The sequence below is a fragment of the Mytilus edulis genome, chromosome 9, assembly GCF_963676685.1.
Source record: "Mytilus edulis chromosome 9, xbMytEdul2.2, whole genome shotgun sequence".
Classification (NCBI taxonomy): Eukaryota; Metazoa; Mollusca; class Bivalvia; order Mytilida; family Mytilidae; genus Mytilus; species Mytilus edulis.
Genome location: NC_092352.1, coordinates 88091702 through 88235880, shown reverse-complemented (window position 1 = coordinate 88235880; position 144179 = coordinate 88091702). Strand labels below are relative to the sequence as shown.

Sequence of the window (144179 nt, the reverse complement as noted above, 5' to 3'; positions counted from 1 at the left end):
CGCATCTAAATTTAGTAAGATTATACATTAAATCAGGTGGAAGTACAGTGAGATAATTCTCAAATTTAAAATCAGATTTATAAATACGGTAATTTATAGGCGAGTGTAATATTTGAAAAAGACGTCTAGTTAAGGACTTTAATGCACCCACCTAACACACGGCTATTTTTTTTTTTAAATGAAAGAATAATGATTTAACTTTGATTTTTGCCCGGTCGTCACAAAATCGTACGGTGCAGTTTTTGTAAAATTGACGTTTATTTCAGAAATTAGTTGAAAATTATAAAATTACGACATATTTTGCAAGCAAAGGAAATTAGTCGTATCTCTTCTTTTAGACAGAATAATTAAGTGAATTAGATACTTTAAATAATGAATAACAATATTTATAACTGTAAGTCCGCATGCTTTTGCATTCCTTCTAAATATTTGACATTTTGTACGAAAATTTTCATAATCCTGACCTTTTCGGATCTACAATTAAATTTTTATTAAATGCTTTTGCACTCTATCCGTTTTAGAACACACCAAATTACTCATCAGTTATAGTTTTTTCATTCAAGATCAAGACTTTATCTCAACATTTCTTAAAATCAAGAATATCAGGGCCGTAACTAGCCTCATGTAATAGTGGGGCAGAATATATTTGCCGAGCGAAGCGAGGCGAAAAATTTTGGGCGAGGGGTCTGGGGGCCGCTTAACCCGGCCCCAGAAGCTCTGAGCGAAATAACGCCAAATCGTGCATTCTGAGCGTTTCTCGGACACTTTCTTACATTGAAACATAATGAATTTATAGCTATTTTTTTTCGACAATATTCTGGTCTCAAAGCAAAAACATAGATTCATTGTATTTTAAGACTTCAAGTCTTTTAGGTTTTAGGAACACCATTAAAAGACCGATATGTAGGATGAAGCAAATATCGTAATTCTAATAATCATTAATACCAGATATGTCGGTCTGTTCTAGTCTGGTATTGTGCTTAGACTTTGGGGATTTTTAATGACTAGATTAAAATATAGCGACAGTGCAGTATTATACTTAAATATAAAAAAGAAGATGTGGTATGATTGCCAATGAGACAACTATCCACAAAAGACCAAAAATGACACAGACATTAACAAATTACCTATAGTTCACCGTACGGCCTTTGAACAATGAGCAAAGCCCATACCGCATAGTCCAGCTATAAAAGGCCCTGATAACAATTCAAACGAGCCTTATTTATGTAAAAAAAATGAAAGAAAAAAACAAATATGTAACACATAAACAAACGACAACCACTGAATTACAGGCTCCTGGCTTGGGACAGGCACATACATGTACATAAATAGTGTGGCGGGGTTAACATGTTAGCGGGATCCCAACCCTCCCCTAACCTGGGATAGTGGCAAAACAGTATAACATAACAACGAACTATAAAATCAGTTGAAAAAGGCTCGTCAGAGGGACAAACATACAAGTGGACGTGGCCGGGTTCTTATACATCCCGAAACAAAAAGACACAATTAACAGATCTGAGAGTACGTTTGCAGTTATCTGACAGCTAGTTCAAAGCCACTAATAACTAATAAAAAAATCATGCATTTAAGTACTAAATACTAATACTGCTTAATTCGACACTAGGGACCATCTTGATCGTGTTTTACGGTATTTATGATTCTTATTGTTGAAGACCCTCAATCAACTTTCAAGATAAAGAACAGGAATAAAAACTTTGACCATTGATCATTTGTTTTGTTTTCTATGCATTGATTTTCTGTGGGATAAGGCCCGTGCACTTTTACTCCATATTCCTTTCGGGCCTATTCCTTTTTTTCCGTTTAAGGGTCTGAACACGACTTAATGCAAGTTTAACAGGACTTCAATGTAAAAGGTCATATGGCAATACATTGTTGTTTTTTTTCAAATTATTTGATACCAGGAATTGGGTGACCTTACTTGAATTTAAACCATGTCAGCTATCTAGTCTTATCTGCAAAAAAAACGTTTTGTATTCTTTGAAATCAAATTCAATTCCCCATAAATTAAGAGACGACCATTTTTATTCTGTGTCCAGTCATCAGTAGCATCGCATAGTCTTAAAATATTTTCTCGCATAATATCTGGACATCAGTGGACATGCAGCATTGCAAAATCTGACGTTTACAAATGAAAGTCAACACTCAGACTATAGTAATACAGTATTGGACAATAAATGAACAAAAAATAAACCCGGAACACAGAAGTACAAACAATAGACCATCAACTCTGAAAAATAAATTTAAAATATGGTTCACGAAAAACATGCAGGGGTCACACCAGAGAGTGAAGAGATCTTGCTTCTTGCATGACACTTTTTAATAGTGAATACAATTTGATATATATGAAGACAATCTTTTGTTTTAGATTTTTTTTTTTTTTTTTTTTTTTTGAAATTTTAAACATGAGGCATTTGCCTCATTTGCCTCAATGTAGTTACGGCCCTGAATTTCTGTAATTTTATGATGTTGGGTAAAATCACTATAGTTTCCGGAATCCCTTATCTATTTCGTTATCGTTTTTTTACTGAATATATTAGTCGATTTCCATGTTATGTACTTAATAGTGCTATTAGAGTACGATAAATCATATTTAAACGATTATATATTTCTATCTTTAACTTCAGTGAAGCTTATATAGATATAAAATCGTCCGAAAATCCAATTAAGATCAAATCAAAGTAAAACATAGTTTTTGAGTTCTGTAGAATTACCCCTTTCTAAATAAGGAATCGTATCGGAAAATAGTAGGAAATCTTCCATAGTCTGTCATGTATTTACTATATATACACTATGTAGTTAAACACTTAAATGAAGATACAGTTGTATTGCCGCAGTGGGAAAACGAAAAGATGAAGTTTACAGAAGACTGGTCGATGAATATGAAAAAATGAAAACATCCCATTTGAAAATACAAAATATCATAAGAGTTGCTATAAATATTTCAAAAGTAAGCGAAACCTATCATCTTCTGTTTTGTCTGAACAAAAACTTATTACTACATGTACCAATTCTACCGACAAGTCTCTTCTCAAATATCACATATGAACGAGGGCAGTAAATCTACAACTTATTCTGATTTTCTGTTTGTATATTTTGCAAATGTATAAAGCCTATAACCAAGTTACACAACTTCATAAGGTATCCTCTGAGGAGCAAACTCAAGCTGTATTGAGTGTTATTACATATATCTCCTACAATGATCTGATTTACAAAATAACTCATGATAATTTTGCTATTAAATCTTTATACCATCGAGCTTGCATTGCTCAATTTTTGCTACAAAATTTGAAATCAGAAAGTAAAAACCTATTCAATTTTGAGCATAAAACAGCTTTTACTAACATTTCGACGATTAAAGATGCCGTGCCAGTACACAAGGAAGTATTCTGGTTAACAACTTTAATTACTTGATCAGTTAACCGGGTTTAATTTCTGCCCGAGGATTGCCCCCGAGAAAACTACACAACTATTATCAGCTTCAACAAAAAACAAACAATATAGCGCCAATTTTTAGTTACATGTATACAGCCTCAACAAGGCCAAGGTACATCCAATATTGTACCTACAGTTACTAGCTCTATAATTTTGTCTTTTGCCGTAATGACAGCAAATTACCCGTTTAAAATGACTGTGGTATACAGTCTGTCAATTTTAAAGATCTGAGCAGTGACTGCGAAACTGGTTGAAAGCACTTTATGCAGCTACTAGTATTTTTCGAAAGCAGATATAGTAAAGTTGTATCAATTAGCTTAAAACATTTCACTGGATTATTCAATTGAAATTATGCCACCTGCTTTAAAAACATTTCTGTATTGTCTTTTGGATGATGGTGCATCTGCGGCAGTAAATAAAGCGTACGATATTCCTATAGACAAAGTTCTTATATGTATGGCTTTAGTAGAATGTATGTTGTCTATAAACATTTTTTTTAAATCTTTTTTATTTAGGTTTATCATTACAAATGCACCGTATTTATGGACACACCTTTGATAACTGTTAACACGTTTGACTGATCAGGAGATAAGAAAAATTGATAATGGGGCATACATTCTACATGGCATTATTTTTCTTCTGGGGGTCAAAATTTTATCCAAGACAATGTCGACCTAACTACAGAAACAATAAAAGTTCTCTGTATGACTTTTGTTGGCTAAAAGGCAAAATTGGTCCAGTATGATGTCATCTAACTTTCTACAAGATGTGATCTATTCACGCATTGGTATAGGTATAGAGGGAGGGTTGAGATTCCCCAAAACATGTTTAACTCTGCCGCAATTTTGCGCCTTTCCTAAATCAGGAGCCTCTGGCCATTCTTAGTTTTGTATGAATTTTTATTTTAATTTCTTGAGAATATTTCGAAGCTTATTATGACGTCCATTATCATTACAAACTAGTATATTTTTGTTTAGGGCCAGCTGAAGAACGCCTCCGGGTTTGGGAGTTTCTTGCTGCATTGATGACCCATTGGTGGTCTTCGGCCGTTGCCTGCATTTTGAACGGGTTGGTGTCTCTTTGACAAATCCCGCATGTCCATTCCCAATTTTTAATTCAATCTGTATATAGTAAATCTTGTGTCCGCTTTGAGCAAAACCTCTGCTGTACTGATATATGCACATGCCAAGGAAGTTGTCTTTTTACGGATATGTTGACCGATAAAAATGATGAGATTACAAGTTAAAATGAAGCTATAATATCCCGATATCGTAATATTCCGACACCTAAATACTCCAACATCCCATTGGTCCGACGTTTCGATCATTTAGGTTATACACTGACGGTATTTTAAAATAAAAAAAAAAACAAATAAAAGGTTCAATATTAGGATAACCTTGTCTTCCCTTTTGAAGCGGTGAAATAAGATATAAAAAAGTAATTCTTAATGCCAAAGTAGCCGAACGTCATCACTAGCGTAATAAAAAAAAAGTCCAAACTACTTGTCAAGTGTTGTTAGATTAAGTAGATATCTCAAGATACACGGCGGCCGACTAAATTAAAATCAAACGCAATTTGACGTACAAGGAGTGATCATATTTTCCTTGTGATGTTTTATATTAAAATTGTCAATTTGTTGATATAAATATACTAGTAGCACTTTACTCATTTTAGTAATGTTAGTTAGTACTCTTATCATGTTTGATTTAGTGATGTAAATAAAATTGCGGTATGATCCAGACTCAACATATTGCGCTACAATAATAAAAAAAAAACCCGGCCCTATGGTTGTCTGATCTTAACGCGGTTAGCAGGCTTTCAAATTGACAGGACACATACGCTCAATCTGTGATTTTACTTTTTTCCTCAATTTATTGTACAGCTCAGCATCAGACTTTTCTAAACAATTAAAAATACGTCATATGTTATATTTTCCCCTTGCTTCAAATATTTTGTTTCGGATTATTTATATCAAATTTGCAGATATATGTTTGTAAATACGTGCAATCAAATGATATGGAGGTATTATAAAATTTAGATAATGCAAGGGCGACTACAGATACATTTGTGTGACTTAATGGTTGATTTTCAAAGACTCCGAGAGAAAACGTTACGTGAAATGCGTTACCGTTAAAATCAACCAAAAAAAAATATACTATGATAGAAATATATTTTTCCAACAGTAATACAACATTCCTATAAAATTGTTTCGTTTTTGCATTTGTTTTGACTCGATTTTTCTACTGGAAGAATCCTTGAAATGAAATTGCATCCATGACCTTTGACCTCGATTTAAAAAAAAAAATGCACCATAATTTCTTTTGACGACCGGGATATTTAGAAAGTACACATTCTTAGCTTTCCAGTGATATATAATTTAACCGTGTGTTAGGTAGGTGCATTAAAAATGTAAATTTGGCTCTCATATCACTCGCCTATTATACACTTCGGTGAGTCATATACTTGTAATTTCCAACCTTCTACAAATTTTTCATGAAGAACTTGCTTTACATTTTTAGACAGGTTTATATTTCTTAATACAGATTGGTCATACCAATAATTTCCATAACCTGATTCAATTAAAATATCTTTTATATATAATAACCATTTAGAATGGTAAACATCACCTTCATTCAGTTTATGCAACATATCATACAATGTTCGAGATATTTTCTCTTTCTTGCCATTTAAAATTCGCTGCCAAAAAACCAACCATTCTAGCTTTAATACATATAGACATGGGTGTTCTACCAAGTTCGCCATATACAATATAATTTGGCGTACATTTTTTAATCTTTAATATATACTTGCAAAATTTTAAATGCAAAGACTCAATAATGTCATTATTTTCATAACCCCATACTTCTGCACCATATAAAAAAAAGGTGCCACCATTGCATCAAATAATTGTAACAAAATATCTATTGGCAAACTAAGCATTCTCGCTTTACATAAAACATAGAACATAGCTTTTCTAGCTTGTTGTACAAGTCTAGCCTTATTATTGTGAAAAATACCTTAAAAGTTTTCTATAAAAAAACTGTACCCAAATATAGAAAATCATCTAACACAGCTATTGGTTCCTTGTTATAGAAAAATTGAGTGTTTTCACACTGTCTGGTTGGTTTGGCTACATTAACACTAAGCTTCCATGTTTCACAATACAAATACATGGCATTTAATGCAGATTGTAATTCAGTAGCAGACTCAGCAAATATAACAGTATCATCAGCATATAATAACAAATACAATTTAAAGAAAACTTCAATATCATCATTATCATATAATAAATGAGACATATTACATATATCAGAGAGACCATTATAAGCATGTGACAAAAAATCTGTCAAATAATTTAGAAAAATTGAGCACAACAAAGGTGAGAAATTCTCACCTTGTCGAACTCCTACATTGGTCGAAAAAAAATCTGAAAAGTTGCTACCAGATCTAACACAAGACTTAGCATTTTCATACAAGTTTTGTACAATAACAAGCATTTTACCGTCAATACCATTACGTAACAGTTTTTGCCATAATAATACCCTGTTTACAGAATCAAAAGCTTTTCGATAATCTACAAAAGCACAGTACAGTTTTTTCCTTCTAAATAAATACATATCAATAATGCATTTTAAGTTAAAAATATGGTCAACAGTACCATAGCCTTTCCGAAAACCAGCTTGCTCTTCACATAATAAACCCAAACATTGAAGGTAATTGAATAATCTGTTATTAAGAATACATGTAAATAGTTTTCCATAACAACTAAGTATAGTGATACCTCTATAATTGTCCGCACTTGCGGGGTCACCAGCTTTGTTTTTGTATATTGGACATATAAAACCTTGAGACCAAGAATCTGGTACAATACCACTTTCAAAAATAATATTATAAATCTTGACATAAACAGGCAATTATCTGACAGCTCCATGTTTCAAAAATTCATTTAGTATCATATCATTAATACAAGCTTTATCATTCTTTAATATTTTTATAGCATCTAACACATCTTTTTCACTTATAGGCTCATTAATAACAGTATTATATTCTGTAACATTACCTGGTAAAACAATATCAATACCATTTACAACATTGTTTAAATTTTTAAAATGATCAAAAAATACATTCATAGCTACTTTTTGCTGAGTAGCTTTACCTTTTCACAACCTTTATTTAGTAGTGACCAATATGATTTAGGATCTGAGGTACACAGACCTCTGAGTTTACCTATAAACGCCTTTTGAAATTCACAAAATTGTTTTTTTCAGTATATTCTTATATTCCTTGCTTTTACGTACCAAATCATTGTGATTAACAACAGAACGTAGTCTATAATGGTATTTTTTTGCTTTACGATAAGCTTTGCGTTTTGTATAATATAACATTCACTGTTAAAATATTTTTTACAATGATTATATTTTTTACAACCATGTTTCTTGACATTGCTAGTAGTTTTAATCAACATATCAGCACATTCAGCAGCATTCTTAATAATACATTTTTGTACTATTAAAATTTTCAACTATATCATTAATTGTTACAATATTTGTATTTTTGGGATCAATGTCTCCCAGTCTAACTAAAAGTTCATCTATTTTGTTTACATCTAGGTTGTCTTGGAATACTGCAGCCCGATCTCTAATTTTAGGTTTGATATGTGATTCATTTTCATTTTTTTCTCCACACTGATCACAGTCAGATCTACTGGTAGTATCAGCACACTGAGCACAGTCAGATCTAGAACTACCAGTGACGCCACACTGAACACAGTCAGATCTAATATTTAAACATAATTTTAAACATACAGGTTTATGCACATCACTAAGAATAGGATCATATGACAATATATCAAAGTCTACAATAGCCCTAAATAATTCAGGAGTTATAATTACATAGCCAATTAGAGAATTGTAACAAGTAGTTTGACCTACACCCTTGTCAGCACCAAAACGACCGTTTACAAAGAACAATTGAGTACTTTTACATAAATTCACTAATCTCTTGCCGTAATGATCAATTTTACCATTATCTTTAGAGTAGCGAACAGCAGACACATTACATTCTTCCAGAATATGCAGTTTGTTTATCAAATTTTGATCATCATTTCCAATATTACAAGCATTTAGTATATGGTTATCAATATCAACATATTCATTAACATTTTTAGTATGAGCATTGAAATCACCAAGTAAACAGACCTTGCAAGTTTGTATCTACAATAATATCTTCTATTTCAGTAAACATATCAATATTACTATAAAGACTATTTTCAGGTGGAATATAAAAAACACCAAATAAAGTTTTTTCAAACAGTAATATGTTATCAATAGTAAACCATAACACACAAGGACTAGGACATGTAATTTGATCATTAATTTGAACATATTTATAATAAAAATTTCTGACTAGAACACATATACCCCCAGACCTAGATTTACAATTTTGTCTGACAACAGTCACTGTAGGTAACAAAGACAAACCATCAACATCAATAACATCATACTTATCATTTTTTGTTTCTGTTAAACATATTACATCAGACAATGATATAAATTCTACAAAATCAGAGTTACCTAATTTAGAAGCTAGGCCACAAACATTAAGGGACTAAACTTTTATTTTCAAAAATGAATCTGAAAAAGAAATTTCACTTTCGGCATCACTCTGCGTAATATTTACATCATTTCCACCATTCGAACTGCACGTAACGTCACTCACGGAATCAGAATTAAAGGAGTCGTCATTTTCGGAGTATTCCCCTTCACTGCACCTCTAAAGTTCAGTTAATCCAAGAGCATGGTGATCAATCTCGTCAATCCCAAGTATAAAAAGATCATCGGGGGATTCAATTATGGCTTTAGTCCCATTTTTCAACGTGCAAATAGTCTTCCCGTCCCGTGTATGAGCGTTTTTCACATCTTCCAGTTTTCGCACCATCTGGAATAACTTGAATCTAAGTGGCGTTAGGTCGTCAGAGATAAACACACCCTTGAAATCCTCGGACTGTTTAAGCTTTCGACGATTACTTATGAACCGGTTCCTTGTAGCACGGTTGGCGAAGTGAAGGATAATTTGTCTGGTTTTACCTGGAGACTTTTTTCCCAAACGATGGGCATCCACGATTGTTACAGGGTTCAACGGAATGTCCATGGCGGCTCCAATATTCAAAATAGAGTCGATGATGTTCTCGTCCGTTTCATCATTCACCTCCTTGATACGCGAAACGCGCACATTTTCCTTCCTGGAATATTGAGCTAAAGCGTCCATTGAATACTCGTTATTCCTCATTCCTGCTTGTAGTCTGTTGATTTTAGTTTCATGAAGCACAAGCGTCTCATCCCGTTTACTTGAGATGAGAGCATCGACCATCGGCATAAGCATACACATAACGATATCAAAACACTTTCTCAAGAGTTACTTCCCCTGGAATTAAAGAAAGTATTTTTCCTATTCAAACTTAAAGAAAACGACTTAATCTTTGTGTTGCTTTAATTAACATTTTCTCTAGGAAAGGCACTGGTAGTAAAACATGTAACGAAACTCATTATAATTGTAAGAGAAAAAAAATCAAAAAATGTCAAATAGATAATTTCTCCAACATTTTCTAACGTACTTCTCAATAATTTGATAAGAAGAAAGAAATTTTAATTATCACGAATAGCGGTATACTACTGTTGCCTTTATTTAAAAGGTTTTTATGGCTCTACCGGAAGGTGGAATTAAAATCTAAAAATCAAATATAATAGTATTCGAAGTCAAAATGACGTATGTGCAACACATCCAGTAGGATCTGCATACCACCCGGAGTACCTGAGTCGGTCTGAGATAACCTGAGATAACCTGAGTCGGTCTGAGATAACCTGAGATAACCTGAGTCGGTCTGAGATAACCTTCAGTTTTTGGAAAGGTTTCTGTTGCTCAGTCTTAAGTTTGCTATGTTGTGTTTTGTGTACAGTAGTTTGTCTTTTTGTCTCTTTTTTTAATTTTTATGTGCCATTGGAAAGTCAGCTTGTTTTCGGCTGATAACATGAAAAGCAAGATTTACGGTGGTATGATTGCCAATGAGACTACTTTCCACCAGCGACCAAATTATATTGAAGTTATGAGTTTGTATATCACTTTAGTATCTTAAGTCTCTCTTTTAAAAGGATAAAGCCTATCGTCAATGTATTTCACACTAAGAACATTTGTAAAACATTTTTAATATTTTTGACAGATATAATTGTCACTGCACTTACGAACTGAAGATCTTTAGAAGACAAGAGTCACATTCGACATGACATGACATGAATAATAGTACTATTGACGAATACATGTGCATATGGTCATATGACATTATTTAGAACTTACAGCCTAAAAATCTAGTGTTATTTTTCTTCTAGTTTTTCCATTAACGATTTTGTTTCATCTTAATGAGTTCATATAACTAGAAAAACTTTTTCATAACTGCATATTAATTTATAAACATATTTTATTGTTCGAAAGAACAAATAGAAGAGTCATCTACAAGTTTTTCAACTTAGTAACGTCGTCTCTAAAAAAAATACTTTAATCTCACATGTTTTCAGACATGCATCTTGGTCACATAATATGAAGTGTGAAAACTATATAAGGTGTTAAATTTGATTAAAACCATTAAGCCTTAGATTTTTGAACTACTAATTATGATATGTTTCCGCGTAAAGGAGGAAGGGGGGGGGGGCAAATAACAGCGATATTTTATCAGCAAAACATGTCGAACATTTATATATATAAAAAGGCGTTCTCACTATATTTAACTCCATTTTAAAGATATTTATCGTATTTGAATTTCAAAATAGGCCGTGGGTTTTCTCGTTTACATTTATCAATTCGATACCTTTTATTACAGACTATATATGGGCCTTAGTGGCCGAGTAGTCCAAGTAGTTACTACACTGTAATCACTGGCCAGTCAACACTGAGGTTGTGAGATCGAACCCCGCTGATGCAGGTGCACTCGACTTCAATCTTAATTAACAAGGGTTGTCAGTTTCCACATCCATCTCCGGCTTCCTCCATCAATAAAAACAGACCGCCACGAAATAGCCAAAAAGCGGGGCTTTAAAGTGGCGTTTAAAAACAAAATCACTGGGGTAAAGCTGATGACCGTAACTGCATGCACGGTCATCCCAAGATGGCGGATGAAACATTAGGTCAGTTTCTGTATTGTCTGTTAAAGTGTTTCTATGTCATTTTCTATACAAATCATACAATGAAACGATGTAAATTTATAAAAGAATCACACGGAAATCACAAATTACTACCGAGAAATGTGCATTAGATGGGAAATTCGATTTGAAAAAATCGTTAAGATGACCGTAAATCATAATCAAAAATATTTTCAAGATGACCGTAACATATAACAAGGATGGCCGTGATTGGTAAAAAGATAACCGTAACTTGTAAAGGATGACCGTAATTTGTAAAGGCTGACTGTAATTTATAAAGGACGATCGTCAATTCTAAGAAATATCCGTACTTGTATTCAAAGCTTTTTGTTGCGTTTGTGGATCTCACTAGGAGCTCGGTTAGCGGATATAAATATGTTTCATAAATTTCTTTTTTTTTTAAACTATTGGCCGTATTTTGGGTTCATAACAATGATAGTAATTTGCATATTTCTCTTAAACAATGAAATATTTATTGATAATGACGTTAAAATTTTAATACATAGTGATATGATGAAAATTTGAAGAAACATGAATGTGTCCCTAGTACACGGATGCCTCATCTACACTATCATTTTCTATGTTTAGTTGACCTTTAAAATTGGATAAAACTGCATTAGAATTAAAAAGATCATACCATAGGGAAAATGTGTATGAAGTTTCAAGTTGATTTAACTTGGAGCTGGACAAACGGATAAACGAACAGACGAATGCACGAACGCACGCACAGACCAGAAAAGTATAATGTTCATAAATGGAGCATAAAAAACATTAATAATACATATGAATATTCGGTAATCGAGCCAATGTGTATGGTTCCAGAGGAAGCAAATTAAAATCTTAATTTGGTTTGATATATGTAGGCGGAAACCCAGTTGACATAGAACAAAAGAATCGTACATTGTAGCTCTTTGTTAGAGAAGGTGATAAATGTTTACTGTAATGTTTACTATAGTAACACATTTTTTAAAAGTTATAATATTAGAAACAAATAAAACGACAAATTTCTTCTCAATTACGAAGTATTTAATTTTAAAAACACCATTTGCATAAGTTTTTAATTCATCTATTACATAGTAATGCAGAACAATAAGGTATCAAGTCGACGACATTGGTACTATAAGTTGGATGTAGAAAATGCATAACCTCCGATTTTTTATTTTTTTTTTACCACGGACGGAGAACATATCAATCTATTAGTACAGAAATTTTCGTGTCTTCCCCTCCATTATGTGAATCAAGAAAAAAATCCCCAAAATTGGTAAAGATTGTATCGAAAAGAGAAAATCGAGTTCACCTTTTTATGTTAGGACGTGATTGAGGTGTACATTTTGTCTTTAAGGGCATATCGAACAGTTTCAGGGGAGGTAATAACAAACGTAACCGTCGTCTATTGTTCCCCGTAATTTCACGGTGTTTCAACGACGTCATAATGGCCGTCTGGAAAGGGCGGTTTCTTTACTCAAAGGAAAGGGCACGGCGGGAATCGGCAAAAAACTCGTACAGAATATTAACAGAACTAGAACTCAAAACTTAAAAGATATCTTTGTCCTAAAAGAAGTACAATTATCTTAATCATTACTAGACCATACTCACTTAAGTTTCCGTTTTATGAAAATTATCTTCAATACAGTAGAAAGGAAATGCGCAATGATTTATTATTGCATTAGAATGCAACACAAATTGTAATTAGTTCTTTACCAAACTTTTCCGAGAAATTGTCATTCAGGATAAAAAAAAAAAAAAAAAAACTCAAAGTTTGGTTTTACTTGAGAAAGATGAAAAAAAATGGTTTCTTGAGAAAAATAAAATACGGCGTAAAACTAACATTTATCATGCATCTAGCGTTGCGTTGAAGTGCTAATATATTTACAGTAGCTCTTAAAATAAATACGACCTTTAACCGGAAAACAATGTAAAACAAAAGATGACACAGTAATAAAAAAACATTGAACTAGGAAAACATTGTAATATATACATACAAGTGGAAAATATCTGACGATGTTGGTGTTTACTTATGTATGAGGGAATAAATATAATTTAACAAACAAAAAACCAGTGTAGGTCTTGACTAATTAGACACGCCCTCTTAAGTCAGCGGGTCCATAACAGGATTGGAAAAAAAAAACAGCCATCGAAATACCATAATTCGAAATTGGGGGGTGGGGGGCTAATAGCTTAAGTCAAGATTGTGATCATTATTCAACTTTATCTAGTACGGCATACATTTTACCGCTAGTACACTCTTTATATCTTGATAATGTACACAAAATGTACATTTATCAATCATTTACTTCAGATCCATTCTCGCCTCGTCGTAAATATGCGTGAGATATTTGCCACTGGAGCACGGGAGCAATCAATTCATCAGTTTCATATAGTGATGCATAATCATTAGTTCTCAACTGATAAGTGTCTCAAACAGTACTCCAGTTTTGGTATTTTATTTTTATTTTATATCTTATTTCTAAACGAAAATTTTAGAATTTCTTTCCGCATCTTTCTCTTTGAATTCATTTCTTTGAATAATCAATGTCTACATCAGTGGTTACATTGTATGCAGCCAAACTATGTAGAGGGCAGTAGAACAGAAAACAATTTCCATTGTGTATATATGCAATAACTCATATATTGAAGCGTTATACCACGGCAGTCAGGCTCGTTTATGTGGAAAAATTACCGTGTCAATTTCATATACTTATATATTGTAAATATGTCATAAAAGCAAAAACACACGAAAAAAATGGCCACAATTTATAATAACATTCAACATTTTCCGGCCGTTTCGTTTATTCTCCAAGTTAATGTCTTACTGAACTGTTTTGTTAATCAAAGTACTTTTTTCATCTACAACTGCAAAAGGCGCAACAGATGCGACTTATTTGAAGATTCATGTGACCTTTGTTGTTGTTTATAGATTTTATTCGAAGTTTGTATATCGATTCAACCATTTATTTAGATGGTATTTTAACGTATAGATAGCGCGAAACTCTCCTTACTCTATGCGTCTGACACATATAATTCAAAACACTAAGAGTCAACATACAGATTTTGTTTATAGCTAGAAGCCTGTAAAGAAAGAAAAAAACAAAACTGCAAAATGAATATATAATATAGAGTCTGAGAGATTTTAGACAAGTGTTTGGTTGCAAAATTTCACATGCTCTTTATTGATTTCGATATGTGAAATTATATAGACAGTGTAATATAAATCAGTGTAAGAAAAACACTTCTTTGTAAAGTAACGGTAAAATAAATAATGATTATGGATGACGGACGTCAAGTGGCATATAAAATGAATAATCAGAACAAAAACATCAAATGTAAATATAATATGAAAATTAACCCTGCTTTGCACTATAGACCGACACACAGAAACGGATTTCTAACGTGTAATTCGTTTGTTTTAAAAGAGGGATGAAATACCGTATACCCTAGACGCGGACTATTTTAATAGTTTGTAATTCCATGGTTTGCTAACCCGAATAATTCAGTCCCTCCCCGTAATCGATCTCTCCTACTTGTAATCTTAGATCAGCGGAATATAACGACTGAATTATTCGGATTAATTGTTTGCATGTTTCACAATTTTGACGAACACAATAGTAAAGCTAACTGAATTATTATCTCGTACAGATACTGGTCCATTATAAATAAGAAGAAGCGATATGAGTGCTATTGAGACAACTATCCAACAAAGTCAGTCTGCAACACCGTCGCACTGCCTTTGAAAAATTAGCGGGGAAATACAACGTTACGTCCCGAAACGTCTTAATTTTTGGCGCAATTTGTGAGGCTTACGGAAGGGATAGAGTAAACAATATTATATTACTGGATTTTTCTCAAAAACGAGTATGGTGACACATATTTTTCAAAACGTTATGACGTTCCATTTTTTTCAAATAATAACATATCTTACTTTGGTCAAATCGACACCGTTAGAAATATTTAAAAAAATCTAAAATGTGCATTTCAAATGTACATTTCTTGCCGTTTTTGGGGATAACCATGACGTTTTTGTCTTTATTTGAGTAAGAATTAATTCTTTAAATGGTAAAGTTAGATTTTTCTAACCATCTTGAACTATGTTGCTTCAATTTGAGCCCCATTATATAAGTATATGTTGAAAAAAAAATCATATTTATTTTTTTTAAATAAAAAACGTTTGTTTCTTCAAAATTGCAAAAATGTCCAATTTTCAGCAGTAATTTTTGCAAAAACGAAATCGACAACAAATATTTTTTTTGGCAAAATTTTATTCTCTGTCAATTGAAGAATGAAATATCTTTACGGGAAAAAATTCTCACCGTCAAAAATAAACTGTTGGATATGCCCTTAAAACGTACAAAGCAAGAGTATTTGATATAGCATCTCGCTTCAGATTCTATATTTTTTATATATCAAAGCTACAGGTTTATTTTATAACGTCAAAAAAATTTACTATACGAAAAGACGAAAAGATGAAATATATGGGTCAAGTGAAATACCTATCTAATGAATCACAAAAACAGAGTAGGTGTGTTCGAATAGCTATTTTTTTCTAAAAGTATTTGACGACAGTCTTTTAATTTTGATGATGAAAATGCATATTTTCGAGAATTTATTTTTTGTGTGTGATAATTAGGGATTATAAACTACTGAACATTTTTAGTCTGCCATTCCACGACATATTTAATCAGATATTTTTTTAAATGTTTGAGAATTTTCGAAAATTCCACCTGACATCCGATTAGAAAATAATTTTAAGTTGAATCAATGCAGACAACATGGACAAGGTCATTAAATAATGCTCATTAGCTAGTAGATACATTTGTCCTTTAAAATAAAACTGACATATAAGGATCGTAATGGTGCTAACTGTTTATATCCCAGTTTTAAGGATTTGAAATTAACCATACATGTAATGATGTATGGAATTTGGGAAATGACCTCATTACAGTATCATTATGATGGATTGTTTGGATGTAATTTCAAACCTATTTTTCAATGACTCTACATGGACTCAAAATTAAATTGGTGTAACTATATTGTAAACCAGGAAAGTCTACAAAATAAGCAAAGAATAAACTTTTGTCTGGTACATATAAAAAATTTGGTGACAATTTAGGTGCAATTTGGGTATTCTCATGTTAGCAACTTCACAACAGAACTACAAATTTATTTTAATGACCAAAAAAAAGTACAAAACTAAAGGCAATAAAATGTTTTGCCACGCATAGCCTGATAGGACCACAGATGTATATTAAGCATATAAAAAACACCAAATTTTTTATGTCAGTTGAAATCAAACATATTTTAATTTTGGATCCTTTAAACTTCAATATGGACTAATTTGAAAACAGGTATCAGGTGAATCCACATATTTCTATTCAGCAGAAGTCTCTAACTACATATCTTCTTAATTTCATATGATAGTAAGTCCTACAAAAATATTGAAAATGTGTACATTTAATTTTTTTCTAGCTTCTCTCATGTGAAAGCAGTACCTTTTTGGTCACTATTTATGTGTTGCGTCTAAATAAGAATTGTAACACTTTATAGTGACCGAACAGGTTAAACAAATACTTCTGAAGAAACCGAAAAAGAAGACAACTTGTAACAGCACCAGCCATGCCAGTATACATGTACATGTATGTATGAATAAAAACTCAGATCAGAATAGCATGGACAATACAGGGGCGGATCCAGCCATTTTTAAAAAGGGGGGTTCCCAACCCCGGATAAAGGGGGAGAGGGTCCAACTACTACATGTCCCCATTCAAATGCATTGATTGGCCAAAAACAGGGGATTTTGACCCCTGGAACCCCCTTTCAATTTCAATGCAATATGTTAGTTCTATGTCCTTGTGAATATATCTTGAGGAAAGTTATCAATAATTCTGCAGATAATGCAATTTTAGCATGCAAGAGTTTTGTACATTTTCTGTTATAATTTGCATACAATCAGTGAAACATTTAAACAGGCTCAGTAACTGCGAGTACTCTCATATCGTATTTTCTTGTTAATTCGACCTGTTGATACTGTTAATAATGCTTTTTTGTTATTTTTATTTATATGGATCTTGTCTGTATACCAGCTTTGATTATTTGTAATATCTTCAATTTTTCACTTATTCTTACAACAATTGTATAAACTTCAAGATTTACTGATTATAAAAAAACGTTTTTTTTCTAAAGTGAACTTTGATTGGTTAAATATTTCTCATTGATTTCCTGTGTTTGAATTTGTTTGTTAGCTTTTTGGTCATGAATGTTTGTCTCTAATATTTAATTAACTGTGCATTTGTATTCAGATATCGCAGATCAAATTTATTCGTTCATTGTGTAATCATACGTTTTTTAATTGAGTTAAGTCTGCCAATTGATATTTTATCGTATAGGTTTTTCTTTGTTTTGATGTTATGCTATTGTTTCAGAAAAAGGGAGAAGGTTTGGATCCATTAAAACGTTTAATCCCGCTGCAAATGTTTGCACCTGTCCTAAGTCAGGAATCTGATGTACAGTAGTTGTCGTTTGTTTATGTAATATATACGTTTTTCTCGTTTCTCGTTTTGTTTATATAGAATAGACCGTTGGTTTTCCCGTTTGAATGGTTTTACACTAGCAATTGTGGGGCCCTTTATAGCTTGTTGTTCGGTGTGAGCCAAGGCTCCGTGTTGAAGCAGTACTTTAACCTATAATGGTTTACTTTTTAAATTGTTATTTGGATGGAGAGTTGTCTCATTGGCACTCACACCACATCTTCCTATATCTATAAACTAAATTTTTATTGCTGAAAGTGTCAATCAATGACAAGTGTTTTATTTACCACTCATGTGTTTTTGTAAGAAAAAAAAATCATGTGCAATATTTGGAATTATAGGGAAAGAAGATCCTTTTGCCTCGCACTGGCGCATGTCAATTGTGAATATATACTTACCAAATATATTTCTTTATCTTGATTCTGCAGCGACATTATCAAGAAGTACATATCATAGGAAAAATACACAAATTACAGATAAAATATTTAAAACACCCTATTTTAAGTGCATCGCCTGCCAAATCAGTATTTGTTGCATCTACATATATACTAGATAAGTATAATCAATGTAAATAAGGTATTTTTTGGAAGAAAAAACCAAAATTAAAAAAAAAAATACCCCCAATAATGTTGTACCATAACCCCAAAATCAATTCTAGTCTTCCTTTTGTGTATTGAACCTCCTAGTGAAATTTCATGGAGATCCATTATCTTATACTCAAGTTAATGTCTCAAACCAAATGTGTCTATTTGAAAGCAACTATGAAATGATTAAGCATTACTCGAAAGCAAATTTTTGACATGCTTGTATTTCCAATTTCCATTCTCAATTTTATTTTGCTGTCATATAAGAACTTGAAAAGTAAGCTACATCATGTACATGTAACAAAAACAAATATATGCAAGAAATGACATAAAACCATAAAACCGACTCTGAATTTAATAGTACATGATATTGATTTAGAACTCGCAAACTGGAGATGATCAGAAATACAAATGGTTTTTATTCGAGTCAGATTTTTATTACCGAAACCCTTCAGCGATATCAATTAAAATTATTTAGTCAAAATTTAACACTAGTATTAAGATTTATCATATCAGTCAAATTGGCAAATATGGCCTTAATAATAATTATCACCTAAAAAATACTGTGTACAGACTGACATGTGCGGTTTGGGAAGTTTTTATGTTTTTAGATAATATATAAGTTAAATTTATTTTGCATACCTGAAAGATAAAATTATTTTTGGTAAAGATCTGGATTCAAAATATTTTTTTTGTCCTCTGCTTGAACAGATTTTTTATTCATCAATTTTGGAATCAGAATATTTTTTCAGGAAAATAGCATAACCCCTCTTGCCTTTTCAAGTTCTATGTTTGTTCCCTAAACATTGAACATCTGAACTTTATTTTAGACATAAACAATACGTTAATGTAGCCTTCGACATTCGTTTGAACATGCATGAAATATTTGCCACTGGACGTTAATTAACAAACAACCATCAATACATAGGACAATGTCTTAGTATAAAGCTGGCATTTAAGGTAGCGCCTTCCTCATATTAGTTCAGTGATAATGGACGTCTTACTAAACTCCAAAATATACACAAAATACAAAAATTAAAAATCATACAAGACAAAAAAGGCCAGAGGCTCCTGACTTAGGAATAGGTGAAAAATGCGGCGGGGCGAAACATGTTTTTTTTTAGCTTTCAACCTTATTTGAGAACATTTTCTAAGTCCAAGGACCATAAGTCTGCAAACAAAATCATTAGACCAAAATTAAATTTTAACTTGACCAATAACTCTTCATGGTTAAACTCTATGGCAAATATGAAGTCACTACCTTCGAGCATGACAGCAAAAATGCAGAAGTGGTAAAAAGAAATCAGACCGGAACAACATTAGAACTTGATCTGCAACTTGTCTTAGCTTTAGCTGGCACTTATGGATGAAGCATCGTTTTGGAATAAAGAACGATAACTCTCTCTACACGACCCATCTGAAAAGTTTCGTCTATCTCGAAAAATTTCGTACGACTATTTTTTTTTAATGGCGGCCGAATTTAACGTTTCAACGCGATCTTGAAAAAAAAGGGACAGATTGGAATAATTTCGATGTTAAAAACGACATGTATTTTTATTGGTTTGATAAAACAAGTATTCAGAAATTTTGGTAACTTGTGTAGCTTATTTAAATTTTATTGAACCACGGAAATTACCGAAGTTAGGACAAAAACATCTGACGCCATGTTTCGTCTGCTTCAACATTCCATTATCCTAGCAGTGAGGTAAAAACAAATTACCTAAATAATCACAGGTGCTTCATTTAAAAGTCACAAAATCATAGTTAACGATAACATATTTAGCGTAAAAATTCCGTCCAGCCATGGGAACACAGAAAAAACCTCTGCAGGCAATACAATTCGGATTTTTTTTATAATAGCCATTCGGCATGCGGGGTAAACTCCAGTGCACTGGTCCACCATGACTACTTATGTTCATCTGCCACATTATTCCCCACATCAAGGAACATTGATAATTATACTGTTGAATGTGATCACGGTTGTTCATGTATAGTCAATAACGAATCCAGCATTTTTCATAAGAAGGGCCCGCTGACGGGGTGCTCTAGTCCTGATTCAGTGATTCCCTATATAATCAAAAAAAAATTCCAAGAAAAGGGAGACCCTTCCCCTCTCTGGATTCTATGATAGCCCACAGACTAATTGAAAACTTAACAAAAGTTTAAAACATAAAAAAATATTCAAATAATTCACAATCTTCTAATTCAGTTCTTCCTTTGGCAAACTCTCAACAAATCTTTTCATTGATTATGTTACACCTTATACAGTCACAGGAGATGGAAACTGGTTTGTTTTCTCTCTCTAAGTTCAATTATAAAAGGAGACTTGAGTCTGTATAGCACATTTACAACTGACTACTGTATATATTGTATGCTCCCATATTGTTCAAAATTAGATTTTATGGGAAGATGGAGTTATTATGATAACCCATGTCCCATGAGAATATCATGACTTTGATAGGTATAAAGAGGGCATGTCACTTGGAAGTGTGTGGGCTACATCCTAAAATTCAAGCTACAGCAGTCGTCTGCATATTTAATGCATCAGTTTAAACATGTCAGATCAAAACACCTTCACTCTACCAAGTACTTTATCACTATTAGATCACTATCAGGTTCACATTTCAACCTATTTGGCAATACACACTTATGGTTATACATGTATTACATCACAGTACCAAAATTGTACCCAGTACCCAATGCACCTTTTCAGCCGAAATAAAACATGCAAAAATCTTACAAGTTTTCTTTCACCATGTAAAGTTATCTTATTATCTTTTTAAAATGAGCAAATTAAATTTTTTACCAACATCCTTTTCTTCAAAAAATAATAGTTACAGCATGGAATAATGTAACATTGTTCGAAATGTTTGAAGAAATAAAACAAAATCTCTGTTTATATCCCAGTTTTAAGGATTTGAAATTAACCATACATGTAATGATGTATGGAATTTTGGTACTGACCTCATTACAGTATCATGGATTGTTTGGATGTAATTTTAAACCCATTTTTCAATGACTCTTGATAGACTCAAAATTAAATTGGTGTAACTATATTGTAAACAAAGATAGTCTACAATATAAGCACAAAATAAACTTTTGTCTGGTTCAATAAAAAAAGTTGGTAAAAAAAGGGGGGACAATTTAGGTATTCTCAACAGAACTAGAAATTTATTTTCATGATAAAAACAAAACAAAAAGTACACACCTAAAGGCGATAAAATGCTACGCAACGCACAGCCTGACACAACCAAAGATGTATATTTAGCATATAAAAAACATCAATTCTTCTTCCGTTAACACCCATATACATGTACCACAACCACTGATAATAATCATACTAATAACAAAAATAGTAAAGTGCAATACCACACGACAGAGCCGAGGGCTGGTTTAATAACAACCATTAAATATTTATTGTATACAAATTTCGAATCAGTACAAAAAGTCATCATTTATATAGATATATATACAACTCGTCTAAACATCAACCAAATTATGTTAGATTTGTTAATTTGCTTCCGCAAATTCTTGTTCTTCCCTCGCCGGGATACGAACCTATGCTACTGAGATATCGTGACACCAAATCTCCTGCACTATAGTCTTCCCGCTAGATATATATGTACTAGTATTTCAATACACACAAACATTTGTAAACAATCGATCTCTTAATGCATGAAACAAAATATCAAATAGCATGGATGTAAAAATTAACGTGACCTATCGAGTAGACCCTGTCGTGCCGAATGATTTAACCGCCAAATCACACAAACCACTTAACCTAAACGCCACCTATATGGGCAGATAATTCAGAAGAAAATAATTTCATTCTAATTCATAAAATCAACCGACTGAAATTATATTTCTTCTTCCGTTAACACCCATATACCACAACCACTGATAATAATCATACTAATAACAAAAATTAGAACATAGTAAAGTGCTTTCGACCAATGAAATGCAAGGATTTTCACCCTCTTAATAGTGAAGAATGACACAAAACATGTTCTTATTTAGTGATTATCTAAGGCCGTGTTCACACCAAACGCTATGTAGAGTAAACATGTTTACAATTAGTTTAGTGAAGTGTACACTAGTTTCACATTACATTTGTTCACATCTATACACATTGTTTAGTTACTTGTACATGAGATTTGTTCACACTTGTAAACTATATGTCATTTAAATGTTCAATACATATTTATCGGACGAGTTATCTAGCAGTCATGAAAGCCATTTTGATGATATACAGTTCTTTAAAGATACAAAAGATTTCTCAATTACGCAACAAAAAACGTAGGCTGCAGCAGCGGGCTTATAGAAGAAGAAGAAGAATAGAGATGTTCAGGATATTGCAGCAAAGAAGGGTAACTGCATTTTTATCATTTTTGTTTGTTTCCAATGGCATTTCTCCTCCAAGGAGTATTTGGCAAAGACAAAGGAGTGACAACTGGTGGGAACATGTTGTAAATGGGTCCTGGAAGGAGAATGACTTTCGTGAAAACTTCAGGCTATCAAAGCAAACGTTCAATTTTTTGTGCACGGAACTTGAGATCCACATCGAGAAAAGAAACACAAACTTCAGGAAATGCATAACTGTAAGGAAAAGGGTCGCAATTACTTTATGGCGATTAGCCACAAATGCAGAATACAGAACTATATCGCACCTATTTGCTGTTGGGAGGTCGACGTGTTGCACAATTGCAAATGACACTTGCAAAGTTATAACGGACCATTTAATGCCGAAATATATATGTCTACCTACAGGTCAAAGACTTATTGAGAATATACGAGACTTTAGACGAATCAACGGTTTTCCGCAAGTAGGTGGGGCTATAGATGGAACACATATACCTATAGTGGCACCACGTGATAATCCAGCTGATTATTACAACAGAAAAGGGTGGTATTCAATGGTATGCCAAGCAGTCGTTGATGCAAATTACTGCTTTACCAATGTTTATGTCGGATGGCCAGGCCGAGTCCATGATGCGCGCATATTTAGTAATTCAGACATTTATCGACAAGGAGAGAATGGAGAGCTATTTCCTCAACATACAGTCAATATTAATGGAACTGAGATACCTGTATTTTTATTGGGTGATGCCGCGTATCCTTTGAAATCTTGGCTGATGAGACCTTTTTCCGATTTCGGAAATTTAACTTACGAACAAAAAACTTTTAATTACAAGCATTCAAGTACACGCATGGTTGTGGAAGGATCATTTGGTAGGTTGAAAGGGAGATGGCGTTGCTTACTGAAAAGACTTGATGTCGCTACTGTACGTGTGCCTTATGTTGTTTGTTCTTGTTGTACATTACATAACTTTTGTGAAGTGCATGGTGATGGTATCAATGAACAGTGGCTAAATGGCGTTGTTGGTGATCAAGATAATGTATTTCTTGCCAATTTGCAAATTAATCAAAACAACTATGCTGAAAATATCAGGGTTGCTGTTGCGTCCTATTTAGTTTAGAGATAATATATAATTGACTTGTGTATTTATAATTCAAATGTACAATTTCTGTCATAATAACTGATGTGACCACTTGATTTATAAATTATAACAAAATTACTAAAAATCTATAACTTTTTTTATTTATTTTTTTGCTGCAAATATTTTAGCTAGTTCCAGTAAAAAGTCTTGTTGCTTTTTTTCTTGTTCTTCTTCTCTCTTTTGTCTATTTTCTTCTTCTTTTGCCTCCATTTCCATTCTTTTCTTTTCAAATTCAAAAAAACGTTCCTCGCTTTTTTGTTGCATTTCAAGGAAAGATGTCATCAGATCCTCTGTGTTTGAACGTTTCCTTGATTTTCTGTCATCGTTGTTGCTTAAAAATACAAAAGACATGGTTTTCAATTTTTTTTAAATATCATATTTGGTAAAAGTTTAATTATTTGATATTCTGAAAGGGAGTAAACGAATTAACCATTAAGCCAAACAAAAATGAAAACGTATGACCTATCTGAAAAAAATATATGCTTTGCCCGCCAAACCCCCCCCCCCCCCCCCCCGATGCAATGAAATACTCTTTAAGTAAGGGGGACATGCAAATAATTATTGGAACTACGTGTAAATGCAGTTTTATATGAAATGACAGCCAATTTAAAACGGATACCTATTTATGTTGAAAATGTATGTAATGGGATAATTTTATTTTACGTAAAATGTTCCCCATTGAAATAGAGGTCTTTTATGCGGACAAGAGTATGCTCTTTAAAATTATAATGCCATGCTTAGTTTTCAGTAGTTTACCTGCGAGGATTGGATACAGTATTGCCTTTATCATCCTGGGCCTGGGTTGTTGTATTTTTTTCTGGGCTGATTTCTGTTTTCTGGCAATCTGTTTCGTTATCATTTTTGTCAACTACAGTTACCGAACCGGCATTCATCTCACAAGGCACTTCATTGTTGTTGTCGTCAACCATTTCAGGAACTAAAAAAGGAAATATAGGATTATACAATATGCTTAGCATACACATATACAAGTTTAGCAAAATATATATTATAGCGAGTTGATGATTTTGAGAAACTTATTTTCGTTTTTCTCAATCCATTACTTTTGGTTGAATAAAACGATCAGGAGTTGGAACCAAGAGCAATGTCCCGATACTTCCTTGCAGATACGTCTAAACATTGATTTCTCGTTTGAAATATGTTACATGGTAATTTCGGGGACTTTTATAGCTGACTATGCGGTATGGGCTTTGCTCATTATTGAAGGCTGTACGGTTACCTATACTTGTTAATTTCTGTCTCATTTTTATATCTCGTGGAGAACTGTGTCATTGGAAATCATACCCAATATTTTCTCTATGATTTTGATGTTAAAAAAAATCATACAATGTAAATTACTGCTGACTTTTTTTTTATTTGTAAGAGAATTTCTGGAATCTGCAAGACAAGCCAAACAAAAAAAAAATCACCGAATACGCTTTTATTCGTGAATCGTTGATTAGGTATATAGAACAGTGGCAAATATTTCACGCATATTTTCTTATATGTACTTATAAAACTAGTAAATGTAAAATTGTGAAGTTCTTACCAGATGTTTTTATTCCTGAGTCAATCAAGCAGGGGGGAGCTGTACTGGCTTTTGTTCCCAACACTTCATCCAGTTGCTCAAAGAAGGGACAGAATTTCGGTGAAGCCCTACTCTCCTTGTTTGCCTTTACAATTTTCCGGTATTTTGTAGTCATTGTGTGAATTCTTACTTCACATTGCTTTCCCGTTCTGTCAATACCCTTTATCTTTAACTGTTTTGATATGTCTTCCCAAATTGGCTTCTTCCTGCACATGCTATTAAACATCTTCTGAATATGGTCCTGTTGCCATAGGCTTATTAAAGCGCCTGTTTCTGCAAACGTCCAGTCAATTCGGGAAGACATTTTCAAATGAATTATGTGGCAATAATGATGCTTTGGGTCTTGATAAGGGGTTAATAAAGATGCGTAAAGTGTTTATATATATATATAAATAGCCTTTATATATAAAACAAAAGAATATCAACTTTAAACACATAATTTTGTAAAGAACTTTATCAACAATTGATATAAATAATATTTTTATCAAGAAAACGTTTCTTCTTTAAATAGACTGCATGGTACAATTCGTGTTTTAAATATCTTGTTTTATGTACACTAAACCCACATAAGGCCTACATCGACTATCGACTGTGTGTAGATAAAACATGATTTAAACTACATGTAAACATTGAGTTTTATCAATGGGAACGCAATTATGTTTTGTTTACGTGTGAGTTACACTAACACAACACCGCATTTAGGTCAGTGTGAACACGGCCTTATTGTTATGCTCTGAATTACAAAGGGCCAATTAGTGTTGCCAATATTGCCTAGAGGCAATTCGCAAGGACAGTGTACTGAAAAAATAGTTATGACCCCAGGCTTTTTAATCAAGATTCAATTATTTGTATAAATTTAACTGTAATAAATATTCTTTAATACACAAGCAGTTCAAATTTCTAAACAATATCTCTTTTTCCATTTTTGAAAATGACAACTTTGTTTATACAATTTGGCACATTTATTGTCATGGTACTATTATCGTTTTCTTTGTCTTCGAAACTGTGCTGGTTACTTTTGGCAATGGACAAGTCATTTTCTTGCTTAACGTTTTTGCTTGTGGGTACTGGCGGCTGTAATGCCTTGCTTACATTATACTGTAATGTTTCTAACGGGCGTTTATATGTGTCGACGGCCGTTGATCGGTGACCACTTCTTGATTTTACAGTTGAATCGGAAAATCCGGCATTGAAAAGTGTGGTGCAGCATGTAACTTTCCCAGAATGGTTGGTGATATTACGATCAGTAGTTGAAATTCCCGCAGCCTTAAATAATTCCTTCATTTTGCTAGACAATGTGTTAATACCAATCGGCTGGACGCTAAAGCGAATAGAACCATCGTTAGCTTTATGTGGTAGCGGTTTACGGTAAAACCTACCTTCACGTGGAATAAGTGACAAGTATTTCTCATAAATTGTAACTAGGCATCTTGGGTTTGTTGGGTCACTTATCTGAGTTATGCGTTTGACATCAACGTTTCTGTTATTCAGGCCACCTTGTACATTCTTACACAGCCTCCCGGTATAATGGAGTAATTTATTACCAATTGTGTCCACAGAAATTCGAAATTGACTAGCATCAAGTTCTTTGTGTTCATCTAAAGCACGAAATCCAAATAACTTGCAGTTGTAGAAAAAACTATATTGGTTAGCCCATTTGAAGGGTTACAATTACTCCACTATCCCACATGGCCTCCTCGTCTGTTGTTAATATAGGGTCTGCCCTTTTTACGTTAGTTCCAATACCATTATTGGTTAGTTCTTTCATTCGACTGTCAAGACATTTTCTAAAAAGCGCAAATGTAGATGAATCCTTTTCAAAGAGGCTCACGTCATTTCTGTTACAATCTGTTCTCAGATATCTACAAAAAGTGGTGGTTTTACTCTTTGTTTTAATACATATAAAGACTTATAAAGGATTAGTAGAACTTTTTTAAAGATGAATTGGTTGAAGAAGAAATTATTTTTCAGAAAAGTAAAATAACCGACGACGAATTGCAATACAGTGAAACCTGTCTAGTACGACCTCCTTGGTACTTCAATTTTTTGTTAGATTTTGTTAGATGTTCGGTTTAACAGATTCACATCGCATAAAATTTTATATGACTGGACTTAGGATCATATATGTTAAGTTTAGGTGGGTTTTCGATTCATTCAAGGTTCTGTTTACACTGGTTTCATTGTAGTTTAAAAACGTAGTTAAAATTGAGGTTAAAATTGTCATTCGTGTTTTTCTAAACGCGAGTTTTATCTCCCGAGCGAGGGGGTGGGAGACGACCCCAGAAGACAAGAAATGTATACATGTATGAGTTTGCTTTCCAAAATTGGCCAAATGAGTTGAATATACAGCTTTTTAGTAAATCAAAACAAAATGAAATTAGCCATGTTAAAACTAGACTAATTTAAACTGTAATAGTATGTCTTAGAATTAATTATTGTTTGTTTGCTGTCTCTTCACGAATACATCATATTTCAATTATCTATTAAAAACAGTATATTGAAAGTATAGGTTGAGACAATTTAAGCATATTCGGAAATAATAACATTGGGATACATAATTATTGGCAAGCAGAATAAAATTATTAGAATATCCGAAAAATAACTGTCAAATTATTTTATTGTATTTTTTTTTGTCCATAATAGTAGTTTTAAAATAACACCTTTTTATAATATATTTTTTGGTTGAAGGGTTTGGGGTATATAAATGGTATCGAATAGAGAAAAAAACACACAAAAGGAAAGGATTTTACCTTAAAAAAAACAAGGGAACACCCTTTTGATTTTTGGAGGTTTGGGGGAGGGGAGGGGGAGGGGAAGATATTTTAAGTAAAAAAATACGATCGAACATTTTAGGAAAAAAATGCAGAATGAGCAGTGTTATAAAATCAAACTGGTAGGATGAATATGACAGGCTTGTCCTTTTTGACAGTACTTGTAAACGAAAATGCAGGAGAAAGGTTTTCTGATATGCAGTAAAAAATCAATTGATGATTTTTTTTATAAGCCCCCTGCCTAGAATTCCTGCCTCAAATGTTACATCCACAAAACAAGTTACGATACATTTTAAAAGTAAACTATTTTTAAGGAGAGGGGCTAAAATCAAATGTAAAAGGACAGGTGAAACCTTTTGCAAAAAAAAGCAGTATGACCCATGACAAAAAGTTAAAAAAAAAGGCAAGATATATATGACACAGTAAATGTAAAATGAGGATTCAGGTAAAAGTTCGTCTCCAATATGTATTGAAAAACCCAGAATGCAAACCCCCCTTTTCCACTCGAAATCAAATGTTTGCTCCCTTAAAACAAGTAAACGAACGTATTTCAACAGTTGTTGCCCCCCCCCCCCCACCCTTTTCCACCAACCCGTTTAACTATACCGAACTCCAAGACAGCGGTTACAAAAACAAATATCAAAATCAACACAAATGTAATTCATAAAATTACATTTTCATAGTTTTAGTACAATGTAACATCTACATCAAACGCTATATACTGTATTGTGGAAGCTGTGGACTACAATTCCAATAAAATGTTGATTTTGATGATTTTACTTGTAACGGCTGTCCTGGTGTTATATATATTGAAATTTAAAATTTGTAACTTACCTTTGAATGCCTGATGCTAACTGGACCAATGAATTTGGTGGATAAGGACTGGTATCAACACGTCTACATTCTTGTATAAAGTGTGCCATCCAATAGTTTAAAAGTTCATTTGAGAGTAAATTCGGATCACTTGGTATTGCATTACCACCATCAGTTATTGTTTCTTGATACAAATTTCTTTCTAAAGTCCACGCAATCCAGACGCCTAAAGCCCACTTGTTGTTATTTCTAGTCTTTTTCGGAATAGCTTTAAGAATTCTCTCTTGTAAGTCTGAATCCGACAATGGAACAGAAAATCTACGCGGGGCCGCAGCCTCACACACGACCGGCTCGTTTTCATATTTTACAAGGTCCTGAGTAGGTAAAAGCATTAAATCATTCTCGGACACTTCTTCTTTTAATTCAATTTCTTCCATGAAGAAGAGGATTATCATGTTCTTACATATACATAGTAAAGTGCAATACCACACGACAGAGCCGAGGGCCGAAAACACAAAGAACGGGAAAATTTTAAAAGGTGATCTATATTATAGTATTAATGTATGGACTTTTTCATATTGGCCCTGTAACATGCCCGAGGTGTTAATAATGGCCAAGGATGGTTGTAATGGCCCTGAGGCTGTGGCAACGCCGAGGGCCATTACAACTGTCCGAGGCCATTATTAATATCAAGGGCATGTTACAGGGCCAATATGAAAAAGTCCATATATTGATACTTTTATTAACCAACTATAAAGGCAACTTCATTCAAGAACAGTCTTCGAGTCTCGGATCCAAAATTATACAGCTATCCACAAACTACAACAGGACCAATACAGAAAAGCCCGTTTCATAACATTTCTATTTAAAAATGATTTTAATTCTTCGATTAAACAAAGAATAAGAAACTTACCGTGAAGAAGATACAGGAATTTCATAGCTGAACTTCAACTTATCTTTTCGCATTGAATTTCGCATGGAATTTTAGTCAACATTGTGACTGTCAGGGGTACTTATAAAGTGAGAAACGGAATCGAAACGAAACGAAACGAAATATAACGAAACGAAACGAAATACAACGAAACGCAACGAAATATAACGAAACGAAAAGAAATGAAAAAATGAAGAAACGAAATAAACGAAATAGGCCTATATATAATATATATATTACATTGTTATAGGGGGTAAGGATTTTGATTTAAAAAAGTGGTGTAATTAATTGTTTTTTTTATTCCAAGTTCCGAGTCCAAGTTAAGGGGGCTACCATTTGATTTTTTTTGGGAGGGGGAGGGGGAGAGGGCTATGATGAAATTTAAAAAAAGCCTGCAGGACAGGGATTTGAGTATAAAAAGGCAAGACAAGATTGTTTAGTAAAAAAGAAGGCAGGATGAGCACTTGGGCAAAAAAAACGGGATAAATTTATATAAAAAACGAAGGACCAAATATAGTGAAAAATAAAAAAAGGCAGGACAGAGATTACAACTAAATAAAATGCAGGCCAAAACATTTCATCCTAGCCCATAAAAATCAAATGGTATCTCCCTAAGTTTGAATTGGCCAAGTAGTATTTGACAAAAAATTAAAAAGTGAAATGCTAACGGCTGACGAGTAGCCATAACGAAAACTAAATTGAACTGAAAAAGAGATCTGAGGTGAACGTCCTGTGTTTGAACCTCCCTTTTTACCAAACATGAATTTGAATGGAGATATAAATTTGGAATGTTTTTCTCCTGGGTTGGAGACCCCTTCAATCTTTTGAAAATGACTGGATCCGCTGCTGACGTCGATGAGAAAGAAAATCAACATACCTAGATGGTCAGAAAGAGTCCACCATGTTTTAAGTGATTAACAAATATCTACATCGTGTTGCAAGCTGATTATCTCAATATAGATATATTGAAACATCTTACTGACAGCAATTCGGACTTGTGTGTAGGTTAAACCAATATCTTTGGTTAATTTGCTTTCAAACTGAACCATGAAATCATTACTTTTGAGTGTAGTTACTTTTGAATGTAGTTTAGTCCGACATATTTTAAGATTTTTCCAACTTACAAGTTAGTTTTTGAAAAAATTAACAAAATGCTATACTTTAATTGAAGATCTTATGAACTGTCAGAGAAAAAATAATATATTTATTAACAAAGCCTTCATATAAAAGGAAAATATTAAATTTTCAATGTCCTGTTACGTCCAACATAACCTCTGTCCAACATGCTATTTAGGTATAATTTTATGTTTTCTGACTAAATAACTATCTTTTTACATGTAAAACCCTAAACTAGAATCATTCTCCTTTCAGAAAATCATGCTACTTTTTAAATCATACATGTTGTCACACACTAACAACACTATACTGAATACTTAGCCAACTACATCAACAGCACCACACAATTGCATAACATAAGGGTCAGATTCATTTCGTTGTATTTCGTCTCTTCATTTTTCATTTCGTTTCGTTTCGTTATCTTTCGTTGCGTTTCGTTGTATTTCGTTTCGTTTCGTTATATTTCGTTTCGTTTCGTTATATTTCGTTTCGTTTCGTTTCGATTCCGTTTCTGACTTTATAAGTACCCGACTGTCAGATGTAATTTCTGATTTCTCATCCAAGTACTTAATTTTATGCTATTAAAATTCATTTCATCTAGCAAATAAAAAGTAGCTGGGAAGAATAAATCAGACAGTTTAACTATTCTAAAGTCTGCATTCTGAGGATTGAACAACGGAAATGAAACAGTGATAATAATCGAAAGTCGTACTCGAAAAAGGCTGTGAAATATTTCCGTTTCAAGTCGTTACAAAACAATGTCAATGAACATCATTTAGGTGGCACGGTAGTATTTCCTGGCCATAAGGGATAATGATAGCCTTTTTAGAATTTTCACCACTTTCTAACACTGCAAAAAAATTCTACATTCACAGTTAACTGAAGTACTTTCATTTTACCATTCAGAAATGAATTTGGATATATACCATGACCGTTTACTTTTTTTGCTATTTTTAAAATCCTAAGGCCACTAGTACTTTTAGGTCTTTTATGGTGCAGTGAATGCAAAATTTTAAAAAATTCTCAAAAATTCATTTTCATCTGTATATAAATTTATTTCATATTTTTCTACACCTGATTCATCACTCAGTTTGGGAAAGTATGTTCAGTTGATACTGTATTTTTTGTCCAATCACACTGTTTAGATACATTTACCTAAGTAGGGTACACAAAAGAGCAACCTAAATTCTGGAAAGCAAATACTATCGTGCCACCTTAACCAAGACATAACAAACTTGAAACCAGTCATGACACCTATGATGCATAGACTTCTTATTTTGGAACATATTACAATAAAGAATACTAGTCTGCACTCATTTCTTACCCAAAAAAAATGAAACATTACATCCCTACCCCATCTGGCAGATTTTCACTTTTTTTTTTCATCTTACCATTTTTACTTAAGGAGTGAACAAAACCCAAATATATGATGTTTCAAATCAACACAGAAGTCAAACATGATGATTCAGGAGGAATTAGTGGATTGCCAACTCTGTTTATGGTTAATCTGACTGAAAGAAACAGTTTTAGCACCAAATCATGAAAACTGGTATTAAAGTCCATTCCACATTTTACAGCATGCCTTATATTACTTCAAACATTTTCAGATTATGAGAATAATACAACAAGAGTCTTTAGATTGCAGTTAACTATTACATGTATTCCAAAATCTGTTTGACAATACATGTACTAGAACACATCTCTAAGTTGACTGTTTGTCTATTTCTCATGTATGCATTAAGTTAAATTATGTCCCCTTACATAATCAATTTGCCTTTATTGTGCTTTTCACTGTCAGAAAATCTTAACAACTAATGGTATTTGCATGGAAAATGAATAAACCATTTAATCTTGCTGATATAACATCATAAATACATTCTTTGTCAAAAATAAGGTATATTCAATGTAAAGAAACCCCTATTTCTATCTCTATTTCAGACCAGTATGAGAGCTTAATGAATAAGTAAGGACCCCTTAACCTCTTACTAGTTCCCCTAAAGCTCCAACTGGTGTCATGTTACATCAGAACTACAAATTAAACCTCAAGAAAACTAGTATAGCTGTACTTGTGTTGAAAAAAAAAAGAAATTATGCAATTTGTTTATTTCGGTGAAAATAATAGGATGTACATGCAACCGAAGAATGTTGCGTCTCAAATTCCAGTGATTGCACATGTGTCAGACACTGCGAAAAGTCAAAGCGAGCATTTATAATTAAAAATGTAGTGCAAGTTACATAAAAATAATGAATTTCTACTTTCTAGGTAAATTTTTACATTATTACCTACAGATCAGGCAAAATTTGCTGAATCAGCAATTTTTACTCTCAGGGGTGGAATTTAAGGCTTGTTTTTATCATAGTTGCCCTTAATCAACTTTGTATTGATCAACTTACAAATTGCATAGGTAAAAAAAGTTCCTTTATTGATTTAGTGTAAATATATATACCCCTTAACCAAGACATAACAAACTTGAAACCAGTCATGACACCTATGATGCATAGACTTCTTATTTTGGAACATATTACAATAAAGAATACTAGTATGCACTCATTTCTTACCCCAAAAAAATGAAACATTACATCCCTACCCCATCTGGCAGATTTTCACTTTTTTTTCATCTTACCATTTTTACTTAAGGAGTGAACAAAACCCAAATATATGATGTTTCAAATCAACACAGAAGTCAAACATGATGATTCAGGAGGAATTAGTGGATTGCCAACTCTGTTTATGGTTAATCTGACTGAAAGAAACAGTTTTAGCACCAAATCATGAAAACTGGTATTAAAGTCCATTCCACATTTTACAGCATGCCTTATATTACTTCAAACATTTTCAGATTATGAGAATAATACAACAAGAGTCTTTAGATTGCAGTTAACTATTACATGTATTCCAAAATCTGTTTGACAATACATGTACTAGAACACATCTCTAAGTTGACTGTTTGTCTATTTCTCATGTATGCATTAAGTTAAATTATGTCCCCTTACATAATCAATTTGCCTTTATTGTGCTTTTCACTGTCAGAAAATCTTAACAACTAATGGTATTTGCATGGAAAATGAATAAACCATTTAATCTTGCTGATATAACATCATAAATACATTCTTTGTCAAAAATAAGGTATATTCAATGTAAAGAAACCCCTATTTCTATCTCTATTTCAGACCAGTATGAGAGCTTAATGAATAAGTAAGGACCCCTTAACCTCTTACTAGTTCCCCTAAAGCTCCAACTGGTGTCATGTTACATCAGAACTACAAATTAAACCTCAAGAAAACTAGTATAGCTGTACTTGTGTTGAAAAAAATAAGAAATTATGCAATTTGTTTATTTCGGTGAAAATAATAGGATGTACATGCAACCGAAGAATGTCGCGTCTCAAATTCCAGTGATTGCACATGTGTCAGACACTGCGAAAAGTCAAAGCGAGCATTTATAATTAAAAATGTAGTGCAAGTTACATAAAAATAATGAATTTCTACTTTCTAGGTAAATTTTTACATTATTACCTACAGATCAGGCAAAATTTGCTGAATCAGCAATTTTTACTCTCAGGGGTGGAATTTAAGGCTTGTTTTTATCATAGTTGCCCTTAATCAACTTTGTATTGATAAACTTACAAATTGCATAGGTAAAAAAAGTTCCTTTATTGATTTAGTGTAAAAATATATATCCCCCTTAACCAAGACATAACAAACTTGAAACCAGTCATGACACCTATGATGCATAGACTTCTTATTTTGGAACATATTACAATAAAGAATACTAGTCTGCACTCATTTCTTACCCAAAAAAAATGAAACATTACATCCCTACCCCATCTGGCAGATTTTCACTTTTTTTTCATCTTACCATTTTTACTTAAGAGGTGAACAAAACCCAAATATATGATGTTTCAAATCAACACAGAAGTCAAACATGATGATTCAGGAGGAATTAGTGGATTGCCAACTCTGTTTATGGTTAATCTGACTGAAAGAAACAGTTTTAGCACCAAATCATGAAAACTGGTATTAAAGTCCATTCCACATTTTACAGCATGCCTTATATTACTTCAAACATTTTCAGATTATGAGAATAATACAACAAGAGTCTTTAGATTGCAGTTAACTATTGCATGTATTCCAAAATCTGTTTGACAATACATGTACTAGAACACATCTCTAAGTTGACTGTTTGTCTATTTCTCATGTATGCATTAAGTTAAATTATGTCCCCTTACATAATCAATTTGCCTTTATTGTGCTTTTCACTGTCAGAAAATCTGAACAACTAATGGTATTTGCATGGAAAATGAATAAACCATTTAATCTTGCTGATATAACATCATAAATACATTCTTTGTCAAAAATAAGGTATATTCAATGTAAAGAAACCCCTATTTCTATCTCTATTTCAGACCAGTATGAGAGCTTAATGAATAAGTAAGGACCCCTTAACCTCTTACTAGTTCCCCTAAAGCTCCAACTGGTGTCATGTTACATCAGAACTACAAATTAAACCTCAAGAAAACTAGTATAGCTGTACTTGTGTTGAAAAAAATAAGAAATTATGCAATTTGTTTATTTCGGTGAAAATAATAGGATGTACATGCAACCGAAGAATGTCGCGTCTCAAATTCCAGTGATTGCACATGTGTCAGACACTGCGAAAAGTCAAAGCGAGCATTTATAATTAAAAATGTAGTGCAAGTTACATAAAAATAATGAATTTCTACTTTCTAGGTAAATTTTTACATTATTACCTACAGATCAGGCAAAATTTGCTGAATCAGCAATTTTTACTCTCAGGGGTGGAATTTAAGGCTTGTTTTTATCATAGTTGCCCTTAATCAACTTTGTATTGATAAACTTACAAATTGCATAGGTAAAAAAAGTTCCTTTATTGATTTAGTGTAAAAATATATATCCCCCTTAACCAAGACATAACAAACTTGAAACCAGTCATGACACCTATGATGCATAGACTTCTTATTTTGGAACATATTACAATAAAGAATACTAGTCTGCACTCATTTCTTACCCAAAAAAAATGAAACATTACATCCCTACCCCATCTGGCAGATTTTCACTTTTTTTTCATCTTACCATTTTTACTTAAGGAGTGAACAAAACCCAAATATATGATGTTTCAAATCAACACAGAAGTCAAACATGATGATTCAGGAGGAATTAGTGGATTGCCAACTCTGTTTATGGTTAATCTGACTGAAAGAAACAGTTTTAGCACCAAATCATGAAAACTGGTATTAAAGTCCATTCCACATTTTACAGCATGCCTTATATTACTTCAAATATTTTCAGATTATGAGAATAATACAACAAGAGTCTTTAGATTGCAGTTAACTATTACATGTATTCCAAAATCTGTTTGACAATACATGTACTAGAACACATCTCTAAGTTGACTGTTTGTCTATTTCTCATGTATGCATTAAGTTAAATTATGTCCCCTTACATAATCAATTTGCCTTTATTGTGCTTTTCACTGTCAGAAAATCTTAACAACTAATGGTATTTGCATGGAAAATGAATAAACCATTTAATCTTGCTGATATAACATCATAAATACATTCTTTGTCAAAAATAAGGTATATTCAATGTAAAGAAACCCCTATTTCTATCTCTATTTCAGACCAGTATGAGAGCTTAATGAATAAGTAAGGACCCCTTAACCTCTTACTAGTTCCCCTAAAGCTCCAACTGGTGTCATGTTACATCAGAACTACAAATTAAACCTCAAGAAAACTAGTATAGCTGTACTTGTGTTGAAAAAAATAAGAAATTATGCAATTTGTTTATTTCGGTGAAAATAATAGGATGTACATGCAACCGAAGAATGTCGCGTCTCAAATTCCAGTGATTGCACATGTGTCAGACACTGCGAAAAGTCAAAGCGAGCATTTATAATTAAAAATGTAGTGCAAGTTACATAAAAATAATGAATTTCTACTTTCTAGGTAAATTTTTACATTATTACCTACAGATCAGGCAAAATTTGCTGAATCAGCAATTTTTACTCTCAGGGGTGGAATTTAAGGCTTGTTTTTATCATAGTTGCCCTTAATCAACTTTGTATTGATAAACTTACAAATTGCATAGGTAAAAAAAGTTCCTTTATTGATTTAGTGTAAAAATATATATCCCCCTTAACCAAGACATAACAAACTTGAAACCAGTCATGACACCTATGATGCATAGACTTCTTATTTTGGAACATATTACAATAAAGAATACTAGTCTGCACTCATTTCTTACCCAAAAAAAATGAAACATTACATCCCTACCCCATCTGGCAGATTTTCACTTTTTTTTCATCTTACCATTTTTACTTAAGGAGTGAACAAAACCCAAATATATGATGTTTCAAATCAACACAGAAGTCAAACATGATGATTCAGGAGGAATTAGTGGATTGCCAACTCTGTTTATGGTTAATCTGACTGAAAGAAACAGTTTTAGCACCAAATCATGAAAACTGGTATTAAAGTCCATTCCACATTTTACAGCATGCCTTATATTACTTCAAACATTTTCAGATTATGAGAATAATACAACAAGAGTCTTTAGATTGCAGTTAACTATTACATGTATTCCAAAATCTGTTTGACAATACATGTACTAGAACACATCTCTAAGTTGACTGTTTGTCTATTTCTCATGTATGCATTAAGTTAAATTATGTCCCCTTACATAATCAATTTGCCTTTATTGTGCTTTTCACTGTCAGAAAATCTTAACAACTAATGGTATTTGCATGGAAAATGAATAAACCATTTAATCTTGCTGATATAACATCATAAATACATTCTTTGTCAAAAATAAGGTATATTCAATGTAAAGAAACCCCTATTTCTATCTCTATTTCAGACCAGTATGAGAGCTTAATGAATAAGTAAGGACCCCTTAACCTCTTACTAGTTCCCCTAAAGCTCCAACTGGTGTCATGTTACATCAGAACTACAAATTAAACCTCAAGAAAACTAGTATAGCTGTACTTGTGTTGAAAAAAATAAGAAATTATGCAATTTGTTTATTTCGGTGAAAATAATAGGATGTACATGCAACCGAAGAATGTCGCGTCTCAAATTCCAGTGATTGCACATGTGTCAGACACTGCGAAAAGTCAAAGCGAGCATTTATAATTAAAAATGTAGTGCAAGTTACATAAAAATAATGAATTTCTACTTTCTAGGTAAATTTTTACATTATTACCTACAGATCAGGCAAAATTTGCTGAATCAGCAATTTTTACTCTCAGGGGTGGAATTTAAGGCTTGTTTTTATCATAGTTGCCCTTAATCAACTTTGTATTGATAAACTTACAAATTGCATAGGTACAAAAAGTTCCTTTATTGATTTAGTGTAAAAATATATATCCCCCTTAACCAAGACATAACAAACTTGAAACCAGTCATGACACCTATGATGCATAGACTTCTTATTTTGGAACATATTACAATAAAGAATACTAGTCTGCACTCATTTCTTACCCAAAAAAAATGAAACATTACATCCCTACCCCATCTGGCAGATTTTCACTTTTTTTTCATCTTACTATTTTTACTTAAGGAGTGAACAAAACCCAAATATATGATGTTTCAAATCAACACAGAAGTCAAACATGATGATTCAGGAGGAATTAGTGGATTGCCAACTCTGTTTATGGTTAATCTGACTGAAAGAAACAGTTTTAGCACCAAATCATGAAAACTGGTAAAAAAGTCCATTCCACATTTTACAGCATGCCTTATATTACTTCAAACATTTTCAGATTATGAGAATAATACAACAAGAGTCTTTAGATTGCAGTTAACTATTACATGTATTCCAAAATCTGTTTGACAATACACACTGGGGTAAATGTGATCTCCGTAACTGCAGTTACGTATATCCAAAGATGGCCGACGATGTTTCTGGTCAATTTTTCTTTTGTCAATTTTGTAATAATAATGTATTATTCTTTAGTACTTCATGTCTTTTTAAACGTATTACTAAATTAATAACTGAAATACTAAGTGTGTTTGTCATCATTCAATCGCTATACAGAGAAAACAGCCATCTTAAATATCGTGATGATATGGGTAACTGAAGAAAATAAATTGTCAATGATATACGTAACTGGAAATATTGATATCCGTAACTGATTTTATTATTAAACAATTCAATCATGTTTGAAATGAAATAAATGTCTACGGTTATTAAAAGTGATTATAAATATGAATCAGAATTGTTTTTTGAAGTCTTAAAATTATTATGTGGAAAGATTGATCAGGCTACCAATTCTGTTTTCTATAAAGTCAGCACTATGCATAGGAAGGTAGAGGACGGCGATTTGGTAATTTATTACAGATGAAATATATAAGTAAAATTGAGAACGAACAGTCCTTTAGCAAATGGAAAAATCTAACTCTCCAAGAAATTGATAACAACTGTCATATTCTTGATTTGATACAAATATTTCCGCATGTAGAAAATGGTAGGTTAAACCTGGTTGTATAGATAGCTAAGCCTCTCACTTGTATGCGAATCACACATAATTCCATTATATCAACAACAATTTTTGAGCAAAGCAAACAGACAAGATAGGTCAAAATATCATAATACAAAAGGTAAAATGTATCACTGTCAACATTATTTTTAAATCTTAATCACTATAAAAAATTAAAACCTATTTCAACAGATAAACAAAATATGTCATATTAATACTTTAAGGATAAAGTTCATAATCCAAATTTGAAGGCATGAGTACAAAATGACCATAGCATCGTAACACAATGGCGATGTGTATGAATACTGAGCCTTAAAAAATATATAATCAACCCGTAAAATAGAGTAGGGGTTTACAATATACAAAGACGAAACACAATAGCACAAATTACGTACATCAGATGATAAATAAAAATAACCGTACCTAAACACTATATTTCAAGACCTTCAAGACTGGCTTGGGATTGGGATTGGTCTACCTCCCATAAAAACATTGACTAAAACTTAAATTGGTAGCAAGGAAGACAAAATCCAAGTTGCTGTGCTGGATACACAAGTACGCATCCACGTCTGGTCATGATGTGGACGTTCAATCAGATGCCTTGTGGAGAGATAATTCCGTGCTCTTTGTACGTTTATAACCCTCATAACAAATCTTTGAGGGGCCATTGATGGCATGTGGCAATGATAAATTTCCGTCTCTGTTCATTCTTTCATTCCGTAGCAGTCGATATTTATTTGACCTTCATCCAGGACGGCCTCTGATGCAAGGATTACCTACTGTATCGATTTTTTTTTAAAAGTTTTTCCCGTCCTGAACATATAAATAATGTGAAGATGTGGTACGAGTGTCATTGAGACAAATCTCCAAAACAGACCAAAAAACAGAAATTAACATTTATGGGTTAACTTACGACCTTTAATAGCTATCTATAGTGAGCAATGGCCATACCACATAGTCTTGCTTTTAAAGTCCCCGAGAGGACAAATGTTACACAATCCAAACAAGTCAACTAATGGCCTTATTTAGGTACACAAAATATAAATAACAAATACAAATATGTAACACAGCAACAAAAAACAACCACCGACGTGTAAGCTCCTCACTTTGGTCAGGCCCAAGCAAATACAGAATGTGGCGATGATAAACATGTTAGCTGGCGTCCAACCCTCCCCTAAATTGGGAAAGTGATGTAACGATCAACATAAGAGCTCACTAAAATATCCGTCGAAATGCTTAAAGTGGGTACAAGTAAAAATAATTTTTTTCACAAACAAATTGCACGTGGGAGGGTACTTGTACATTAAAAAAAAAAACACAAAAAAACTGACACTAAATTTAAGCAGATCTGAGAGTAATCGGAAGTACTGAAAGCTAGATCAGAGCAAAAAAAAAACTAATTAAAAAACTCCTGCATCTAAGACTTGTATTCTCAGTTATTACATATCCAACGTCCGAAGGATATAGTCTAACGGGAAGCCGTCATTAACAGTGGAATTTTTCTAATGTTGTTATAACATTATGGGCATATATTTTCATCCCGATGATTATATATATTTTGACGAATTTATGACAATTTTATTTCCGACAAAAATGATGAACGAACTATTAAATCGAACATAATGAATGAAGCAGTTACGGATATCCTTCTCTAAACGTTTATTACAGTTACGGATATCAGTCTATGCAGTTACCCATATCCTCGCGATTTTTTTAAATGATGATTTCTCCATTTAGCGGTTGAACTATGAAAAGAAGCATTGTATTTCAGTTTCAAACTTGGCAATACTTTAAATAAGATACGAAATACCGAAGAATAAAACAGAACTATTACAGAATTGACAAAAGAAATATTGACCAGAAACATCGTCCGCCATCTTTGGATATACGTAACTGCAGTTACGGAGATCACATTTACCCCAGTGAATACATGTACAAGAACACATCTCTAAGTTGACTGTTTGTCTATTTCTCATGTATGCATTAAGTTAAATTATGTCCCCTTACATAATCAATTTGCCTTTATTGTGCTTTTCACTGTCAGAAAATCTTAACAACTAATGGTATTTGCATGGAAAATGAATAAACCATTTAATCTTGCTGATATAACATCATAAATACATTCTTTGTCAAAAATAAGGTATATTCAATGTAAAGAAACCCCTATTTCTATCTCTATTTCAGACCAGTATGAGAGCTTAATGAATAAGTAAGGACCCCACACAATATCACACACCTATATCCCCCTCCAAAAAAAAAAATTTGACCCCCAAAAAATTACCCTCATTTCAAGTAAAAGAGCCCTAAATTTTCATAAAAAAAAGCAAAAAACACCCAAAAAACACCAAATTTTCTTACTCCCAAAAAAATATTTTTTTTACTTTGGAAAAAAAAAACGTTATTAAAAACACCCAAAAAACAACAAAAAAATTCCAAAAAAAAAAAAAAAATAAAAAAACCGGGATAACTGGCAGAGAAAGAATTCTGTGGGATTTAAGAGAAAAATAATTTCCCCAGTGCGCCCCAACCTTGATTTTTAATTAATTTTATCAATATAGTCTACTAATAAAACGGATCAATACGACTACAACTTAAATTGCTTTTTACATTTGCTATTTAATAGGACATGACTTTTAAATAGACTAAATCGATCATTGGAAATATTTACATGGTTGTCAAGAGTATGTTTACATGTTGCCTAGACAATGTTGTCATCACATGTAAACATATAGAAGACTGGTGCGTTCTTTTCGTTTTAATTATCAGTGATGAGAAAACGTGTGTGCTTTTTAGTGTGTTGTGGTTTTTCATGTCGGTCAGTATTTCTTCCTCTCAAGAAGGTTTTCTACTGTTGGACTACCTTTCATTGAAGTCTATTCCATGAGAAAAGAATTGAAAGCAATGTTTTTATATAGTGAGGAGATTAGGCGGTATTGGCTCACTCAAAATCAACCAATAATACAGGTTGAAACACAATCTTCTCAGAGTGAGTGACCTTTCAACCCCGCGCTCCAGCTAGAGCGCCGTTGCTAAGGATTATGTGTTGACTATTAACTGATAATGGATTTTGTATTTCTACATACCTGAGTGACTGTTATATGTACATGGATGATAACTTGTAATTTCGCAAATACTTTATCTTGTGTTTAAGTTTTTACAAATGAGTGTTATAATAAAGATTTAAAACTTAGTCATTTGTAATTCTTGTTCATAGAAAGCACCTGTTATTTCTTCGCCTTTTAAATCAATTATTTTATAAGTAAAAGGAATTGTATTTAAAACTTTTTCAATTACAAATATTTCTTTAGTCCAACGAGTAGTATAACCCTTTTCAAATTTACCCTTCTTTTTTGTTATTCTTACTCTAGTACCTGCTTTAAATTTAGGTTTTTTAATTTTCTCTTCCTTTTCTGGATATAAATTTTTATACACTGTTAATTCATTTTTTGATTTACTTGCTTCAACAGGTGTCATTTTAATTGAAGAATGTACTGTATTATTATAATTTTTAACTAATTTATCTAATATATCATAATATTTAAAAGTTTCATTAGCAGTAAAGTATTTATACATATGTTGTTTCATTGTTCCTATCCATCGTTCCACTACACTGGATTTTTCTTCATTCTCAGTTGAATATAACTTTATGTTATTATCTTTTAACAATTCTTTTACTTGTCGATTATAAAATTCGGATCCTTTATCTGACCAAATATATATTGGTTTTCTTTCTTTAAATAATGTTTTAAAAGCTTCACTGACTGTTACTCCTGTTTTATTTTTCAAAGGGATTAACCAACCATATTTACTAAAAACATCTATAACTGCTAATAAATATTTATAGTGTTTATTTTGTTTTGAATATGGTTGCATATCTATTAAATCAACTGCCCATGTTTGATCTATTGAATGAACATAAACACGTCTTTTAGGAAAAGATTTTACAACTCTATGATGTAGTTCATCTGCTAATTTATTTGTTAGATTTGTTTTAGACATTTTGAAGTAACTAAAATGTTTTTTTTTTAAATGGAAATGAGAAAACATTGTTCAATTTGTAATGAATACAAGTTATTAAGTAAATATTATAAATCAAAAGACAAACCACTGGGAGTTAAATCTGCATGTAAAGAATGTTTAAAACCTTCAAAACAAAATCATTATCAAAATAACAAAGAAAAATATAAACAAGCTTATGATGAATTTATGTTTAGAAATCCTACTTATTGGAATTTATATCCAAGAAAATAATATAATTAAAATTTAATATTACAAAATGGGATTTAAAAAATCCTTTAAAGAACTTATTACTGAAACTACTATTGATGATATAGAAGAAATCAATGCAACTAAATACATAAACTTATTAAAAGATAAAATAGTTATTAATCAATTTCCTTTGAAAATAAAGATAATAATAACAAGTGAATTTACAACTCCTATGGCATTTGATAGAATAGAAAGTCATTACTCTCATCCTGTTGAAGTTGTCCTAACACAAAACAATTTATCTACATTTTACAATAATTTGTTAGATAAATTTAAAGCTTGGGTAGATAAATTTCAAGAAAGAGGATCTGGTTTTGTTTTCGATGGTATCAAAAGTGTAAAAGTAAAACTATATAAATATGAATATCAAAGAGCTTCGTCTTATATTCCCCTTCAATTTAAATCAAGTAATATTATTATTGTCCAAAATAAAAGGGATAATAAGTGTTTTCTTTGGTCAATATTAGCAAGTTTATTTCCAGCCAATAAAGACAAACAAAGAGTAACAAAATATAAAGAATATGAAAATGAAATTAACATGAAAGGAATTGAATATCCTGTATCAATAAAAGATATCCCAAAAGTAGAGAAACAAAATAATGTAAGTATTTGTATAAATGTATTTGATTTAGAGGATCAAACAAATAAACAATCTTTACATCCAGTTTATATATCAAATGTAGAAAGTAAAAACGTAATTGATCTCTTATACATTGAAAGTAACGAAAATACTCATTATTGTCTAATTAAAGATTTAAATAGTTTTATGTGTGATAAGAATAGAAATAAATCGTTTATATGTAGAAATTGTTTGCAAGGATTTCAAAGAGAAGAAACACTAATAAAACATAAAAAAATATGTTATGATAACGAACATTGTAAAACCATAATGCCAAAACCAGGAAAAAATATTCTTGAATTCAATAATCATCATTTTAAAAATAAATTACCATTTGTTATATATTGTGATTTCGAAGCATATAATATACCCATGCAATCATGTACTCCAGATCCTAATAAATCTTATATAAAACCAATAAGTAAACAAGAAATAAATAGTTATGGTATGTATGTTCATTCTGATTATCCAGAAATATATAAACCACAATACTTTTCTTATGTTGGTGATGATGCAGTAGAAAAATATGTGGAAAAAGTAATGAAGATATACAAAGAAATAACTTATAAGATCTACCTTAACGAAAAGAAAAAAACCAATATTAAATAATCATGAAGAAGATGAATTTCAAGAAGCAACCGGATGTTATATTTGTGGAGAAGAATTTAAAGAAAGCGAAAAAGTAAGAGAACATAATCATCTTTCAGGTAAATATAGAGGAGCAGCGTGTCAATCGTGTAACACAAAAGAAGGTAAAGCAACAAAATTAATACCCGTGTTCTTTCATAATGGATCGAATTATGATTTCCATTTTTTAATCGAAGAATTAATGAAATATGAAGATGAATATAATAAAGTAAAACTTCTTTCTAAAAACTCAGAAAATTATATTTCTATAGATTATGGATCAAATTATAAAAAAATAAGATTCCTAGATTCATATAGATTTATGTTAAAAGGCTTATCAGATATTGCCAAATCAATGGAAGAGTTTCCTATTTTAGAAAAAGAGTTTAAAGGTAATATAGCTCTTTTAAAACAAAAAGGATTCTATCCATATGAATACATAGATTCTATAAAAAAAATTGAAGATAAAAAACTTCCTGAAATAGAAAATTTTTATTCTAAATTAAAAAAAGAAACAATTACAAAAGAAGAGTACAAACATGCACAAAGAGTCTGGGAACATTATAATTGTAAAACTTTATTAGACTATCATAATTTATATCTCAAAACAGATGTTCTTATCTTAGCCGATGCATTCGAAAAATTTAGAAAATTCTTTATAAAATATCATGAAATAGACCCATGTTATTGTTATTCTGCTCCAGGTTTAACATGGCAATGTGGATTAAAATATACAGGAATAAAATTAGAATTGTTGACTGATGTTGATATGTTACAATTGTTTGAGAAAGGAATAAGAGGAGGATTTTCTGGAGTATTAGGTCCTAGACATGTAAAAGCTTACAATAAATATACTTCAAATTATGATAAAGATTATAGAATAATAGACACTACAAAAGTCCAAAAGTCTGAAAAGACCAGTTTTTGTCTCGATTTGCATGAACTTTTACTCGACAATCTCAAAAAGAATGAATTATGTCTTAATTTTTCTTGACAAATTCTGACTTGTATTAAATAAGTATGAAATTTACTCGACATATTCTCGACATTCTGAATAATTTCTAAAAAATTCTTGACAAATTCTCGACATTTGAATACTGTCTTAAAATTTCTCGACAGATTCTCGACATTCTTTTTTTTCCTCATTATGTCTCGACGGATTCTCGATATTCTTTTTTTTTTCTCATTATGTCTCGACGGATTCTCGACATTCTTTTTTTTCCTCATTATGTCTCGACACATTCTTAACATTTTGAATTGTGTCTTAATTTTTCTTGATATATTCTTGACATGCTAAAATCTGTCTTGAATGTACTTAACACTAGGTCAAACTAGTTTTCCAATTGTTAAGTTAGAGTTATTCCCCTTAATGAATTAAAGCAGATTATTTTTTCTTTGGAAGTGTAAGTGTAGATAGTAATATGTAAATCTATATAAACATTTTTTCTGCATTTGTTAATCCTTCGTATAATAAATAAAACAAAACTCTAGGTATAGGTTTAGTTGCTAGCAATAACATTTCTCTTTTCTAGCTAGCAATTTTAATCATGTTAATAACATTATAAATAAACATATATATTATAACAACAATATTCAAACAAAACAAATTACAAAATGTCCAATACATTATTTAAATGGACTGAAGTCATATTTGATATTGTAAATCATACATTCTGTGAAAAAATAATATAACATAACTGAACCCCACCTTTTGAACCGCCAAAGTACGTCTTTGCATATTTTACCTATATATATCTTTTTCCCAAAACAAGAACCTATTATACAACTTCTCTCACTAACCATTTTTGAACTTATAAATACTACTGTGGATTCATTTATTTTCGTGGGCACCAATTTTCGTGGATTACGAAAACTTGCATGTTCGTGGATATTAAATTTCGTGGTTTTGCCGAAGTCTGCATATAAGCCTATAGAAAATTTGTTATTCGTTGAACATTTAATTTCGTGGTTCACCTGTATCCACGAAAGCCACGAAAATTGGTATCCAACGAATAATAATGAATCCACAGTATAACAATAACACAGGGAAAACCCAAAGTCTCGACAAAAAGAAATTTAATTTTTTCCTGCAAGATGACAAACAGTAAAGTGACAATTCAACATTCAAAACATATTTGCCTGTTAACAATAAAAATACAAGACAACTAAGTTCAACAATAAACAAAGTATTTTTTGTGTTTCTTATCTCCTTAATTTAACATGTTAAAGGGTATTTTCTACTCAGTGTAAAAATAACCAGCTTTTTACAATACTATTACAAATTGATTTAATATAAATAAAGGGACTGAAAAAGCAGAAAACAAATAATTGGTCTGTGTGCGTTTTTTCAAGATAAATACATGTATTGAAAATTTGGCAGAAAATAAATATTGTGTTCAACTTTCCTACACTTAACATTGGCACATTTTTTCTTTCAAAACCCATGAAAATATAACAAAAATTTCTATAGTTTTGTAAACATGACATTTTTAACTCTACGTGATACATTTAAGGGAAAAAAGTCGGAGTTAGTGTGCAAAATTTTTAAATGGTAGTTCATGGATAAACTTAAAACAAAGCTATAGGATTCCCAATTACTGGCAAGTTTTTTAAGATAGAAGAGGAGAGAACAGTCTTAAATGAATTAAATATATTTTTATTCAATGAGTATTTTATATTATATATCTTAATTGAAACCTGAAATATTTACATAAATATATACAAAAAAACAATCAGCTAGCTTAACCTATAATCAAAACTGTTAACTTATAGATATAGGAAGATGTGGTGTGAGTGTCAATGAGACAACTCTCCATCCAAATAACAATTTAAAAAAGTAAACAATTATTAGTCAATGAAAAGCCTTCAACACGAAGCCTCGGTTCATAAAGGGCCCTTAAATTACTAGTAAATTTTGATAAAATCTGAAAATAAAATTTCAATGACAATAAGATAACATATTTCAAAAGTCAAACTTTACATGTTTTTACAAAATTGTCTACTAAAAAAGACTATTTAGTTTTTTCTTTATTGTCTGCATTAGCTGACCCTCTACTAGATCTACTTTGCCCAAGCAATGAAAGACACTGTTCTTATGAATACTGTCTTTGTAAAGTTTACCACTACCCAACTTCCATGTTGAAAGCTTAGGCCCAGCTTTTTTTAGGTAGGTAATGTCGACTCTTGAGGTCCATATCTTTTCCACAGTTGCAAAGTCATAAGTCTTGCCGCCACTTGCAATGCAGACATTGTCTCCTACTTTAAAATGAACTCCTAAACTGTTTGTTTGTGGAAGCTGTTCTGGGGTATGAGAAGAGACTGACAAAGCAGGAGAAATCATTGGAGGTTGAGTGGGTGAAGTTTGTGGAGAATTTGATGGAGTAGATACCGGAGACACAGCAGGAGAAGATATGGGTGATGTAGTTGCGGAACTCACAATTGAAATATTCCTTTGTTTGAAGGATGCCCTGGCTTGTTTTGGTGGTATTACTGCCTCTCTGGCTTTCTTCCACTGCAATTTTCTAACACTACCGCCAGTTGCTATGGCTAACTCTCTGAAATAAAAAAATAAATAATTAGTATCTCTGTACTTCTATAAACCTAAGTTTGTAAATATTTATACAGATTTTCTTTTTATAAGTAATTTGTTTTTTATATAGTTAACTCGTCAACTGAAATGTTATTATTTGTTTTAGCTGTTATGACTAATGCATCAATATTTCAGAATATGCTGCATTATAACACACATCTTTCACTAGTATATAATTTAAAATATTGAATTGTTAACAACAACAAAGGTGTTTAAAATAACAATAATAATAACTGTTATCATATTGCATAAAAGATTCAATTATCTCCATTTTTTAGTTGGTGTCCAATGTTAGCCACAATGGGGAAATATTAACATCAGAGGGTGAAAGGGTCTTTTTTAATTTTTCATAATAAAACCATTTAATTTTATAGAAATTTGGGAATAATAAGCAAGTTCACAAGTCTTCCAGACTTCTTCATTCTATTATTAGGATCAGGAACTGACATTTCATAAACAGAATTCTTAATTTGATTAAGTGAAAGATTTTTTTACTTCTATATCTCATATATATTGCGTACACCTTTAATTCACGGTTTGCATGAAAGCCAGTACCGGAAACATGGAATGTAACAACTGAACAAGAAATCTCAGAAGACCTCTAAGAAGTAAAAAGAAACTGGTATCATCATCTCATTCTGTAAGGTAAGTTTATTTGCCAGTATTTGTTTCCTGTTTCTTTAATTGTTTATATAGAACAGAAGTGGCAAAGGTTCACTGAAGATATATCTATCAACAACTGTTAATTTTATTAACATTTTCATATCAACTCCCTGAGTAAACTATGTCACTTATTCACTTGTCTAAAGTAATCGAGAGCATGCAATTCTGTGATTTATATACATGTCATTTGTTTTCAATTTTAAAATTTATTCAGACCATTTATTGGATTGTTAAACAGGTGTTACTCTTGGTCTTCTTATAACTTGCAATGTAGCCTGGCTTATATATAACCTGATTAAGGGGGCTCTTGGGTCTAAAACATTTTTATTTATATGATATAGGATTTCGCTATATTTTTCTATTTATAAATGAACTTTATCTTATTCTTAATAGATAAATAAAAAAATTTGGTCACCATTCATTTCGGCTCACAATCTTCAAAAAAAAGCATACATTTTTGGTAAATGTCCTTTTTTTCTGTCAAACTTATAATAAGAGAAACAGTAATATCAAAATAGAAAAAAAAAATTACAGAAATCAATTAAACTTATACAATTATTTAATTTATGAACAGTCATTCGAAAAAAAAACAATAAAAATATAGTTCACCTATGATTTAAAAAAAATATTTCAATTTTAATGCCAAAAAATGGCATTTTTGCATCAAAGGGAGATAATTTAGAGCTTTTTCAATGATATTTACATTTTAAATGTCACCTGGGGCCAACACAGAAAGATTTTTTGGAATGATTTTTGTACCATATGATAAAGTAACAATTACTAAGGATAATTAATAAAATTTGTAATAAAAAATATATGTTTAATTTTTTTCTGAAAATCTTACACCCTCGAGCCTCCTTAAAGAACATGTATGTGCTTGTCCCAAGTCAGGAGCCTGTAATTCAGTGGTTGTCGTTTGTTTGTGTGTTACATATTTGTTTTTCATTCATTTTTTTACATAACTAAGGCGGTTAGTCTTCTTGTTTGAATTGTTTTACATTGTCTTATCGGGCCTTTTATAGCTGACTATGCGGTATGGGCTTTGCTCATTGTTAAAGCTGTACTATGACCTATAGTTGTTAATGTTTCTGTCATTTTGGTCTTTTGTGGATAGTTGTCTCATTGGCAATCATACCACATCTTCTATTTTATATAACTCAAGAATGTTGTATGCTACGCCCCATTATTTTTTAAACACATTACAGACAAACATGTACTGACATTCTTAAGGACAAAGGTAAACAACACCCTTTTGACCTGGTGGCAGGAGCATGAATTATGCATACACTTCTTAAAACAAAATTATACTCACTTGGTTTTTTCATATCCCTTTTGGTTGTACATTCTTTTTCTGAACCTTGTTCTAACTTTTTCTCTGGTTCTAGGTGTATCTGGTAGATCATTAATGAAGTTGATAACTTCTGAAACACTGTCCTCAAAAGTTTTGTCAGATGTGCTGCTCAGTTTGGTTGTATGGAGGACACTGGTTATCTGGTTCTACAATGATGAATAAATATGATAAAATGAATGATAATATTACAGAAAGAAATTAAGGAATAAGTTCTACAGTACAGTTCTGATGTACTGACATTCACTTAGTGTGACACACTATATTTTCAATGTCCAATAAACCATGAAATTTGGTCAGAACACTAATTTGACTTACAACTAATAAGGATCAGGAGCCTGTAATTCAGTGGTTGTGGTTTGTTAATGTGTTACATATTTATTTTTCGTTCATTTTTTTACATAAATAAGGCCGTTAGTTTTCTTGTTTGAATTGTTTTACATTGTCTCATCCGGGCCTTTTATAGCTGACTAAGCGGTATGGACTTTGCTCATTGCTGAAGGCCATACATTTACCTATATTTGTTAATGTTTGTATCATTTTGGTCTTTTGTGGATAGTTGTCTCATTGGCAATCATACCACATCTTCTTTTTTATATGTCCTAAAAGTTTAAAGTAGCTGTGACTTAAACGTCATTGAAATCTACCTTGACCGGAAACTTTAACAAGAAAAGATGCAACAATCTTTACTGACAGAAAGATCTAGGAACATGGAAAATAGAGAACATAGAAATAGCAGATCATGGACATTAAAATTGACATTTATTTTAAAACAACAAGAATTATCCATTTTGCCCTTAAAGGTCCATTTAAGGCCATAATTACATGCCCAGGTTCATCTTGCAATTTTCAGTGTTTGTATCCAATTTTTTTTTTTTTTTTTTTAGATGTGACCATAAGTGATAAATTGTCAGAAGTGATGTTGGAATATTAAAAATATGCGACAATCTTATCATTTTCTTGCAATAAATTCAAAAAACTTCATGAGACTTTCTATGAATTATTACTTCAACTCTTATATCAGTTTTAAAATTGAGAAAGAAAATGGGGAATGTGTCGAAGCGACAACAACCTAACCATAGAGCAGACAACAGTTTTGTATAATATGAGATTTAAATCTAATGAGTAATTATGACGTATGAAAGTTTTTACTCCAATTTTATGGTTCACTGACCTGACCCCTATTTCTGTTTACAGTTATATATATAGTCATTGTGCTGTCAGTTTATTTTTGATATATGAGTTTGGATATCCCTTTGGTACCTTTCCCCTCTCTATTCAGGTGCAGATCCAGCTATTTTTTTGCTCCCAGGGGGGTCGAAAACCAAGAAATATGTCTGGGCCTTTTATAGCGGACTATGTGTGTGGGCTTTGCCCATTGTTGAAGGCCATACAGTGAACTGTAGATGTTAATTTCTGTGTCATTTGGTCTTTTTGAGAGTTGTCTCATTGGCAATCATACCACACCTTCTTTTTTTCTATTAAGGGGGCTTGCAAGTCTAAATAATTATTTTTTTTCAAACAAAGGATTTCACTATTTTTCTATAAATAAATTATCCTGTTCTTAATGGAAATAAATAAATAAAAATATGGGGTCACTGTTTATTTCAGCTCACAATCTACCTTTGAAAGCAGCATGCATTTTTTTAGGTACTTTAAATTCAGAAATTATTGTGAGGTTTTTATTATTGCGATTAATGCGACAGAGTTGTAAACGCAATAATTAAAACTCACTTTTTGTAATATTTTAACTGAATAAAGCATGACTTTTCTCAAAATCGTAAAAATCAAAATCACATTTAAGTTTAAAATGACAAAATCGCAATCATACACATGCAATAATTTCTGAATTTACAGTACTTTTCTGTTGAACTAATAGGAGAAAAAAAGGGTAAAATTGAAACAAAAAAAGAATCAAACTACAGAAATGGTTTAAATCTTACAATATTAAGTTTAAGATCAGTTCATTTGAAAAAAATATAGGTCACTAATGAGGTAAAAAAGTTATTTTAATTTCTATGCAAAATAATGGCATTTTTTACCAACGAGGGAGCTTTTTTTAATTATCTAAAAATTTTAAAAGTCATCTTGGGCCAAAACAACTGTTTTAAAGTAACAATAAATTTTAGATGTAATAAATGAAATGTTTAATGAAAAAAACAAATGTTTCAATTTTTGCAGATTTTTTTGTACCGTTGCATGAGCCTCCTTAAGAACAAATTCCTAAACTGAATAATGAATATGTCATAAAAAGACAATATTTAAAGATCTTGCTTTTATATATTTAAATTATACAATCTTGTATCATTTTTGTCATAAGCATTTTGAAATAAATATGTTCACTGCAATTATTTTCATTTTTTTCTGTGACTTTAAGTCCTTAGACTTCTTCCTGCTTACCTAAAAGTCACATAGTAACATTTGAGTTTCCTTGATAAATTTTGAATCTTATTTTGAATCTTTTTAATTTTATTTCAAATTAACTATTAGGAGATGCTCATACAATTTTACCAAAAAACCTGTTGAAAAATATTAATCATTAATATAAGAAGATTAAATAGGTATCTGGAACTTACTCAGTATATTACACCTATTTATTCATAAACATAATGAAATGTATTCCTATTCTTCATTATTAACAAAAGCTAGGAGTAAATTTTTATCAACGAGTTCAATACTTTACAAATAGCGTACAAGGTTAAGCTGAAAAAAAGTTGGTTTTTTTTGTATGTGGAAAGAAAATTTCAGGTGTATTAATTTTCTCTGACCCAATACATTTGTAGTTTCATATCTTCATGCCGTAGGCAAACATTATCCATTTGAACCATAATCTTTATAAAAAAACTTAGTATTGTTTAAAGTTTTCAAGAAATAAAATTAATTCATGGGCCAAACAATTTTATTTCAAATATCATTCATTAAGTTATAATTCAAAATTAAGTGAAACCTTAATGGCATGTAAAGAATAAACAGATTTATTTAAAACTAAGAAAAATTTCTCCTTAAATACAAAATATCAAAGTACCCTATCATTAAGTGTTTTAAGCATTTAAAATAGTGATCCTCAGTATAATAATAATGATAGTCCCAGAAGTGTAATATGCATTAAAAGAAAGGCTTTATTATTTTTTCATAATTTCATCATAATTTTTCCAATTCATTTTATTTTACTTTAATTGCATTTTAATTCACTCGTTTGTAATTTTCACACCTTTAAATGATCAGTGTACAATTGATGAAGGTAAGAGTTTAATCTTATCATTTTGATCTTAATTTACATCCACAACCTTGACATCTTTATTGCACAATATATTAGATCTTTAAATTTTTTCACACCTTTCGTGTATTACCTATAGTTAAAACTTTTTGCAAAATAAATTTTATTACTTCATCAACCTGATCAAAGGTAAATATTTTTTTAATCCTTTGATTGATGTTTTTTATCAAATCATGAAACAGCATCATTTTACTTTTACCTATGTTTAAAAACTCATTGGCCAATCAGAAAGTCTTAAACACAAACATAAGCAATGCCATATAAATATAAGTTCAATTATTTAATTGAAATCCATATCTCATAATCCTGTCAGTGCATAAATGTTGATAATCTTGTTTCTTGTATTAAACTATGGGTGTTGCAGTTCCTTTCAAATATGGTGAGTAGACTTAATTTTTTTAACTCATACTTGAATATAATTATACTGATTATTATATACACTGCAGAGACAAAACTAAATAGATTTTGATGTTAATTTATGGTTAAAAAATTAAACAATTAGTGAGATACCTTTGAAAAGGCTTTTAAAATATCTAAAGAATAAATAGGGTCACAGTTAAGGCTATTATACAAACAGCAAGATACACAAGTAGATTCCTTCAGAAAATGCACTCTTTCAGAGTCGCTTCCCCTCAAAATGCATTTTCAAACAAAAAACATTGTGCTATATATATTATAATAATCCTTAAAAACTTGTAAAAATATGAATATACGAGTTAAAACTTTGGCAATTTTTCTTCTAAATGAAAATTCACATTTAATTATCTTGAATTATTGACGTACAATGTATCAGTGTATGAAACAAACAGAAATACAATTTATTTCATCTTGATCATAATATAAGTTTTTTCATATTTAAATTGCAGTCACCCCCACAAGTGTCAAATATCAGGAAAATGAGTTCCATATATCCTATCAATATTTTTCGTCTTTTTTTTCTGCAATAATGTTTCCAAATTTATAGTATAAATTTTCTATTTAAGATTTTTCAAATTTCACTTTTGTACATATTTGTAAAGAATCAAAATTAAGTCCTTTCATATTTAAAAGCAGATGTGGTATGATTCATTATTGCCAATGTGACAATTCTCCACAAGAGACCAAATGACACTTAACTAAATAATCACTGTACAGTCTACTACAATGAGCAAAGCCCATATTGCATAGACGGCTATAAAAGGCCCAGAATTGACAAACTTGTGTATTAGTTACAGCATGTACAATTCAGTTTTATTTCATGGATTTAAAATATTTAAAGATTCAAAGTTTTAAGTGCATGGTATCAGAACTGAAAATATATATATATTTGAAGGTCATAATACTGCCTGTTTTACCTAAATAGCTTATAATTTCTTCAATTACAATTCAAAAAGTATTTAAAATTAGCAGGTCATTTAAATAAATATCGACACATAAACAAATAAAACATTTTTAGATATTAATTTGTATAAATGGGGCTTAATGCTAAATTGAAGTATTTGATTATTGTTGAAGGCTAGGCAATGTCAGTCACAGTCACCTTCCCTATAAGAACAATTCTAATTGATAAATTTCTCATTATCATGGCTTGTCCTGAATATGTATATGAACTACCACTGATTGTTTAAAGCTAATCCATAATTTGACCCCTATTGGATAACTTTAAAACTTAATTTATACTTTTTTAAATGCTAGAAAATGGGGGAAAAACAATAATAAATTTATATATTTATGATTGCTGAATGTTAAGATTTTCTGATTATGGTTTATTCAGGCTGATCATCATCTTTTCAACTTTAAATGTGTTCTTTCTGTTGATATACAATGTACAAATTGTAGTATGCTTCTGAATGGTAGTTTTGATCATGTTAAATTAGTACCAGACTAATACAGTATAATAGTATGTTACTTTCTTTCATTGAACACTCTCTATAACGAATGCATAGACCATTATCAATCATACTGATAACTTATTAGTTTGAAAATATCACTTCTAAATGTATGAGAGGATATTTCTGATATGATAAGACTTGTTTTACTTTCTAATAGAAATAAATAATATTAAGATCACATCTGACAATATCTAATCCAACATTCTTTTGATTATAAATGTCTTTAATACAAATTTCCTTTTTTAAAATATTGGTTAGAATTTAGTTTAGAAAATAAAAGTACTTTTTTTTTAGAACAGACCCTTAATTTTTTATATTTTTTCAAAGTATGATAGTATTACTACATCTATCATGTCTATACTAGAATGCAATATTACTTTTATTATGTTCAACTGATACTCTTAATTAAAGGTCTAGTAAAATATAAAATACATAATTGTCTTACCTGTAATAGCTTAAAGGCAGTTGTCTTTGGTTTGAAGTAGTCTTCAGTAGTCATGTTGAGAACTAAAATATCAGTCTGTGTACCAACACTTTCTTTGGTCAGATTACAGGCACACACTAGTCCAAAAGCCATTTGTACAGCACAGCACTTGCATCTTAGATCACATTTTGGTGGCTGATCTCCTCTGTCAGATTGTGTATTAAAGTTCTGTAGTGTGGCCATAGTTATGTCTTGAGAGGAAGGATTCAGCATCTGAAAATTAAATAAGAAATTTGCAATGTAAATTAAATCACTTTTGTATGCATAATAAAATATTGAAACATGATAATAATTTCAGTGAACTCTTAAAAGATTCAGTAAATTAAGACTTGAGCATAGACATCCTTTTTGATAGACTATTTTATTATCTCAGTCATAGCAATTATTTGAGTATTTTGCCTTTGTAATAGAACAATAATAATTAACTAGGAAATTGTTATTTGCCAAAGATGCGGAAATGTACAGAAATATCACAGTCAAGAGTACTACATACATGTACAAGTTACTTTTATTTTATTTATTTAAAGAATTTATTAGTAAGATACATGTACTTTTAAAAATATACATACAACTTTGATACAAGTGTATTTTATTTAATTTTTCTAATATATTATTTTATTGGCTAATTTAGTTACATGTATGTACCATAGACATTAAATTTTTTAACTTATACAAGTAAAAAAAGTCAAACTATCTAAATTTCTTTGAGATTTTTTTATCAAACATGAGTGTCTGTCCTTTACCATATGTTTACAGATGTCATTATTCAACATGTATGTTTAATTTTATCGACAATGAAATTTGAATCTAACAAAATTTACTTATAAGTAGACACAAATAACTTGTACTAGAAGTAACCATGACTGGTTTCTTGAAAACAAATGGTTGTTTTTATAATGACATATTATTGCAAAATGACTTATTAATTTTAGATATAAATGGTTAATATCAATGCTAGACCCTCACTTCTCACCATTTACACAGACACCAGTCTTTAGTGTAACCATCTTAACTGTTTTACCCTGGACAAAATAGTTTTAAGTTTATTTATCATGTTTATTTAGCTAATTAACTATATATATATAAATATACTCTTTAAACAAAAAGTTCATATTTCCCCATCTCAGAGTTTTAATTTCATTCTTGTTAGTTGTTTGTATTAAGTAATTATCAACACAAATTATCATAATACATTGTTTGAAAATTTAAAAAAATCAGATTTATATAAAGAAATAGGATGAGGTTAATAACAATAAAATTACAGATGGAAACAAGGAATGTCACAGAAAAACAACCCGACCAAAGAGTAAAAATTTATTTGTGAAAGAAAAAAGTAGCACAACATGTTTACCGGTACATGTATGCATTGGTAAAAGAGAAAGCTAATAAATAATTATGACTTTTGAGAAAGATCTTTGGAAAAAGGGAGATGGTACAAATGGGATAATCTCTGTTAAAAAGCTATAAAAAGTACTAGATTTGGCAACAAACACTATATTTGTCTACTATAATGCCACTTCTGAATTTCATGTTTAATTGTCGACTTAATTCCACAATATGATAATACAATGTAGATACTACTTTTTGAAACACAAGTGTGATTTTGCTGGGAGCAAATAAAAAGAAAATTATGCCTGTCAATATTTATTATTAAAAAAAGTTCTCGCTTGGCTTTAATTAATGGGAAAAAAGTCCTTGCCCTGCTTAAAAAAACTTAAGTACACATATGATATTTTTTTACGAAATCAATAATACATGTACATATCAGAGTTGATATTTCAACTAAAATGCATATATATTTCAATATTATAAAGACTTAATTTTTGTGAAGGAAGTCAACTTAGGAGCACTGTGATTGGATCCAAGGGTACAATATTTTTTTTATCTATCTATGAGTCATCTGTAGTTTGTATATTTCCAAATTCAATTTTGAAACCTTTTGAAATATTATATAAATCTTCATTAATTTGGTGTTAAATGACCGTGGGCATCAGACTTCAGTTATGTTTTTACTTTTTTGAAGCTTAGTACATTTGATTTTTATCACAAAGTATAGAAATGTTTCACTGAGAACATTAATACTGTTTCGAGAAAAAAGTCCAAAGTCATCATAATACGTCAAATTGATGGGTAAATAATTAAACTGTATATTCGGATTTCAATATAAGCTATATTGTATAAACTGCACAAAACTATTGTTCTTTTGTATTTGTTTTTACCTTTCACAATGATTAATTTAATTGGAAACTCAAGAATTCAAGTAGAAACAAATATTTTAACTGGGTTATTTGCCTTATATTTGCTTTGTAATTCCCTAAATGTATCACTTGGATATTTCTCTATAGCCATAATCTATTAAAATAAGAAATGTTAAATTGTCCATCTAAGAAAAAAAGAGACCAACCTGAGTTGAGGCTTAATTTGGATAGAATTTATATTCTCCTGTGTAAAGAATTGTTCACATTCTTGGCAATTCATTCAGCAAATATTTCAATATCGCTTCATTTAGTAGTTTCTATCTTTTTTTTATATCAGGCATATATACATTTTTTTCATTTCAACTGTTTGCAAGGACTTTTGTTGGAGATTAATACTCCCAAGGGACATAATTCAGCTGTATCATAGATTACGTTGACATTCTTTTAATGCTCAAAAATTTAATTTTACACAGGTAACTTTTATCTAAAATAGGTGAATCTTCTGGAGTAAACAACAACTTTAAATGATAAATACTACTTCATAACGTTTGACCTCACGGGTGTAGTAAAATTTGTTGATTGATGCATGTGGCTATTCTAGTAAATGAATTAATCTACTAAGCGAGAGCACTTAGCCCTTTTTGAAAGGCTAATGCTTGTTTATAATACAATTGAAATTATTTTCTGTTTACTTTAAGCATTTGTTTACCATACGTTATGCTATGTTTAATTCACATCATTTTTAGTTTTCAGATATTTTATTTATTACAGACAATGCTTAATAATAATGTACTATAAGCAATTTAATATTATTTATGCCCCACCTACAATAAAAGAGGGGCATTTTGTTTTCTGGTCTGTGCCTCCGTTCCTTTGTCCGTCAGTTAGTATGTCTGTGAGTTTGCTCGCACCACTTCAGGTTAAAGTTTTTGATCAAGGTAGTTTTTTAAGGAAGCTGAACTTGATACTAAGTACACTTGTTGTTTATGATATGATCTTTCCAATTTTAAAGCCAAATTAAACTTTTGATCACAATTTCATGGTCAACTTTTCAGAGAAAATGAAAGTGGGAGTTTAAGGTTTAAGTTTTTGGTCAAGGTAGTTTTTGATGAAGTTGAAGACACAAAAACACACAAAAATGTATTGAAGCTCTGTATTAGGTTTTATTGGTTTACATTCAATTGTGCTTTTTTTTCTTTCATTTTTTTCACAGAAATAATAAATATGTGTATAATAAATAAGAACATTTAGACCTATAAACATAATGCATTCAGATAATGTATAAGTATATGAACTAACAATCATCCTCAAGTCATTGATTTGTTAAAGTGCTGTTATTCAATTTGATTTTAAAAAATATAGTTTTAATCTTTTACACTCTTGATTTATGTGATATTGTGTTATAGAAATGTATTTGTATTTATTGCTCTGATAAGCATAATGTGCTTAAAGTTATAAAGAATTGAATAGAATTGAATTGATTTAATCAGTGGCGGATCCAGGGGGGGGGGGGGGGGTCCGGGGGTGTGACCCCCCCTTTATTTTTGCCGATCAATACATTTGTATCGGGACATGTTTTGCACCCCCCCCTGCACCCCCCCCCCCTTTGCCCTGGGTTAGCACCCCCCCCCCTTTTCGAAAATTCCTGCATCATTTTGTGCATCCGCCCCTGATTTACTTGTTTTAAAATGCACACATGAAAGGGTTATTAGAAAAGAGTGCACCCCCCATATGTTAGTTAATCAACTTTTCACCCCACTCATTATTCGCCTAAAAAAATTATGTGCCCCGTCCATGTTTGCACTAGCCCAACCCTCATATAAATATTGCACAGTCCCTTATAGGCGCTTTATTCAAATAAATTTTCTATATTCAACACTAACATTGTATATTAACGGCATGGGACAAACTGGCTTAAGAATATATTTTTTTGTCATCTGCTTGACCATGATAATTTTTTTAAGAAAAATCATCCCCCTCCCCCATCCTAGTGGATAGTCCCTCACATAATTATCAGTGACTTAATAACAAATGAATATTGTCTACCTTTTTTGAAATAACTGAGTCCCATCTTATTATGCAAAAAGGTTAATAAACAGGAAATTTTGTCTGACATCTTAGCTGCATGTCGTTCAGACGACAGAGCTAGAAGCTGATTCAAGGTGAAGGTTGAAACGTTGTATCATGTGACATTTTTTCTGTGTTTGCCAATCTCGTGAACATTGACAAACAGACAGATTGATTAGACAGATGGATAAATGTAGGATTTTTAGAGATTTTCTTCATTTGTTTTTCAAACAAAGCCTTTTCTAACTTTACCTCCTTATCCAGGTGAAAATAGAAATGGTAATGTTGCACTTAGGCCAACCATTTGATCAGGAGGGGGTGGTGGTTATAAGTTTGTTTACAGGTTTTGGAGAGAAAAAAATATTTGTTTTTGACCAGTAAATAGGATATGTATGTATGTTGCATCCTCATGCAGCTGCCACTATGACTATGTGTAATATGATGCTAAAATTGAAAGAAAACAAATGGATTTTGGACTAGTCCCCAAAAATATAGATTGTTTTTGCCAAAGAAAAAAGATGTTTGTCTTGAATTGAAATCCCCCCTCCCGATAATCAAAAGGTTGCAGCCTCACAAAACACAGCATAGTTATTTATTTAGTCAATATTTATAGTGAAAAGAAAAGTGTCCATTTCAGTAGCAGATCTAGAAATGTTCACAAGAGGGGGTCCACTGACTAACTAAGAGGGTCCCTGCATCAGTCATGCTTCAGTGATTTATATAAGCAATCAATTTTTCCCACAAAAAGGGGGGGGTTCCCTATGTAAAACCCGCTTAATCCACCCCTGATTTTCAATGATTTTTTTTATTAATACTTGTAGTGCATTTCTTATCAGGGTTCTCTCTAAGGCAAGTCAATGAGTCCCAGACTCATCAAAATCAGTTAAGACTCATCATGTTCAAACTTGCAATTCCAAAGATGCATTAAAATTGTAAAATTTATTGTATATACTGCAGGATTGATCACAAATTTATCTCTAAAGTTTAAATTAATCTAAATTATGTGAATTTTCCTTGCTCTAGTATTATCAAGGGGACTGCAATTATGTATAATAAAAGTACAAGAAATTATATCACTGTGAAACTGGCTAGAGAAAGTTAAATGTGAAAAGAAGTATCTGTGACTATAAGTTTGTTTACAGAATATACAAAATAATAAGAGGCATTATTGAATGGTTTGATTAAATGACATTCAAGTGAAAGTAACTTTCTACTAGTCTTGTTATATAAGTGATCTGAAAAGTATTGTTAGTTAACTTAGTTCTCATTTTATGCTATTTCTTCAGTTTTTCACTGTTAGGCTATAAGGAGGCCCTAAAAATGTTCATTTGTATAACATAGCAGGGAGATAACTCTTTAAATTCATTTGAATATTTAAATCACATTCAACACTTGTTTTAAACACAGAATACATATGTAATGTTAACTGGAAGAAAAACTAAGTCCATTCGAATGTAAAATATGGACATAATGGATTTATTTTTTACAAAATTTACTTCTGGATATTATCTTATGATCATAAATAAGCTTCTGTCCAATTCCTGTACAAACCAAGGATAGTTTAAGAAAGTTATTAAAATTTTAAAAACTTTAACCACAGAGTGAATGTAATGTTTCCCCGCAGAAAAACTGAGTCCATTTACATGTAAAATATTGAAAAAATGGAATTTTATTTTTACAAAATTTTCTTCAGGATACTATCTTATGATCATAAGGTCCAAGGACACAGTTATCTTCCTTTGGTTTTCGTTGTCTACGAATATAGTCCCTAGTGTAAACAGTGTATAACTAACATGTTTTATTTAATACACTTTCCCAATTTATTTCTTTATATTAAATGCATGAAATATTAAGTAGGGGGATGTAATTCATGTCAAACAAATTTTGGTGCTGAAACTTTTTGTTAAGTAGTGAATTGCAGGGATGATTCCAGGTTTTTACAAATGGGTCCCTTAAATATCAAATTGGGAATTTTTATCCCAATTGGGAATTTTTTTATGCATACAATATAAGACGAAATAATATATCATTTTCCTGTAAAAACGGAAAATGAATATTAAGTTAATTTCTTCTGTACACTGATTGAAGAAATTATTGGATTCAGACCAGGGAAGTTGTAATACATGAATATCATTGCATATGATGCACTATCATCTTAACTTTGGTAAACGAGGCCTATTACAAAAAAACATATATACCACAAGTACCAGCTAACATAAACCTATGGCAAGCCCTTTAGCTATTTATTTGAATTTCAAATTATCTCATAATATATATGATATCTCATATAATATATAAGATTTATTTTAGATATCTTAAAGTATATGAAATATCTTGTAAATATGTTTTGTATAAGATATCTTATTTAGTTCATTCAATATCATATTGAGAAAATTATATGAGATATCTTATAAACTACATGTATAAGACATGTCATAAATTATTTCAGATATCTCGTGAACTATATAAGATATCTTATAAACTTTATAAGATATCTTTCAAACTATATCAAATATCTAATGAACTATTATATAAGATATCTTATAAAGTTTATGAGATATCTTGAAGTTAGATTAAATAGCAAAACGGCTTGCCATATTAACCAGTGAAAAAAATTTAAATATATTTCAAATAGAACTGGCCAATTGTTGAATTAAGAAAAGCAATTACAAAAGTATATATATATATATATATATGCTTAATTGATAAGTTATTTAAAGCAATTGAACCAGTGAACTTTAAAATTATTTGGATCATTTTCATATCTTTTGAAACAGTTCCATAATTCACGTTTGCGTTGTCGTCTGTGCCGTCCGAATAATTTTAGTTTACGCATTCTAACTTTAGTAAAGGTGAATAGAAATCTATGAAATTTTAACACAAGGTTTATGACCAAAAAATGAAGGTTGGGATTGGTTTTGGGAGTTTTGATTCCAACATTTTAGGAATAAGGGGCCAAAAAGGGCCCTAATAAGCAATTTCTTGTTTTTCGTTCTATAACTTCAGTTTAAGTAAATAGAAATATATGAAATTTTGACATAAGGTTTGTGACCACAAAAAAAAGGTTGGGATTGTTTTTGGAAGTTTTGTTTCCAACAGTTAAGGTATTGGGGACCAAAAAGGGGCCCAAATAAGCTTTTTTCTTGATTTTAGCACCATAACTTTAGTATAAGTTTATAGAAATCTATGAAATTTAAACACAATTAAGGTTTATGACCGTTAAAGGAAGGTTGTGATTGATTTAGGGAGTTTTGGTCCAAACAGTTTAGGAAAAAGGGACCAAAAGGGTCCAAAGTTAAACCATTAGAAGATCAGATCATAATTTTTTGCACAGATGTTTCCAAAAGAAGCAGATGTGATATGATTGCCAATGAGACAACTCTCCAAAAGCTACCAAAATGACCAACTATAGGTCACTGTATGGCCTTCAACAATGAGCAACACCTATACTGAGATGAAATTGTTTTAATAAACATCAAAAAGGATATTTTATAATTTACAACCTATATTCATGGAAAGAAAGAAACATGTTGAAAAATTAATTATAATTACACAGAGAGTGTTCATTTAATAAATATCTGTTGGTCTATCAGCATGATATAAGTATCAAAAACATTTTGATATGAACTACCATCAGAATATCATCAGTTAAGGATGTTTGCTGCTCAGATTCAAAATAAATAACTTTCCAAAAACTAGTATGTATTGATAGGGGTTAAGTTGAGGATTAAAAAAATCAAAAAGAATATAGGGGTCAATGTGATTGTTTTTGAGATATTAGCCATTGGAATTTTGGCCAGAAATGTTCTCTCTTGACTTTTCTAGCTTTACCATTGACCAGTTAAAAGTTCTCAAAAACTATTTAATATAATTAAGATTTATAAGACTGTCACAAATGGCTTATAATTATACATGTATAAGATTTATACAAAGAAAAAATGGGGGTTCATGGTCAAATTTTTTTAAGGCATTCAAATGGATAAAACCAGAGGATTTCAAAAGCTGACAAAATTTCCAAAACATGACAAGCAAACATCCTTAAATATAATTGAAGACAATTTTGGTAAAAAAAATTTGTATCTCAAATTTGATACTAATGTTTAGGTTAATCATGGATCATAGTTAGACTATACAAATCATTGTTTAAATCAAATATTATACAATTATGTTAAATATCAAGATTTTTTATACTTAACAACATCAAATTGCAAACTAGGGCCTTGCTTATGCTCAGAAAAATAAAATATGATATATAAAGCAAAGCAACATTATCTGATTATTAGAAAATATGATAAAAAAAAATAACTTTACTTTTAAAAATGCAATATTCATGCTCATATTCATAAAGAATGTAGGACAGAAAGTCACAGGACAAAAAGTCACAGACAAAAAATCACAGACAAAAAGTCACGGACAAAAAGTCACAGGACAAAAAGTCACAATTCATTTTTTCTGATTATTTTCTTTGAATAAAAAACGCTTATTTCTACAAAAATATTTTTGTATTTTTCTTAAACTATTGTATATAAACCAACTTTTTAAACAAAATATATCAAAAAAATATCTAAGATTATCAAATAATTGTTAAAAAAACAAAATGTCAAAGTGACTTGGTAATTAAATGGCTTCATGGTGCCAAGAAAAACATCTTTTGCATGATTAAAATTAAATAAATCTTCATTTTTCAAGTATAATGACACATTTCCTAAACTTTAATATGAATATATGTATTTAAAAGTAAATATTTCAAGATATATTCTTATATATTAAAACAATTGTCAATAAATTATTTGTGACTTTTTGTCCTGTGACTTTTTGTCCTACCAAATTTGTGACTTTATGTCCTGTGACTTTTTGTCCTGTGACTTTCTGTCCGTTTACCTTCATAAACAGGTGGGAAAATAATGAAACTAAAATGAGTTGAAATGGTTTATTGGGTCTATAATGGTTGTGTTTGAATATTATTATTTTATACAGAGTAATTAAGACTCCTCCCCTCTTTTTCTATCTGTCCTCCCAAATAAAAAACCGAAATAAGTAACTTTACTAGACAGATTTTGATGCCTTATATTAATTATTCACATGTTAATTATTTAAACTAATTACTATAGTGTATTTGCAACTCACCGTATTTTGCTGGTATGACATCTGACTTGTTGATCTACTACTAGTTGGCAGAGAATAAGTTGGCTGGTATTGATGCATTATCTGGTTGTTACTTCTCACATTGTTAAGATGTGTAAAGGTTGGCTGGTAGTGACGTTGATATTCCATGTTGACAAGCAAACAATGATGTGCAAGAATTCAGTTTTACTTTTTATATAAGGTTAAAAAGATGATAATTGATTGGTTACACATCTACTTGTGTTTTCTATTTGAAGTTTTACAGGTGTTATAATAACGATGAACATGGCTTCAATGCCAAGCTGACATGTGTATAGCTCTTGTAAATAGAAAATGCCATTTCTATTGTGTTTTTAATTTTATTATTGGCTTTGTGAAGCCATTCAAATATATCCTGATAGGAAACTTCAAATGATGAAAGGTTTTTTGCAAATTCATTAAATGTTTGGATTGTTTTTCCTAATTGCTATCAAAACAACATTTAAATTATTTTACTATGTATAATACATTTGAAATGTTGTGTACAAATATATTTGCAATGTTAATGATATACATTAATTACAATCAGAAGTTTTATGTTTATAATACATTTATATTTATAATTAAAGTGTTTTTGAATAAATATAAATGTAAATTATTTATTTTCCTGCATCCTTGTGCATTATATGTAAAGCGGTTTTGTGTTAACATTTTTAAATAGTACTATTAACTTTAAAGTTTATCGCCCTAACCAGTAATATTCTTTAATATATGATTATGTGAAACAATTTATTTGCAAAATTTGTCAAATAAAAATTAATTCAACAGAATCAAAAGACTTGGTAATCTATGAAAATCCACAGTCAGTCTGTGGATGATGAGATTCACTTAATTTCATTATGTCCAAGAAAAGCTAGATTATAACTTAAATTTTACTTTCAAATTCTACACAAAATTAAAAAAGTATAAAATTTAAGCTTAACCTTTAGAAAGCATATTTCCATAATTTTTACCTTGTTATATTCATATGGCACATAACCATGACAAGAGCACCAGAACTAGTAATATAGCAATTTAGTAGGTTGATTTTTTTAATTTTGTTTCATAATTATTTATTTTTTATATCTTATCAAAATGACTTTTTTTCCTTGAGGTTTTGTGACTTTTTTTTGTTTATGTTTCTACTCTATATTAAACAAACCAGTACATGTATTATTAAATGTAACACTTCAATCCTTCATAATTAATAATTTGCAAAAAAGTTCCAATTTTTTTTCACAAATGTTTTTAAAATTATAAACTTAAAATTTAAAAGCTCATTAATTGGTAACCGTATGTATACATAACATCCACTAAAGAAAGATATGTAAATGTTTGAAAAATTTACATTAAGGCCATATTACAAATTTTCCACATTTTTAATGAAAAACAGGAAAATATGGGCTAGTTGTCTTCTCAAGAAACACTCAGATCTCATGCATCAAGGATTTGTATAGTTAGACTAACTATACAAATTCTTGAATGCATCAACAAAAAAATCTTTTGATATAATTTTTGTTTTTCAATTTAAATAATTGACAAGAAGATTAAGATTGTTTAAAAACTGATACACTGTGGTCTTGATCCAAATGTGTTTTTAAATTATAAACTTTGTTTATAACTTGTATAAAAACACTAATCCTATCCTATCCACTGGAAATAATGGTTAAAGTTCAGTTTATAATTTTAGTTCAATTAGTCCAGTCAAACTAAATTTTAACCTCAAACTAATTGCAACAGATTTTTTAGCTCACCTGGCCCGAAGGGCCAAGTGAGCTTTTCTCATCACTTGGCGTCCGGCGTCCGGCGTCGTCCGGCGTCCGGCGTCCGGCGTCGTCCGGCGTCCGGCGTCGTCCGGCGTCCGGCGTCGTCCGGCGTCCGTCGTCGTCCGGCGTCGTCGTCCAGCGTCCGGCGTCGTTAACTTTTACAAAAATCTTCTCCTCTGAAACTGCTGGGCCAAATTAAACCAAACTTGGCCACAATCATCATTGGGGTATCTAGTTTAAAAATTGTGTCCGATGTAAAAAGTGAAAATTCTTTGTATCAGACCATACTGTCTGCTTAAACAGTTGAATGTAAGAGCCTTTTTGTGCTCAGATTTATTGCATCATGTCACCTGAGTATAGAAATGATAGAAAAGACACAAATTTTTATTTCCTATAGCTCAAATATGCATTTTTAAATGTAAATATGTGCTACGGCCTAAATTGACCCTAAATTATTTTTAGTCTTACTTGGCCTAAGACCCTTTTAAATTAATATGATGTTATTTGTAAGTGTTCTGTCCATTTAAAGTACATTAAATACATATATAACATGTATAAGGATTATTTCTAATCAAAAAGCTTCACAAATTTAAAATTGCTGGAAAATATTACATCTTTATATAAGGTCCCCCTTCATTGGAAAACCTCCATTTTTAGTCATAGGCTCATATAAAGTTGACTTTTGAATAATTATGCTAAGTCTGATGTATCAAATGAGTAATCTATTGCTTTAAATTACATGACATATTATATATATAGGCATTTTGAAAGTATTTTTTTGCAATATTTAAATTTTAAAAGCCTCAAATGTTGATAGTTGAAATTTCTCAATTTTAACGTCTGAATTTAACGCGCAAAGTTGAATATAGAATTAATCATAATGTCTTTAATATATATCCTATTGCTATGAAACTTTGTAAGCAGTCTTAGAATATATTAAGCTTTAGTCATACAAAGTTTTATTAAGATTGGTAAACTTTTTCTATCCTATTAGGTCCGAGTACACAGTTATCGTCCTTTGATTTTCGTTGTCCACGAATATAGTCCTTATTGTGGACAGTGTGTTACTTGTCAATTTTTGTTATACCCCTTCCAAATTTATTTCTCCATGTTTTATGCCTCATATAGCAAGTTGGGGGATGAAATGACACTGTAAAAAAATTTGGGTCATAAATATTAACATGATTAATGTAAAGTAGTGATAAGGTTCAGCTGAAAAGGTCACAAATTAGCACTTCGGAAGCTGTCAAAACATTTCAAGTCCCCTTAACATAAAATTGTCCATATTTTGAGTAAGAACTGATGAAGTTTTCTATAATTTTGATATAATTTGTCCCAAAAGTAGTACAGCACACTGTAAAAATATTATTTAGAAAGCGCAGGTGGGATTTTTTTAATTTTTATTTATTGTCCATAAGAAATGCACTACGAAATAACTGTGTACTCGGACCACTTGACATGTTGAAAAATTCAATAAATGGTAAAAAAATGAATTACAAAAATCTAGGTAATAGCTTGATAAAAGATATGAAAACACCTTTAGAGTTGTTTGTTATACTCTAAAGACCGCTAAAAAATCAAGAATCAATACATTCTGATGAATAGAAGCGGAAAAATTATCATTTTGTATCAATTTTTATTGATATTTCTACCATTTTTGTAAGAGTTTTTAAGTCTTCCTTGAGTATAATTTATGGGAATTTTTCTGTGTATATTTGGGGTATAATACTAAAGATTAAAAGTTTAGAATCTTCTGTTGCAATTACTTTCAGGTTTGGGTCAAATTTATGCTAGATTTACTGGACTAAATTGTTATTTTTGATCGGGTTGTTGTCACCTGGACACATTTTCCATTTAAATTCTCTATTTTATTCTCAAGTCATTTGCATGATCCATATACCACTGCAGTTGTTACAGTCATTTTTTTTCTCTATTGCAGGATGACATCATCAACATCTTTGTCATATGAAGTATACAGCCATACCATCACCTTAATGGATAACTTGAAGAGACAATGCACATGTTCAAAGTGTAATGGAAAATTTGTCAACATTAAGACTTTCCGAGCTCATTCAAAGAAAATCCATAACACCCATGCTGAAATATCAGACACTCATAGAGAACAACCTGAGATTGTAAGAGAGTCTAAGGAACTTTTAAAAAAAACTTTAATTTTAAATCAGTCACTCCATGAAGGAACTAATAGAACTGTAAAAGATGCCATAGCCGAACATTTATTCATATTTTCATCTAATAACGGAATGTCAAAGACAGCTTTGTCACAGTATCTTTACCACGAAAAGTGTGTTCTACCACAACCAAACAACCTGCCATCCACTTATGGTGAAGCTGTCACTATTATTCAACCATACCTGATGCCAATAGAAAAATTTAAATGCTGTACAAATGACTGTAAAATTTTTCCTATCAGCAGTACCATTCTTGCCTGTCCAGACTGTAATGAAAGTTTGGTGTTTTCAAACAACAGGAACAAAAAAACATTCCAATATATGCCTATAGTACCACGCATAGTTCGTTGGTATGGAACTAGGAACCTGGCAAAGATTCTTTATGCCAACAAGCTTAACACAACTGGCAGGCTAAGCAGCTACACAGATGGCAATATATTTCGACAACAGATGACAGATGGAGTCTTCAAAGATCAGCAACAGCAGAACTGTGTGCCATTGGCTCTTTTTGCTGATGGTGTGAATCCAAATAAGAACCAAACAGTCCAGAAGTCAATATGGCCTCTCATCATCACCTGGATAACACTCCCACAAGAAATGCGATATATTTTAGGACCAATGATGTTGGCAGGTATTGTTCCAGGCTATGGTAGAAAAGAACCAAAATCACTGGACCCTTATATTAACGTTTTAGTTGACGAACTTTTATCAAACATTGAATGTAACTTGTATGACGCCTACACAGATGCACCAGTAAATGTAAAGATTGCTTTATTACAGTATTTATGTGATATACCAGCTTTTTCTAAACTTTTACACTGTTCTGGTCAAGCAGCTATTTGTGCTTGTTTTTTCTGCAAAGATACAGGTGTCCATAGCAGTTCCGTGAATAAAGTATTGCACATATCGAACAGAGAGTTTTTACCCACAGATTCGCCATTTCGGAAAGACAAGACATTATTTGCCAAGAAAACTGAAGAGGTTGCTCCCAAACCACAAGCATATTCAAGGGAAGAAGAAATGGAAATAAGAAAAGAATATGACAAAAAAAAAAACAATAACCAAAAATGTAAACTACAAAAAGAAACTGGATTTAAAGGGATACATCCACTTCATCGCCTACCATATTTTGACAGGGTGCATCAGATGCAACCAGATGGCATGCACACATTAGCAGATGTCATCAGCAACATTCTTGATCTGATAACAGGCAAATCTGATGGACCTAAAGTTCGCCAGTGCGAAAAAGATTATAATCGATTTAAAGAAACCTGGCCAAAAAGACCATCATTATCAACAACCGAATGTGAGAGACCATCCAAACAGGCAAAGAAATCATCTGTAGATACAGCTGTTCCTGAACCAACACCAAAAGCGCCTCCTTTACCAGCAGCTCCTTGGTTACTAACAAAACAGGATGTTAAATTAGCTGACAACAGAGCAAAGAGTGTTAAATACCCTAAAGGCTTTGATTATACTCCTGCTGACCATTTTACCAGAGCATGGACACTGCGTACAATGCATGGCAAACAACAGGTATTGATTATAAAAATATTTTATTTAATGAATTAGATATGAATACTGTAAGTTCAGAAATTATTGCTTGCATTTATTATTGCACCTTTTTTGGGGGACTAAAATGCAATTTAGATTTTAGCAATATTTAGAAAAATCCTGTTTAATTCATATATATACAAAATTTCCAAAATGCAAGGTTAAGGTGGTACCTTACACTACAGGGAGATAACTCTTTTAAATCGACGAAACATTTTAGAGTGTTGTGTTGTTAAAGGAATATTGAGCTTCTCAATGATCAAAATTAGTGTTTGTCAAAGCAACCATTCAGGGGAGGGAATAATAACTCATAATTAATAATAATTTTAGATAATATTATAATTATTTGAAAGCTGGAAAAAAGTATAACTTTTGTTTATTTCTGATATATATATACTGAAAGTATGCCCTATATATCTAGTAATATATATCATTTCATCCAAATGCTTTGAATCTTTGTATTTTAACAAAATGCAGTTACCATGCACAAATGCTATGAAATATTCAATAAAGTGATCTAAAAAAAATGATTAACTTGAAGATAGAATTTAAAGGAAACCAATTACAAATATGTCAAGTTCCCTAAACTGAGAATTATTGAAAATATCAATTATGACAATTATAAATGTCATTAAAGATAAAAAATTATTTTGAACTTTTGATAAAAGTCAAATGTGTAAATATTGTATTGGGTTTATTAGAGTACAGTTAATTCAGTCATGACAGATACTTGTATGATATAAGTACTTTTTTTTAGAACATTTGTTAATTGAAACTCAAATTATAGTGAATATTCTCCTTTTATTCATATTTATATAGAAAAATACTTTATTTCAGTTCGTAACCAAGAATATTGCAGCATGGTGTATCAGAGGCCTCCTAGCAAAGCCACAAGACGAAACCTTATTCAATTTATTTGAAGTGATCAAAAGACTGACACAACCATCCTACACAACTGAGCAGCTTCAAGGACTTATTGAAGACACAAGTACAGCAGTGGTGTTACTTGAAAGGGATTTTCCTTTGACCTTGCAGGTTAGTTTATCTACTTAGACGTATGAGTTCTATATTCATCCGTATTTGCAATTGAAAGAATCAAGTAAACAATAATAATCTACTTTATCATTTTAATTATCTCACACAATTTACAGCAGGAGGCTTACAGTTAATATCCGTACACCCCTGATCAACCAAAATAAAGTTAATTCTTATAAGATTTCAAAACATTTTGTTGATGCCTCTCCTAGGAAATGTAAATGATAAAAAAACAACGAATTGAAACAAGATATTTTGTTTATTGATTAAAAAAGACATGATTGTTTTAACCATTTAAATTAATTTAACAGTTTAAAAAAAAATTCTGCACATAATTAAAGATTGCTTACTACTACATGTACTAGCTGCTAAGGTAGATGGAGTTTTATTTACAGCCTTAATTGTAATTGTTCAATCAGATTGTAGATTTTTGCCTCATAAGAATTAGTATATTTTTATGATCTAATTTTCCAAAAGTATGCTTAAATGCCAAAAGGCTGTTGTTTGCTCTATGGTCGGGTGGTTGTCGCTTTGACATATTCACCATTTCCTTTCTCAATTTTATTAGAGAGCTGAATAAAACAAATAATATCAGGCACTATTTATTTTAAGTACTTGGGGTGCTATCAACAGTTTTTTCTATGATGTCATATTTTGAGGGGCCATGCATAAGTGACCCTTAGTGGTGGACTGATTTATAAAGATACCTGTATAAAACTAGATATCACTGGAATCAGAATGTTCTCTAGCTTCTTATAACCTTGATAGCAAGTGTACTTTTATCATATTAAAAAAGAAGCCTAATTTGAACATAAAAAACCTGAAATCAGGTTATGTTCATACCCATACAGACGTGCACATTTTATATAATCAAAACTGTATGAAATTTATAGGTTTTAACCAGGCCTTTGAAAAGTACGGTCTCCTGCTCCGAAAACAGCTACAGTGGCTGCAAATATGTTTTAATTTTTCACTGCCTAAAAACAGGATGTTTACAGTGTTGTCTGCCTTCAAAACATGTATATTTAATATAATTTTTAAAATTATTTCAATATTCAACATTTTTTAATTGAAAGCTAATTACTTTAGCATTAATTGAGTAAATAAACAGGGGTTTCCCTCCATGGTTATTTTTAGTCAGGGAATAACCCCTGTTGTTTATATGAAACTGTTTATAGCACCCTTATAAATGTATACATAATTTAAAAAAGCCAACTCTCTCAGTGACCAATTAATGGACTTTCAGTCTGTGCCAAACTGTTTTAGGGTTTGTCTGACCGAAAGAGAAATCTGGGTTTTTGTACATATATATTCAAACAAAATATTTCAAAATTTCTGTCTGTCCGAATGATTTTTTATCTGCCATTTTGTCGTTCAGACAGAGTTTGAGATACCCTTGACTTTGATGTTAATAATTAAACATGATGCTTGTTGAAATATCAATTAAAATAAGCACATTCAATTATTTCCCTTGCAATAATTTCCTTCACACACATCCTGGAGTTGTATATAGCTGATGTGTTAAGTTTCATCAGTAACATCATAACAGACAGACACTAAACGAGTGTCAGTACTGTAGTCAGAATTAAGGTTTATATAATTTTCTTTTCAGATGTAGTACTATATAATACCGAATGAATTTATAATTTTTCATTTGTTTAAAATATTTTTATTTGTAGAATATCACAACACACCTGCTACATCATATCCCAGAGGGTTATGAAGACTATGGACCATTGTATGATAGATGGCTTTATCCTTTGGAACGAGCAAACAGTTGGGTGACCAGACAAATTTTACAACATGGACATGAAGAATCAACAGTGATGCAGACATACCGGGTAAGTTAAAACAGAATTGAATAACATAAAAAAGAAGATGTGGTATGATTGCCAATGAGACAACTGTCCACCAGAGACGAAAACATTAAATACTATAAATCACCGTATGACCTTCAATAATGAGCCACAACGAGCAGACCACAACATCTTATATATAGATGATAGGTTATAAAATGAAGGCGTTTTGAGTTGCATCAAATTTTCATTTTGGGATTAAAAATGTATTGAGAAAGATGAATAATACTATGAAAACAATATGTGCAGAGTTATCGTCCTTGGACTTTGAAAATTCACTCAAATCATTACTTTCTACCTTTTTTTTTATCTTCTTTAAGATATTGACTTGATATTTGTTTGTACTTTACACCTTGACAAGTGATAGTCAAAGCATTTTGTTGCAGTGTAATGAAATTTTATAAGTAGGGATCTATGTTTTGCCTTACAATACGCTCAAAATGCTTGGTGAAATTTGAATCAAGGTTCATATTAGCAAGTTATATTGTGTGTTGCATTTTCATAATTATCACTAAAATTAAACCATTAAAGACCAAAGAACGGTTTTCCACAAAAAACCTTAGCTCATACCAAACAACTTCTACTAAGGGCCCCAAAAAATGACTAGTGTAAAACCATTAAAATAGGAAAACAACAGTCTAATTTTTATAAAAAACGAGAAATGAAAAGAAAAATGAACCACATCAACAAACGACAACAACTGAACACCAGGTACCTTATTTAAGACAGTTGTAAACAAATGCTTCAGGTTTAAAAGTCAACACATATGTTTTTAGTCTAACACAAGACAGACATGATTTATATGGTTGTCGCATTTTTCTTGAGATACTGCATATGAGGGTTCACATGAGCACCCTATATGTGATGGTTTTCAGCATTTAACATTATCTATATACAATTTGCTGATTTGGCTTTCAAGAGTTAAGGAATACAGCCTTGTTAAGATACAATTTATCACATCTCATTCACTTACTCTAGTATGCATAAATTAATTTCCTTAATTCATATTTCAGATATACGATTGGAGCTCTCACAATATTTTGAGTGGTGAAATTATAAATTACAGCAGACAAACAAGTCTGTGTCGCTTGGCAGAAAAAGTAAACTCCATTCACCATCAAGATATATCTACAGCATCTACGAAAAGATTCATATTGCAAAGTGAGGATCTATCAATTCTAAAAGACAATTACAATAATATATATGACCAAAATTATGAGTTATTTGACATAGACCCAGTGGTCAAATATCTAAAGTTCAGCCAAAGACAGGATGCCGAGTTAAAAAGACAAATTTTCTTCTCAACAACAGAGCATCAGACGACAGCATCACGCTCACATGACTATTGTGTTAGTGTTTCGCATAGGACAAACCGTCGCTTTGGCACAATTTCTAAGATTTTCAAACACAACCATCTAGATAAAGCTACCATGTGGGTAAAATTGGAGATGTTTCCCATTCCGGAACAATCTGGACTATTCTTGGTCACCGATGACAGAAAGATTGACACACATATATTTAGCTTTGATAAAATAAGCAATCCAGTTGTATTTGCTTCAGAAGACAATAAAATATGGTTTTTAAATGTTTAGGTATGCATTTATACATGTACATGTATTTTGTATGAAGTAGATAAATAGTTTATATACTTGGAAAGGTACATTGTTATGTATTTTCTTGCTGTATATAGAACGAGTTGTTCAAAAGAAAAAAATAAATGGATAAAAAGAGATTTTTTAAATGGAAGTCAACTTTGCTTTTTTCTATGAGATATTCCTTTCAAAGGGTGTATTACGTTTCCAACATTTTTTTGCATTACTTTTCCAAAATAATAGTTGCACCTTAACGCATTTACCTGTATTTCACCTGTAAAAAATGGTAATAATAATATATAAGACTTAATATTATTATAGTATTTCTTAGTAATTTGTAATTAATGAGTTCCTTCAATAGGTAGATAATTATTGCATTATCCAAAATATTTAAACATATACCATACATTTTGTGTTTTAGAGACATTTTTTTTCAACTGAGCCATTTAAGGGGAGATAACTCTTTTAGTAAAAAAAAGTTACAGGTCTGATTGGGATTTTTTTTAAATTTTACTTGTATCAAGAAAGCAGTTCAGTGACACCACTTTTTCTTTTTTTTTCTTTATACATATTATAAAACCTATCTTCTCACAATTTCTTTCAATGAAAGTTCTATCTCATAGATTTTTTTTGCACAAAAATGTGTTTTTGCATGATCCTACAATTTTTCAATGACTCATAGTTTTAAAAATAGCACAGAGGCCCATTCTTTCTATTATATTTTTTAAAAGAGCATATAAAAATCTTCAATTTAGCAAAGTATAAAAAAAATGAATCTCAGGAAACTTACATATGATCTGCCTTAACATTGTGAGTACTTTTTAAAAGTTATCATGTAGAAAGTGGACCCATATTTGATGAATTCAGTTTTTTGTTATATCTTTTATATAAATTTGCATGTTTGATTTATTTTTTGGACACTCAATTTTATGTCCTGATTTGGTTTCGGTCAGTATTATCAATTTAAAAAGCAATGAGGATAACGACTTCTATAAAAATTCAGAAACGTAGTGTCAAAACATTTAAAATGTGGAAACCAAAACACACATTTCACATCCTACTTTTTTCTGTAATTGAAAAAAAAAAAGTTCCGAGCTTTCAAATTACAACCATTGTACAGGATATTTATTCTGCTTTATTTCTCTTTCTAGAATTTACTGTTCTTTTTCAAGTTACACTTAAATTATTACTACTGAAACAAAATTTTGGCAATTAAATATTTTGTATTAAAATGTTTATATGTAAATATTTTGATAAGAACAAAAATTAATATTGGTATGAAAATGTTACAAATACAAATGTGAGTATGGTTAAATATAAACCTATTTAAATATGGGTTACAAATGTTAATTTATACATATGATAAATAAGTGCTTAATGATTGAAATCACTCATACTGTAGACCTATTTCATTTTACATGCATAATATTCAATGTTTATATGGCTAATAAACAATTATTGACCAAATTGTTGTTTTTATAATTTGCATTGTGATATTGTATTCTAATTCTTTGAGTCTAGTTAAGCCATAATAGAAATGAAAACAAATCAGCTCAAAAAAGTGTTTATGACTGTAAGACTGCGTCGATACACAATTCAGATGAAATTTATAGTTGAGAATGTGTCTAGACATATTAAGACATCATTAGGAATGTCGAGATTGTGTCGAGACATATTCATACATCATTAAGAATGTCGAGAATGTGTCGAGACATATTCATACATCATTAAGAATGTCGAGAATGTGTCGAGACATATTCAGACATCATTAAGAATGTCGAGAATGTGTCGAGACATATTCAGACATCATTAAGAATGTCGAGAATGTGTCGAGACATATTCAGACATCATTAAGAATGTCGAGAATATGTCAAGACTTATCGAGACAAATTCAAGACAGTCGAGAATAGGTCAAGACAAATCAAGACACATTTTAGACTGTCGAAAAAGTGTTGAGAAAAATCAAGAAACAATACAGATAGTCGAGAACAATGTCGAGAATATAAATACATATTTCAGACAAATTAAGACTTTGTCGAGAATTTTTACAAAAATTTCATACAAAACGAGAATGTCGAGTAAAAGTTTATGCAAATCGAGACAAAAACTGGTCTTTTCAGACTTTTGGAATTTTGTAGTGCACTACAAAAGTCCAAAAGTCTGAAAAGACCAGTTTTTGTCTCGATTTGCATGAACTTTTACTCGACAATCTCAAAAAGAATGAATTATGTCTTAATTGTTCTTGACAAATTCTGACTTGTATTAAATAAGTATGAAATTTACTCGACATATTCTCGACATTCTGAATAATTTCTAAAAAATTCTTGACAAATTCTCGACATTTGAATACTGTCTTAAAATTTCTCGACAGATTCTCGACATTCTTTTTTTTCCTCATTATGTCTCGACGGATTCTCGATATTCTTTTTTTTTCTCATTATGTCTCGACGGATTCTCGACATTCTTTTTTTTCCTCATTATGTCTCGACACATTCTTAACATTTTGAATTGTGTCTTAATTTTTCTTGATATATTCTTGACATGCTAAAATCTGTCTTGAATGTACTTAACACTAGGTCAAACTAGTTTTCCAATTGTTAAGTTAGAGTTATTCCCCTTAATGAATTAAAGCAGATTATTTTTTCTTTGGAAGTGTAAGTGTAGATAGTAATATGTAAATCTATATAAACATTTTTTCTGCATTTGTTAATCCTTCGTATAATAAATAAAACAAAACTCTAGGTATAGGTTTAGTTGCTAGCAATAACATTTCTCTTTTCTAGCTAGCAATTTTAATCATGTTAATAACATTATAAATAAACATATATATTATAACAACAATATTCAAACAAAACAAATTACAAAATGTCCAATACATTATTTAAATGGACTGAAGTCATATTTGATATTGTAAATCATACATTCTGTGAAAAAATAATATAACATAACTGAACCCCACCTTTTGAACCGCCAAAGTACGTCTTTGCATATTTTACCTATATATATCTTTTTCCCAAAACAAGAACCTATTATACAACTTCTCTCACTAACCATTTTTGAACTTATAAATACTACTGTGGATTCATTTATTTTCGTGGGCACCAATTTTCGTGGATTACGAAAACTTGCATGTTCGTGGATATTAAATTTCGTGGTTTTGCCGAAGTCTGCATATAAGCCTATAGAAAATTTGTTATTCGTTGAACATTTAATTTCGTGGTTCACCTGTATCCACGAAAGCCACGAAAATTGGTATCCAACGAATAATAATGAATCCACAGTATAACAATAACACAGGGAAAACCCAAAGTCTCGACAAAAAGAAATTTAATTTTTTCCTGCAAGATGACAAACAGTAAAGTGACAATTCAACATTCAAAACATATTTGCCTGTTAACAATAAAAATACAAGACAACTAAGTTCAACAATAAACAAAGTATTTTTTGTGTTTCTTATCTCCTTAATTTAACATGTTAAAGGGTATTTTCTACTCAGTGTAAAAATAACCAGCTTTTTACAATACTATTACAAATTGATTTAATATAAATAAAGGGACTGAAAAAGCAGAAAACAAATAATTGGTCTGTGTGCGTTTTTTCAAGATAAATACATGTATTGAAAATTTGGCAGAAAATAAATATTGTGTTCAACTTTCCTACACTTAACATTGGCACATTTTTTCTTTCAAAACCCATGAAAATATAACAAAAATTTCTATAGTTTTGTAAACATGACATTTTTAACTCTACGTGATACATTTAAGGGAAAAAAGTCGGAGTTAGTGTGCAAAATTTTTAAATGGTAGTTCATGGATAAACTTAAAACAAAGCTATAGGATTCCCAATTACTGGCAAGTTTTTTAAGATAGAAGAGGAGAGAACAGTCTTAAATGAATTAAATATATTTTTATTCAATGAGTATTTTATATTATATATCTTAATTGAAACCTGAAATATTTACATAAATATATACAAAAAAACAATCAGCTAGCTTAACCTATAATCAAAACTGTTAACTTATAGATATAGGAAGATGTGGTGTGAGTGTCAATGAGACAACTCTCCATCCAAATAACAATTTAAAAAAGTAAACAATTATTAGTCAATGAAAAGCCTTCAACACGAAGCCTCGGTTCATAAAGGGCCCTTAAATTACTAGTAAATTTTGATAAAATCTGAAAATAAAATTTCAATGACAATAAGATAACATATTTCAAAAGTCAAACTTTACATGTTTTTACAAAATTGTCTACTAAAAAAGACTATTTAGTTTTTTCTTTATTGTCTGCATTAGCTGACCCTCTACTAGATCTACTTTGCCCAAGCAATGAAAGACACTGTTCTTATGAATACTGTCTTTGTAAAGTTTACCACTACCCAACTTCCATGTTGAAAGCTTAGGCCCAGCTTTTTTTAGGTAGGTAATGTCGACTCTTGAGGTCCATATCTTTTCCACAGTTGCAAAGTCATAAGTCTTGCCGCCACTTGCAATGCAGACATTGTCTCCTACTTTAAAATGAACTCCTAAACTGTTTGTTTGTGGAAGCTGTTCTGGGGTATGAGAAGAGACTGACAAAGCAGGAGAAATCATTGGAGGTTGAGTGGGTGAAGTTTGTGGAGAATTTGATGGAGTAGATACCGGAGACACAGCAGGAGAAGATATGGGTGATGTAGTTGCGGAACTCACAATTGAAATATTCCTTTGTTTGAAGGATGCCCTGGCTTGTTTTGGTGGTATTACTGCCTCTCTGGCTTTCTTCCACTGCAATTTTCTAACACTACCGCCAGTTGCTATGGCTAACTCTCTGAAATAAAAAAATAAATAATTAGTATCTCTGTACTTCTATAAACCTAAGTTTGTAAATATTTATACAGATTTTCTTTTTATAAGTAATTTGTTTTTTATATAGTTAACTCGTCAACTGAAATGTTATTATTTGTTTTAGCTGTTATGACTAATGCATCAATATTTCAGAATATGCTGCATTATAACACACATCTTTCACTAGTATATAATTTAAAATATTGAATTGTTAACAACAACAAAGGTGTTTAAAATAACAATAATAATAACTGTTATCATATTGCATAAAAGATTCAATTATCTCCATTTTTTAGTTGGTGTCCAATGTTAGCCACAATGGGGAAATATTAACATCAGAGGGTGAAAGGGTCTTTTTTAATTTTTCATAATAAAACCATTTAATTTTATAGAAATTTGGGAATAATAAGCAAGTTCACAAGTCTTCCAGACTTCTTCATTCTATTATTAGGATCAGGAACTGACATTTCATAAACAGAATTCTTAATTTGATTAAGTGAAAGATTTTTTTACTTCTATATCTCATATATATTGCGTACACCTTTAATTCACGGTTTGCATGAAAGCCAGTACCGGAAACATGGAATGTAACAACTGAACAAGAAATCTCAGAAGACCTCTAAGAAGTAAAAAGAAACTGGTATCATCATCTCATTCTGTAAGGTAAGTTTATTTGCCAGTATTTGTTTCCTGTTTCTTTAATTGTTTATATAGAACAGAAGTGGCAAAGGTTCACTGAAGATATATCTATCAACAACTGTTAATTTTATTAACATTTTCATATCAACTCCCTGAGTAAACTATGTCACTTATTCACTTGTCTAAAGTAATCGAGAGCATGCAATTCTGTGATTTATATACATGTCATTTGTTTTCAATTTTAAAATTTATTCAGACCATTTATTGGATTGTTAAACAGGTGTTACTCTTGGTCTTCTTATAACTTGCAATGTAGCCTGGCTTATATATAACCTGATTAAGGGGGCTCTTGGGTCTAAAACATTTTTATTTATATGATATAGGATTTCGCTATATTTTTCTATTTATAAATGAACTTTATCTTATTCTTAATAGATAAATAAAAAAATTTGGTCACCATTCATTTCGGCTCACAATCTTCAAAAAAAAGCATACATTTTTGGTAAATGTCCTTTTTTTCTGTCAAACTTATAATAAGAGAAACAGTAATATCAAAATAGAAAAAAAAAATTACAGAAATCAATTAAACTTATACAATTATTTAATTTATGAACAGTCATTCGAAAAAAAAACAATAAAAATATAGTTCACCTATGATTTAAAAAAAATATTTCAATTTTAATGCCAAAAAATGGCATTTTTGCATCAAAGGGAGATAATTTAGAGCTTTTTCAATGATATTTACATTTTAAATGTCACCTGGGGCCAACACAGAAAGATTTTTTGGAATGATTTTTGTACCATATGATAAAGTAACAATTACTAAGGATAATTAATAAAATTTGTAATAAAAAATATATGTTTAATTTTTTTCTGAAAATCTTACACCCTCGAGCCTCCTTAAAGAACATGTATGTGCTTGTCCCAAGTCAGGAGCCTGTAATTCAGTGGTTGTCGTTTGTTTGTGTGTTACATATTTGTTTTTCATTCATTTTTTTACATAACTAAGGCGGTTAGTCTTCTTGTTTGAATTGTTTTACATTGTCTTATCGGGCCTTTTATAGCTGACTATGCGGTATGGGCTTTGCTCATTGTTAAAGCTGTACTATGACCTATAGTTGTTAATGTTTCTGTCATTTTGGTCTTTTGTGGATAGTTGTCTCATTGGCAATCATACCACATCTTCTATTTTATATAACTCAAGAATGTTGTATGCTACGCCCCATTATTTTTTAAACATATTACAGACAAACATGTACTGACATTCTTAAGGACAAAGGTAAACAACACCCTTTTGACCTGGTGGCAGGAGCATGAATTATGCATACACTTCTTAAAACAAAATTATACTCACTTGGTTTTTTCATATCCCTTTTGGTTGTACATTCTTTTTCTGAACCTTGTTCTAACTTTTTCTCTGGTTCTAGGTGTATCTGGTAGATCATTAATGAAGTTGATAACTTCTGAAACACTGTCCTCAAAAGTTTTGTCAGATGTGCTGCTCAGTTTGGTTGTATGGAGGACACTGGTTATCTGGTTCTACAATGATGAATAAATATGATAAAATGAATGATAATATTACAGAAAGAAATTAAGGAATAAGTTCTACAGTACAGTTCTGATGTACTGACATTCACTTAGTGTGACACACTATATTTTCAATGTCCAATAAACCATGAAATTTGGTCAGAACACTAATTTGACTTACAACTAATAAGGATCAGGAGCCTGTAATTCAGTGGTTGTGGTTTGTTAATGTGTTACATATTTATTTTTCGTTCATTTTTTTACATAAATAAGGCCGTTAGTTTTCTTGTTTGAATTGTTTTACATTGTCTCATCCGGGCTTTTTATAGCTGACTAAGCGGTATGGACTTTGCTCATTGCTGAAGGCCATACATTTACCTATATTTGTTAATGTTTGTATCATTTTGGTCTTTTGTGGATAGTTGTCTCATTGGCAATCATACCACATCTTCTTTTTTATATGTCCTAAAAGTTTAAAGTAGCTGTGACTTAAACGTCATTGAAATCTACCTTGACCGGAAACTTTAACAAGAAAAGATGCAACAATCTTTACTGACAGAAAGATCTAGGAACATGGAAAATAGAGAACATAGAAATAGCAGATCATGGACATTAAAATTGACATTTATTTTAAAACAACAAGAATTATCCATTTTGCCCTTAAAGGTCCATTTAAGGCCATAATTACATGCCCAGGTTCATCTTGCAATTTTCAGTGTTTGTATCCAATTTTTTTTTTTTTTTTTTTAGATGTGACCATAAGTGATAAATTGTCAGAAGTGATGTTGGAATATTAAAAATATGCGACAATCTTATCATTTTCTTGCAATAAATTCAAAAAACTTCATGAGACTTTCTATGAATTATTACTTCAACTCTTATATCAGTTTTAAAATTGAGAAAGAAAATGGGGAATGTGTCGAAGCGACAACAACCTAACCATAGAGCAGACAACAGTTTTGTATAATATGAGATTTAAATCTAATGAGTAATTATGACGTATGAAAGTTTTTACTCCAATTTTATGGTTCACTGACCTGACCCCTATTTCTGTTTACAGTTATATATATAGTCATTGTGCTGTCAGTTTATTTTTGATATATGAGTTTGGATATCCCTTTGGTACCTTTCCCCTCTCTATTCAGGTGCAGATCCAGCTATTTTTTTGCTCCCAGGGGGGTCGAAAACCAAGAAATATGTCTGGGCCTTTTATAGCGGACTATGTGTGTGGGCTTTGCCCATTGTTGAAGGCCATACAGTGAACTGTAGATGTTAATTTCTGTGTCATTTGGTCTTTTTGAGAGTTGTCTCATTGGCAATCATACCACACCTTCTTTTTTTCTATTAAGGGGGCTTGCAAGTCTAAATAATTATTTTTTTTCAAACAAAGGATTTCACTATTTTTCTATAAATAAATTATCCTGTTCTTAATGGAAATAAATAAATAAAAATATGGGGTCACTGTTTATTTCAGCTCACAATCTACCTTTGAAAGCAGCATGCATTTTTTTAGGTACTTTAAATTCAGAAATTATTGTGAGGTTTTTATTATTGCGATTAATGCGACAGAGTTGTAAACGCAATAATTAAAACTCACTTTTTGTAATATTTTAACTGAATAAAGCATGACTTTTCTCAAAATCGTAAAAATCAAAATCACATTTAAGTTTAAAATGACAAAATCGCAATCATACACATGCAATAATTTCTGAATTTACAGTACTTTTCTGTTGAACTAATAGGAGAAAAAAAGGGTAAAATTGAAACAAAAAAAGAATCAAACTACAGAAATGGTTTAAATCTTACAATATTAAGTTTAAGATCAGTTCATTTGAAAAAAATATAGGTCACTAATGAGGTAAAAAAGTTATTTTAATTTCTATGCAAAATAATGGCATTTTTTACCAACGAGGGAGCTTTTTTAATTATCTAAAAATTTTAAAAGTCATCTTGGGCCAAAACAACTGTTTTAAAGTAACAATAAATTTTAGATGTAATAAATGAAATGTTTAATGAAAAAAACAAATGTTTCAATTTTTGCAGATTTTTTTGTACCGTTGCATGAGCCTCCTTAAGAACAAATTCCTAAACTGAATAATGAATATGTCATAAAAAGACAATATTTAAAGATCTTGCTTTTATATATTTAAATTATACAATCTTGTATCATTTTTGTCATAAGCATTTTGAAATAAATATGTTCACTGCAATTATTTTCATTTTTTTCTGTGACTTTAAGTCCTTAGACTTCTTCCTGCTTACCTAAAAGTCACATAGTAACATTTGAGTTTCCTTGATAAATTTTGAATCTTATTTTGAATCTTTTTAATTTTATTTCAAATTAACTATTAGGAGATGCTCATACAATTTTACCAAAAAACCTGTTGAAAAATATTAATCATTAATATAAGAAGATTAAATAGGTATCTGGAACTTACTCAGTATATTACACCTATTTATTCATAAACATAATGAAATGTATTCCTATTCTTCATTATTAACAAAAGCTAGGAGTAAATTTTTATCAACGAGTTCAATACTTTACAAATAGCGTACAAGGTTAAGCTGAAAAAAAGTTGGTTTTTTTTGTATGTGGAAAGAAAATTTCAGGTGTATTAATTTTCTCTGACCCAATACATTTGTAGTTTCATATCTTCATGCCGTAGGCAAACATTATCCATTTGAACCATAATCTTTATAAAAAAACTTAGTATTGTTTAAAGTTTTCAAGAAATAAAATTAATTCATGGGCCAAACAATTTTATTTCAAATATCATTCATTAAGTTATAATTCAAAATTAAGTGAAACCTTAATGGCATGTAAAGAATAAACAGATTTATTTAAAACTAAGAAAAATTTCTCCTTAAATACAAAATATCAAAGTACCCTATCATTAAGTGTTTTAAGCATTTAAAATAGTGATCCTCAGTATAATAATAATGATAGTCCCAGAAGTGTAATATGCATTAAAAGAAAGGCTTTATTATTTTTTCATAATTTCATCATAATTTTTCCAATTCATTTTATTTTACTTTAATAACATTTTAATTCACTCGTTTGTAATTTTCACACCTTTAAATGATCAGTGTACAATTGATGAAGGTAAGAGTTTAATCTTATCATTTTGATCTTAATTTACATCCACAACCTTGACATCTTTATTGCACAATATATTAGATCTTTAAATTTTTTCACACCTTTCGTGTATTACCTATAGTTAAAACTTTTTGCAAAATAAATTTTATTACTTCATCAACCTGATCAAAGGTAATTATTTTTTTAATCCTTTGATTGATGTTTTTTATCAAATCATGAAACAGCATCATTTTACTTTTACCTATGTTTAAAAACTCATTGGCCAATCAGAAAGTCTTAAACACAAACATAAGCAATGCCATATAAATATAAGTTCAATTATTTAATTGAAATCCATATCTCATAATCCTGTCAGTGCATAAATGTTGATAATCTTGTTTCTTGTATTAAACTATGGGTGTTGCAGTTCCTTTCAAATATGGTGAGTAGACTTAATTTTTTTAACTCATACTTGAATATAATTATACTGATTATTATATACACTGCAGAGACAAAACTAAATAGATTTTGATGTTAATTTATGGTTAAAAAATTAAACAATTAGTGAGATACCTTTGAAAAGGCTTTTAAAATATCTAAAGAATAAATAGGGTCACAGTTAAGGCTATTATACAAACAGCAAGATACACAAGTAGATTCCTTCAGAAAATGCACTCTTTCAGAGTCGCTTCCCCTCAAAATGCATTTTCAAACAAAAAACATTGTGCTATATATATTATAATAATCCTTAAAAACTTGTAAAAATATGAATATACGAGTTAAAACTTTGGCAATTTTTCTTCTAAATGAAAATTCACATTTAATTATCTTGAATTATTGACATACAATGTATCAGTGTATGAAACAAACAGAAATACAATTTATTTCATCTTGATCATAATATAAGTTTTTTCATATTTAAATTGCAGTCACCCCCACAAGTGTCAAATATCAGGAAAATGAGTTCCATATATCCTATCAATATTTTTCGTCTTTTTTTTCTGCAATAATGTTTCCAAATTTATAGTATAAATTTTCTATTTAAGATTTTTCAAATTTCACTTTTGTACATATTTGTAAAGAATCAAAATTAAGTCCTTTCATATTTAAAAGCAGATGTGGTATGATTCATTATTGCCAATGTGACAATTCTCCACAAGAGACCAAATGACACTTAACTAAATAATCACTGTACAGTCTACTACAATGAGCAAAGCCCATATTGCATAGACGGCTATAAAAGGCCCAGAATTGACAAACTTGTGTATTAGTTACAGCATGTACAATTCAGTTTTATTTCATGGATTTAAAATATTTAAAGATTCAAAGTTTTAAGTGCATGGTATCAGAACTGAAAATATATATATATTTGAAGGTCATAATACTGCCTGTTTTACCTAAATAGCTTATAATTTCTTCAATTACAATTCAAAAAGTATTTAAAATTAGCAGGTCATTTAAATAAATATCGACACATAAACAAATAAAACATTTTTAGATATTAATTTGTATAAATGGGGCTTAATGCTAAATTGAAGTATTTGATTATTGTTGAAGGCTAGGCAATGTCAGTCACAGTCACCTTCCCTATAAGAACAATTCTAATTGATAAATTTCTCATTATCATGGCTTGTCCTGAATATGTATATGAACTACCACTGATTGTTTAAAGCTAATCCATAATTTGACCCCTATTGGATAACTTTAAAACTTAATTTATACTTTTTTAAATGCTAGAAAATGGGGGAAAAACAATAATAAATTTATATATTTATGATTGCTGAATGTTAAGATTTTCTGATTATGGTTTATTCAGGCTGATCATCATCTTTTCAACTTTAAATGTGTTCTTTCTGTTGATATACAATGTACAAATTGTAGTATGCTTCTGAATGGTAGTTTTGATCATGTTAAATTAGTACCAGACTAATACAGTATAATAGTATGTTACTTTCTTTCATTGAACACTCTCTATAACGAATGCATAGACCATTATCAATCATACTGATAACTTATTAGTTTGAAAATATCACTTCTAAATGTATGAGAGGATATTTCTGATATGATAAGACTTGTTTTACTTTCTAATAGAAATAAATAATATTAAGATCACATCTGACAATATCTAATCCAACATTCTTTTGATTATAAATGTCTTTAATACAAATTTCCTTTTTTAAAATATTGGTTAGAATTTAGTTTAGAAAATAAAAGTACTTTTTTTTTAGAACAGACCCTTAATTTTTTATATTTTTTCAAAGTATGATAGTATTACTACATCTATCATGTCTATACTAGAATGCAATATTACTTTTATTATGTTCAACTGATACTCTTAATTAAAGGTCTAGTAAAATATAAAATACATAATTGTCTTACCTGTAATAGCTTAAAGGCAGTTGTCTTTGGTTTGAAGTAGTCTTCAGTAGTCATGTTGAGAACTAAAATATCAGTCTGTGTACCAACACTTTCTTTGGTCAGATTACAGGCACACACTAGTCCAAAAGCCATTTGTACAGCACAGCACTTGCATCTTAGATCACATTTTGGTGGCTGATCTCCTCTGTCAGATTGTGTATTAAAGTTCTGTAGTGTGGCCATAGTTATGTCTTGAGAGGAAGGATTCAGCATCTGAAAATTAAATAAGAAATTTGCAATGTAAATTAAATCACTTTTGTATGCATAATAAAATATTGAAACATGATAATAATTTCAGTGAACTCTTAAAAGATTCAGTAAATTAAGACTTGAGCATAGACATCCTTTTTGATAGACTATTTTATTATCTCAGTCATAGCAATTATTTGAGTATTTTGCCTTTGTAATAGAACAATAATAATTAACTAGGAAATTGTTATTTGCCAAAGATGCGGAAATGTACAGAAATATCACAGTCAAGAGTACTACATACATGTACAAGTTACTTTTATTTTATTTATTTAAAGAATTTATTAGTAAGATACATGTACTTTTAAAAATATACATACAACTTTGATACAAGTGTATTTTATTTAATTTTTCTAATATATTATTTTATTGGCTAATTTAGTTACATGTATGTACCATAGACATTAAATTTTTTAACTTATACAAGTAAAAAAAGTCAAACTATCTAAATTTCTTTGAGATTTTTTTATCAAACATGAGTGTCTGTCCTTTACCATATGTTTACAGATGTCATTATTCAACATGTATGTTTAATTTTATCGACAATGAAATTTGAATCTAACAAAATTTACTTATAAGTAGACACAAATAACTTGTACTAGAAGTAACCATGACTGGTTTCTTGAAAACAAATGATTGTTTTTATAATGACATATTATTGCAAAATGACTTATTAATTTTAGATATAAATGGTTAATATCAATGCTAGACCCTCACTTCTCACCATTTACACAGACACCAGTCTTTAGTGTAACCATCTTAACTGTTTTACCCTGGACAAAATAGTTTTAAGTTTATTTATCATGTTTATTTAGCTAATTAACTATATATATATAAATATACTCTTTAAACAAAAAGTTCATATTTCCCCATCTCAGAGTTTTAATTTCATTCTTGTTAGTTGTTTGTATTAAGTAATTATCAACACAAATTATCATAATACATTGTTTGAAAATTTAAAAAAATCAGATTTATATAAAGAAATAGGATGAGGTTAATAACAATAAAATTACAGATGGAAACAAGGAATGTCACAGAAAAACAACCCGACCAAAGAGTAAAAATTTATTTGTGAAAGAAAAAAGTAGCACAACATGTTTACCGGTACATGTATGCATTGGTAAAAGAGAAAGCTAATAAATAATTATGACTTTTGAGAAAGATCTTTGGAAAAAGGGAGATGGTACAAATGGGATAATCTCTGTTAAAAAGATATAAAAAGTACTAGATTTGGCAACAAACACTATATTTGTCTACTATAATGCCACTTCTGAATTTCATGTTTAATTGTCGACTTAATTCCACAATATGATAATACAATGTAGATACTACTTTTTGAAACACTAGTGTGATTTTGCTGGGAGCAAATAAAAAGAAAATTATGCCTGTCAATATTTATTATTAAAAAAAGTTCTCGCTTGGCTTTAATTAATGGGAAAAAAGTCCTTGCCCTGCTTAAAAAAACTTAAGTACACATATGATATTTTTTTACGAAATCAATAATACATGTACATATCAGAGTTGATATTTCAACTAAAATGCATATATATTTCAATATTATAAAGACTTAATTTTTGTGAAGGAAGTCAACTTAGGAGCACTGTGATTGGATCCAAGGGTACAATATTTTTTTTATCTATCTATGAGTCATCTGTAGTTTGTATATTTCCAAATTCAATTTTGAAACCTTTTGAAATATTATATAAATCTTCATTAATTTGGTGTTAAATGACCGTGGGCATCAGACTTCAGTTATGTTTTTACTTTTTTGAAGCTTAGTACATTTGATTTTTATCACAAAGTATAGAAATGTTTCACTGAGAACATTAATACTGTTTCGAGAAAAAAGTCCAAAGTCATCATAATACGTCAAATTGATGGGTAAATAATTAAACTGTATATTCGGATTTCAATATAAGCTATATTGTATAAACTGCACAAAACTATTGTTCTTTTGTATTTGTTTTTACCTTTCACAATGATTAATTTAATTGGAAACTCAAGAATTCAAGTAGAAACAAATATTTTAACTGGGTTATTTGCCTTATATTTGCTTTGTAATTCCCTAAATGTATCACTTGGATATTTCTCTATAGCCATAATCTATTAAAATAAGAAATGTTAAATTGTCCATCTAAGAAAAAAAGAGACCAACCTGAGTTGAGGCTTAATTTGGATAGAATTTATATTCTCCTGTGTAAAGAATTGTTCACATTCTTGGCAATTCATTCAGCAAATATTTCAATATCGCTTCATTTAGTAGTTTCTATCTTTTTTTATATCAGGCATATATACATTTTTTTCATTTCAACTGTTTGCAAGGACTTTTGTTGGAGATTAATACTCCCAAGGGACATAATTCAGCTGTATCATAGATTACGTTGACATTCTTTTAATGCTCAAAAATTTAATTTTACACAGGTAACTTTTATCTAAAATAGGTGAATCTTCTGGAGTAAACAACAACTTTAAATGATAAATACTACTTCATAACGTTTGACCTCACGGGTGTAGTAAAATTTGTTGATTGATGCATGTGGCTATTCTAGTAAATGAATTAATCTACTAAGCGAGAGCACTTAGCCCTTTTTGAAAGGCTAATGCTTGTTTATAATACAATTGAAATTATTTTCTGTTTACTTTAAGCATTTGTTTACCATACGTTATGCTATGTTTAATTCACATCATTTTTAGTTTTCAGATATTTTATTTATTACAGACAATGCTTAATAATAATGTACTATAAGCAATTTAATATTATTTATGCCCCACCTACAATAAAAGAGGGGCATTTTGTTTTCTGGTCTGTGCCTCCGTTCCTTTGTCCGTCAGTTAGTATGTCTGTGAGTTTGCTCGCACCACTTCAGGTTAAAGTTTTTGATCAAGGTAGTTTTTTAAGGAAGCTGAACTTGATACTAAGTACACTTGTTGTTTATGATATGATCTTTCCAATTTTAAAGCCAAATTAAACTTTTGATCACAATTTCATGGTCAACTTTTCAGAGAAAATGAAAGTGGGAGTTTAAGGTTTAAGTTTTTGGTCAAGGTAGTTTTTGTTGAAGTTGAAGACACAAAAACACACAAAAATGTATTGAAGCTCTGTATTAGGTTTTATTGGTTTACATTCAATTGTGCTTTTTTTTCTTTCATTTTTTTCACAGAAATAACAAATATGTGTATAATAAATAAGAACATTTAGACCTATAAACATAATGCATTCAGATAATGTATAAGTATATGAACTAACAATCATCCTCAAGTCATTGATTTGTTAAAGTGCTGTTATTCAATTTGATTTTAAAAAATATAGTTTTAATCTTTTACACTCTTGATTTATGTGATATTGTGTTATAGAAATGTATTTGTATTTATTGCTCTGATAAGCATAATGTGCTTAAAGTTATAAAGAATTGAATAGAATTGAATTGATTTAATCAGTGGCGGATCCAGGGGGGGGGGGTTCCGGGGGTGTGACCCCCCCTTTATTTTTGCCGATCAATACATTTGTATCGGGACATGTTTTGCACCCCCCCCCCTGCACCCCCCCCCCCTTTGCCCTGGGTTAGCACCCCCCCCCCCTTTTCGAAAATTCCTGCATCATTTTGTGCATCCGCCCCTGATTTACTTGTTTTAAAATGCACACATGAAAGGGTTATTAGAAAAGAGTGCACCCCCCATATGTTAGTTAATCAACTTTTCACCCCACTCATTATTCGCCTAAAAAAATTATGTGCCCCGTCCATGTTTGCACTAGCCCAACCCTCATATAAATATTGCACAGTCCCTTATAGGCGCTTTATTCAAATAAATTTTCTATATTCAACACTAACATTGTATATTAACGGCATGGGACAAACTGGCTTAAGAATATATTTTTTTGTCATCTGCTTGACCATGATAATTTTTTTAAGAAAAATCATCCCCCTCCCCCATCCTAGTGGATAGTCCCTCACATAATTATCAGTGACTTAATAACAAATGAATATTGTCTACCTTTTTTGAAATAACTGAGTCCCATCTTATTATGCAAAAAGGTTAATAAACAGGAAATTTTGTCTGACATCTTAGCTGCATGTCGTTCAGACGACAGAGCTAGAAGCTGATTCAAGGTGAAGGTTGAAACGTTGTATCATGTGACATTTTTTCTGTGTTTGCCAATCTCGTGAACATTGACAAACAGACAGATTGATTAGACAGATGGATAAATGTAGGATTTTTAGAGATTTTCTTCATTTGTTTTTCAAACAAAGCCTTTTCTAACTTTACCTCCTTATCCAGGTGAAAATAGAAATGGTAATGTTGCACTTAGGCCAACCATTTGATCAGGAGGGGGTGGTGGTTATAAGTTTGTTTACAGGTTTTGGAGAGAAAAAAATATTTGTTTTTGACCAGTAAATAGGATATGTATGTATGTTGCATCCTCATGCAGCTGCCACTATGACTATGTGTAATATGATGCTAAAATTGAAAGAAAACAAATGGATTTTGGACTAGTCCCCAAAAATATAGATTGTTTTTGCCAAAGAAAAAAGATGTTTGTCTTGAATTGAAATCCCCCCTCCCGATAATCAAAAGGTTGCAGCCTCACAAAACACAGCATAGTTATTTATTTAGTCAATATTTATAGTGAAAAGAAAAGTGTCCATTTCAGTAGCAGATCTAGAAATGTTCACAAGAGGGGGTCCACTGACTAACTAAGAGGGTCCCTGCATCAGTCATGCTTCAGTGATTTATATAAGCAATCAATTTTTCCCACAAAAAGGGGGGGTTCCCTATGTAAAACCCGCTTAATCCACCCCTGATTTTCAATGATTTTTTTTATTAATACTTGTAGTGCATTTCTTATCAGGGTTCTCTCTAAGGCAAGTCAATGAGTCCCAGACTCATCAAAATCAGTTAAGACTCATCATGTTCAAACTTGCAATTCCAAAGATGCATTAAAATTGTAAAATTTATTGTATATACTGCAGGATTGATCACAAATTTATCTCTAAAGTTTAAATTAATCTAAATTATGTGAATTTTCCTTGCTCTAGTATTATCAAGGGGACTGCAATTATGTATAATAAAAGTACAAGAAATTATATCACTGTGAAACTGGCTAGAGAAAGTTAAATGTGAAAAGAAGTATCTGTGACTATAAGTTTGTTTACAGAATATACAAAATAATAAGAGGCATTATTGAATGGTTTGATTAAATGACATTCAAGTGAAAGTAACTTTCTACTAGTCTTGTTATATAAGTGATCTGAAAAGTATTGTTAGTTAACTTAGTTCTCATTTTATGCTATTTCTTCAGTTTTTCACTGTTAGGCTATAAGGAGGCCCTAAAAATGTTCATTTGTATAACATAGCAGGGAGATAACTCTTTAAATTCATTTGAATATTTAAATCACATTCAACACTTGTTTTAAACACAGAATACATATGTAATGTTAACTGGAAGAAAAACTAAGTCCATTCGAATGTAAAATATGGACATAATGGATTTATTTTTTACAAAATTTACTTCTGGATATTATCTTATGATCATAAATAAGCTTCTGTCCAATTCCTGTACAAACCAAGGATAGTTTAAGAAAGTTATTAAAATTTTAAAAACTTTAACCACAGAGTGAATGTAATGTTTCCCCGCAGAAAAACTGAGTCCATTTACATGTAAAATATTGAAAAAATGGAATTTTATTTTTACAAAATTTTCTTCAGGATACTATCTTATGATCATAAGGTCCAAGGACACAGTTATCTTCCTTTGGTTTTCGTTGTCTACGAATATAGTCCCTAGTGTAAACAGTGTATAACTAACATGTTTTATTTAATACACTTTCCCAATTTATTTCTTTATATTAAATGCATCAAATATTAAGTAGGGGGATGTAATTCATGTCAAAAAAATTTTGGTGCTGAAACTTTTTGTTAAGTAGTGAATTGCAGGGATGATTCCAGGTTTTTACAAATGGGTCCCTTAAATATCAAATTGGGAATTTTTATCCCAATTGGGAATTTTTTTATGCATACAATATAAGACGAAATAATATATCATTTTCCTGTAAAAACGGAAAATGAATATTAAGTTAATTTCTTCTGTACACTGATTGAAGAAATTATTGGATTCAGACCAGGGAAGTTGTAATACATGAATATCATTGCATATGATGCACTATCATCTTAACTTTGGTAAACGAGGCCTATTACAAAAAAACATATATACCACAAGTACCAGCTAACATAAACCTATGGCAAGCCCTTTAGCTATTTATTTGAATTTCAAATTATCTCATAATATATATGATATCTCATATAATATATAAGATTTATTTTAGATATCTTAAAGTATATGAAATATCTTGTAAATATGTTTTGTATAAGATATCTTATTTAGTTCATTCAATATCATATTGAGAAAATTATATGAGATATCTTATAAACTACATGTATAAGACATGTCATAAATTATTTCAGATATCTCGTGAACTATATAAGATATCTTATAAACTTTATAAGATATCTTTCAAACTATATCAAATATCTAATGAACTATTATATAAGATATCTTATAAAGTTTATGAGATATCTTGAAGTTAGATTAAATAGCAAAACGGCTTGCCATATTAACCAGTGAAAAAAATTTAAATATATTTCAAATAGAACTGGCCAATTGTTGAATTAAGAAAAGCAATTACAAAAGTATATATATATATATATATATGCTTAATTGATAAGTTATTTAAAGCAATTGAACCAGTGAACTTTAAAATTATTTGGATCATTTTCATATCTTTTGAAACAGTTCCATAATTCACGTTTGCGTTGTCGTCTGTGCCGTCCGAATAATTTTAGTTTACGCATTCTAACTTTAGTAAAGGTGAATAGAAATCTATGAAATTTTAACACAAGGTTTATGACCAAAAAATGAAGGTTGGGATTGGTTTTGGGAGTTTTGATTCCAACATTTTAGGAATAAGGGGCCAAAAAGGGCCCTAATAAGCAATTTCTTGTTTTTCGTTCTATAACTTCAGTTTAAGTAAATAGAAATATATGAAATTTTGACATAAGGTTTGTGACCACAAAAGAAAGGTTGGGATTGTTTTTGGAAGTTTTGTTTCCAACAGTTAAGGTATTGGGGACCAAAAAGGGGCCCAAATAAGCTTTTTTCTTGATTTTAGCACCATAACTTTAGTATAAGTTTATAGAAATCTATGAAATTTAAACACAATTAAGGTTTATGACCGTTAAAGGAAGGTTGTGATTGATTTAGGGAGTTTTGGTCCAAACAGTTTAGGAAAAAGGGACCAAAAGGGTCCAAAGTTAAACCATTAGAAGATCAGATCATAATTTTTTGCACAGATGTTTCCAAAAGAAGCAGATGTGATATGATTGCCAATGAGACAACTCTCCAAAAGCTACCAAAATGACCAACTATAGGTCACTGTATGGCCTTCAACAATGAGCAACACCTATACTGAGATGAAATTGTTTTAATAAACATCAAAAAGGATATTTTATAATTTACAACCTATATTCATGGAAAGAAAGAAACATGTTGAAAAATTAATTATAATTACACAGAGAGTGTTCATTTAATAAATATCTGTTGGTCTATCAGCATGATATAAGTATCAAAAACATTTTGATATGAACTACCATCAGAATATCATCAGTTAAGGATGTTTGCTGCTCAGATTCAAAATAAATAACTTTCCAAAAACTAGTATGTATTGATAGGGGTTAAGTTGAGGATTAAAAAAATCAAAAAGAATATAGGGGTCAATGTGATTGTTTTTGAGATATTAGCCATTGGAATTTTGGCCAGAAATGTTCTCTCTTGACTTTTCTAGCTTTACCATTGACCAGTTAAAAGTTCTCAAAAACTATTTAATATAATTAAGATTTATAAGACTGTCACAAATGGCTTATAATTATACATGTATAAGATTTATACAAAGAAAAAATGGGGGTTCATGGTCAAATTTTTTTAAGGCATTCAAATGGATAAAACCAGAGGATTTCAAAAGCTGACAAAATTTCCAAAACATGACAAGCAAACATCCTTAAATATAATTGAAGACAATTTTGGTAAAAAAAATTTGTATCTCAAATTTGATACTAATGTTTAGGTTAATCATGGATCATAGTTAGACTATACAAATCATTGTTTAAATCAAATATTATACAATTATGTTAAATATCAAGATTTTTTATACTTAACAACATCAAATTGCAAACTAGGGCCTTGCTTATGCTCAGAAAAATAAAATATGATATATAAAGCAAAGCAACATTATCTGATTATTAGAAAATATGATAAAAAAAAATAACTTTACTTTTAAAAATGCAATATTCATGCTCATATTCATAAAGAATGTAGGACAGAAAGTCACAGGACAAAAAGTCACAGACAAAAAGTCACAGACAAAAAGTCACGGACAAAAAGTCACAGGACAAAAAGTCACAATTCATTTTTTCTGATTATTTTCTTTGAATAAAAAACGCTTATTTCTACAAAAATATTTTTGTATTTTTCTTAAACTATTGTATATAAACCAACTTTTTAAACAAAATATATCAAAAAAATATCTAAGATTATCAAATAATTGTTAAAAAAACAAAATGTCAAAGTGACTTGGTAATTAAATGGCTTCATGGTGCCAAGAAAAACATCTTTTGCATGATTAAAATTAAATAAATCTTCATTTTTCAAGTATAATGACACATTTCCTAAACTTTAATATGAATATATGTATTTAAAAGTAAATATTTCAAGATATATTCTTATATATTAAAACAATTGTCAATAAATTATTTGTGACTTTTTGTCCTGTGACTTTTTGTCCTACCAAATTTGTGACTTTATGTCCTGTGACTTTTTGTCCTGTGACTTTCTGTCCGTTTACCTTCATAAACAGGTGGGAAAATAATGAAACTAAAATGAGTTGAAATGGTTTATTGGGTCTATAATGGTTGTGTTTGAATATTATTATTTTATACAGAGTAATTAAGACTCCTCCCCTCTTTTTCTATCTGTCCTCCCAAATAAAAAACCGAAATAAGTAACTTTACTAGACAGATTTTGATGCCTTATATTAATTATTCACATGTTAATTATTTAAACTAATTACTATAGTGTATTTGCAACTCACCGTATTTTGCTGGTATGACATCTGACTTGTTGATCTACTACTAGTTGGCAGAGAATAAGTTGGCTGGTATTGATGCATTATCTGGTTGTTACTTCTCACATTGTTAAGATGTGTAAAGGTTGGCTGGTAGTGACGTTGATATTCCATGTTGACAAGCAAACAATGATGTGCAAGAATTCAGTTTTACTTTTTATATAAGGTTAAAAAGATGATAATTGATTGGTTACACATCTACTTGTGTTTTCTATTTGAAGTTTTACAGGTGTTATAATAACGATGAACATGGCTTCAATGCCAAGCTGACATGTGTATAGCTCTTGTAAATAGAAAATGCCATTTCTATTGTGTTTTTAATTTTATGATTGGCTTTGTGAAGCCATTCAAATATATCCTGATAGGAAACTTCAAATGATGAAAGGTTTTTTGCAAATTCATTAAATGTTTGGATTGTTTTTCCTAATTGCTATCAAAACAACATTTAAATTATTTTACTATGTATAATACATTTGAAATGTTGTGTACAAATATATTTGCAATGTTAATGATATACATTAATTACAATCAGAAGTTTTATGTTTATAATACATTTATATTTATAATTAAAGTGTTTTTGAATAAATATAAATGTAAATTATTTATTTTCCTGCATCCTTGTGCATTATATGTAAAGCGGTTTTGTGTTAACATTTTTAAATAGTACTATTAACTTTAAAGTTTATCGCCCTAACCAGTAATATTCTTTAATATATGATTATGTGAAACAATTTATTTGCAAAATTTGTCAAATAAAAATTAATTCAACAGAATCAAAAGACTTGGTAATCTATGAAAATCCACAGTCAGTCTGTGGATGATGAGATTCACTTAATTTCATTATGTCCAAGAAAAGCTAGATTATAACTTAAATTTTACTTTCAAATTCTACACAAAATTAAAAAAGTATAGAATTTAAGCTTAACCTTTAGAAAGCATATTTCCATAATTTTTACCTTGTTATATTCATATGGCACATAACCATGACAAGAGCACCAGAACTAGTAATATAGCAATTTAGTAGGTTGATTTTTTTAATTTTGTTTCATAATTATTTATTTTTTATATCTTATCAAAATGACTTTTTTTCCTTGAGGTTTTGTGACTTTTTTTTGTTTATGTTTCTACTCTATATTAAACAAACCAGTACATGTATTATTAAATGTAACACTTCAATCCTTCATAATTAATAATTTGCAAAAAAGTTCCAATTTTTTTTCACAAATGTTTTTAAAATTATAAACTTAAAATTTAAAAGCTCATTAATTGGTAACCGTATGTATACATAACATCCACTAAAGAAAGATATGTAAATGTTTGAAAAATTTACATTAAGGCCATATTACAAATTTTCCACATTTTTAATGAAAAACAGGAAAATATGGGCTAGTTGTCTTCTCAAGAAACACTCAGATCTCATGCATCAAGGATTTGTATAGTTAGACTAACTATACAAATTCTTGAATGCATCAACAAAAAAATCTTTTGATATAATTTTTGTTTTTCAATTTAAATAATTGACAAGAAGATTAAGATTGTTTAAAAACTGATACACTGTGGTCTTGATCCAAATGTGTTTTTAAATTATAAACTTTGTTTATAACTTGTATAAAAACACTAATCCTATCCTATCCACTGGAATTAATGGTTAAAGTTCAGTTTATAATTTTAGTTCAATTAGTCCAGTCAAACTAAATTTTAACCTCAAACTAATTGCAACAGATTTTTTAGCTCACCTGGCCCGAAGGGCCAAGTGAGCTTTTCTCATCACTTGGCGTCCGGCGTCCGGCGTCGTCCGGCGTCCGGCGTCCGGCGTCGTCCGGCGTCCGGCGTCCGGCGTCGTCCGGCGTCCGGCGTCGTCCGGCGTCCGTCGTCGTCCGGCGTCGTCGTCCAGCGTCCGGCGTCGTTAACTTTTACAAAAATCTTCTCCTCTGAAACTGCTGGGCCAAATTAAACCAAACTTGGCCACAATCATCATTGGGGTATCTAGTTTAAAAATTGTGTCCGATGTAAAAAGTGAAAATTCTTTGTATCAGACCATACTGTCTGCTTAAACAGTTGAATGTAAGAGCCTTTTTGTGCTCAGATTTATTGCATCATGTCACCTGAGTATAGAAATGATAGAAAAGACACAAATTTTTATTTCCTATAGCTCAAATATGCATTTTTAAATGTAAATATGTGCTACGGCCTAAATTGACCCTAAATTATTTTTAGTCTTACTTGGCCTAAGACCCTTTTAAATTAATATGATGTTATTTGTAAGTGTTCTGTCCATTTAAAGTACATTAAATACATATATAACATGTATAAGGATTATTTCTAATCAAAAAGCTTCACAAATTTAAAATTGCTGGAAAATATTACATCTTTATATAAGGTCCCCCTTCATTGGAAAACCTCCATTTTTAGTCATAGGCTCATATAAAGTTGACTTTTGAATAATTATGCTAAGTCTGATGTATCAAATGAGTAATCTATTGCTTTAAATTACATGACATATTATATATATAGGCATTTTGAAAGTATTTTTTTGCAATATTTAAATTTTAAAAGCCTCAAATGTTGATAGTTGAAATTTCTCAATTTTAACGTCTGAATTTAACGCGCAAAGTTGAATATAGAATTAATCATAATGTCTTTAATATATATCCTATTGCTATGAAACTTTGTAAGCAGTCTTAGAATATATTAAGCTTTAGTCATACAAAGTTTTATTAAGATTGGTAAACTTTTTCTATCCTATTAGGTCCGAGTACACAGTTATCGTCCTTTGATTTTCGTTGTCCACGAATATAGTCCTTATTGTGGACAGTGTGTTACTTGTCAATTTTTGTTATACCCCTTCCAAATTTATTTCTCCATGTTTTATGCCTCATATAGCAAGTTGGGGGATGAAATGACACTGTAAAAAAATTTGGGTCATAAATATTAACATGATTAATGTAAAGTAGTGATAAGGTTCAGCTGAAAAGGTCACAAATTAGCACTTCGGAAGCTGTCAAAACATTTCAAGTCCCCTTAACATAAAATTGTCCATATTTTGAGTAAGAACTGATGAAGTTTTCTATAATTTTGATATAATTTGTCCCAAAAGTAGTAACTGTGTACTCGGACCACTTGACATGTTGAAAAATTCAATAAATGGTAAAAAAATGAATTACAAAAATCTAGGTAATAGCTTGATAAAAGATATGAAAACACCTTTAGAGTTGTTTGTTATACTCTAAAGACCGCTAAAAAATCAAGAATCAATACATTCTGATGAATAGAAGCGGAAAAATTATCATTTTGTATCAATTTTTATTGATATTTCTACCATTTTTGTAAGAGTTTTTAAGTCTTCCTTGAGTATAATTTATGGGAATTTTTCTGTGTATATTTGGGGTATAATACTAAAGATTAAAAGTTTAGAATCTTCTGTTGCAATTACTTTCAGGTTTGGGTCAAATTTATGCTAGATTTACTGGACTAAATTGTTATTTTTGATCGGGTTGTTGTCACCTGGACACATTTTCCATTTAAATTCTCTATTTTATTCTCAAGTCATTTGCATGATCCATATACCACTGCAGTTGTTACAGTCATTTTTTTTCTCTATTGCAGGATGACATCATCAACATCTTTGTCATATGAAGTATACAGCCATACCATCACCTTAATGGATAACTTGAAGAGACAATGCACATGTTCAAAGTGTAATGGAAAATTTGTCAACATTAAGACTTTCCGAGCTCATTCAAAGAAAATCCATAACACCCATGCTGAAATATCAGACACTCATAGAGAACAACCTGAGATTGTAAGAGAGTCTAAGGAACTTTTAAAAAAAACTTTAATTTTAAATCAGTCACTCCATGAAGGAACTAATAGAACTGTAAAAGATGCCATAGCCGAACATTTATTCATATTTTCATCTAATAACGGAATGTCAAAGACAGCTTTGTCACAGTATCTTTACCACGAAAAGTGTGTTCTACCACAACCAAACAACCTGCCATCCACTTATGGTGAAGCTGTCACTATTATTCAACCATACCTGATGCCAATAGAAAAATTTAAATGCTGTACAAATGACTGTAAAATTTTTCCTATCAGCAGTACCATTCTTGCCTGTCCAGACTGTAATGAAAGTTTGGTGTTTTCAAACAACAGGAACAAAAAAACATTCCAATATATGCCTATAGTACCACGCATAGTTCGTTGGTATGGAACTAGGAACCTGGCAAAGATTCTTTATGCCAACAAGCTTAACACAACTGGCAGGCTAAGCAGCTACACAGATGGCAATATATTTCGACAACAGATGACAGATGGAGTCTTCAAAGATCAGCAACAGCAGAACTGTGTGCCATTGGCTCTTTTTGCTGATGGTGTGAATCCAAATAAGAACCAAACAGTCCAGAAGTCAATATGGCCTCTCATCATCACCTGGATAACACTCCCACAAGAAATGCGATATATTTTAGGACCAATGATGTTGGCAGGTATTGTTCCAGGCTATGGTAGAAAAGAACCAAAATCACTGGACCCTTATATTAACGTTTTAGTTGACGAACTTTTATCAAACATTGAATGTAACTTGTATGACGCCTACACAGATGCACCAGTAAATGTAAAGATTGCTTTATTACAGTATTTATGTGATATACCAGCTTTTTCTAAACTTTTACACTGTTCTGGTCAAGCAGCTATTTGTGCTTGTTTTTTCTGCAAAGATACAGGTGTTCATAGCAGTTCCGTGAATAAAGTATTGCACATATCGAACAGAGAGTTTTTACCCACAGATTCGCCATTTCGGAAAGACAAGACATTATTTGCCAAGAAAACTGAAGAGGTTGCTCCCAAACCACAAGCATATTCAAGGGAAGAAGAAATGGAAATAAGAAAAGAATATGACAAAAAAAAAAACAATAACCAAAAATGTAAACTACAAAAAGAAACTGGATTTAAAGGGATACATCCACTTCATCGCCTACCATATTTTGACAGGGTGCATCAGATGCAACCAGATGGCATGCACACATTAGCAGATGTCATCAGCAACATTCTTGATCTGATAACAGGCAAATCTGATGGACCTAAAGTTCGCCAGTGCGAAAAAGATTATAATCGATTTAAAGAAACCTGGCCAAAAAGACCATCATTATCAACAACCGAATGTGAGAGACCATCCAAACAGGCAAAGAAATCATCTGTAGATACAGCTGTTCCTGAACCAACACCAAAAGCGCCTCCTTTACCAGCAGCTCCTTGGTTACTAACAAAACAGGATGTTAAATTAGCTGACAACAGAGCAAAGAGTGTTAAATACCCTAAAGGCTTTGATTATACTCCTGCTGACCATTTTACCAGAGCATGGACACTGCGTACAATGCATGGCAAACAACAGGTATTGATTATAAAAATATTTTATTTAATGAATTAGATATGAATACTGTAAGTTCAGAAATTATTGCTTGCATTTATTATTGCACCTTTTTTGGGGGACTAAAATGCAATTTAGATTTTAGCAATATTTAGAAAAATCCTGTTTAATTCATATATATACAAAATTTCCAAAATGCAAGGTTAAGGTGGTACCTTACACTACAGGGAGATAACTCTTTTAAATCGACGAAACATTTTAGAGTGTTGTGTTGTTAAAGGAATATTGAGCTTCTCAATGATCAAAATTAGTGTTTGTCAAAGCAACCATTCAGGGGAGGGAATAATAACTCATAATTAATAATAATTTTAGATAATATTATAATTATTTGAAAGCTGGAAAAAAGTATAACTTTTGTTTATTTCTGATATATATATACTGAAAGTATGCCCTATATATCTAGTAATATATATCATTTCATCCAAATGCTTTGAATCTTTGTATTTTAACAAAATGCAGTTACCATGCACAAATGCTATGAAATATTCAATAAAGTGATCTAAAAAAAATGATTAACTTGAAGATAGAATTTAAAGGAAACCAATTACAAATATGTCAAGTTCCCTAAACTGAGAATTATTGAAAATATCAATTATGACAATTATAAATGTCATTAAAGATAAAAAATTATTTTGAACTTTTGATAAAAGTCAAATGTGTAAATATTGTATTGGGTTTATTAGAGTACAGTTAATTCAGTCATGACAGATACTTGTATGATATAAGTACTTTTTTTTAGAACATTTGTTAATTGAAACTCAAATTATAGTGAATATTCTCCTTTTATTCATATTTATATAGAAAAATACTTTATTTCAGTTCGTAACCAAGAATATTGCAGCATGGTGTATCAGAGGCCTCCTAGCAAAGCCACAAGACGAAACCTTATTCAATTTATTTGAAGTGATCAAAAGACTGACACAACCATCCTACACAACTGAGCAGCTTCAAGGACTTATTGAAGACACAAGTACAGCAGTGGTGTTACTTGAAAGGGATTTTCCTTTGACCTTGCAGGTTAGTTTATCTACTTAGACGTATGAGTTCTATATTCATCCGTATTTGCAATTGAAAGAATCAAGTAAACAATAATAATCTACTTTATCATTTTAATTATCTCACACAATTTACAGCAGGAGGCTTACAGTTAATATCCGTACACCCCTGATCAACCAAAATAAAGTTAATTCTTATAAGATTTCAAAACATTTTGTTGATGCCTCTCCTAGGAAATGTAAATGATAAAAAAACAACGAATTGAAACAAGATATTTTGTTTATTGATTAAAAAAGACATGATTGTTTTAACCATTTAAATTAATTTAACAGTTTAAAAAAAAATTCTGCACATAATTAAAGATTGCTTACTACTACATGTACTAGCTGCTAAGGTAGATGGAGTTTTATTTACAGCCTTAATTGTAATTGTTCAATCAGATTGTAGATTTTTGCCTCATAAGAATTAGTATATTTTTATGATCTAATTTTCCAAAAGTATGCTTAGAGAGCTGAATAAAACAAATAATATCAGGCACTATTTATTTTAAGTACTTGGGGTGCTATCAACAGTTTTTTCTATGATGTCATATTTTGAGGGGCCATGCATAAGTGACCCTTAGTGGTGGACTGATTTATAAAGATACCTGTATAAAACTAGATATCACTGGAATCAGAATGTTCTCTAGCTTCTTATAACCTTGATAGAAAGTGTACTTTTATCATATTAAAAAAGAAGCCTAATTTGAACATAAAAAACCTGAAATCAGGTTATGTTCATACCCATACAGACGTGCACATTTTATATAATCAAAACTGTATGAAATTTATAGGTTTTAACCAGGCCTTTGAAAAGTACGGTCTCCTGCTCCGAAAACAGCTACAGTGGCTGCAAATATGTTTTAATTTTTCACTGCCTAAAAACAGGATGTTTACAGTGTTGTCTGCCTTCAAAACATGTATATTTAATATAATTTTTAAAATTATTTCAATATTCAACATTTTTTAATTGAAAGCTAATTACTTTAGCATTAATTGAGTAAATAAACAGGGGTTTCCCTCCATGGTTATTTTTAGTCAGGGAATAACCCCTGTTGTTTATATGAAACTGTTTATAGCACCCTTATAAATGTATACATAATTTAAAAAAGCCAACTCTCTCAGTGACCAATTAATGGACTTTCAGTCTGTGCCAAACTGTTTTAGGGTTTGTCTGACCGAAAGAGAAATCTGGGTTTTTGTACATATATATTCAAACAAAATATTTCAAAATTTCTGTCTGTCCGAATGATTTTTTATCTGCCATTTTGTCGTTCAGACAGAGTTTGAGATACCCTTGACTTTGATGTTAATAATTAAACATGATGCTTGTTGAAATATCAATTAAAATAAGCACATTCAATTATTTCCCTTGCAATAATTTCCTTCACACACATCCTGGAGTTGTATATAGCTGATGTGTTAAGTTTCATCAGTAACATCATAACAGACAGACACTAAACGAGTGTCAGTACTGTAGTCAGAATTAAGGTTTATATAATTTTCTTTTCAGATGTAGTACTATATAATACCGAATGAATTTATAATTTTTCATTTGTTTAAAATATTTTTATTTGTAGAATATCACAACACACCTGCTACATCATATCCCAGAGGGTTATGAAGACTATGGACCATTGTATGATAGATGGCTTTATCCTTTGGAACGAGCAAACAGTTGGGTGACCAGACAAATTTTACAACATGGACATGAAGAATCAACAGTGATGCAGACATACCGGGTAAGTTAAAACAGAATTGAATAACATAAAAAAGAAGATGTGGTATGATTGCCAATGAGACAACTGTCCACCAGAGACGAAAACATTAAATACTATAAATCACCGTATGACCTTCAATAATGAGCCACAACGAGCAGACCACAACATCTTATATATAGATGATAGGTTATAAAATGAAGGCGTTTTGAGTTGCATCAAATTTTCATTTTGGGATTAAAAATGTATTGAGAAAGATGAATAATACTATGAAAACAATATGTGCAGAGTTATCGTCCTTGGACTTTGAAAATTCACTCAAATCATTACTTTCTACCTTTTTTTTTATCTTCTTTAAGATATTGACTTGATATTTGTTTGTACTTTACACCTTGACAAGTGATAGTCAAAGCATTTTGTTGCAGTGTAATGAAATTTTATAAGTAGGGATCTATGTTTTGCCTTACAATACGCTCAAAATGCTTGGTGAAATTTGAATCAAGGTTCATATTAGCAAGTTATATTGTGTGTTGCATTTTCATAATTATCACTTAAATTAAACCATTAAAGACCAAAGAACGGTTTTCCACAAAAAACCTTAGCTCATACCAAACAACTTCTACTAAGGGCCCCAAAAAATGACTAGTGTAAAACCATTAAAATAGGAAAACAACAGTCTAATTTTTATAAAAAACGAGAAATGAAAAGAAAAATGAACCACATCAACAAACGACAACAACTGAACACCAGGTACCTTATTTAAGACAGTTGTAAACAAATGCTTCAGGTTTAAAAGTCAACACATATGTTTTTAGTCTAACACAAGACAGACATGATTTATATGGTTGTCGCATTTTTCTTGAGATACTGCATATGAGGGTTCACATGAGCACCCTATATGTGATGGTTTTCAGCATTTAACATTATCTATATACAATTTGCTGATTTGGCTTTCAAGAGTTAAGGAATACAGCCTTGTTAAGATACAATTTATCACATCTCATTCACTTACTCTAGTATGCATAAATTAATTTCCTTAATTCATATTTCAGATATACGATTGGAGCTCTCACAATATTTTGAGTGGTGAAATTATAAATTACAGCAGACAAACAAGTCTGTGTCGCTTGGCAGAAAAAGTAAACTCCATTCACCATCAAGATATATCTACAGCATCTACGAAAAGATTCATATTGCAAAGTGAGGATCTATCAATTCTAAAAGACAATTACAATAATATATATGACCAAAATTATGAGTTATTTGACATAGACCCAGTGGTCAAATATCTAAAGTTCAGCCAAAGACAGGATGCCGAGTTAAAAAGACAAATTTTCTTCTCAACAACAGAGCATCAGACGACAGCATCACGCTCACATGACTATTGTGTTAGTGTTTCGCATAGGACAAACCGTCGCTTTGGCACAATTTCTAAGATTTTCAAACACAACCATCTAGATAAAGCTACCATGTGGGTAAAATTGGAGATGTTTCCCATTCCGGAACAATCTGGACTATTCTTGGTCACCGATGACAGAAAGATTGACACACATATATTTAGCTTTGATAAAATAAGCAATCCAGTTGTATTTGCTTCAGAAGACAATAAAATATGGTTTTTAAATGTTTAGGTATGCATTTATACATGTACATGTATTTTGTATGAAGTAGATAAATAGTTTATATACTTGGAAAGGTACATTGTTATGTATTTTCTTGCTGTATATAGAACGAGTTGTTCAAAAGAAAAAAATAAATGGATAAAAAGAGATTTTTTAAATGGAAGTCAACTTTGCTTTTTTCTATGAGATATTCCTTTCAAAGGGTGTATTACGTTTCCAACATTTTTTTGCATTACTTTTCCAAAATAATAGTTGCACCTTAACGCATTTACCTGTATTTCACCTGTAAAAAATGGTAATAATAATATATAAGACTTAATATTATTATAGTATTTCTTAGTAATTTGTAATTAATGAGTTCCTTCAATAGGTAGATAATTATTGCATTATCCAAAATATTTAAACATATACCATACATTTTGTGTTTTAGAGACATTTTTTTTCAACTGAGCCATTTAAGGGGAGATAACTCTTTTAGTAAAAAAAAGTTACAGGTCTGATTGGGATTTTTTTTAAATTTTACTTGTATCAAGAAAGCAGTTCAGTGACACCACTTTTTCTTTTTTTTTCTTTATACATATTATAAAACCTATCTTCTCACAATTTCTTTCAATGAAAGTTCTATCTCATAGATTTTTTTTGCACAAAAATGTGTTTTTGCATGATCCTACAATTTTTCAATGACTCATAGTTTTAAAAATAGCACAGAGGCCCATTCTTTCTATTATATTTTTTAAAAGAGCATATAAAAATCTTCAATTTAGCAAAGTATAAAAAAAATGAATCTCAGGAAACTTACATATGATCTGCCTTAACATTGTGAGTACTTTTTAAAAGTTATCATGTAGAAAGTGGACCCATTTTTGATGAATTCAGTTTTTTGTTATATCTTTTATATAAATTTGCATGTTTGATTTATTTTTTGGACACTCAATTTTATGTCCTGATTTGGTTTCGGTCAGTATTATCAATTTAAAAAGCAATGAGGATAACGACTTCTATAAAAATTCAGAAACGTAGTGTCAAAACATTTAAAATGTGGAAACCAAAACACACATTTCACATCCTACTTTTTTCTGTAATTGAAAAAAAAAAAGTTCCGAGCTTTCAAATTACAACCATTGTACAGGATATTTATTCTGCTTTATTTCTCTTTCTAGAATTTACTGTTCTTTTTCAAGTTACACTTAAATTATTACTACTGAAACAAAATTTTGGCAATTAAATATTTTGTATTAAAATGTTTATATGTAAATATTTTGATAAGAACAAAAATTAATATTGGTATGAAAATGTTACAAATACAAATGTGAGTATGGTTAAATATAAACCTATTTAAATATGGGTTACAAATGTTAATTTATACATATGATAAATAAGTGCTTAATGATTGAAATCACTCATACTGTAGACCTATTTCATTTTACATGCATAATATTCAATGTTTATATGGCTAATAAACAATTATTGACCAAATTGTTGTTTTTATAATTTGCATTGTGATATTGTATTCTAATTCTTTGAGTCTAGTTAAGCCATAATAGAAATGAAAACAAATCAGCTCAAAAAAGTGTTTATGACTGTAAGACTGCGTCGATACACAATTCAGATGAAATTTATAGTTGAGAATGTGTCTAGACATATTAAGACATCATTAGGAATGTCGAGATTGTGTCGAGACATATTCATACATCATTAAGAATGTCGAGAATGTGTCGAGACATATTCATACATCATTAAGAATGTCGAGAATGTGTCGAGACATATTCAGACATCATTAAGAATGTCGAGAATGTGTCGAGACATATTCAGACATCATTAAGAATGTCGAGAATGTGTCGAGACATATTCAGACATCATTAAGAATGTCGAGAATATGTCAAGACTTATCGAGACAAATTCAAGACAGTCGAGAATAGGTCAAGACAAATCAAGACACATTTTAGACTGTCGAGAAAGTGTCGAGAAAAATCAAGAAACAATACAGATAGTCGAAAACAATGTCGAGAATATAAATACATATTTCAGACAAATTAAGACTTTGTCGAGAATTTTTACAAAAATTTCATACAAAACGAGAATGTCGAGTAAAAGTTTATGCAAATCGAGACAAAAACTGGTCTTTTCAGACTTTTGGAATTTTGTAGTGAGATGAACATGAAAAAAAAGAATGTTTAAAAAGATTAAAAAAAGGAAAAAACTTAAATAAATTTTTTGAAGAAACATTTTTGTTATATCTAGATGCAAATAATTTATATGGTTGGGCAATGTCACAAAAACTTCCTACAGGAGATTTTAAATGGGAAAAAGATCCAAATTATTATAAAAAAATTCCAAAAGGAAGAGGATGTTTAATTGAATGTGATTTACAATATACAAAAAAATGTAAAAAGAAAAAATATAAATATCCTTTAGCACCAGAAAAGATGAAAATAAAAAAACAAGAATTATCTGATTACCAATTAAATCTATTGGGAGACAAACCATTAGGTAATGAAGAAAAATTATTTTTAACATTGAGAGATAAAAAAAAATATATAATTCACGATAGCATTTTAAAAAAATATATAAAACTTGGAATGATAGTAACAAAAGTTTACAGAACAATTTCATTTAAAGAATCAAATTGGTTAGCAAAATACATAAATTTCAATACAGAACAAAGAACTAAAGCAAAATCAGATTTTGAAAAAGATCTTTGGAAACGGATGAACAATAGTTTCTATGGCAAAACATTAGAAAATATCAGAGGAAGAAGTGAAATAAAATTATTTACAGACAGGGAAGAAGTAAAAAAATATATAAAAAAAAACAAATTTTAAAGACTCAATAATATTTAATGATAACTTTGTTGCAATTGAAAATAATGTTACTTCTGTTAAATTTAATAAACCTATTTATTTAGGACAGGCTATATTGGATTACTCAAAACAATTAATGTATAGCTTTTATTATGATGTTGCTAATGAATTATGGGAAAAGAATGAATTAGTTGCAAGTGATACTGATAGTATGATTTTGAGTGTAAAAACCAAAGATATTTATAAAGACATGGAAGAAATAATAGATGAACTAGATACGTCTGGTTATCCAAAAGATCACCCTTTATATTCAGAAAAAAATAAAAAAGTAATTGGTAAATTTAAAGATGAACTTAATGGGAAAATTATGAATGAAATAGTTTTTTTAAAAAGTAAAGCATATTCTTTTACATTAACAGATTTAAGTGAAGAAAAAAAAATTAAAAGGAATTGGAAAAACTACAATAGATAAAGATATTAAATTTGATGATTATAAAGATTGTTTGTTCAATAATAAAACCAAAATGAATAAAATGTGTACAATGAACTCTAGCAAACACAAAATGTTTGTTAATGAAGTAAATAAAATAAGTATGACTCCATTCGACGACAAAAGATATATTTTAGATAATGGAATAGATTCTCAACCTTTTGGATTTTAATTTATTTTATTACCCAAACAATAAAACCAGTTAATGCCATACCACCAACAACAAATGCAATCTCTCTATTTTTCTGGTCTTCTGATGGAGTATAAAAATCACTTAATGTAGGTTTAGGTGATAATGAAGTTAATTTTTTATTCGTGACACGATAGTATAGTTTCATTGCCTGGTCAACATCATCAAAAGTCTGAACCACATGATGTTCCTTTTGCAGATGTGGATACTAAAAAATTCCAAAGATCTTTTAGAGTACATACAATCTAACTCTCTTTCATCTTGTAACAGTATTAAAACATTTGACTTTTCTACTCTTTACACAAGTATTCCACATTCCAAACTAAAAGACAAATTAAAAGAGTTGGTATTACTTTGCTTCATAAAAAAGAATGGCCAACGTAGATACAAGTATCTTGTCTTAGGGAGGGATAAATCATACTTTGTAAAGAACCATTCTGATTCAAACAAAAAATTCTCTGAAACCGATATTATCAAGATGCTTGATTTCTTGATTGACAACATATTTGTTACGTTCGGAGGACGTGTTTTTCAACAGACTGTCGGCATCCCAATGGGAACAAACTGTGCCCCTCTACTTGCTGACTTGTTTCTTTATTATTATGAGGCTGACTTCATGCAGGAACTTCTTAGGAAGAAAGATAAGAAGTTAGCAATATCCTTTAACTCTACTTTCCGCTATATAGATGACGTTCTTTCACTAAACAATTCAAAATTTGGTGACTATGTGGATCGCATCTATCCCATCGAATTGGAGATAAAGGATACTACAGATACAGTTAAGTCGGCTTCATATCTTGACTTACATCTAGAAATTGACAATGAGGGTCGGTTGAAGACAAAACTTTACGACAAAAGAGATGATTTCAGCTTTCCAATTGTGAACTTTCCATTTCTAAGTAGCAACATTCCAGCAGCACCTGCATACGGGGTATATATCTCCCAATTGATACGATATTCCCGTGCTTGCATTTCCTATCATGATTTTCTTGATAGAGGGTTACTGCTCACAAGGAAGCTATTAAACCAAGAGTTCCAAATGGTGAAGTTGAAATCATCCCTTCGTAAATTTTACGGACGCCATCACGAGTTGGTTGACCGTTATGGAATAACCGTTTCACAAATGATATCGGATATGTTCCTTACGTCGTAACTACAATCCCCTTCCCTTTCATGAATTTGACCTACCGAATTAGACTATTTACCGGATTTGTAATCACATAAGCAACACGACGGGTGCCGCATGTGGAGCAGGATCTGCTTACCCTTCCGGAGCACCTGAGATCACCCCTAGTTTTTGGTGGGGTTCGTGTTGTTTATTCTTTAGTTTTCTATGTTGTGTCATGTGTACTATTGTTTTTCTGTTTGTCTTTTTCATTTTTAGGCATGGCGTTGTCAGTTTGTTTTAGATTTACGAGTTTGACTGTCCCTTTGGTGTCTTTCGTCCCTCTTTTGTAATTGTTCATTTATAAAATCTAATCTTTGTATTCTTCTTTTATTCCATTCTGATTGTGCTTTTTCTAATTTTTCTATAGCTTTATCATGTCTTATTTTCTCTTCATTTGCATTACTACCCATATGTGAAAATAAATAATTACTCCCTGAAAATGCAAAAGCATTTGTTATTGCCCCACCAAGCATCATTGTTAAAGCACTTGCCATTTTATAAAAACAAAAATTACTTCATAATATCAGCAGGTATAATACCTTGCTTAATCAACATATCTTTTGTTGCCATTGCAAGTAATATATCAATGGATAACATTACAACATCATTCATATTAAAATCCACTTTTGGTGCTGGCCTCCTTAATACCTTTTTACCTATTTCTGCATATCCAACTGTTAACAATGTTTCCACTCCAGCATGATATAACATATTTGCTATTTGTTTTCCGTCTTTTTGAGTTGTCATTTTAATGTACTAAATTTAATTAAATTCAAAAGGATCAATTTCTTTCTTTTGTTTTTCTGGTTTTGTTATTTCTTTAATCATTCTTTCTGGTTTCTTACTTTGGTTGTAAAAAAACAATCCCAATCCAACAATACTTATAGAAAAAAGTACAAATGTATAATCAACTAGGGAACTGGAGTGTTTCTCAACCGAAGGAATATGTTCGTTTGATTCATAATCTGTTTCTGTATCAGAATCTTTTGTTATTTGTTTGATTTTTGAATTTTCTTTTTTTAATTTTTCCACTTCTTTTTTTCTCAATTCTGCATTTCTTATTCTTACTTCTGCACCTTTCTTACCAGCAGCTACTCTTTTGGGGTCTTTTGGTTTGGGTTTTTTAAATACTTCTTTTTTTTTCTTCTTTGTTTTCTATTTGTTCAGGAGTTTCATTCATCATTTTTTATGTCATTATTTTCATCTTTTTTTTGGAAATCGAGCGAAGCGAGTGGTTCGATATGTCTTGCTGTTGTTAATATTGCAGTAAAAGGAGCAAGATACATTCCATATCTATAGTACAGTTCACAACATATATTAGTTAAAGCATTATTGATAAAAGGATCTTCCTCTAAGTCTTGTATCAAAATTGGTGGATTAACAACTTTGAAATACTTTGATACAACCATGACATATAAATTTATAAAAGAGTTTCCTAATGTCTTGGTCATACTAGCTCCCAATCTTGCTTCATATTTACAGTATAGTTTGTTTATTTGTTCTGTTGTCATTTTATCAATATCTGACAGTTGTAATTCTTTACCCAGATATTGTTTACTACTCCCACCAGCAACAACAGCTGATAATCTTTCGCGTTTTTTTTCTTGAAGGGAACCGTTCACTTCGCTCGCTTCATCATCAATATTTATGTTTTCCACAATTTGCTCGCTTAATAATTCTTCAGCATTCATTTTATACGTTTCAAAAAACGGATATAATTTATTTTTAACTTTAAAAAAATTAAATACAACATATCCAACCAATGATAAGACTGCAGTGTTTGTTGCAATTGTTAGTATTTCCAACAGCATTGCTTTTTTTTATTGTTTATTTTGGTTAAATTACTTAAGCATTACTTAAGCATTACTTAAGCATTACTTAAGCATTACTTAAGCATTACTTGAGAATTGCTAAAAAAATTAATTAAGTAACCAATAATCAGTAGGTTGATCTGTCTTTAATATTAATTTACGATGTTTCTTTTTTTTAAGTTCTTCCTTTATTCTTTGTCTTTCTTCCAAAGTAGGAATAACATCATTTTCTCTTAGGCAATTATCAAAACTATCTCTATCTTTTGTGTAGAACATGCATAACCATTTTGTTTGTTCTCTTAAATCTTTTAAAACAGAGTTGTATCTCTGTGAAATGACCCACACTGATTGTTCCGCATGTCTTCCTGAAAATGCAAGCTCGGACAGCATATCTTTTTTCTTTGTTAGTTCTTTTGTTGCACTGCAGTCATCAATGATATATAATGTTGGATGACCAGCATATTTTTTAAAGAACACTCTTAGTAGTTCTTGTAGCTTCTCTTCTTCATAAAGGGAACCGTTCGCTTCTCTCACTTCAACAATAGGATTAACAATTATTAGATTTTTTGTTTTTGGTTTTCTAACATCACCAATCCATTCACGATTTTTGTATGCTTTGTTCCATTGGATGGTTGGACAAAGTATGACTATATATTTGAAAACTCCACTATATTCTCCTTCTAATAAATCAAGAACAAACTCTGTTTTTCCACATCCTGTTTGTCCACATATAATAGCACAATGGGGATATTTTGGTAATTCATAAAGGGAATCGGAGTGTATCTCTTCCATTTTTTAAGGGGAACCGTTCGCTTTGCTCGCTTACTAGTAATTAACTTCTTTAAATCTTCCATCTTCAAAATTAATTTGTGCATCTTGTATAACAAACAGATAAACATTTATTAATTTATTTGCTCCTGCTGTTTTAGTTATTTGGATAGTAATACCTTCAGAAGCATTTTCAATTCTTCTACCTGAACCGTGTAATGAGTTGTCATCTGTTGAACGTAAATCTAACCATAATGCATAATTAGTTGTAAGATATTTTTCTAATGTTGTATAGGATAAATTTAAATCCTTTAAAACTTCTTCTGTTGTTTTATTTCTTTTTGAATTTAAAGCAAAGAATTTATTTATTTCATCCCATTGTTGATATGCTTTCATTCCTTGACTGTATAGTTGATTTGGAACACCTTCTATTGTCATTTCTACTTTTGTTATGTTAGGATTATAATAAGTTTCGGTACTTGTTCTTTCAGGATCTTCGAACAACATTAGAATTCCTTTCATACTTCTAGCTGGAACATTTAAATTTATATTCCACAATGTATCAGATTTGTTTTTGGTTATTTTTCTATGTCTTAGTATTCTATCGTACAAAATAACCATCTTACCATTAACTTGTTGTCTTATCTGTCTTGCTAATTCTGCATCAGTAACCATATCAAATTCTAAACAAATGTTTTTGATTGTATAACTTGCAGATGTATCTGTTGATTTAATAACATTGCTATAATTATTAAATGTAAGTTCATATTCAAGTCTATCACCAAGACCTGCTTGATAAAAAGGCATATGAGTTTCTAATAGTTCAAAATCAAGTGGGATACAAAATCTTGCACCATATGCAGTTGCAATTGCTTCATCGCCTGTGTCTGATGCTTTATCATCCGCGCCAACTCTGTGTTTTAACATGTTTGTTTCACCAATACCTTGGTATGCCATATTTAAACGTTCAGATGTAGATTTCATTAAAATCAACATAACAATGATAAATATCACTATCATCAATTGACATAATTTCATTTCCACTTATACGAATTGTTGTTTTTTTAACTATTGTTCTGATATATAGTTGCATTGTCGTCTGTAGATGTGAGTTCTATTTCGAATGCCAATCTGGTTGTTCCAGGAACAATAACATCATTATTGCTTAGATTGGGGAATCTCACTAATAGCTGTTGATTTTGATCAATAGTTGAAGGATTATTTGTTATTGATACACTTTGACGAATACCTTTCACACCACGAGGTTCTCTTATTTTTCTGTAAGGATTTAATTTGTTTCCGTATGCCGACATTTTTAAGGATTAAATTTGTTATAAAAATAATTCAATTACCACTGATACTAGAGTATTGATACATGTATAATTATTAGTCATACTAATAAAACTTATTAAATCTCCAGCCTTAACTTCAAAAGGTGTATAAAAGTTATTAAAACCGTGTGTGACACCATTATCCAAACTCATTTTGTAACTAGTTGACTTATCATTAACAATCATCTTAATGGCTATAATATCTGTGCTTGTTCTTAAACTTACTAAACTAATACCCAATATTTGTCCTGGAAAGTTCATGACATAATAACCACCACCATCACCAAAATTAAACTTTTTATTTCCATGTATTGGACCATCAATTCCAGCATATATACTTATTATTTTTCTGTCTGGTTTATTGTCAATATTACTAACTATATTTTCAACATTTAAAACTCTGATGGTTAGGGAGCGACACTCCGGTGTAAATTTCTATCCTTAGTATCCATTGTTTGAAGCTCACTCTTCATATTTAATATTTCTTTTTCTACGTTTTTTTTTTGACACCAAGTATGCTCATTTTATTAAATAAATTATATAACTTCTAAAACACAATTAATTGGTAAATGATTAATTATCTTGTTATTATTTTCATCTCTTATTTCTAATTTCAATTCTGTTATAACATCATTTACTAAACACTTATATTCCGGATGCTCAAATCTCGCTGTTATAACTTCACCAAACTCTTTATTCTCGACTGGGATAACAACCAATAATGTACTCGGCTTACCGTCAAGATAATTATGAGAAGTGCTAACTTGTTCCAAATGGATATATAATGATTTATGGATAGCAAAATCTACAAATTTGTTTCCATAATGTAATTCATTAGGTTCGAATTTACGTTTATTATTAAATCCTAACATATTTCCCAAACCCTTACTTATCCTTAACTCAGTAGTAGTGTTTAATGAAGCGATACCATTTGCTTCATTTACGGATAATACAATATTTTCTTTTTGAAATTCATCCACTATTTGTTGAAAACTATAATAACCATTCATAATCCTTTGCTGTTCCTCTCCGGTTTTTGTTATAAACCCATGATAAACATTATACCAACCTATACTGTATCTTATAAATTTCAAACCAATACGTTTATTTCCATTTCTGTTATTTATGTATTGTTCTAAGTTTATTGTATTATCAATATTTGAAATAGTATGAAACATTTTTAATATAAAAAAATGATAACAAAAGAATTTAAATATAATCCTAATGTTTCATATAATCCAGGTATTAAATATTCTGAAAAAGATCATCAATTAAAAACAAATTTTGTAAATCAAACGATATTTGTAAATCAAAAAGAGAACTTTAAAACATCTTTTCCTGATTTATTTCAAAACTATCAAAACCCATCAATACACACTAACGAACCATGGAATGCCTGGATTCATTCTTCATTTGATTGGTGGCAATGTCAGTTAAATTTTGCAGTTTGGTGTGCAAGTACAGGATGTGGTGTTTCTTATAATGATCATATACAAAATACTTCAAATCTTACAAAGTCTTTTTATATGTTTCATTTATATTATTGCATTGCCAGAATTTTAAAAGAACTTAAATCACCTTTACCAACAGATTCTTCTTTCTGTTATTACAAGAACCCATATGACAAAGCTGCATATCAGAAATTATGTGATGAATTTAATATTTCTCCAAATACAGATTGGAGACAAAAACTAGAATCATCATGTCAAGGAGTAGGAAGTTTTGAGCAATATTATAAACCAAGTGGTGAATATAGACAAAATCATAAAAAGGATGGTCCATTCTTTAATATTCGTGATACAATTTATCATGAAAAAGATATAAGTATGGCTTGGACAACATTTATTTTAGATAAATCAGAAGGTTTTACACGAGCAGGTATTGAACGTATTAATGAAAGTATTAAAATTTACGTATGGGCTTTGTTGGGTGCACAATCTCAAACAAAAACAGAAATTTTAAAAGTAGGAACAGGATTTGATGCACAAAAACAATTCTTAGCAAATGTACAAGATGTTATTAATAGTCCTATTGATTTACCCACTCAGATATCAAATTATCAAAATGTTTTAAAATACGCAAGAAGTAAAGTTGATTATGCTTATGGACTTGGTTTATATATGTCTCCCAGTGATATGGTTTTACAAATTGGAACTATTGTTGGTTATAATAATAAAATTATAATTGCAACAGAAAATCAAACACTTGGGTTTAATGATGATTTAAATAATAAAAATTTTGATCATGTTGATTTTAAACCAAAAGAACCTGTAAAACCACAAGAACCTATAAAACCTGAAAAGCCTAAAGAACCAAAAATAGATCCAATAAAAAAAATTGAACATGAAGATCATGAAGATAATAAACAAGCAATAATATTTATAAGTATTGTAATAGGATTTACAGCACTTTATTTTTTCAAATAATCTCTAGCAGCAGTAAACAATAAACTAACAACTAAAATAAGCAATGCCCATAAGTTGTTTGCAAACAAATTTACTACGTCTTTTGTTGCAGACAATAACCAAGAAACAATAGAACCTATAATACCTGGTAATGCAGCTGCTAATTTTCCTGCAAGAAAAGATAATAATTTTCCAAGATTTTTTAATTGTTTTTTCATCCAATCTTGTACACCACCACCTTTTGATGGAGCAGGAGAAGGAAAAGGAGAAGGAGAACCAGTAAATGCCTCAACAATAACACCAATAATCATTCCAAAAGCAGTTAAAACACTAACTATTGTTATTCCTTGTTCTCTGAATAATGTTCTTATTCTTTCACCTAATGTTTTGTCTTCGTTTAACATTTTATGTATTGTTTGTTTAAATCTGTTTACTTGACTACGTAGTTTTTCTTTATTAATATTAATTACTTCTAGTCTTGCACTTCTCTCAGATTCCAACTCTCTTATTCGACTACTTACTCTATCTATTTGAAATTCATCATTGTCTTCTTTAGCTTGTTCTAATTTGGCATTTTCTTTTGCTAAGTCTTTATTTGTTTCATTCAGTTTTGCTAATTCATTTGCAATCTCTTCTTTTACTGATGTCATTGCACTGATTATACCATCCATCTCTCTTTTTGTCATATATGTTTGTGTTTCTTCATTTATGAAAGATGTTCCTTGTTCAATAAATGAAGTTTCTATTTCTTTCACATGTGTTTCTTCATTACTTGCTATTTCTAATAATTCTTGTCCTTCTTGTTGTGTAGATATTTCTTGTAATGGAATTTCTATATTATCGAGTTCATTTAACATTCTCTGAAACCCTGCTCTACCTTCTATTATTCTATCAGATATTTTAAAATCATCTACACCTAAAACATCCCTAACAAAATTAACACCGTAATAACTTTTAAGAGTGCTAAATTTATAAAATTTTCTTTTTTCTTTTTGGTAATACGTTAATGCAATATCATTACCTTTTTCATCTTTTACATATAACATTATTTTTCCATCATTTTCTTCCCCAACAAAAAAACCGTCTTCATTACGTATAGTTTCACCATTTTTTTTATAAAATTGTTTAATCATTTTTTTTGTAGTTTCTTTTTTACGAATTTTAGCATCATTTTCTGATAAATCTCTTGATTTTTCAAATCCCTTATTTATATTATTTTGAAACTCTTCATCATCTTGAAAAGACGTTTCTTCTTCTTCTTCTTCTTCATCATAATCATTATTTTTAAACTCAGGATTATCAAACTCATAACCTCCTTCAGCCATTTTTTTAAAGAGAATTTAATTCATATTTTGGAGGAGCGTCCGTGTACATTTACGCCAAACATTTTTCATTTTAAAATGAAAAATAAATTTTCAAATTGCTCTGCAAATCCTAAGGGTAGTTGGTTTGAAAAATGTAACAAAAACCTATAGAAATCACTTTCGAAAAACCATTTTCTCTATGAGATTTGAAATTTGTTATTTTCATGAAATTATATTTTTGATTTAACGAACATATTGAAACAAATAACAATAACTTTCTGTTAAAAATGATTTTATTTTGTCAAAAGTTTAAAATTATTAAAACATTTGTATTTGCTTGCTTGAGAAAACAAAACATATTTCAATCTCATTCTTAAAAGCAAATATTGAAAATACTGACCTTTAGCATTTTTCAATTTAGTTTACAATATTGACAAATGGAAAATGATCTAACGTGGAGCATTTTTCAATTTGACTTACAATATTGAAAAATGAAAAATGCTCAAGCGTGGAGCATTTTTCAATTTGTCTTCAAATATTGAAAAATGAAAAATGCTCCAACGTGGAGCATTTTACAATTTGACGTTTAATATTGAAAAATGAAAAATGCTCCAATTTTTCAATTTTCATTTTACTGTGCAATATTCAAATTTGAAAAATGTTCATTATTTAAATGTCTAATAATGGGAACGAAATGTAATTTGTTTCAATGTAGGCGTTTTAAATGTTTAAATTGTTGTCCCTTTTAATTAAATGTTACTATTTCCGGTTTTTTTTGTCTTGTTTTATGCGCAATATGTCTTGAAGATCTTTTTAATGTGTGTTTGTGTGTGTGTGTGTGTATGAACTATGTGTGGTATCAACAAATTCCGAACAAGAATGGTACACTGACAAGTACGACAATGACCACAAAGAATCATTCTTTCTTTTTATCTATATACAATGTATATAGCTGTCTTTATAGCTACGTGTTTATATCTATCTTTCGATCTATCAATCTGTCATTCATTTTTTATATCTTGCTATCTGTCTATCTATCTGACTTTTGTTTTTCTTTGTCTTTTCTTTCCGTAAGTCGTTTTTGTTCTGAAAATGGAATTACTAGGCGATGCAGAGTAGACGAAGTAGCATTGAACCATATCGTGGCTGAATGTGTCAAACATGTTAGAAAAGAAGAGAAAATATTAGAATATTAGATATTGTCCATGTCAGTTTCTGTACATGCTCAAGGAGCAGGGTTCGCGATTCGAAAGGGATGGGGAGGGTTGGGTGTAGATGTTAAATTATTCTGATCACTGTGCTAGTATATGTTTTCAATTTTGTATTTTTCTACATTGTACAGCGTTTCCTAATTTTGAATCTGTTTAATACAAACTTGTTTTTCCCAAGCTTATGATATTCACAATTTCATTCGCAGAATTTCAAATAAGCAATCATCTTATAAAAGAAAATATGAAATTAACTTGCATGCATGTATGTGTGGTAAATGTATATTTCGAAGAATGAAAGACTTCTTATATTTGCTTTTACCGAAAACAAAATGTAGCAAAGAATATATAATAATTATGTGAATAGTATTTCAACAAACATGAAACAGTTCCCCCGAGGTTCTGTATTATGTACATTCTATTATAGTATGATTTTACATCTTCAATATGTGAAAGCAAAACGAGTATTATAGGACAAATATGTCGACACAAAAAAGGGTTCTCAGTCAGTGACAATCTTCTTTTTAAATACAAAAAGGAAAAAATAACAGATCGACACAGATCGACACAAATGATCGAATTTCAAACCGTATGCATCATGTACATGGAACAAATACTAGTAGTTACATTTATCAAGCAAAGGAATCAACGTGTGTGAAGCTAGAGTTGGTAAAGCATTAGCAACAGTTAACCCTCGCTACCATCATTTACGACAGTAGCAGTGGTTGATCCAGAACTTTTCATGAGGGGTGGCACTGACTGACCTTAAGGGAGTCCAGTCATGCTTCGGCGATTTCCTATATAATCAACCAAATTTTCCCCACAAAAGAGTGGGGGCACCAACGGAAATACATAGTGTTTCAACTTCTGCAATGATGACAGCGTATAATGCACATGGTCGACGCTTCCACAAAGCCAAAGTAAGGGACAACATCAAAAGTTCAATGTAGGATAATAAAAAAATACTTAATTTACATAGTTTTTTCACTGATTCCTTATTCTTAACTTAATTTGTGAAATATTGATTGTAAAAAACGGACATATGTAAAATCGATTTTGGATAAACAAAACTCGCAGCAATTTCACACCTCCGCCCCCCCCCCCCCCCCCCCCCCCCCCCCCCCTCTATCACAAACATCGAGCACGCTTGTATCTGTACTATATGTTTAGCATTTTTTATAACTTGTTTCTTTGTTTGTATACGCCCGTCTAAAACGGGACATATTATGGTATACCGTTGTCCGTCCGTCGTCCACACTTCGGACAATTAATAAAAAACGCTTCCACCAACGTTTATGGAACTTTATCGAATTGTTTATATCTATTGACGTAAGCTCCCTTTCGATTTTTATAAAATTCAAATTTTTCGTTTCCATGTTATGAATTTTTTTTCCTTAAAAAGGGGGGGGGTTTCAGTTTTCGGAGACTAATTCTAAAATGCTTCCATCAACTTAATGAGACTTTGGTGAATTGTTTAAATCTATTGACGTATGCTCTGATTTTTATAAATTTCAGATTTTACGTTTCCGTGTCATGAATTTCTATGCTTAAAAAAGGGGGGATTTTCCAGTTATCGGACAATCACTCATAAACACTTAAACAAAATTTTATGACAGTTTAGTGAACTGTTTAAATCTGTTGACTTAAGCTACTTTTCAAATTTTTTTTTTAAATTTCAGATTTTACGTTTTTTAGTTATGAATTTTTATTTTGAAAAAAGGGGATTTTTTCCAGTTTTTTGGACAATAACTCAACCACGCTTTTACCAACTTTTATAAAACATTTACATTTTTGGAGTTATGGAGTTTTTATTCATAAAAAATGAGGCCTTTTTCCAGTTTTTCGGATAACAAATGAAACGACCTGCAATAGCTAATTATGAGTACTGGTAGCTGCTTAACGTACAGCGGCAAATATTTTTTGCACATTTATGACATCCAAATGTTATTTTAATGAAACTTAAAGAAATAAGAAAACGTGTGAACCCGTAATTAATGAGAAAAATTTAACAAAACCTATGGCGCGTAGGGTAGCCGAATCTGGTCTGGTGTTGAAATCCATACACAAAAGTCATTACTACGGCGTGTTGTACAGCTGTGCAATATTTTTCATGACGAGAACAGTTATTTTCATTTATTGATAATGAATTCGAAGTAAATAATACTATCTTGAATTCTTTTCTTGTTTAGCATTTGGCAGCCTCCAAATTTTACGGAGAATTGTCATTGTAAGGCCAAATTTAACAGACTATCAATGAAATAACAAAACCGACTGCATGTGCGAGACTCTCATTGGTGGACAAGGTCGTATAACACCTCTATTCGTAAATAGAATAATAAGTAAAGAGAGTGTCTCGTCCTATTCTGGACTTGAAATTGGTACATAAAAAAGCCGATTTTAATTGATATTTTAAAAACATATAATATTGTATGTGTATGAAGAAAAACTTTCAATAAAAATCCGTTAAAAAGATTTCAAAAAATATATTGGTGTCGTTTTTGGTTTGAATTTAAGCAAAATATTACCAATAGATGCAGCATTGTCACACGTTAGTTTGTTTAATTGGTTGTACATGTATTCTTTTTGTATATGAAACTGGATGTAATAGACCAAAACAAGAAAACGCCCCTTCACATGCTGTTAAAAGGGCTTGTAATTAACGGTGTCTTTTGCTATTGTTCATCATATTTGTATTTTGTTCATTGTTTTGTACTTAAATCAGGCCATAAGTTTGAGTTTTTTTGCATTTGTCATGTAGGTGCCTTTCATAGCTTACTATGCGGTATGGGTTTTACTCTTTGTTGAAGGCCGTCCGATGTCCTATAGTCGTTTAGTCATTTGTCTTCTTATTTGTATAAGCATGTCCCTATTGTACATTTTTTACTTCAATGTATTGAGAGATAAAAATTGAAGTATCGGCAAATGTACACTAATTGCAGACAGACAGATCAGAAAGTGTACACACGTTAAAACTCGTCGTATAGTTAGACGATCAGACAGACGAACAAAGTGTTTTCAATATAGCTCTTCTTCTAGACAAACAAGTATATATACTATGCAAATATTCATACGTATACGCCGTAAAAAAAATGTTATGTACTTATCTATTGATAAAGACATCGTTCAATATCATTCTCTTATACCGGCTGCAGTACTTCCTATGAAATATTATATTACAACTTCATTTTCGGTCGATTGATGCAATAATGGCATGAGTTAAATTGCACAAAACAGCTCTTATTATAAAACAAGAAGTACTGCTCATAATTTAAATTTGAAAGATAATTATCTTTTGAGTGTAAAAAAAAATAAAATAAAAGTACGTCGGGACCTTTTAAAGTTGACGATACGGTATCGGTTTTGTCATTGTTGACGATTATATGGTATGATCCCTCATTTAATTTATAGTTGGTTCACATTTTGTCATGTCAATAATGTTGTCTATCATCCTACAGTACATCAAGCAATTTAGAACTAATGTCGGACTTAGATGCATCTTTATACTTCTAGCAGATCTACATCTGACAAAGCAATCTGCTAGAATCCTTCATTTATATTAAGTATCAACGCTTTGAAAAACACCTGCATAAACTTGACAGTGAACTCGTGTACGGCGGGAATGATTACACGACGTTGTTGCGATTAAAACTTAATTTAACGTAATTTAGCGCCATACTGACAGACGTCGTAAAAAATAAAGATGTATGGCTTTTATTGAAAAAACAAGCACATGGACCCCAATTGTTTTCTTTTGCAATTAATCAAGTACTGTTTCAAAAACACTCCGCAAAAATTTCTAGAAAAAAACAACGATCAAATTTTTTCTGCACTTCCGAAAAGACGCAAAAGTATGGTCAATTTTTTATTTCGGATACATAGCAATCTAAATCCGGAACATGATGATTTGGTTTAACCTTAAACTTGTTTCAGCATGTTGATGTCATGGATCACGGGAGTATTTTACAAAAACCCGGTTAAGTTATGACTTTTCGTTCAAAAGTATTGTTACTTTCTTTAAAAGTCATAATTTATTAAATTTCAGCGATTTTCTTCCAAATATGCAAATTTCGAACAAAATTATCTCTAAAAGTAAGTCATGAAGGTACTTTTTTCTTTGCATATTTAAAAAGTACCCAATGAAATTGACCTTCTATCAAAATTTTAAGAAAAAATCAACGAGGGATCTCTACTGTATCGTATGCCCTTAAAGCATAAGGACAAGAGGAGTACCATGCGCTTACAGCGGAGCTCTTTATTTATTTATTTGAAAAGTCTTTTCAAAAGAGGGACGAAAGATACCAAAGGGACAGTAAAACTCATAAATCTAAAATAAACTGACAACGCCATGGCTAAAAATGAAGAAAACAAACAAACAATAGTACACATGGCACAACATAGAAAACTAAAGAATAAACAACACGAACCCCACCAAAAACTAGGGTTGATCTCAGGTGCTTCGAAAGGGTAAGCAGATCCTACTTCACATGTGGCTACCGTCGTGTTGCCAATGTGATAACAAATCCGGTAAATAGTCTAATTCGGTAGGTCACATTCATGAAAGGGAAGGGGATTGTAGTTACGACGTAAGGAACATATCCGATATCATTTGTGAAACGATTTAACTGTTTTTATAATAATTATGCTTTTTATCACTGTTCAATGTTAAGGGGATGGTTGTGCACATAAAACGAGTTTAATCACTAAGAGTCCTATATATGCGCCGTAAAACTAATTTTTCTCGAATGAATTGAAATGTTTTTAAATTTTTCTTTTTGGATTCTCTTATAGCTTGTTGTGCGGTAATGGTTTTCATCAATGTTGAAGACTGTACTATGAATTATACTTGTTCACTTCATCATCATTTAATGTCTGGTGGAAAAAATTGTTTCTCTCGCAATCATACCACATCTTTTTTTTGGTGAAATTATGAATAAAACAAAGTTTATCACTAGTATTCGTCAGTTTAGTTACAGAGCATTCCATTCACGAATTGAGTAAATGAATACATGGAGAGCGCAGCGTTATTTATTTTCATGTGCCATACATGCTATACATATATGAATTTTTATAAAAGTACATGTATCAATTGGTGATGTTTTTTGTACTTGCTACCTGGGAAACTAAGAAAAAATAAGATAGCACAGTTTCTTCGGTATTGATTATGTTTATTGATTACGTTACGACCAATAACAATAATAACAACAGTTGAAATTACTGAACAATACGTGATATATATTTCACAATTATTAAAAAAATGTATTCTTACACGATGAAAGCAGGAAACGTACGGTATCAACAATTCAAGACAAGAACTAGTTGCTCATTTTGATCAGTAGCAAAGGTAGAGAAACAAGGAGCATGTTGTATGCTCAAGTCACACTAGACCACTATTGCACCACGCTCACCGCGATCTAAAATGTGAGGTCCCGGTACGAGCAGGATGAAAGTTTGGATTTTCATTGTTTTCACGATGCTACTACGATCCCGCTACGGGTCACGTTCTCATCACGCCTATTCTGAGTCTTCAATACGATAATCACGATTTATTACGCTAATCACGTTTTCATAACGACAATACATGCACGATTTATTCGATTGCAACACGATCTTAACACACTTTTTCTGCGATTATAGACCGCTCTTACATCGACCAGTCTAAGTCCTTTCCACTAACGTAATCTGACCACGCTCTCGTCATTATCATCAACATCATATTGCATATACATACTGTTTATAAATACTGTTCCCTTGAATTCTTCTAATTGTCATTTAAAATACGTAGAATTCTCGCAAACAACACAGGCATACCACCAAAATATACCAGAACTAGTTGGCGTGATGGTAGAGATAGAGGTAGAATCAGAGGAGCCTCCGATACGAATTCTGATCCAGTAGACATATATGCATGTCAGATCAAGCAATCCAACCTGAGTCAAAACGCGATGCTGATCCATCGAGATCAAATGACGATATTTTATTGAACAATAGAGGAAATGATATAGATGTGTCAAGCATGGTTGTGCTTATCAAACCTTGACCAACGTTAAGTTTTTGATATTTGGTCTTTTTTTCTAACACTATATGCAATATATAATCTTTGTTTGGTGTATGGAAATATTTAATGATGTGTATGTCAGTCTGGCAGGTATTATTTGACCTTGACCTCATTTTCACTGTTCATTGCACAGTATTCAGTTTTTTAGTTTTGTTCTGATTTTCTTAAACTATAAGAAATAGGTTAACTTTACTTGCTGTATGGAATTGTAAGTTGTACACTTCTGCCTGCCATGGTTCAGATCCTTGACCTTAGTTTCGTGGTTCATGTGTTTAGTTTTCTCGGTTAAGTCTGTTTCTTAGAAACTATTAGCATGGGTCATTTATACTTAGTGATTTATTGTAAGGTGTACATGTATTTCTTGTTTTGTTTATATGACCTTGTCCTAATTTACTTTGACCATGTTAAGTTTATGTGATAGTTGTAGTAAAGCTTCAGTGGCGGATCCAGGGGGGGGGGGGGGGGGGGGGTCCGGGGGTTGGAACCCCCCTTTTTTTGGCCGATCAATGCATTTGAATGGGAGCATATAGTTGGAACCCCCCTTTACTCTGGGTTGGTAACCCCACCTTTTTAAAATGGCTGGATCCGCCACTGAGCTTTATATTTAGGATTATCAACATAGAGGGTGGGCAGCACCTTTTTCAGGACGTCAGGATCGGGTGTTTTTAAGCTTGTGATTTCGGGGTTAACCCTTTCGGGACCCGGGATTTTTTTTTTCATTCAGGACCTCGGGATTTCATGTTTTTAAGTCCAGGATTTTGGATCAACATAATATCAATGATTAGTAAAGAAGGCGAGACATTTCAGCGTGTGCACTCTTTTCGTAATTTGAGAAATTTTAAATAATTTAAACATTTATCGAAATTGCCTCTTTGTTGATACTATTATATTTTTTGTAGCTCGTCCGCTCCCCTTTTATATTCGTTATGTAAACAGAAAGTCACAACTGTTTTGTTTTTTTACAGGGATCACGAAACTTTTATCCTGAACAATATCAGGCTGATAATTCTGAGCATACAATCCATCTTGATCAAAATGAATTTTGCAAGTAGCCCCAGAAGTGGGATATAGAGAGGGGGTGCTATTGAGATTACAAAAAGGGATGGTCGGATATAGGATTATTAAAATGTGGGTAATGAAATCAAGGGGACACCAAAGGTGGGATCTGGAGAACAAACAAAAAAGATGAATTTAGGAAAAGGCGCACAACTAGTCACTCTAACCTCATTCACGTGAATGAAATGAAATCCCATCTGTAATGTCAGAATAAAATTTTAGTGTTGTTTTCTTTTTTTAGGGGGAGGACGGGCGGGCATCATAGGAAGATCTCCCATATCTGACTCAAAATATGGATTATTTTATGTCAAGGGTTTTATGATTCTCCCTGACAGCTTCAGACATAATAATTTTGTATCTTCTATTTTTTTAAATAGACAATCCAATTGAGAATGGAAATGGGGAATGTGTCAAAGAGACAATAACCCGACCATATATATAGAACAGACAACAGCAGAAGGTCACCAATAGGGCTTTAATGTAGCGAGAAACTGCCGCACCCAGAGGCGTCCTTCAGCTTGCCCCTAAACAAATACATGTATATATATACATGTACTAGTTCAGTGATAATGGACGCCACACTAAACAAATTAAAAACTAAAAACCTAATTTAAAAATAATACAAGACTAACAGAGGCCAGAGGCTCCTGACTTGGAACAGGCGCAAAATAAGTGGGGTTAAACATGTTTATGAGATTTCAACCCTCCCCTGATGCCTCTGACCAATGTAGAAAAGTAAACGCATAACCATACACTCAGTAAAATTCTGTTCAAAAGAAGTCCGAGTCCGATGTCAAAAGAGGTAACAAAAGAAAATAAACAAAATGATAATAACACATAAATAACAACAGACTACTAGAAGTTACTGACATGTCAGCTCCAGACCTTAATTAAACTGATTTTAAGATTACGTCTTCATTATAGGCATATCAGGCAACTCGATCCGTTAGGGGTTCAGTATTATACAAATTATAAAATATTTAAGAGAAGAACATAACCCGTGTCATGCCAACAACTGGTTTTTAAAAAATATGTTTAATCCCGATGTAAAGACCCTATAAGTGAAACAATATTAAAACCAAAATATGCAAACTTTAATAACCTGACAACAACAACAGAATCGTACTATACCCCTTCTTGCTAAGTCTGTTTAACAGGTTTTTTTTTTTATCTTCTATAATGTTCCTTGTTGTCGTTAGTTGATGTGATTCATAAGTGTTTCTCGTTCTGTATATAGATTATACCGTTGTTTTTCCCGCTTGAATCGTTTTACACTAGTCATTTTGGGAACAATTTATAACTTATTGTTTTATGTGAACCATGACTCTGTGTTGAAGACCGTACTTTGACCTATAATGGTTTTTATTTTAAAAATTGTGACTTAGAAGGCAAACTGTCTCATTGGCACTCATACCACATCTTCTTATATCTAGAGAAATGTAAACTAGCTTAACATTTGAAGTTAATTTTTAGCTAAAATGCCACCGCACATTCATTCCAAATAAAAGAAAATCTGTCTCAAAATGAACAAACTTTAAGTAATCAGCAATATCAGTCTTGACAATATTAAACATATTTTGACTATACATTGACACAAAATGTACCAAAAAAACCATACTATAAAAATAAAAGACCACAGCAACAATTATACACCTACATTTTCAAAACTTGTCTCCTAAAGACAGTCGTAACTAATTCCACCGAGCACTGACTCAAATGTCTGCTTCATTTCTGATTAGTTTTCCCAAAATAATGTATTTCAGTTAAAAACAGAAAAATCGCTGTAAAATTCAACATCAACCTCGCGGGACCAACATTTAGCATTAGTAATTCTGATTGAGATTCGGAGATGTAAACCACAGCTTGTTCTAGTTGTAAACAGAGACGATGGATTCCAAATGTTAAAGCACTATTGGTATTAAAATAGCTAAGTAATACTAACCCCCCCCCCCCCAAAAAAAAAAACAGTAAACAAATTATTTAATTCATTTTATCTAGTTAAGAAAGGGAGCATTCAATGACTTCCAAAATGAGCTGTATTTAGAAGGAAAATGGCATATTAATCAACCTTATACAGAGAGACTGGGAACAGAACAGCTTTCCTAGGTGTTGTTTTTATCTTTACATATTTTCTAGGTTGTCAACGAGGGTATCACCAAATCCGTAGCCATTGCATGAAAGTACGAAATCTTATGTTACAATATTTTTCATTTACTATTTATTGATGAATAGCTCTCAGCTTTGGTGAGGCTATTCTGTCGTTGAGGGTTTTATAGGGCATATTGTAATTGCTTTCCGCTATGCTTAATCCTTTAATGGCAATAACCGAACCGTGTTGTTACGAGCAAGGTTATATATGCCTTGTTCTATGCGTGTTCGTATTGCTCAGATGTTATCTTAAATGTATAATAACTTTTTAAAGAAGTTTACAAATGTTTTGCAACGGTGCTAATACTAAACTTTGGAGTAAAAATAAATATCTCTATCAATGAATTAAACAAACCAATATCCATTTGATTTAACAGATATAAAGAGAATATGTAGTTAACCTGAATGTGAATAACAAAATAGGGAAGTATAAAGTTTAGGGTTTTAAACAAGGGAAATAACAATAATTTTTTGCATGATAATCCTGCGCCACATCACAAAATTTTGCTGGTGCGTTGTTGTTCTATCTTTTCGGGGTAAGGTAATAAATGTGTATACACGGGTTCACACATACACATATGTGTATTATATTTAAAGCATAAAAACAAAACTTTGATTAAACAAATTGAAAAATCCTCAACACAAAAAAAAAAAACATTTTCGTTTTTGAGAGAAAAAAAAATAAAGATGAAAATTCAACATTTTTCATTTTTCAATATTTCAAAGCAAATTGAAAAATGCGCCACATTGGTGCATTTTTCATTTTTCAATTTTTAAAGGCAAATTGAAAAATGCTCCACCACGTTGGAGCATTTTTCATTTTTTGATTTTTGAAGGCAAATTGAAAAATGCTCCACGTTGGAGCATTTTTCATTTTTCAATTTTTTAAGGCAAATTGAAAAATGCTCCACGTTTTAGCATTTTTCATTTTTCAATATTTTATGGCAAATTGAAAAATGCTTAAGATGAGCAATTTCAATATTTTGTCCTTAAGAAGGAGATTGAAATTTGTTTCTTTTCTAAAACAATCAAATTCAAATGTTTTAATTTATTCAATTTGATAAGATGAAATCTTTTTAAGACAAACTTATCATTACTTTTAAATATTATCCTCGTGAAATCAAATAATGTAATGTCATGAAAATTACAAATTTCAATTCTCATAACGAAAATGATTTTTCAGAAGTGACTTCAACAGATGTTTGTTACATTTTTTTAAACCAATTAATTTCAAAATTTGTAGGGTATTTTCAAAATCTATTTGTTCAGCTTAAAATGAAAAATGTTTGGCGTAAATATACACGGTCTGAGGAGGGTCATTAACATGATTAACTATAATTGTAATTTTGTTAAAAAAAATTAGATATTTTCCATTTTTTTTTTAATTCACTATTTACCCTAGCTTCTGTATCTTCAATTAATTTTTTTCTTTCATTATCATTCATTACTGTTTGTGTTTGTTTTGTTCGTATATTTTCTTTCATTTTGTTGTATTTTTCTAATTCATCCAAAACTGATTTAAATTCTTCTGCACTTATCTGTCCGTCAGTTAAAGATTTTGATATTAAATCTTTTATGCTGTTTAACTTGCATTCTGCCATTGTTTTAATTTCATAATGTTTTTTTGATTTTGTTGTCAACTTTCTTCTAATTAATTTAACTAGACCTCCTAAACTTCCACATACAACAGCTGCAATTTGTATGGGAAGTAAGATAGGAAAAGCTATTCCTATACCAGCTAAAACAACAGATGTCGAAATTAAACTTGTATCAACACCATCAGTAACATTAACTCCGCGTTTATATTTTTTGTATAGTGATTTACGTTTATCTCTCTCATTTATTAATGTTTTTTCTATTTCTGTTATTTTTTGTAGTCTATAATTTTGTCCATCTTCTATAGGTAATTCTGGATATAAATCAGGAGCTGTAGGTTGTTTCATTTTTTAAAGTAAAAATTGATTTTTTTTCTCTTAAATCCCACAGAATTCTTTCTCTGCCAGTTATCCCGGTTTTTTTATTTATTTTTTTTTTTGGAATTTTTTTGTTGTTTTTTGGGTGTTTTTAATAACGTTTTATTTTCCAGAGTAAAAAAAAAAATTTTTTGGGAGTAAGAAAATGTTGGTGTTTTCGGGTGTTTTTTTTGCTTTTTTTATGAAAATTTAGGGCTCTTTTACTTGAAATGAGGGTAATTTTTTGGGGGTCAATTTTTTTTTTTGGAGGGGGATATAGGTGTGTGATATTGTGTGACCCCTTAACCTCTTACTAGTTCCCCTAAAGCTCCAACTGGTGTCATGTTACATCAGAACTACAAATTAAACCTCAAGAAAACTAGTATAGCTGTACTTGTGTTGAAAAAAATAAGAAATTATGCAATTTGTTTATTTCGGTGAAAATAATAGGATGTACATGCAACCGAAGAATGTCGCGTCTCAAATTCCAGTGATTGCACATGTGTCAGACACTGCGAAAAGTCAAAGCGAGCATTTATAATTAAAAATGTAGTGCAAGTTACATAAAAATAATGAATTTCTACTTTCTAGGTAAATTTTTACATTATTACCTACAGATCAGGCAAAATTTGCTGAATCAGCAATTTTTACTCTCAGGGGTGGAATTTAAGGCTTGTTTTTATCATAGTTGCCCTTAATCAACTTTGTATTGATAAACTTACAAATTGCATAGGTAAAAAAAGTTCCTTTATTGATTTAGTGTAAAAATATATATCCCCCTTAAGGTGGCAGGTAGTATTTCCTGGCCATAAGGGACAATGATAGCCTTTTTAGAATTTTCACCACTTTCTTACACTGCAAAAAATTCTACATTCACAGTTAACTGAAGTACTTTCATTTTACCATTCAGAAATGAATTTGGATATGTACCATGACCGTTTACTTTTTTTGCTATTTTTAAAATCCTAAGGCCACTAGTACGTTTAGGTCTTTTATGGTGCAGTGAATGCAAAATTTTAAAAAATTCTCATTTTCATCTGTATATAAAATTATTTCATATTTTTCTACACCTGATTCATCACTCAGTTTGGGAAAGTATGTTCAGTTGATACTGTATTTTTTTTCCAATCACACTGTTTAGATACATTTACCTAAGTAGGGTACACAAAAGAGCAACCTAAATTCTGGAAAGCAAATACTACCGTGCCACCTTTAAACTTGTTTTTATGATATTAAGTTTAAAAAAGAATTAAAAAAATGTCACACTTATTTAAAGAAATAAACGACATTTTGATTTAATCGATGTCCCGTTTCATCTGTTCATAATGCATGACTGTGATTTCGTAATGCACGGGTGTGATTTCGTAATGCATGCCTGAGATTTCGTAATGCATGACTGAGATCTCGTAATGACTGGCTGTAGCAATTTCTCTGTTCATAATGACCAGATGTCGAAATTTTCCTTTTATAAAGCATGGGCATTTCTATACATATTGTAGTAAGTTGGTTAATAACATCAGAGACATATAATACAATTAACATATAATACAATTATATGTCTCTGATAACATGTAATAAAGATCTGAAAATAATGCTAGAAATTATCCAAAGAATCCTTCACGATAATATCGTTTACCGTTTCTGAACCCCATCTACCGTGTCTCTAAAAACTTTAAATCTAAATATGCACAAGCACTAGCACTTTCAGACCTAAAACTGTGAAACCCATAACACTTAATATCAAGAACATACGACAGAACACTTCAATAAAGAGCTCGCGCATCCTATAGTATGACACTGGCGTATTCTTTTACGTAAAACATCAACATCTAATCATTTGGAAAAAATCCAAACAAAAAATAGAATAAAATAAATAAATAAGTAACCTCATCAAAATAGCTAGAAAAATCAGCCCAATGCAAAAATAAATCAAATGTTTCACTGACACTTATACGAATGACACTGAATCGCCTTCTCTCAATCTGTATATATACGCCTATTTTGAGACGTTAAATGACAATAGACATATAATGATCTAAAATAACTTAAAATAATCACTTCATCGAATAGATTGCAACTCAACTCGCAAAAGCACTGAAACACGTACAAATATCAAATACGCTGATTATACAAGTCACCAAAAGAAACAACAACCCACATTATATGCAGTAATTCTACCGAAACAGGCTCCTTTATATTCGTAGGAGTAGGCAAGCTACGCTTCACATCTTCTAGTAGGTTAATTACTAAAGACGAATTCGTCGGTACACATGATGATCCAATAAGATAATGTATTCACTGTAAAGAGTAAAACGGTTGTTCAACTGGACTAACAGTATTTCTCTAATGTGCCAATACAGCTAAATACCTGTACGAACTGTGACGCCCGTATATGACACGGAAACCAGGCGTAAAAATCATACTTTATCCTGGCGGCATTGCAGTGTCTACAAAATGCATGTCCAGGCGTCAACCAGGCGTAAACTAGGCGTAACTAAGGCGTAAACCAGGCGTAAATTTAGGCGTAATATTTAAATAAGTACGCCTGGTTCACAAAAAAATAGGCGTAATATGCAAATGAGTACGCCTGGTCAATAAATAAACCAGGCGTCATATCTTTACATAATACTACACTTATTTTAGTTCAGTGTATTAACCTTACTGTGTACTTTTGTGTATTTGATACATACTTCTATGCTGTTGCTTTTATTTCTTATTGTTTGACAAAAAACTTGAAATATTAACCATTGAAGAAGCTAATATAGAAATAGATATATTTTATGCAGACAATGGCTCAAATAAGCTCAAGTTTAAATAAGAATTATGACAATATTTTTTGCTTGAAATAAAATTAGCATTTTAACTACGTTGTTTTTAAAAATTATTGTCATTTGATCTAAAATATAAATGATAATACTGCAATTTACCTTAAAGTAAAAGATTTTAATGTTATTATCCAAGGATAAAGGTTTTGGGATTTCAAAAATTCTGATAGAACATAATACTTAATAACTAAGTTATACTCACATTATTATTATTAAACCCTGTATTACTTCTTTCCTTTTATTTCACAATTTTCATTTATTTATTTGATTCAGTATTTCCAATTTCAGATTCTTCCAAAAAGCACATAACAAGCAAATTATCCCTGAATATATGAAGCTGCCATGTGTCCAACTCTTGCAAACTTAAACCAAAGAGCCAAATTTTGAAAAAAAATCCCATGATCCTCTAAACAAAGCATTATGGGTATTTTTATTTACGCCCGTAAGAAAATTTACGCCTTGCTTATTTCAATTTACGCCTGTAAGAAAACTTACGCCTTGCTTATTTCAATTTACGCCAGGTGTACTGCTTTTTTCTACGCCCGTAAGGACTACAGATTTACGTTTCCTGCTCCCTTACGCTTGGATCTAGACACGTAACTATCACTTACGCCTGGTTTACGCCTTATTTCCAGGCGTAATACGCCTTATAATTTCGTACGGGTATAAACCAACGTAAAAACTTTTGCTGGTACAGTATAACCATTTTCAATTCTGTTTGATGCAGCCCAATTATTCCAGCGTAAAATACTCATATAATATCCTTTATAGTAGAAACTGCTAAGATTCCTACATTAGTTCTGAGAGAAAATTCACTTTGCTAACTAGTGAAGCAGGTTAATTCTGCAATTCTTCCGGTGAGTGCCTGCAAAAATATATTTGTAATTAAAAAATGAAACATAACTAATAAAAGCAATCTAAAATTATAACTATCAGCTAAGTACTATGTATCTTATTATCCACAAAATTCATATGAAATCTCAAATCAAACACTGACATTCAAATCTAGTAAAGCTAGTAAAAGAGGGACGAAAGACACCAAAGGGACAGTCAAACTCGTAAATCTAAAACAAACTGACAACGCCATGGCTAAAAATGAAAAAGACAAACAGAAAAACAATAGTACACATGACACAACATAGAAAACTAAAGAATAAACAACACGAACCCCACCAAAAACTAGGGGTGATCTCAGGTGCTCCGGAAGGGTAAGCAGATCCTGCTCCACATGCGGCACCCGTCGTGTTGCTTATGTGATTACAAATCCGGTAAATAGTCTAATTCTGTAGGTCAAATTCATGAAAGGGAAGGGGATTGTAGTTACGACGTAAGGAACATATCCGATATCATTTGTGAAACGGTTATTCCATAACGGTCAACCAGCTCGTGATGGCGTCCGTAAAATTTACGAAGGGATGATTTCAACTTCACCATTTGGAACTCTTGGTTTAATAGCTTCCTTGTGAGCAGTAACCCTCTATCAAGAAAATCATGATAGGAAATGCAAGCACGGGAATATCGTATCAATTGGGAGATATATACCCCGTATGCAGGTGCTGCTGGAATGTTGCTACTTAGAAATGGAAAGTTCACAATTGGAAAGCTGAAATCATCTCTTTTGTCGTAAAGTTTTGTCTTCAACCGACCCTCATTGTCAATTTCTAGATGTAAGTCAAGATATGAAGCCGACTTAACTGTATCTGTAGTATCCTTTATCTCCAATTCGATGGGATAGATGCGATCCACATAGTCACCAAATTTTGAATTGTTTAGTGAAAGAACGTCATCTATATAGCGGAAAGTAGAGTTAAAGGATATTGCTAACTTCTTATCTTTCTTCCTAAGAAGTTCCTGCATGAAGTCAGCCTCATAATAATAAAGAAACAAGTCAGCAAGTAGAGGGGCACAGTATATAGTAATCTATACCAAGAGATCAAGAAAGATCAAGAGAGATCTATTATATACATGCTCACATCAAAGTGATCTATAATACGTGCTCACATCAAAGTGATATCATACATGCTCACATCAAAGTGATATTATACATGCTCACATCAAAGTGATCTATGACTGGATGAAAAATCCATCATTAATGCTATTAAATATGCAAATGTTAAATCAACATTGCCAAATATGGTCTTTTTACTCTACCAGCTATACAAGCATGTCTGTAAGTAGAAAGATCCATAAAATTTTAAAGATTTAAGAAGTGCCATCAGAGGCAAACTAATCAACCTCATGAAGTCCCTTAAAGGATTCAACTATCTGAAATACAAATTCAGAATTAGCCTGTAGCCAATCATGTTAATCAACAATCCAACTAAAATAATCTGCTCTCTTATCCTCAGTAAGTAGGCTCACTACCATGTCAATATAAACATTGTGCAATATATATGAGCTAAAATGTCTAAAATCAAATTTTTGCAATACTGATGTCGTGCTCCTTTTACTAACAACATTTTAGTTGTGGTTACTAGTAATCTTATTTTGTTGCAAGCTAAAAAGTTTATCAACGACAAAAATACATTTTTCACTACTGTGAACTCCTTCCATTTGGAACTTGTAGAAACCTCACATTCTATAAACCACATATCGTGAACAATATTACATGGGTTTTCACTGTACGCTATAGTCTGCCAAGAACTTCAGATTTAAAAGTTTAATATTGGCTTCATGTGCATTTAAAACCTTAAATGTTTTCATTAATAAGACCAATACCGTCTACAGATAAATGTATATTACTGTTCCTGCATGAATGACCACTATTTATATCATTAGACAAATGTTTTGTCAATAAATATACAATATTGCCTATAACTTGAGAAATAGATATATTAAGCTGTCATGGCTACCAAAGAAGCTATATCTCCCTAACAAATACTTTCCGTTTTAGCTAAACACAAATCAATGTATGAAATGATATTCATTATCTTGTTTATACAATTGTCAGTAATAGTAAAAACTCCTTTATCTTAGCCCCTGAAAATATAAGGTTTTAATAGTAGTCCACAAACGTCTCAGCCTTGGGTATAAAACCGCTACTTGTTGTATTACACAATTCCTCGTCGTCATGTGAACCGAATGCATTATCTAAGTACATAATAATCTGCTTTTTTTCTCCTCTCCATTTTAAAGAGATATTCTAGTAAAACTATAGCAAGCAGAAACACCGTTAAAGTCCCATACAAGTCATAGATATTTAGTATGAGGTGGAAACATATAGACTAATGTGTAACATACTTAAACGTATATATGAATTGGTATAAATGTAATGTTTTGCAATACGCATATCTTCAAAGTTTACACTTGTCTTTCGCAAATACCTGTCATATTCTGTCTCAAATGTGAGTTTAAACGTGTCGTTTAACTGAACAGAAACAGTTAACGGATTCACACAAAGTGAATATTTGACATCCCTACAATTAAATCATAGCTAATAAATTAGTAATCGCTGATTTAACAAAAGAGGTATCTTAAAAATAATAAATTATTTGACAAACAATAATCGATATTGTATTTGAATAGAAAGGTAATAAACAACCATCTCTAATAGTATCTATAATAAATATAGGCGTATCAATATCCATCTAAAATTGAATGTTTCTGCTAAGTCTATCCTTAACAATAATATCAGGTTGACCTACTTGATATTCAATAAAATCATTGGTCAAATTATAACCACTACAATTATCTATTATAGCTAAAATTTATAAATAATTTAAATACTCATCTTTCAAAATTTCACTGAGGCCAGGTTTGGTGGGTAATTTACTACTGTTGACATACGGACTGCTGGACCTGAAGTGTGTGTAGGACCCACAAGAGTAGTATGTTCCCTTTTTCTTTTCTCTTCACCTGGCAGTGGTACTCCATCAACTGATTAGCACACTGTAATTTTAACTCATCCAAGTCCACCAAATTTCTCTCTACCACCAATAATTGCCGACTTAATACCTTTACTTTGTTGATTTAAAGCAGTTAAAACAGTTCTCAATGAAATATCTGGTTCACCTTCATAATCCAAGACTAAATTCGAACGTACATATTGACTAACACAGCAAGAAAAATTAACGTGACCTATCGAGTAGACCATGTCGTGCCGAATGATTTAACCGCCAAATCACACAAACCACTTAACCTTCATGAGAGTGTTATAGTCTACAGAGTATTACTTCTTGTTTGGTGGAATAGTGAAATAGAAGTCAATATGTTCTTGCTCAAACCTATGTCGCTTTGAAGGTGTCATGATTGTCATCCTCAGCGTAAGCAATGTGTTACTGTAATTTGAATTTCAAAATGACTGAGCGATGTTTTTCGAAAGCACTGGTCAACTCCACCATAGCGAATCAAAAGACTTTGACAATCAGTAAATTATGGCGAAAAATATCTTCTTAAGTAAAGAATTGTCACATAAAAATTAAATAATAGAGTACACAGGAAATGGCGAAGTTCACATGTTCACATAGTCTAGTATGATTAATCATTTTAAAAAAAAAGGGGGGGATAGGGCGTACGCCCTCTACGTCCCCCTCTGGATCCGCCACTGCCTTCTGTTGTTGTCCATTTTGTCAAGTTGTAATCCTCAAAAGTATGTTCACGTTATATACTATTTTTATCAAGTTGATTATAGACACAGAATACTGACATTTTATTATAATATCATTCCCCATTTCCATTCTCAATTTTATTAAGTCTCCTTCCATTATAACACGGGTCCACCAATAATACAACACAAACAACATGTTAGTAGAAAAAAGCGCTATGTTTTCATATTGCTTGTATTTAAATAAAAATAAACTACTCACAAACCAATCAGCTAAAATACGGCAAGCTTTTTAGAAAAGCTATTACTTGTTAATTACCACGTCAGGTTCGGGTAAAACTGTTAACGTTATTTCATTGGTTATAAATACTATTTAATGGCTGCTTCGTGGCTGCTTCCGGAATGATTCTGGTGGAAATGAAGGTCATATTAACGTCTGATTGGCTATAAATGAGTGGCATGCATTATGTGTTCAACGCGTCCGTAAGTGGGGTCGGATTGAAATCATGATACTATGTTATAGGTACATATTATGATAAAGTGTTCATTTGCTATTGTGATTAGTTATGATGATAACCGTGATAACCGTGATACGGTCTGATTAGTCAGAGGCTAAACGTCAGGTTCGGGTAAAACTGTTAACGTTATTTCATTGGTTATAAATACTATTTAATGGCTGCTTCGTGGCTGCTTCCGGAATGATTCTGGTGGAAATGAAGGTCATATTAACGTCTGATTGGCTATAAATGAGTGGCATGCATTATGTGTTCAACGCGTCCGTACGTGGGGTCGGATTGAAATCATGATACTATGTTATAGTCACATATTATGATAAAGTGTTCATTTGCTATTGTGATTAGTTATGATGATAACCCACGAAACACTGTCAATTTGGTGCATATTATATAATCATGTGATAATGTGATGATTTAATCTTGAAATAATGTTGCTATTTTGGTAAGAAGCTGTACATTTGTGTATTATTGATTTTCTCTAAAAAATATAACAGTAATGTGTATATTTTACAATTTAAACTGCGTATTAAAACGGTTGAATGATTGAGATACTGTCATTTTGTGTTAGATTTCTTCGTAAGCTCAGCTTTTTGTAAATACACAAAACGTATGCTCTATGTATAAAAATAATAACCATGAATTTTTCATTGCTTGGACATATTGATTAGAAAATATTAATATCACGGAATTTACCGAAGATGTAATTTCGTTTCCCACGCTTTCATTGCTTCATTGATTTCTGGTGTAAATAAACAAACCCGACGATACTGATTAGAAGAATACAAAACTTACAAGGTCACTGGTGAGCAATAGGGTTTCTTATGTGCAAAGAAGCATACACCAAACATCAATATATTTCATTTCGTTTGAAATTGGGGTTTTCCCTTTAGGTATTTGTAGTTATTATATATAGATGGGATTAGTGTAACTAGTTTTAGAACTAGTTCTGCAGGAGTATGTACTATTTATAAAGTCTGATGTTACGTGTACAAGGCACGAGAAAAGTTTTGGCGGTTTCTACGGGTGGGGTACTATATAAAGTTTGGCATTTAAATGTATTAGTATCGAAGGTGCTCGCAGTTAGGTCGTATAGTACGAAGTTAGTCACATTAATTTACGTTTATGATGTCCGATACTGGTTCCGACCATGATGATTTGAGACCGTCCAAAAGTAAAGAGAGTACATCAAATACCGAGTTGTCTACTGATGGTGCCGTATCGTTGTTTTCAACAGTTTTAACGAACGCTCTAGAACAGCAGAAGGTTAATTTAATCAAACATTTCGAAAACCAATTTATACAACCAGTGAAGTCAACCGGTGTTTCGACTCCAGATTTCGTTTTCAAGAGAGAGGGACATCGCATTCAGTACTTATTTAATACAGAAAGGTCCGACACGATTTCAAGAATAGAGAAACTGATAAGGTCCAAATCGTACGTTCAGGCGTTGGAGGTGTTAGCAGAAGAGAAAGAAACCTTGCGGAAGAGGAACAAAATTGTGAAAATCGCCGACAAACATGGATGGGACACCGTTAATGAATATCTTGATAGTCCTTTGGCTGACGATAAGGATGATGCAGCCAATTTGCGTTCCGCTATTGCCAGTGCTTCTAGAAAAAGGAAAAGTTCAAAACCGTATGATCGGCCCAGCAATAAACCTACAGAAAGTGGAAATAAATTCAACGCAAAGAATTTTTTTCGTGGGATTAGTCAAAACAGTGGATTCGGAGAAAATGCAGGTCAGTCGCAGAACAGATCCGGGAAATGCTTCTATTGCAATCAACAAGGACATTTCGCCAGATACTGTCCATTCAAGGCAAGTCCGTCAGCAACAGTCAGCACGGCCCCAAAGGAACAAGAAAAGTCACAGTAAAGAACTGACGTTAGATGAAGATACTACGAATGGAGACTCAATGGAAACAGTTCGAAGAATTAGCCAATGATTCTAGATTTGCCAAAATTGTCAGTGCATTGCCATCAATTGTGGAAGCGTCTAGCTCAAAATCTACTGTTAAAAAGTATAAATTTTAATTTGGAAAATTTCGTATTTGGTGTTCCGATTGTCAACTTGAATTTTCTCCGGCTAATTCAACTACAGTATGTTTATATATCGGTTCACTGATACAGCAAGGTGTTGGCGTGTCCGTTTTAGAATCTAACACTTTTATTCAATTAAATGGTATCATGACATTAACTTTAAATACAATCCTTGTTCTGATAAGTTGTTATCTAATATTTTTGAAGGCGGTCGTAGAATTTTGAGTAAACCCATCAACAAAAAAGAGCCTATTACTACTGACATTTTAAAGTTAATTGTTTCTAGATACGGCTCCGAACACGATTTGTCTAATTTAAGAGTGTGTTTACTATGTCTTCTTGGATATTCCGGTTTCTTACGCTACAGCGAGTTAGCTAAGATAAAAAGAAACAACATTGTTTTTTATGATACTCATGTTGAGATTACTATTGATAAGAGTAAAACAGACATTTATAGAAGAGGAAACACGGTTATAATTGCTAGGACCGGGAATGAAACGTGTCCTGTTAAGTGGTTAAAAATTTATTTGAAATTAGCTGGTTTAGAATCTGATTCTGATTATTTTATTTTTCGGTCTTTGTCATTTTTGAAATCACAAGGTGTATACAAGCTAAGCAAAAACAATACATCCTTATCGTACACTAGAGCTCGTGAGATATTACTTAAGGCATTGGAAGACATTGGTTTGGATAAATCTAAATTCGGGTTGCATAATCTGAGAAGTGGAGGTGCTACCTCAGCAGCTAATAACGGGGTTTCTGATAGATTATTGAAGGCCCACGGTAGATGGTCATCAGATCAGTCGAAAGATGGTTATATTAAGGACAATTTACATCGTCAGTTGGTAGTATCTTTGAATCTTGGCATATAATTCTGAACTGTTTCATTTCCTTTGATTCGATGTTACTGCGAGCAACTAACTCTATTTCTGTGTTTGTTTTGTTTAAAGCCTAATTGAATTTAGAGTAGACATACTTTAAATTCGGACGAGCAGGGCGAGGGAGAATTTAAATATATTTCATTTCGTTTGAAATTGGAGTTTTCCCTTTAGGTATTTGTAGTTATTATATATAGATGGGAATTAGTGTAACTAGTTTTAGAACTAGTTCTGCAGGAGTATGTACTATTTATAAAGTCTGATGTTACGTGTACAAGGCACGAGAAAAGTTTTGGCGGTTTCTACGGGTGGGGTACTATATAAAGTTTGGCATTTAAATGTATTAGTATCGAAGGTGCTCGCAGTTAGGTCGTATAGTACGAAGTTAGTCACATTAATGGCTGCTATGTTTATTACATGCATTTATATTATGTTGTTTGTATCGAAGAAACTTGTATTATAGAGTGAAATAAAATTTGTATCGCAAGAGAAGATAATAATGTTACTGCGAGCAACTAACTCTATTTCTGTGTTTGTTTTGTTTAAAGCCTAATTGAATTTAGAGTAGAAATACTTTAAATTCGGACGAGCAGGGCGAGGGAGAATTTAACGGTATTGTTATTGGTAAGGGTTTCAGTGCACTATAGGATACTATAGTGTCAGCTGTTGCAAATTATATAATTTAGCTTTTTACAATGCACAGCTCTATATTTGACAATGTCAATGACCCCAAGGCAATCATTTATACGATCCTTCAAACCCAAAAAACATGCAACACAGTGAACTCCCAAAAAGGTGTTCGCATGTGGGGTAGTCCAAATAATTATGACGTCTTGAAAGGCTATTATAATTTTTGTCTTTGACGCCTTACATGTACTTACCTGT

The 144179-nt window shown here is 31.0% G+C and overlaps 9 protein-coding genes across 13 annotated transcripts; 4 read left to right on the top strand and 5 right to left on the bottom strand.

The window, feature by feature from the left end:
• The first annotated feature begins 23486 nt into the window (after nt 1-23486).
• On the top strand, nt 23487-24224 carry LOC139490251 (putative nuclease HARBI1). Its single transcript, XM_071277103.1, has one exon. The coding sequence runs from the start codon at nt 23487-23489 to the stop codon at nt 24222-24224; it is 738 nt and encodes a 245-aa protein (XP_071133204.1).
• Nucleotides 24225-24232: 8 nt separating this feature from the next.
• LOC139489329 (uncharacterized) lies at nt 24233-26545 on the bottom strand. The gene is made up of 3 exons (XM_071275640.1): nt 25792-26545; nt 25002-25182; nt 24233-24576 (listed from the first exon to the last, which is right to left on the bottom strand). Exons 1-3 carry the CDS (start codon nt 26132-26134, stop codon nt 24348-24350), a joined length of 753 nt encoding a protein of 250 aa, XP_071131741.1. The 5' UTR covers nt 26135-26545; the 3' UTR covers nt 24233-24347.
• A 933-nt stretch (nt 26546-27478) lies between these two features.
• LOC139490250 (zinc finger MYM-type protein 2-like) lies at nt 27479-29869 on the bottom strand. The gene is made up of 2 exons (XM_071277102.1): nt 29436-29869; nt 27479-27692 (listed from the first exon to the last, which is right to left on the bottom strand). The coding sequence occupies exons 1-2, from the start codon at nt 29867-29869 to the stop codon at nt 27479-27481; spliced, it is 648 nt and encodes a 215-aa protein (XP_071133203.1).
• Nucleotides 29870-46967: 17098 nt separating this feature from the next.
• Nucleotides 46968-66329, bottom strand: LOC139489328 (uncharacterized). 2 transcript variants are annotated; one of them, XM_071275639.1, is made up of 4 exons: nt 60950-61062; nt 56667-56918; nt 51038-51222; nt 46968-49027 (listed from the first exon to the last, which is right to left on the bottom strand). In XM_071275639.1, the coding sequence occupies exons 2-4, from the start codon at nt 56916-56918 to the stop codon at nt 48475-48477; spliced, it is 990 nt and encodes a 329-aa protein (XP_071131740.1). In that variant the 5' UTR covers nt 60950-61062; the 3' UTR covers nt 46968-48474. The 2 variants fall into 2 exon arrangements, with proteins under 2 accessions (XP_071131740.1, XP_071131739.1); XM_071275638.1 differs by lacking the exon at nt 60950-61062 and adding an exon at nt 66098-66329 and having other exon boundaries at nt 48332-49027.
• On the top strand, nt 49586-77571 carry LOC139489327 (uncharacterized). 2 transcript variants are annotated; one of them, XM_071275637.1, is made up of 5 exons: nt 49586-49707; nt 69818-71603; nt 72459-72656; nt 74336-74497; nt 75526-77571. In XM_071275637.1, exons 2-5 carry the CDS (start codon nt 69819-69821, stop codon nt 76102-76104), a joined length of 2724 nt encoding a protein of 907 aa, XP_071131738.1. In that variant the 5' UTR covers nt 49586-49707; nt 69818; the 3' UTR covers nt 76105-77571. The 2 variants fall into 2 exon arrangements, with proteins under 2 accessions (XP_071131738.1, XP_071131736.1); XM_071275635.1 differs by lacking the exon at nt 49586-49707 and adding an exon at nt 61073-61163.
• An 857-nt stretch (nt 77572-78428) lies between these two features.
• On the bottom strand, nt 78429-98587 carry LOC139489326 (uncharacterized). 2 transcript variants are annotated; one of them, XM_071275633.1, is made up of 4 exons: nt 97976-98587; nt 88548-88799; nt 82920-83104; nt 78429-80909 (listed from the first exon to the last, which is right to left on the bottom strand). In XM_071275633.1, exons 1-4 carry the CDS (start codon nt 98120-98122, stop codon nt 80357-80359), a joined length of 1137 nt encoding a protein of 378 aa, XP_071131734.1. In that variant the 5' UTR covers nt 98123-98587; the 3' UTR covers nt 78429-80356. The 2 variants fall into 2 exon arrangements, with proteins under 2 accessions (XP_071131734.1, XP_071131735.1); XM_071275634.1 differs by lacking the exon at nt 97976-98587 and adding an exon at nt 92829-92936 and having other exon boundaries at nt 78430-80909.
• On the top strand, nt 81182-108175 carry LOC139489325 (uncharacterized). Of its 2 annotated transcripts, none has more exons than XM_071275632.1 (5): nt 81182-81589; nt 101615-103400; nt 104256-104453; nt 106051-106212; nt 107241-108175. In XM_071275632.1, exons 2-5 carry the CDS (start codon nt 101616-101618, stop codon nt 107817-107819), a joined length of 2724 nt encoding a protein of 907 aa, XP_071131733.1. In that variant the 5' UTR covers nt 81182-81589; nt 101615; the 3' UTR covers nt 107820-108175. The 2 variants fall into 2 exon arrangements, with proteins under 2 accessions (XP_071131733.1, XP_071131732.1); XM_071275631.1 differs by lacking the exon at nt 81182-81589 and adding an exon at nt 92949-93042.
• Nucleotides 108176-118779: 10604 nt separating this feature from the next.
• On the bottom strand, nt 118780-120099 carry LOC139490249 (uncharacterized protein PF3D7_1120000-like). Its single transcript, XM_071277101.1, has one exon. It carries the CDS (start codon nt 120097-120099, stop codon nt 118780-118782), a length of 1320 nt encoding a protein of 439 aa, XP_071133202.1.
• A 22182-nt stretch (nt 120100-142281) lies between these two features.
• LOC139490248 (integrase/recombinase xerD homolog) lies at nt 142282-143288 on the top strand. Its single transcript, XM_071277100.1, has 2 exons — nt 142282-142397; nt 142703-143288. Exons 1-2 carry the CDS (start codon nt 142282-142284, stop codon nt 143286-143288), a joined length of 702 nt encoding a protein of 233 aa, XP_071133201.1.
• The last annotated feature ends 891 nt before the right edge of the window (nt 143289-144179 follow it).

Coding starts and splice junctions, on each gene's coding strand:
- LOC139490249 (XM_071277101.1), bottom strand. CDS start 120,099: ATGGCTGAAGGAGGTTATGAGTTTGATAATCCTGAGTTTAAAAATAAT.
- LOC139490248 (XM_071277100.1), top strand. CDS start 142,282: ATGGAGACTCAATGGAAACAGTTCGAAGAATTAGCCAATGATTCTAGA. Junction 142,398..142,702: donor TCAAAATCTACTGTTAAAAA/GTATAAATTTTA, acceptor AATTGTTTCTAG/ATACGGCTCCGAACACGATT.
- LOC139489326 (XM_071275633.1), bottom strand. CDS start 98,122: ATGGAATATCAACGTCACTACCAGCCAACCTTTACACATCTTAACAAT. Junction 88,800..97,975: donor TGTCATACCAGCAAAATACG/GTGAGTTGCAAA, acceptor TTTAATTTTCAG/ATGCTGAATCCTTCCTCTCA. Junction 83,105..88,547: donor CTGCCTTTAAGCTATTACAG/GTAAGACAATTA, acceptor TCATCATTGTAG/AACCAGATAACCAGTGTCCT.
- LOC139489327 (XM_071275635.1), top strand. Junction 71,604..72,458: donor CAATGCATGGCAAACAACAG/GTATTGATTATA, acceptor ACTTTATTTCAG/TTCGTAACCAAGAATATTGC. Junction 74,498..75,525: donor CAGTGATGCAGACATACCGG/GTAAGTTAAAAC, acceptor TTCATATTTCAG/ATATACGATTGGAGCTCTCA.
- LOC139489329 (XM_071275640.1), bottom strand. CDS start 26,134: ATGTCTTCCCGAATTGACTGGACGTTTGCAGAAACAGGCGCTTTAATA. Junction 25,183..25,791: donor CTCAGGAATAAAAACATCTG/GTAAGAACTTCA, acceptor TTCCTTTTTTAG/TTCCTGAAATGGTTGACGAC. Junction 24,577..25,001: donor ACTGTATCCAATCCTCGCAG/GTAAACTACTGA, acceptor TGTATTTTTAAG/CAACAACGATGACAGAAAAT.
- LOC139490251 (XM_071277103.1), top strand. CDS start 23,487: ATGCCGAAATATATATGTCTACCTACAGGTCAAAGACTTATTGAGAAT.
- LOC139490250 (XM_071277102.1), bottom strand. CDS start 29,869: ATGATAATCCTCTTCTTCATGGAAGAAATTGAATTAAAAGAAGAAGTG. Junction 27,693..29,435: donor TTAGCATCAGGCATTCAAAG/GTAAGTTACAAA, acceptor CACTTTTTGTAG/ATATCTGAGAACAGATTGTA.
- LOC139489325 (XM_071275631.1), top strand. Junction 103,401..104,255: donor CAATGCATGGCAAACAACAG/GTATTGATTATA, acceptor ACTTTATTTCAG/TTCGTAACCAAGAATATTGC. Junction 104,454..106,050: donor ATTTTCCTTTGACCTTGCAG/GTTAGTTTATCT, acceptor TTTTATTTGTAG/AATATCACAACACACCTGCT.
- LOC139489328 (XM_071275638.1), bottom strand. CDS start 66,244: ATGGAATATCAACGTCACTACCAGCCAACCTTTACACATCTTAACAAT. Junction 51,223..56,666: donor CTGCCTTTAAGCTATTACAG/GTAAGACAATTA, acceptor TCATCATTGTAG/AACCAGATAACCAGTGTCCT. Junction 49,028..51,037: donor AAGGGATATGAAAAAACCAA/GTGAGTATAATT, acceptor TTTTTATTTCAG/AGAGTTAGCCATAGCAACTG.